The sequence below is a fragment of the Triturus cristatus genome, chromosome 12 (assembly GCF_964204655.1).
Source record: "Triturus cristatus chromosome 12, aTriCri1.1, whole genome shotgun sequence".
Classification (NCBI taxonomy): Eukaryota; Metazoa; Chordata; class Amphibia; order Caudata; family Salamandridae; genus Triturus; species Triturus cristatus.
The window spans coordinates 269,439,730-269,583,908 of record NC_140595.1 but is presented as its reverse complement, the minus strand read 5'-3'; positions in this window follow the sequence as shown (position 1 = coordinate 269,583,908).

The following is a 144,179-nucleotide window of genomic DNA, read 5'->3' as shown; positions in this document are numbered from 1 at the left end:
CACAATCTACATATTTCAGGACTGCACTTTTGTGTCAAAGACTGACTCATTTAAACAAAGCATAAGCAAAAACTGGCTTCTAATGCTACTAAAACTTGACAACATGACATGTTTTAAAACAGTTATCTGCCACCAAATACACGATGTTACCAAATGCTTCTCTCACAGTGGTTCTCAAATGCACACAGACTCACTGTGTGATTCTAGACAACAACCACTATCCCTAGGAGTGTACCAAAACTGATTCACTACTATGGAAGTGTTAACGAAACTGCACACAATGTACATATTTCAAGACTGCACTTTTGTGTCAAAGCCTGACTCATTTAATCAACGCATAAGCAAAGACTGGCTTCTAATGCTACTAAAACTTGACAACATGACCGGTTTTAAAAGACTTATCTGTCAGAAAATACACGATGTTACCCAATCCTTCTCTCACAGTGATTCCCAAATGCACACACACTCACAGTGTGATTCTAGACAAGCACCGCTATCCCTAGGAGTTTACCAAAACTCATTCACTACAGTGGAAGTGGTAAGGGAACTGCACACAATCTACATATTTCACGACTACACTTTAGTGTCAATGCCTGACTCATTTAATCAAAGCATAAGCCATAACTGTCTTCTAATGCTACTAAAACTTGACAACATGACATGTTTTAAAACAGTTATCTGTCAGCAAATACACAATGTTACCAAACACTTCTCTCACAGTGGTTCCCAAATGCACACACACTCACAGTGTGATTCTAGACAAGCACCACTATCCCTAGGAGTTTACCAAAACTCATTCACTACAATGGAAGTGGTAAGGGAACTGCACACAATCTACATATTTCACGACTACACTTTAGTATCAATACCTGACTCATTTAATCAATGCATAAGCAAAGACTGGCTTCTAATGCTACTAAAACTTGACAACATGACAGGTTTTAAAATAGTTATCTGTCAGCAAATACACGATGTTACCAAACACTTCTCTCACAGTGGTTCCCAAATGCACACAGACTCACAGTGTGATTCTAGACAAACAACACTATCCCTAGGAGTTTACCAAAACTCATTCACTACTATGGAAGTGGTAAGGGAACTGCACACAATGTACATATTTCAAGACTGCACTTTTGTGTCAAAGCCTGACTCATTTAATCAACGCATAAGCAAAGACTGCCTTCTAATGCTACGAAAACTTGACATCATGACACGTTTTTAAAGAGTTATCTGTCAGAAAATACACAATGTTACCAAATGCTTCTCTCACAGTGGTTTCAAAATGTACACAGACTCACAGTGTGATTCTAGACAAGCACCACTATCCCTAGGAGTTTACCAAAACTCCTTCACTACAGTAGAAGTGGTAAGGGAACTGCACACAATCTACATATTTCACGACTGCACTTTTGTGTCAAAGCCTCACTCATTTAATCAACACATAAGCAAAGACTGGCTTCTAATGCTACTAAAACTTGACAACATGACAGGTTTTAAAAGAGTTATCTGTCAGCAAATACACAATGTTACCAAATGCTTCTCTCACAGTGGTTCCCAAATGCACACAGACTCACTGTGTGATTCTAGACAAACAACACTATCCCTTGCACTATACCAAAACACATTTCTTCATCTAGAAGGAGTACTACATTTTAGTGTAGAAACATAACTCATTTCACAAATTCATAAACAATGACTGGTTTCTAATTCTACCAAAATATAAAAACTGCATAGTTATCTGTCTACAAACACATGAAAAAAACAAATGCTTATCACAGAATGGTTTCTACATGCACACACACTGTCAATAAGATTGTAGAGAAAAAAAAGTACTCCCTACACTTTAGCAGAAGAAATACATTAATCTGATTAAAATACAAATAGTCTACATACATCCCCTCACAATTAAATAACTAACCTTTCAAGATGTTTTGTCAAGATGTCAGCAGAACCAAAGAATGGCAAAGTTTCCCTCTCATTTTCCACACATATACATGTAAACATCAAATCACATTCCTTCCCACATAAATTCAAAAGCAAACACACATTTCTATTGGTTAAACATTTCAACCCTTTCCAAATCACATAAACTTCAACCCTTCCCCCAATCTGCCTTCTGCCCGTTACCATAGAAACAGGTCATGTAACACTGTACTGAGCACACAGGTCACAAGTTTAGCACACACAATGTTGCTAATCAAGAAAGCAAGTGTGCTTGACTTCTCAACATATCAGCTTATCATATATAATGTTCCTTACAATCAGTTTTTGTTAACCAATAAGAATCATGCGTTTAAAAAACAGAAATATACACCCTACCTTTCAGTGTAGAAGGTTGTCAAACAACCAATCATTTCTTTTCTTTTTTCAAAACTGCATCTTAGCCACCATTTTAGAAACATCTTACTTTCCAAACCGCCATTTCATTTACAGAGACCATCTGAGTGCATCCAGACCTCCTTACAAGATGCTTAGAGTGTGGATTGTGGGACACAACTACATTTTCTGGAGCCAAAGGTGTGCAGAGAACAAAGGCATTCACAAAGACCTAGGTTTGCCAAATGTAGACATTAAATGGATTGGATAGAGAGGGTTAAAGTGGCACCAATTGATGCCATTGGTGAAATCCTTCATGCAAATCCAACACCCTGGCCTCATAATAGTGCACTGTGGTGGCAATGACCTAGGCACTTTGACTGGGGTAGGTGTGGAAATGCTTATGAAGGACACCTTTGCAGAACTGATTTCACTTTTCCCTAAAACTGCCTTTGTGTATTCTAACATATGCCAAAGGCAGAAATGGAACTGGTCTGATCATTTTTGTCCACAGATTGAGAAAGCTAGGAAACGTGAATAAATCTGTTTCTGCTTTTCTCCGAGACTACAGAATGGGATCCATTTACAATAACAATCTGCGCTTTCATATGCAAGAGATATATAGGAGAGATGGAGTACACTTTACTGATGAAGGAAACAGTCTTCCTCAACAACTTTAGACTCTGTATAGGTACTTACTTATAAGTACCAAAAACTCTGAATGAACACAACGGTTCTTTTTAGAGCCACTCAAGAACAAAACACTTAACCTTAATCTTTATCTCCCAACAATTTCATTTTTTTTTCCTTGGATCCGCGAACCCACCGCAAGAGAATCCGTGCATCCAACGCGATAGGATGCGCGCACCGTGCGCGCATTTCGCCGTTTAAAAAAAAAAAAGGGGGGCCCAGGGGGTCCTTCTGGGACCCCCTAAGCACCTCTAGAGGGTCAGAGTATTTCCACTCTGCGCCCTTTATATGTTTTAAACACTTATTCCCATTGCTTCTTCAGCATCGCTTCTACCGAGGCAGAAAATGGCCGCCAACAGTTCCTGGTTTCGAATGTAGACAGATACTTGACAGCCAATTAGCATTCAGAGCGCGATCAGGAGGGTGCACGCTGGGTTTGGGGAGGGTGCGCTTACGGTGCGGGTAGGGTCCGCGGATCCTCCCCGGCCATGATTATTTATGTACTTTTAACTCTAATTTTCTCAGGAACTACTGAACGGATTCACACCATTTATGCAAAAGGCACAAGTCTGAACTGAGGACTACCTCTTTGCCAAATTTGGTGTCATTCTGTTCAGCGGTTCGGGCTGTAGCTGCGATAACAGATCCTATGGGAAATTGCATGGGGAAAACGCGTTTTGGGACCCCCCTTTTTTCTCGGCCCCCGCTTGATGAATCACCACGAAACTTTCAGGGTAGGAGCGGAGCGGAGCTGGCCAAAAGTTTGGAAACTTTTGTGAGGATTCGTCATCCGGCGCCAGACTTATTGGGAATAGAATGTTGCGGATTTCCTATGGAAAATAGGTCCTAACTATAACTATCTACTGGCGACCGCCAGTAGATAATATATATATATATATATATATATATATATATATATATATATATATATATATATATATATATATATATATATATATATATACATATATCCAACAATAAGAAGCACCAACGTTTGGAGGCCCACACGCATCCGTGTAAAGTTCTTTTAATTTTCTCTGGCAGCACAGCACACAACCTTTACACACTCAAGCCGACATCGCCATAGTAGTTCCAACGCGTTTCGGGCGTCATCACGCCCTTCTTCATGGGAAATGGCACGTAGGGAGAGGCAGCGCCATGACTTTTTAACTGATATTGAGAAGTCCCGCCTTCTGGCGTCACCGCTATGCAGCATGGTACTTGTAGTAGTTTAATTATAAGTCAATTAAAGTCATTACTTTGAATGGCACCAATGGAGCAACGTGATGTTTCCCTGGATTGAGATCAGCACAGACATTACCCGTAAGCACAAGAGCAACCCACTGTGGTTTTTTTATTTTGTTTGAGGAGAGAAGGGCAGCAGGACCTACTACAGTTTGATCAAATTTAATTGACTTATAATTAAATTACTACAAGTACCATGCTGCATAGCGGTGACGCCAGAAGGCGGGACTTCTGAATATCAGTTAAAAAGTCATGGCGCTGCCTCTCCCTACGTGCCATTTCCCATGAAGAAGGGCGTGATGACGCCCGAAACGCGTTGGAACTACTATGGCGATGTCGGCTTGAGTGTGTAAAGGTTGTGTGCTGTGCTGCCAGAGAAAATTAAAAGAACTTTGCACAGATGCGTGTGGGCCTCCAAACGTTGGTGCTTCTTATTGTTGGATTTTCTACCGGCCCGCACTGGGTCGCGGAGAGCCCCCGTCGCGGAAGAGCGGGTCCGGTGTCATTACTTTGAATGGCACCAATGGAGCAACGTGATGTTTCCCTGGATTGAGATCAGCACAGACATTACCCGTATGCACAAGAGCAACCCACTGTGGTTTTTTTATTTTGTTTGAGGAGAGAAGGGCAGCAGGACCTACTACAGTTTGATCTAATTTAATTGACTTATAATTAAACTACTACAAGTACCATGCTGCATAGCGGTGACGCCAGAAGGCGGGACTTCTGAATATCAGTTAAAAAGTCATGGCGCTGCCTCTCCCTACGTGCCATTTCCCATGAAGAAGGGCGTGATGACACCCGAAACGCGTTGGAACTACTATGGCGATGTCGGCTTGAGTGTGTAAAGGTTGTGTGCTGTGCTGCCAGAGAAAATTAAAAGAACTTTACACGGATGCGTGTGGGCCTCCAAACGATGGTGCTTCTTATTGTTGGATTTTCTACCGGCCCGCACTGGGTCGCGGAGAGCCCCCGTCGCGGAAGAGCGGGTCCGGTGTCATTACTTTGAATGGCACCAATGGAGCAACGTGATGTTTCCCTGGATTGAGATCAGCACAGACATTACCCGTAAGCACAAGAGCAACCGACTGTGGTTTTTTATTTTGTTTGAGGAGAGAAGGGCAGCAGGACCTACTACAGTTTGATCTAATTTAATTGACTTATAATTAAACTACTACAAGTACCATGCTGCATAGCGGTGACGCCAGAAGGCGGGACTTCTGAATATCAGTTAAAAAGTCATGGCGCTGCCTCTCCCTACGTGCCATTTCCCATGAAGAAGGGCGTGATGACGCCCGAAACGCGTTGGAACTACTATGGCGATGTCGGCTTGAGTGTGTAAAGGTTGTGTGCTGTGCTGCCAGAGAAAATTAAAAGAACTTTACACGGATGCGTGTGGGCCTCCAAACGTTGGTGCTTCTTATTGTTGGATTTTCTACCGGCCCGCACTGGGTCGCGGAGAGCCCCCGTCGCGGAAGAGCGGGTCCGGTGTTATTACTTTGAATGGCCCCAATGGAGCAACGTGATGTTTCCCTGGATTGAGATCAGCACAGACATTACCCGTAAGCACAAGAGCAACCCACTGTGGTTTTTTTATTTTGTTTGAGGAGAGAAGGGCAGCAGGACCTACTACAGTTTGATCTAATTTAATTGACTTATAATTAAACTACTACAAGTACCATGCTGCATAGCGGTGACGCCAGAAGGCGGGACTTCTGAATATCAGTTAAAAAGTCATGGCGCTGCCTCTCCCTACGTGCCATTTCCCATGAAGAAGGGCGTGATGACGCCCGAAACGCGTTGGAACTACTATGGCGATGTCGGCTTGAGTGTGTAAAGGTTGTGTGCTGTGCTGCCAGAGAAAATTAAAAGAACTTTGCACAGATGCGTGTGGGCCTCCAAACGTTGGTGCTTCTTATTGTTGGATTTTCTACCGGCCCGCACTGGGTCGCGGAGAGCCCCCGTCGCGGAAGAGCGGGTCCGGTGTCATTACTTTGAATGGCACCAATGGAGCAACGTGATGTTTCCCTGGATTGAGATCAGCACAGACATTACCCGTATGCACAAGAGCAACCCACTGTGGTTTTTTTATTTTGTTTGAGGAGAGAAGGGCAGCAGGACCTACTACAGTTTGATCTAATTTAATTGACTTATAATTAAACTACTACAAGTACCATGCTGCATAGCGGTGACGCCAGAAGGCGGGACTTCTCAATATCAGTTAAAAAGTCATGGCGCTGCCTCTCCCTACGTGCCATTTCCCATGAAGAAGGGCGTGATGACGCCCGAAACGCGTTGGAACTACTATGGCGATGTCGGCTTGAGTGTGTAAAGGTTGTGTGCTGTGCTGCCAGAGAAAATTAAAAGAACTTTACACGGATGCGTGTGGGCCTCCAAACGTTGGTGCTTCTTATTGTTGGATATATACATATATATATATATATACAGTAGAGTATATTTATTACAGAAAAAATAGTATACAAATATGTATATTTTAACAAGTGAATAAAACAATTTCAGCAATACAAAAATTGTATTTCACATTTGTTTATATGTTAGAAATGTAAAATGATGCATATCTTTTTTCAGCATATTTTATACATTATTATAGCTTTTTAATAAGTGCTAAATATTGTTTGATATTTCTAACATTTTTACAACTGTTACAAATTTTGGTAAGTTTTTATTAACATTATGGTGCCGATTCCGATCGGGTAAAAAAAATTCCAGTACCACTCGTATCCGTATATTTTTACATACGAATCGTACAAGTCCCGTCCCACCGGTGAAGTACGATTCGTACGTGAAAAATAAATATGATTCGTATCGGGAAAAGGTCTACGAGACGTACCCGGACAGTTTTACGTACAAATCAAAACTAAAGTCCAAGCGCACAAGTACGATCCGTACCGCCCTTCCGAATACACAAGCATATGTAAAACGTCCCGTACGTAGCGAACTCTGTACCACTCGTATCCCGGGTAAACTTGTGCCTAGGATACGAGTCGTACAGCCCCCCCTCCCCCTGCGTATGTCCGCACGTACCCCCATATGTCAGCACCGTACCCCCATATGTCAGCACCGTACCCCCCCATTTCCGCACCGTACTCCAGCCCCGTACTTGTACGCACCTTACCCCAGCACCGTACTTGTATGCACCGTACCCCAGCACCGTACCCCAGCCCCGTACTCATACGCACCGTACCCCAGCCCCGTACTTGTACACACCGTACCCCAGCACCGTACCCCAGCCCCGTACTTGGATGCACCGTACCCCAGCACCGTACCCCAGCCCTGTACCTGTACGCACCATAGCCCAGCCCCGTACTGGTACGCACCGTACCCCAGCCCCGTACTTGTACGCCCCGTACCCCACCACCGTACCCCAGCCCCGTACTTGGACGCACCGTACCCCAGCCCCATACTTGTACGCACCTTACCCCAGCACCGTACTTGTATGCACCGTACCCCAGCACCGTACCCCAGCCTCGTACTCGTACGCACCGTACCCCAGCCCCGTACGTGTACGCACCGTACCCCAGCACCATACCCCAGCCCCGTACTTGGACGTACCATACCCTAGCCCCGTACTGGTACGCACCGTACCCAGCCCTGTACTTGTACGCACCGTACCCCAGCACCGTACCCCAGCCCCGTACTTGGACGCACCATACCCCAGCCCCATACTTGTACGCACTGTACCCCAGCACCGTACTTGTACGCACCGTACCCCAGCACCGTATCACAGCCCCATACTTGGACGCACCATACCCCAGCCCTGTCCCCCAGCATCGCGTATGTACGGACCTTACAACAACATTGCTATGCGAGCACGGTACAACAACATCGCGTATGTACGCACCTTACATACGCGAAAACAACTCGTACTGAATACAGGACACTGTAATACAGCACAAGGAGGGTCAATTCGACTTGCACAACACCACAACACACGTCTACAGTAGAAAAAACATCAAAATGACTGACCTGGCACATCCAAACAGGCAAACAGAGGCCCAAACTCACAACCACCTCTTATAACACACCCACCAAAATTTCAAACTCAGGCACACCCACAAATGGACCAATAAAGAGGGCCCACACACACAAACCATGAGCCTTTGCAACAGACTCACTGCAGCTACAGAGCACACCCCAACAACTGCACCCATACACCTTAACATATACACCTTCACACAAACTCCTTCACACATACCCCCTCTTCACATTCCCACACATACCTTCACATTCGCACCCACACACCCACAACCATCCACACCCTCACCCCACACTATGCCCACAGACAAGAATCCAAAGTTCACAAGGGAGGAGCTGGATATCCTTGTCAACGAAGTCCTCAGAGTTGAGCCACAGCTCTTTGGAACATTGGTCAGACAGACCAGCATAGCCGAAAAATCACACATGTGGCAGAGGATCGTCGATAGGGTGAATGCTGTTGCACCCATCAGAAGGACCAGGAATGAATGCCAAGCCAGGTGGTACAATCTGCGGAGGGCAGTCAAGCGGAAAATGAACGAGGACTACGCCCAGAGCAACATCACTGGAGGTGGGCTGCCCCGCAGACCGGTACATTACCATCCCTGGGATGAGAAGGTGATGGCCCTGCTTCCGCCGGTGGAAGTACACGGACTCCAAGGACTTCCAGAGCCTGTTGAGTACACAAACAACTCATGGAACATGGGGGGAATGGCATCCACACCCCAACTACACAAAATGCACGCAACTACCCCCAAGCCCTCACCGGACACAACCACACTCAAAAACAACGCTCATGCCACTAACATGTGTATGCCCCATTCACAAAGCAAGGCCATGCCATGTCCCAGACTACACGAAGCACTAACGCAAGACTGGATGTTCGGGCTGCTGGGAGGGTGGGGCTCACAAAACACATTGTTCAACTCTGAATCAGACACCATTGCCCTCAGCCCATATGGCCCAGGTACATACCCATGCACCATGCTCAATGCACAGGGACTGGCAAAGTACTGACAAGGTAGCTGACACTTGGCCCTGCTGTAGGCAGCACAAGGCCCTCCTGTGACCACTGCAAACTCAAACACCATCACAACAAGCTTAGATATCTAGGACCGGAACTCACACTCACTGTCATGGCAGCATGCTCCATGGGGGGACAGATACATCACCTGGGAGACCCACTGCCAAATCACACTACACCCACCAGCAGGCCCTGTCACACACACCCCTTACACAAGCACACACCCCCGGGGCAGGCAATGGATTTACCCACTCTCACAATGGACTTGTGACACAACAAGATCATTCCATAGTCAAACAAGCTTCCAAGCCAAAACTCTACATGTCAAACACTCAGGCGAACATATCAATCTGTCCCCCGCAACATACCCATCCACAAGTGAATATTGAGGAAAATGCTAGGCACATACAACTACCTGGAGGAACTGTGCCAACTTGAATATGTATGAAACATGGATGTCGCATGAAACAGTATTACCATTGTCTCTCTCTCACACACAGGGCAACCAGATGGATCTCCCCCCAACAATGGGGGTGAAGAATCACAGTCCCAGGCTTGGGAGGAACCTGAGCCCACCGGCAGCGACGCCTCTCAACACTCTGCGGATGACCCCAACCCACCTGGACCCTCTGGTGTCCAAGCCCCTGCAGCACCTGCTTCAGGAACATCTGTGCCAACCACCACCCCCATTCTTGCCACGTCCCAGGAGACACCCAGGAGCCCTGCCCACACTGAACAACTGAGCCAGTCTGACCTGGAGGGACAAGGTTCGCCGGGCACCCAGGAGGTCCCATAGACCTGATGTGCCCACAACGGCAGGCCAGGTTCGTGTGGGCAGGGGTGGTGGGAGTGGAGGCAGGCGGAGGCGAGAACCTGACCAGCCAGCTGAAGGGACCGGTATGTCACACATCCGCAACATCATGGACGCATACCGGCGTGACACCAGGGCCATCAGCCAGGTAGTGGAGACCCTCACAGAGATTAAGAACCAGCAGGCCGAGCAACACACCAGTCAACAAGAACACCAAGGACGGATGGAGGCAAGACTGGCTGAGCTCCTGGCGGTGCAAATGGACATAAGCCGTTCACTCCGTCGAATCGCCGACAACATGGGCAACCCTCCCTGTGCCACCAGGCGAAGACCACCACCAGCCACAGGGAGGGAGGGAGGAGGAGGAGGAGGAGGATTTGTCCGACGGAGCGTCCCAAGCATCGTCAAGGCCTGCATCTGAGGGACCGTGAGAGGCAGCGGACCATCCACATCTCCCATGTCACCTGGCCTGGCACCTGGCCTTCATGCGCAACAGCATCACCTCATTCACTGACATTCTCTGCCACATAGACTTGCTGGTCACAGTCTGACCAATGATGACAAACACTGTGTTCTGGACTCTGATGACTTCAAATGCCAAGGATCCCATCTCCCCCTGTGAACTTTAATTAGATGTTGCAGTCATTTTGCATGAGTCCACAACATACGTGTGGGGAAATGTCAAACTATGCCTGAGTGTTGAACTAACTCCAGCCATCCATACCCTGGGATCTGAGTCCGGTACAGGACACACATGGGTCACAATGTATCATCCAATACAGACATGGAGCACAATACTCACCCGTGATGGCCTCAAGCTGCTGAGGGGGGGCTTGCAATACTGTGCGGACAGACCTATTTGGGAGAGTATCATTAAGGCGTAGAGGTCATGGCTCATGTGGAGGTTCCTGTGGAGGGAGTCCCAGGTATGTTTGGCCAGGTGGGAGAACTATCTCCTGCATGCTGGAGTTCGGTGGATGTGAAGAATGGTGGCCAGGGCAAGGTTGGATGCACGGAGTTGGCCCAACGGGGTCTTGGATGACAGACGTCCAAGGTTGGTTTGGGGTCTGGGGTTGTGGACTGCCTCCTGAGTGTGGGTGAGGAGTCTGAAGGTCATCCTGCAGCAGGCAGTGATCCATTACAGCTATCTCAGGTGGACGGTGATGTGGCTGGGGCGCAGGATGTTTAAGCTGAGGTGTGCAGATGCACCCTGGATGTGGACAAGTTCTCCGGAAGTTTGGCTGTTCTTGCTCCGTAGAGGGCAGGGCTGTAGTTGACACGGCTGGTGTCGTGGACCTGGGGGACGGTCTGTCTTGCCTTGGAGTGGATCTATCTGTGGATCATGTGCATCATGCGGAGGGTGTTGCAGCATGAAGTACAGATGCTGGTGAGTTGCATGGCAATTGTGAGCGACGAGTCCATGATGCACACCATCTTGCGTGCGTGGCCACTGGGTGCAGGTGCAGTGCCCTGGCGTGTGGGACACAAGGAGTTGACCCAGCTGTAAGGGGACAATCCTGAGATGATTACCTCAGTCCTGGCCAAGACCAGCCTCAGGTGGCTGATGTTCAGCCATTCATCAACGGACCTCATGCCTTCTTGAAGGTTGGAACTGGCAATGGCTGTGTCTTTGGTGAGGGTGAGGAGCAGCTGGCTGTCAATGGCATACGAGATGATGATGAGGTTGTGTGCGCATGTGATGGTGGAGAGGGGGGTCATGGACACATTGAAGATTGACACGCTGAGAGATGAGCCCTGGGCCATGTGCCAGATGACGCCACTGTACTACATGCTTAAGGCTTGAGTCCCACTCCCATGGCCTCGCTGGTGAGCTACTTGGTGATTTCATCCTGGTCCATCCTCTGGATACCAGTGTTGGAGATGTGTGGCTCACTGGTTAGAGGTGGCAGATCCGTAAGCAGAGAATCGGCCAGAGACCAGGGTTCAATTCCCGACGCGGCAGGGTCGTGGACCAGGGTCAAAACGGACTCGATAATTCTCGCCTCGGTACCTACTCTAACCAGGAACACACTCGGCAACTCTGGGCATTAAGCTTGCCTCATCTCTACAACGGCCCCCCACAGACGCCAGGGATGCCTGGTTTCCCCTTGGAGACACCCAGAAAGGGACCATCTCACAGGGATAGCCAGGACGGGTTCCCCAGCGGTCTATTGCGCCGGGACACTTCCGAGTAGCTGTGCGCTGAATAAATGAAAATAACATAACATAACAGTGTGTGAGCACATCGTGTATAATGCTGTGGAGAGGTCAAGGGGGGTGGCCTCACCATTGTTGAGCAGGACAAAGTTGTCGATGTTGGTGGCAATAATGATGGTTGCAGTGGGGTGATTACTGTGGAAGATGGTCTTGTGCAGGTTGCCTGGAGCTCTTTGCATGGAGGAAGTTTGTCAGTTGCTCGTTGACTGTCTTCCTGATGACATTTGCTGGCTAGGGAAGCACGGTGATGTTCCTTGAGAGCCTGCGTTCCTGCGTCAGTTGTATAAGAAGGGCCAGGGTCACTGCATGCCTCTATCTACCATGGAATGTGGCTAACTCCAATGATACATACATGACGTGCTGGACGGGGGCTACAAGGATGGGGAATGATGTGGTTGATATGTTGTGTGGGAAGGGGCCTGATGGAGATCCCCAGGGGAGGTTGCACATGAGCTGGGTGTTGTATTTCCTGATGATGGAAGTCCAAAACCTGAGGGGAGTTGGTCCCGCGTATAATAGTGCGTTCTGCCTCTGTGTGCCAAGGCTGGCGTGTATGTCCATGAGCTTGCAGTGGTAGAAAGTTGCAAGGGATTGGCTCAGCCTTGCAAGGGTGCGGTGTCTTTTGGATGGAGAGCTGATGTCAGTGCACTCACAATGCTGATGAGCTCCTTGATGTCGTGCGTTTTTTTGCCTCAGCCCCATCTGAAGGATCTCCAATTATCCTTGCTGATTATATGGTGATGGCTGTGTGTGCCGTTTTCCAGGGTTGTAAGGCCACTGATGGTTATTTGTGTTGGAAGCTTTGCACAAGAGGCCTGTTAGACGTGTATGAGTCCAGAAGGTCTGCCTTGTCCCAGGTGGCTTAATTGTTGTTGTGCATCACAGGAAAGTCTGTTAATTTGGCTAGATTGTTGGATCAGTTGCTGATCCAGTGTGTGAGGTTGCAGGGTGTGGCAGTGGTGTTGGTTCCAGTGTCCCACACAGCATGTCTGTGTTGACTTACATCAAGCATCTTTGGAGGATTGGTAGCGGGGTGTGTGGCAGTGTGTTGCTTGTCGGAGACGTGGATGCTAATGTGGATGGACCAATGATGGATGCTGGTGTGGTTCTCATCCAGCCAGAAGTTCGTGGCCCACAGCCACATGTATCCTGTGGATGTGAGGGCGTGCGTGAAGATGGACGTGTTGATGGCTTTGCAGAATTGTGGATGTAGGCCTGGAGATCTGTAGATGAGTGTTACTCTGAGGGTTTGCAGGGGGTTTGTGCCAAACCGGATTTGTGACCCTGAGTGCGTACTTGTGAATAGATATCAATTCATCCTCCGGGATTGTTAGTGCCGTCCCTGCAGGTGCTCTTGTATCCGTCTGAGATGGCAATGAAGAATTTGTGTGCTGAGGATGCTTTTATCCAGGTCACTGTCATGAAGGTGATGTGTGGGCCTGTTGTGTTGAGGAGGTAACAGAGTCCAAAGGCGTGCTGTTGGACGGAGCCGGTGTGGAGTAGGAGGGACATGACCTGGTTGGTGTGACAGGGCCTGGAAGGCGGGGCAGCGCTGTGTAGGCAGTTGGAGTTGCACACTCAGCCTGCGAAGGTGTCGTGTGTGCGCTTAGGGTATGCCTGAGAGCAGGCGGTTGATTTTCGGTTGGACATTGCTTGGAGGGTGGCTGCAACATGAGACTGTTGTGTGATGTGGGTCATGCAAGGACATGAGGGTCGTGCAATGTGCACTCTGCATGCGCTGACGATCCTGCCTTTGGCACGGCGTGGCCGCAACAGTGGCACAGACAAGCTGTTGACAGCCTAATGAATGGGTGGAGGGAGGAAGGGAGGAGCATCTTGGAGGCATGTGGGTTGCAGAATCCGGGAACTTGGTGGGCACTTGCCGCAGGGGCCGCAGCAGCAGGCGGCATGTACTGGAAACTAGGCCGAAAGTAGCACACAAAGACAAGGATGTCAGAAAGGACAACTGCAACAGGCGTACGTAAAGGAAGGAGTGTCAGGTTACTCTTGGCTCACCCAGAGAAAATGGATGAACAATCACCAGAGATGACTGACACATGATCAGGAAACAGAAGGCCGAGCTGCGCACAGGAGACACACCCTCAACAGGCGTTGACGGCCCGTTGGGGGGAGCAACCTGCCCAAATACATACACAACCATGGACTTCATGCACAATAGAGATTATTAGCCATGAAGAACTGCATGCATGTTGCTGAACTACACATACACTCATATGCACAATCTTTGACAACTATGCCAGAGATGACGCATGCAAAGTGGCAAAAGACCTGCATTGACAGAGATGAGGCACTTTGGAGGGTGAGGAACACCTTTATTACTCAAACTCACACTAAGGGAAATGCATCAATATGAACAGACTCACAGGTCATTTGACTGAACTTGCGGGACCTACGCTGGACACCCCCTTCACAACACGGATGTTGTAAATCCAAATGAACTGGCACACAAGTTAAGGGGATGAGCCAAACACCTCCTGCTGCACACGGAGAGGCTGCAATTCCCCATTGAGCCTGTTATGGGGATGTCCCACACTATGTCCACCCGTAGCATCCCGTATGTTTCAGAGGGAAGTTTTACACACATTGATGCCTTCATCAGAATCCAAAATCCATTACAGATGACTGTCACGAAGGGTGACTATCAATTCATGGGAGTCATGCTACATGTTATGTGCCCCATGGTAAGTAGACATGTATGCATGGTAACACAACATGCACAGAAGCAGTCCCCACACATTCCAAACACGTAACACCCCCAAAATGCCTTGCTGCAATCCTTACCCAAAATGAAATTTTCCCATGTCCGTGCATGGAACGCTGATTCAGCACACGTTGCAATACTCATGAGGAATAGCAGGAGGACAACGATGACACGAGCAGACAACATGCGCAAGAACCTGGGAATGACAGACACACAAGAAGTCAGCTAAAAGATTTTTCTCCGCATACATGGTCATTTACTAAACATGAACAATGTTGACCCCATGCAAATTTAAAAGAAAGTGTCTCTGCTGAAATGTGTGGAATGACATCATCACTCGAGTGACACATCAGAACACACATCTAAGTCACTTAGCATACAGTCAGCTGGACACACACATTGCAACACATGCCACCCAAGGCTACAAGCGTGCACACTCAGACCCAGTGACTCACCATCCTCCTCCTCCTCCTCCTCCTCCTCCTCCTCCTCACTTGCCTCGTGACCAAACCCTTCATCCTCCATGGGTGGATGTTCCTGCTTATCCTGCTCCAGGATGAGTGGCACTGCCTTCTCCACTGCCATGTTGTGCAGCATGCAGCACACGAGGAAGATTTTGCAGACCTTCTCCGGTGCATATGGGAGGGACCCGCCTGTCTTGTGAAGGCACCGGAATCGGCTCTTCAGGAGGCCAAACGTCCTCTCAATCACTCGCCTGGTCTGCCCGTGTGCATTGTTGTACCGGTGATCTGCAGCTGATCTTGGGTTGCAAAGAGGTGTCATCAGCAATGGCATGTTGGGATAGCCAGAGTCCCCTACATGGAAACATCATGTAAATAAGTGGGTCAGGAGATGCCATAAGAGCCAAAGATACCGCAACACACAGGACAGAGTATACCCACCAACAAGACATGCTCGTTCGTTGTGCAGCCGCAGCATCATTTGTGGCACCCTGCTACGCCTCATGATGTAGGCATCGTGTGCTGACCCTGGAAAACGTGCACAGACATGGGAAAAAAGCATGTTAGCAAGACACACCTGTCGCGACCACCCAGCTCCACAGAACCGCCCCTTGCCGAAAGCCCCAGGGTTATGGACAGTTCACGCGGTTCTGAGGAAATCGGCAACGCGGGAACTACATGACCCATAACTCCCTGGGACAACGGAGGAAGTCTCGGCGGTTGCCCTTCTCTATTGGCCTATAAAGCGCCTCCTCCCGGAAGGGGCGGCGCTTGACAATCTTGCCCGTAATTGCGTATCCAGGTTTTCAGGCGGATGGTATTCCCCGCCGGAGTGCGTGTTCACGTTGCCGAGAGCCGCTAAAGGTATCCAGCGCTAGGACCCTACAACGGAAGATGTCAAGAACCGGCGCTTGTGCTACGCCGGAATCCTCACCAGCATCGCGGGAGAATCAGGTATTTAGGCCCCCGTTGAAGTGACTTGCGAGGGAGTGAGACGCCAGACCCGCGTCCTCCTTCGCCTCCAGCCATCCTGGGAGTGTCCCGCTTCCCAGATCTCCTCCTTGTTTTCCGTTCCTCGCCTCTTGCGCCACGCTAGCTGTGGAAAGAACAGCGCAGCCTGGTGTTCTGATTGCCCCTACAAGCAGCAAGACAACTTGCCTCCCACGCTGTGACATTGAACAGCGTCTGCTGGATTTACTGGTCGCTAACTCCCCCTGGGAATGTGGATGGACGCCAGGCTTTCCTACTATCCTGCATTTCCAGGGTTAATCAGCCTCTCGTTACGTTAGTCTTTCCCCACAGCGAGTGGAGAAGACCTAGTGTTCCTCCGTTCATCTAGCCAGGTGAGACTGCGTTTCCTTACATACTTGCCCTGCCCTGACTGCTGTCCTACTAGGGAGTGGGTGTTCATCCTGGGGTGGGGTCTGTGTTAACTGCCCTTCGTTTCCTTGTTCTAACTCCTTTGTTTTCTCGTTTGCACAGTTGTCCCCCTGGGAGGATATTGCCAAGCTACTGAACCCCCCGCTAGGACTTGGGTGACGGGAAGCGGTCAGAGCGGCAGCTTTCTTGTTTTCTCCACTCCCTTTTTCTCCCCGGGCTGCTCCCTTACTCGGGAGAGTTCAGGTCCTCCGTGGGAGGGTGCGCCCAGGGGAGGAAGGGGACTATTCATCTGTCATCGTCTCCGCTGGTCCGTCCTCCAGGTTAGTGGCATCCTTATATCTTGTGCTACTAACAGTGCCGCAACAGATTGTCAAGCCCACGATAGTCAACCAGCCTGGACAATGGATACCGGTGCAGTGTTGTCCTCCCTGTTGGAAGGCATGGCAGCTCTTCAGCAGGAGGTCCACACTTCTAGATTAGAAAACCAGGAATTGAAAAAAGAGATGGGTACCCTGCGTAGAGAAGTAGCTGGGTTATCCCGAAAGAGTACGCCAGAGGGCAGGGGTAAGGGGTCATACATTCTCTTCCCCCTCCGACCCAGGCGGGCTTTCCACCCTCATCGGACCGCGCCCAAGGGGCAGGGCCCTTTTCGGGTGCCACGGCTCCTACACATACCTTGGACACTGCTCCCACCGTACATATCATACAAAATACTAGCATCCCTTTGGCGCCTCCCGAGCGCTTCTATGGAGACCCAAAGAAATTCGAAACGTTCCTGAATCAATGCCGGCTGCATTTCCTGTGTAAACCCGCAGTATTCCAAGATGAAACGCCGAAAACCGCATTCATGATGTCGTATATGGGCGGGAACGCTGCTAGTTGGAACATTCCCCTGATGGAACGTAACGACCCTGTTTTGCACCGTTTCACTGACTTCTGCTTGGAAATGAGGAAGTTGTTCGATAGGAAGTCTCATATGATGATGCTGGATAGGGAACTCCTCACTCTCCGCCAGGGCTCACAGGATCTCCTGTCGTATATAACTACATCCAACCGTCTCATTGTGGAAACGGACTGGCCTCAGGAGAAAAGAACAACCTTGTTCCATCAGGGATTAAGGGGAGAGTTAAAAGACGTCTTATCCCAAGTGGTGCAGCTCCCTCAGACCTGCGAAGAACTGATCGACCTTACGGTCCAACTGGACCACCACCTCCAAGAACGGAAGGGGGGCAGAAGCAGAGGGGACAACGGGCTTCTATACCCTAGGGCGAAACCTGCCTCCGAGGAAACCGCCAGACCCAAAGACGGTCAAGAACCGATGCAGATCGGAGGCATTCGAGGCCCTCTCACGCTGGAGGAGAGAGAAAAGAGATGGAAGAGGAAGCTCTGCCTATATTGTGGGAAGAGCAGACACTTCATATGTGAGTGTAAGGCACGGACTAACCTCCCGGATCGCCCCAACCCGCAGCGGATGCAAGCAGTGACTTTCCAGCCTGAAGCTCGAGTCGGCGGAAAACTGAAGAACCCGAGACAGGACGAGATCGCTGACTCAGGTGATAGACAAAAGACGATCTCCTCAGTCATAGCCAACCCCATGCAATCTTCCGTAGCTCATATGAATGTATTGGTCACCCTTTGGTTTTCACCAGAACACCCCCCAGCTTACTCGATTCCGGAGCTACCGGAAACTTTATGGACCAGACCTATGCAAGAAACATTGGGGTAAAGTGGGAGAGAAAGAAAAACCCTGAAATCGTGAGGGCTGTAGATGGAACCACGCTCACCTCGGGACCAGTGCGATACCATACGATCCCTCTCATGATGCAGTACGGGGAGGACCATTTTTAAATCATCCAATTTGACATCATTGACGCTCCACAGTTCCGCCTCATTCTCGGCATGCCCTGCTCACTCTACATGATCCGGTCGTTAGATGGGCAGCCCGCACGGTGTCCCTGAGCTCCGCATTCTGCAAAGAGCACTGCACAAGACACGTGATGCAACATGATGGGGCAGGCGATACCCTGGCAGAACTTCTTTCTAACGGACGGGAGGGAGATCGGTACTGTTGTTTTACCTCATTACCAGACGTCTATCAAGAATATCAGCAAGTATTTGATAAACAGAAAGCCACTCAGCTCCATCCGCATCGGGTGTATGACTGCCGCATCGAGTTGATTCCCGGGGCCGCCATCCCATGCAGCAGGGTCTACGCTCTCACCGAGCCGGAGACACGATACCTAAAAACCTACTTAGAGGAAAACCTGGCTTCCGGATTCATTAGGCCTTCCTCGTCGCCAGCTTCCTCTCCTCTTTTTTTTATTCCCAAAAAGGACTGCGACGAATTGCGTCCCTGTATAGACTACAGGGCAATTAACAGGGCCACGATCAAAAACCGCTACCCGCTACCACTGATACCGGTGTTACTGGATCAACTGAAGGGCGCTCGTCACTTTACCAAGCTGGATTTACGCGGGGCGTATCACTTGGTATGTGTTCGCAGTGGTGATGAATGGAAAACGGCCTTTCGTACGAAGTTTGGACTCTACGAATACATGGTAATGCCCTTCGGGCTCTGTAACGCCCCGGCGGCCTTTCAATATTTTATGGATGAGGTACTCCGGGGATTTCTAGAAACATTCTGTGTGGTCTATATTGACGATATCCTCATTTACTCGTCAGACCCCCAGGAACACGTGATCCATGTGAAGGCAGTATTGGCCCGGCTACAGCAATACTCCCTGTACGCCAAACTGGAGAAATGCCTGTTTCACGTCCAGGAAGTCGCGTTCCTGGGATATGTGATAAAGGGACAGGGGTCCCAGATGGACACTAGTAAGGTGGAAGCGATAACACACTGGAACACCCCTCATAACGTCAAATCAGTACAGAGCTTTTTGGGATTTGCAAACTACTACAGGCGGTTCATCAAGGACTTCTCCAAGATCATTCACCCCATTTCCAGTCTCCTGAGAAAAAACACACCATTCCTGTGGGGCGAAGAAGCGGAGCGCTCATTTCAGTTCCTGAAGCAAAGTTTCACACGGGCTCCCGTTCTGCGACACCCTGACCTCCAGCTCCCTTTCATCGTTGAAACAGACGCCTCGCTGTACGCCATTGGTGGTGTGCTATCACAACGACACCCGGAAACAGGACAGGTGCAACCAGTAGCTTTCTTCTTGCGGAAACTCGCTCCTAGTGAAGCCAACTACTCCATCACTGACAAAGAACTATTAGCCATAAAAAGGGCTTGTGAGGAATGGAGACACTACCTCTTGGGAGCGCATCACACAATAGAGATCTATACGGACCATCGAAACCTGTTGTTTCTGAAAACTGCCAAGGCCCTCACCCCCGTCAGTTAAGATGGACCCTCTTCTTTTCTGATTACGATTTCATGATCAAGTACCGCCCAGGAACGCAAAATGGAAAAGCCGACGCCTTATCCCGTCTAGACGAACCAGGGGGGAGCGTATCACAGGATGCCATGGAACTGCCTTCGATAATTCCTGAAATCGCATTTCGGACCACCTCCCTAGCCTTGGTCTCTTCGCAAGATTTCCTAGCAGACATAAAGGTGGCCTCCGCAGATCTGGATTTTCAGGCATGGATCCAAGAAAACCCTGAACACCGAACGGAAAAAAGGGGGTTATTGTATCACGGTCATGCGTTATACGTCCCGAACATCCCTCTCCAACTACAGGCTCTGAAATGGATTCACGACTCAGCATTAGGGGGACACATGGGGATAAGCAAGACTGTATCCTGCCTCGAGCGTTCCTTTGGTGGCCCTCATTACGAAACGATACTAAAGCCTATGTACGCAGCTGTTCTGTGTGTGCGCAGGGGAAGGCTGACCATTCTAAACCCGTAGGGCTGCTGCGACCACTACCCATTCCTCCTCGACCATGGCACACCATCTCGATGGATTTCATCATAGAGATGCCCCCTTGTGAAGGATATACCACCATCTTGGTGGTGGTGGATCACCTGACAAAAATGGGACATTATATCCCCCTGAAAAAACTCCCCACCTCATCCGAGCTGGCCCTCGTTTTCCTTCAGCATGTAGTCCGAGCCCATGGAGTACCCAGTGTTATCATCACCGACAGAGGAACTCAATTTACCTCCCGGTTCTGGAGAGCCTTATGTGAAACCATGGCTGTGGATGCCAGACTTTCAACCAGTTACCATCCCCAAACGGATGGTAAAACAGAACGCCTGAACCAACCCCTGGAGCAGTATTTGCATTGTTTTACCCTGCAAAACAGCACCGACTGGTACGCCCTGATTTGGTTAGCAGAATTCGCCTACAACAATGCGGATCACACTACACTAGGCTGCTCCCCTTTTTTTTACCTGTATGGCCATCACCCAAACATGTTTCCTTTTGAATGGCCTGTAGACTCCCAACTTCCCAGTATCCATGAGCATCACGCTCATCTCCGAGCCATTCAGAACGATGCACGCATACACCTAACCACAGCGCAAAAGACACAGAAACAGTTTGCAGATAGGCGGAGAACCGCAGAACCGGTATATAAGGTGGGGGATAGTGTATGGCTCGTCACAAAGAATCTTCATCTAAAAGGGGCAAATAAACTAGACCCGAGGTACATAGGCCCCTATAGAAGCGAGAAAGTAGTAAATCCCGTGGCCATGAAACTATCCCTGCCCGACTCCTGGCATATCCACCCTGTATTCCATGTCTCCCTGCTTCGGACTTGCCCCGTGAACATGAGGCTACCCGACCGACCCCTCCCTGTATGCATTGACGGTCAAGAGGAATACGAGGTAGAAGAACTCCTGGACTCCCGGCTAGTGAGGGGATGGGTACAATACCTGGTAGATTGGAAAGGATTCGGGGTGGAGGACAGGTCCTGGGAACCGGTGCAAAACCTCCACTGCCCAGTCCTGTTGGAACGCTTCAATGCAGCACATCCGGGCAAACCAGGACGACCGCCGAGACGGCGGTCCACGAGAGGGGGTTCTGTCACGACCACCCAGCTCCACAGAACCGCCCCTTGCCGAAAGCCCCAGGGTTATGGACAGTTCACGTGGTTCCGAGGAAATCGGCGCCGCGGGAACTACATGACCCATAACTCCCTGGGACAATGGAGGAAGTCTCGGTGGTTGCCCTTCTCTATTGGCCTATAAAGCGCCTCCTCCCAGAAGGGGCGGCGCTTGACAATCTTGCCCGTAATTGCGTATCCAGGTTTTCAGGTGGATGGTATTCCCCACCGGAGTGCGTGTTCCCGTTGCCGAGAGCCGCTAAAGGTATCCAACGCTAGGACCCTACAACGGAAGACGTCAAGAACCAGCGCTTGTGCTACAACGGAATCCTCACCAGCATCGCGGGAGAATCAGGTATTTAGGCCCCCGTTGAAGTGACTTGCGAGGGAGTGAGACGCCGGACCCGCGTCCTCCTTTGCCTCCAGCCATCCTGGGAGTGTCCCGCTTCCCAGATCTCCTCCTTGTTTTCCATTCCTCGCCTCCTGCGCCACGCTAGCTGTGGAAAGAACAGCGCAGCCTGGTGTTCTGATTGCCCCTACAAGCAGCAAGCCAACTTGCCTCCCACGCTGTGACATTGAACAGCGTCTGCTGGATTTACTGGTCGCTAACTCCCCCTGGGAATGTGGATGGACGCCAGACTTTTCTACTATCCTGCATTTCCAGGGTTAATCAGCCTCTCGTTACGTTAGTCTTTCCCCACAGCGAGTGGAGAAGACCTAGTGTTCCTCCGTTCATCTAGCCAGGTGAGACTGCGTTTCCTTACATACTTGCCCTGCCCTGACTGCTGTCCTACTAGGAAGTGGGTGTTCATCCTGGGGTGGGGGTCTGTGTTAACTGCCCTTCGTTTCCTTGTTCTAACTCCTTTGTTTTCTCGTTTGCACAGTTGTCCCCCTGGGAGGATATTGCCGAGCTACCGAACCCCCCGCTAGGACTTGGGTGACGGGAAGCGGTCAGAGTGGCAGCTTTCTTGCTTTCTCCACTCCCTTTTTCTCCCCGGGCTGCTCCCTTACTTGGGAGTGTTCAGGTCCTCCGTGGGAGGGTGCGACCAGGGGAGGAAGGGGACTATTCATCTGTCATCGTCCCCGCTGGTCCGTCCTCCAGGTTAGTGGCATCCTTATATCTCGTGCTACTAACAGGGCCGCGACAACACCACAAGGGCATTTATAGAGTGGTAATGTTTACGGTTGCGATAGGCTACCTCCTGTGCCTGTGGTGGTACCAAAGCCACATGTGTCCCATCAATGGACCCAATGACATGGGGCATCCCTCCCAGGGCATAGAAATCACCTTTGATACCTGTCAACTCCTCAGGAGTAGGAAAATTGATGAATTCATCAAGGTGCTCCAACATGGCTGCCAAAACATCACGCAGGACATGGCTGAACATTGTCTGTGACATGCCACCAACATCAGCTATGGTGAATTGAAACATACCTGTGGCTACAAAATGTAGGGCTGACATCACCTTCATCTTGGGGGTCAGCGCAGTAGGATACCTGTGTCGCGGTTGGAGGTGTGGTGCCAGCTTGTCGGTCAAGTCCTCAATCAACTGTTGAGTGAATCTGTAACGTCAGATGCAGGCACATTCCCTCATGGCAGCCAAGTCTGGCATTGGTCGGGGGACAGGCGGTGCCCTGCAGAAAATTGTATTGAATAACGAATATTGAGAGCATAACAACATAAATGTCAATGAACAGAGCACATGCTAAACTGCTACTACACATCAGCTAAATCCAGAGTCTGGTCTGTGCAATACATCCAGGACACGTATGCCAGCTTGGTGATACTCCTACGAAAAGCCAGATACACCCGTTGATTGGCAAGTCTACATGACATGCCCTAAAACGAGCTGGGGGCCAGTCTGAGTGAACAGCCAGAGACATCACAGGAGTGACATACATCCACATAGCTGCATTTAAAGGATGTCATCTCATACAGACAGCTGATGGCAAGCTAGACGCACAGGTCACATGGAATGTCAAATGTACAGATCAAACACATTGCGATGAAGGGGTACACGTGAAAACAGAAAACACAGACATTGAGACGACGCAGATTTGTCCTCATGTGAAAATATGATGTCCGATGCATACAGAGCCTGCTTACGTGGGAATCCACATGTGGCATGGTGTGCGTAGATGTGTGCCATGCCCATCTCCACACAGACACATGTTGGATGCAGCAACAGCAGATGTAGTTGACGGAACACTAACAGCAAGCTCATGGGAACACATGACACACACATGACATAGTCACATCGGGGCACGCTGATCGTGAAATGTCAGTTGTTAGTGTCCCTGTCCCTGGCATCAGGAGACAGTTGCAGGTGGTGGTGACTGTGCCATACCAGTGACGCTGTGCTTGACACGTTTGTACTACAGGCACACATGTGCAAAGTGTGAAGGGGAAGTGTGCCACATAGTGCCCCATCACACATGACATGTGTACACAGGTCATCACACATCAATTGTGCAACTACATGAGAAGACATGTGCAATATCACTGCCTGACACTCCTAGGCCCTGCACATGAAAGTCTGCAATGACAATGACTTGATGTACAGCCTTGTGCGAGTCGGAGACCTCCATTCCTTTCGTGTGCGCCTCCTATCACCAGTGTAAGCGTGTGAAACGCCCCGTAAACACTCTCTGAGAGCGTGTGTACGGCCCGTATCACTATAGTAGTGGTGCCGTAGGAGTACGCATGGTACGGACCGTACACACGCTCTCAGAGCGTGTGTATGGCCCGTATCACTATAGCAGTGGTGCCGTAGGAGTACGCGTGGTACGGACCGTACACACGCTCTGAGAGCGTGTGTACGGTCCGTACCACGCGTACCCCTACGGCACCACTTCAATAGTGATACGCACCGTACCCACGCTATGGATGTGTGAGTACGGTGCGTATCACTGTTGTAGTGGTGCCATACATGTATGGGTACGTGTGAAACGCACCATACATGTTTTTTGGATTCAAAAATTATATAGGGGACAAGTATTAAGCCCAAAATGCATGCTGGCTGTCTTGGATACAGAGATTTCAGTTGCAATGTGGCCATCATGTGGGCTTGAAAAGTCAGTTGGCCCAAAAATTACAATGTTGCAAAGTGGTGTTTGCCTTGCTATGATGCTCAAAATTTGAACCATGCAAATTCGTATCATTGGTGTATGTTTAAAGGGATTGGAGGAAACGTAGGATGCAAATGAGTCTGACCAATCACTCTGTACTCCTGTAAATGAAAGCCCCCAGCAAGACAGATATAAGTCAGCCAGAACCCATGAGAGGGCACTTGCCTGCACAACTTTCCTGTCGACCACACTGCTGCTGTCTGTGCTTCCTCTGGCACCATGTCGCGTACTGTGGAGAGGGCCCAGTCATTCACACTTGAGGAGAATGAGGCATTGCTGGATGTCCTCCTCCCACAGTACCCCAAACTGTATGGGAGACCAGGGGAGCAGGTGAGTACTGACTCCACTACCTTTGACTGTGCACCTTTTTTGTGACTGTCTCTTCTGGCATTGTGTCCAGGTGTGACAGACATGCAATGTTGTTTAGAGTGGGTCCCAGGGGGGGGAAAGGCTTATGTCTCTCATGCAGAGCATGATGTAGTTCCTGTGTGCACTCCTCACTTGCATTGTGCTTACTGTGACATTCACTGCATAGTGCATGACACATTCAGCCTGGCAAATCCTTGGTGGCATTTTTTGGCTATTGTCCTGAGGTGATTCAGTGGTCCCCCCGGTGTGACAGGTGACTGTACCCACAGATGTGTATGAGTTGAGTGGACCTGTGGTGAGAGTGTCCAAGTGATGTGTACGCCCTCCTGGACATTGATGTGTGTGAATGTTCCTAGTCATGTGGGTGAGTGTCTATGTGAAGTGTTGCACCACAGCTGCATGGAGGAGGCAACAGCTCTACCCATCTGATGTGAGAAGTAAGCCGTGCTGTGTGTCTGACTTGCTGAGCTAGCCCGACACCTGTGACACCCCACAGGCAAGTGGCACATGTGCAGAGTGAGGTTTGTATCCGCTGTTGCCAATGGCAGGTGATTGATCCTTGCCTGTGTGTGTCTGTGTACTCTGCTGAGGTTGCGTCAGTGGCCTGGGGCATGTAACTGCTTTGAGGTGCTGTCCATCAGCCTGGTGTTGCATGTGATGCACAGCGTGTGCCATGATCAGGGAGTGTGTCGCACCCCTCCTGCCACCTGTGTACTTTCAATGCCATGTAGTGCATTGGGGCTTCCACAGAGGCCAATGTCTATATGAGAAAGATGCAATTCCTTGGAAGCATCCTATGCCCTGTTCAACATATCAAAGATGTTCAAATGTGTGTCTCTGTGACATGGAGCAGGTGTAGTGATGTTGTCTCACTTTGTCATCCTCACAGGTAACTGCCTACGAGAAGGGGGGGATCTGGAAGGAGATCGTCAGGGCCGTGAGATCGGCGGGGGATCACAGTCGGCGCCTAGCCCAAGTCCAAAAACGGTGGCAGGATATCCGGTGCTGGACCCAGCAGATCGTCTAGGTCCAGCTGGGGCTCTCACCTCCACGCCCCCACGGCGGGTGCCGACGCCTGACCACCAACATGACGCGTGTCCTGTTGGTGGTCTTCCCTGACCTAGATAGGCAGTTACAGGAGAGACAGCAGCAAGGAGGGGGTAGGTACATGTCTGTTTGTTGTGCTGTGTGTCACCAGCTTTTGGAAATGCTCTGTAGCCTGGATACACTGTCTGGGTTTATATGTGCAGTGCATATTCTGTTCCCCAAAGTCAACCGGTGCTCTTATTCATCCCTTCCCCTCCTTGACATGTGTCCCCTGGTCTGTGTGTAATCACAATTGCACATGGTCATCTAGGCTGCCAGTTAATCCAAGTGCACATTGCTTTCTGCATCATGTGGGAGGGTGGTCTGTGACATGTGTTGGTACCTTGCCTGTGCCCTGTCCTGTTCACTCTGTTGGGGGTCCATATTTGTTGGCACTGATGATGAGTCTCAACATAGGAGTGCGAGGTTTCAAATGAACACACTTGCAGCATGCATGACCAATGTTGTGGCCTCAGACATGATGTGCATGAGTGGGAGATATGCATAGTGCCAGGACGGTTGCTCATGTTACAGTCAGATCATTCCAGGAACAAGGAGCAGTGTGCCCACTACAGTCCCATGAGACACCCTTGACTCGTAATCATGTGTGTCATCCAACACTGTGCCCATTCTCAGTGTGTTCAGCATAGGTTTGCCTCTTTGGCATTGTTCCCTGGCCTCATTTGTATTTATCCAAAGTGTGCTACATGTGTCCACTGGACAGGGAGACACCATTTGGCTTGTGCATACTCACACTTGGCAGTGCCTGTGTGTCTATTCACAACTATCTGTTGATGGTTGTTTGTCACAAATATGTGTTGCCAGCCTCACGGGGTGATGTGGAGTACATTTGGGAATTCTTGCACCACATTTTTGTAAACCCTGATTAAGAGGTGTCACTTCTTGATCTGTCTCAATCACATTGTCTCAGGTATGGGGGATTTGTGCGGGCGAGGCCTACATGGCCAAACCTTATGTCTCCTTGCCAGGTCTGACCTGTGTGTGATAATTGGCTGGACAGAGACTCAACGTGCAGTGACCCAGTGATGTTGTGCAGGGTTTAATGTTTGTGCTTTGCTGCTTGTGTAAATTGTTTAAATACATGATTCCTGCTCATACATTTTTTGCACCAGTGTGTGGTCCAGATGCTACGTAGTTTTGTCTTTGTGTGCTGACATCTGTGTGGACATTCTGGCTTGCCATGAGGGTGTCTCCTCAGTGCAGGTATGCCTTTTTATAACACAATTGCAGGCCCATTAGCTTATGCATTGGGTTTGGACATGTGTGCCACTCCACATGACAGGCAGTGGGTGAGATGTGTTGCCAACTGTGTCATCAGGTAACGGATGGCCATGTGGCAACTGACATAATTCAAGTTGTTAGTCAAAAAGTATTGTACCTTGGCACTCACAACACTTGTCAACAGGTCTTCATGTTTTAAATGCTTTAATTTGATGTTTTGTTGTTAAGAACAATAATGTGCCTGCATGACAGATGTCTCCCAAGGAAGTGCACAACAAACCACCTTTACACTTTCAGGGAACATGCTGGCACATTTTAAAAGAAGGCACTGTTCTAATAAGACTGTTTTTGAGATTATACATATACATGTTCCCACAGTGTTGTGGAGTTTGGGTAAGTCCTTGGTTGTTGGTGATACCAACTTACGAGTGTCAAGTCATCAATACCTCCGTGGGCCCATGTATATGTACTTTCTGCAACACCATTTCTTTCTAACAGTGGCTTCTTTAAATAAGGCTGCCAGCTTCTTCAATGACTGGGTAAATGTAGTTTTGTGTGCACCTCCTTGGGAGCCATCTTTTATGAAGGCACAAGTGTGTTCTGTTCACAAAATGGCACATTCCCACATTCTAAACTTGTCGATTGTGTAAAGTATTGTGATTCCCAAGGGACCAAAACTTTTTCGTTTTGTGTTCCAAAGTACTTACAGGTCTCTGAGTGTGGGGACACCTTTAGTATTGAGGTGTGTTAGTTTGCCTTCGGTGCACCAGTACTGTTTCTTTCAGGGTAAACAAGAGGTGGCATGACTTCATTGTATTGCTGTGCTCACCTGTTCCCAGACACTAGCTTCTCAGTGTATTTCTCATTCAAGTTTTGGGCTGGTGTGTCCTATTTTTCCTTGTGTCCAAGTGGCATGGTGGGTCTACCAACTGGGGAGTACAGGGCTTACATATGTGCGGAGTAATCTAGCTGTTACTCATGATGCATTGCCTGATATGCACTGTGACCTATTGGTTTTGTACTCATGTGTCAGATGTATACAGGTGACTGATGTTTTTCTGTATCTTCACCTTGCCCACAGCATCATCATTGGAAACCGAGGGAGACACCTGCACGGACCTGGAGGAGGGACCCAGCAGCAGTGCCACCAGTGCTGGCGAGTCTGCGGGAGCCAGTGGCACGGAGGGCGAGGGGAGTCTGTCAGAGGACCTGTCTGGTGGAGAGCCCAACTATGACGCAGACGGGTCCGAGGCTGACCTCATTGAGGGGGCGGAGGCTGCAACAACACCTGGCAGCAGCCCAACATCTGTCCCCGCCTCCTCCATTCCCATCACCGCCCTCCCAGTTGCTCCGGTCCCTTCTGTCCGTGCAGAGCCCCACCATGTCTCCTTCGGGACAGGCACCGCACCCCCTGCCCCTGTCTCCCCTGCTGCCCTCAGTGCAGAGTCTGTGGACATACAGCGGCAGTTGCAGGTTGGGCAGGCATCGGTGCTGAATGTCCTCCATGGCCACACCACACTGCTGACACAGATGGTGTCGTTCATGGAGGGCATTTCAGCAACGATGTCTGAACAACGCAGGTTTCTGCGGCCCATGGACTCTTCCCTGACGGCAGCAGTGAATCTCCTGCAGCGCTTTGTCCCCCCCACCCCAGCCCCATCCATACTTCCCTCTCCCATACCTGTCCCATGCAAACCCAGACATTCCCAAGCACGCACCCCACCAGACGCAGGCAGCACACCACCAAGTAAGGGCAAGCGCATACCTCCTGGCACGCACACTCAGGGGGATGTAGGCACATCCACTGGGTCTGGGGCAAAAAGACATGCACACAGCCACAGTCTGAGTCCGCAGGCCTCACAACCCAGTCCCTCCAAAAGCACTCCCCTTGGCTCCCCTGCCAAACTGTCACCCAAAGAGGTCGACATGGGAGAGCTGGCCCGCACCCCCACTGTGACACCACCCCGCAAGCGGGCGAGGAAGTCCCTGGGCAGGGGAGTTGAGTCCCCCCATGTCCACCCCCTCCCCCAAGAGTGCTGCACCCCATCCCTCGGCCACCCCCCCCTCCGTTGGCCCTGGGGTTTCTTCCGGTGCAGGGGTTACTCTGGACGCCCTGGCAGCGGTGTGCAGCGCCGAGCTCACCTCCACCTTTGGCGCTGCCCCACCCCCTGTGGTGGAGACATCCACCCCTGCACCCACCACACCTACCCTTCCCCCTCCTGTCCCTGTGGTGCCTGGTCCTTCCCCACATGATGCCCCCCCCCCCGGTCGACGAACCTGAGGGTTCCACTGTGCAGGCAAGCTAGGGGAGAAGCGTGCCCATGTGTCCCCTCAAGGACTTCTATTATGGACTGGCCATTGGCCTTTGTATATAGTGTGATTTCATAATTAGATTTTTATGCTGAATAAAGCATTTTATTTTTACTTTGAACACCATTGCATTTTAGGTACTGATGTTGGTGCTGAGGCTCCAGGAGTTGGTGTTGTGGTAATGTGTTATGGTTCTGAGAAATGTTCTAGTCTGATGGTCATGAGGTGGACCATGGTATCTGCTTGCCAACACAAGGTCTCTGAAAAGAATCATTGGTAGTGTGTGTTATTTTGGTTTTGAGACATTGTCCCAAGGAGTGTTCCTTCCTCTGTGTCACCTGACATCTTCCCTGCAAAGAGTTGCACAATTGTTGTGCTGACCTGTGTCTACATTTCCTTTGTTGGTGAGGGATCCCTTCAACTATGGCCATGCCTGCTCAGCAATGTCTCCGGCTGCATTGTCTGTGCCATCCTTGCTAGTCACTGTACTTGTGTATTGAGTATGTTGAAATGCCTTCATGGAGATATTCTCCCTTTTCAGCACTATCCATGTGTGTACTCCCGGCCTAGCACAAATATGGTACTTGTTCTGCAGGGTATTTGGGCACCTGACTCACAATTGTGGGCATTGTATCTGTGAGAACTGCACCCTATTCCTTCCATGAGAGACAACATCTTGGTGGCTGGCCCAGCGCCTGTACATTCCTATCAGTCCTGGGATGTGTGTGACAGTGTGTGTTCCCTTTGGCTCTCTTAGTTTAGTAGGCAGTGACATGACTATACAGTCTTGTGGCATGATCTCAGTGTGTGTATTGTGCTGCATCCGCCAGGGGTGGATATGCATGTGTTATTTGTCCTCACACCCACATGTGGTGTGTCATGCAGTGGGGGAAAGACATCCATCCTCCTGGGAGTGGGACACTGCTGTCAGTGATGTGTTGTTATGGCACTATCATCATAGTCCAAAGTTAGGGATGCGTACATACACCCATGGAGTTGTGGTCATCTGATAATGATGTACACCCCCCCATGTCTCTGTCCACTGCTGGGAGTCCTCTGCACCCACCCATATATGTCTGTCCACTGCTGGGTGTCCTTGGCACCCACCCCTCACATGTCTGTCCACTGGTGGTAGTGATATGCACCCACCCCCATGTCTCTGGCCACTGCTGGTAGTGATATGCACCCACCCCCATGTCTCTGCTGTCCACTGCTGGGAGTCCTCTGCACCCACCCACATATGTCTGTCCACTGCTGGGAGTGATATGCACCCACCCCCATGTCTCTGTCCACTGCTGGTAGTGATATGCAGCCACCACCATGTCTCTGTCCACTGCTGGGAGTCCTCTGCACCTACCCCTCACATGTCTGTCCACTGCTGGTAGTGATATGCACCCACCCCCATGTCTCTGTCCACTGCTGGGAGTCCTCTGCACCCACCCCTCACATTGCAGGCCACTGCTGGGAGTCATATACACCCACCCCTCACATGTCTGTCCACTGCTGGTAGTGATATGCACCCACCCACATGTCTCTGTCCACTGCTGGGAGTCCTCTGCACCCACCCACATATGTCTGTCCACTGCTGGGAGTGATATGCACCCACCCCCATGTCTCTGTCCACTGCTGGTAGTGATATGCAGCCACCACCATGTTTCTGTCCACTGCTGGGAGTCCTCTGCACCCACCCCTCACATGTCTGTCCACTGCTGGGAGTGATATGCACCCACCCCATGTCTCTGTCCACTGCTGGTATTCCTCTGCACCCACACACATATGTCTGTCCACTGCTGGGAGTCCTCTGCACCCACCCCTCACATGTCTGTCCACTGCTGGTAGTGATATGCACCCACCCCCATGTCTCTGTCCACTGCTGGGAGTCCTCTGCACCTACCCCTCACATGTCTGTCCACTGCTGGTAGTGATATGCACCCACCCCCATGTCTCTGTCCACTGCTGGGAGTCCTCTGCACCCACCCCTCACATTGCAGGCCACTGCTGGGAGTCATATACACCCACCCCTCACATGTCTGTCCACTGCTGGTAGTGATATGCACCCACCCACATGTCTCTGTCCACTGCTGGGAGTCCTCTGCACCCACCCCTCATATTGCAGGCCATTGCTGGGAGTCATATACACCCACCCCTCACATGTCTGTCCACTGCTGGTAGTGATATGCACCCACCCCCATGTCTCTGTCCACTGCTGGGAGTCCTCTGCACCCACCCCTCATATGTCTGTCCACTGGTGGTAGTGATATGCACCCACCCCCATGCTCTGGCCACTGCTGGGAGTGATATGCACCCACCCCCATGTCTCTGTCCACTGCTGGGAGCCCTCTGCACCTACACACATATGTCTGTCCACTGCTGGGAGTCTTCTGCAGCCACCCCTCATATGTCTGTCCACTGCTGGTAGTGATATGCACCCACCCCCATGTCTCTGTCCACTGCTGGGAGTCCTCTGCACCCACCCCTCATATTGCAGGCCACTGCTGGGAGTCATATACGCCCACCCCTCACATGTCTGTCCACTGCTGGTAGTGATATGCACCCACCCCCATGTCTCTGTCCACTGCTGGGAGTGATATGCACCCACCCCCATGTCTCTGTCCACTGCTGGGAGTGATATGCACCCACCCCCATGTCTCTGTCCACTGCTGGTAGTGATATGCACCCACCACCATGTCTCTGTCCACTGCTGGGAGTCCTCTGCACCCACCCCTCACATGTCTGTCCAATGCTGGGAGTGATATGCACCCACCCCTCATATTGCAGGCCACTGCTGGTAGTCATTTACACCCACCCCTCACATGTCTGTCCACTGCTGGGAGTGATATGCACCCACCCCCATGTCTCTGGCCACTGCTGGTATTCCTCTGCACCCACACACATATGTCTGTCCACTGCTGGTAGTGATATGCACCCACCCCTCACATGTCTGTCCACTGCTGGTAGTGATATGCACCCACCCCCATGTCTCTGTCCACTGCTGGGAGTCCTCTGCACCCACCCCTCATATTGCAGGCCACTGCTGGGACTCATATACACCCACCCCTCACATGTCTGTCCACTGCTGGTAGTGATATGCACCCACCCCCATGTCTCTGTCCACTGCTGGGAGTCCTCTGCACTCACCCCTCACATGTCTGTCCACTGGTGGTAGTGATATGCACCCACCCCCATGTCTCTGGCCACTGCTGGGAGTGATATGCACCCACCCCCATCTCTCTGTCCACTGCTGGGAGTCCTCTGCACCCACACACATATGTCTGTCCACTGCTGGGAGTCCTCTGCAGCCACCCCTCGCATGTCTGTCCACTGCTGGTAGTGATATGCACCCACCCCCATGTCTCTGTCCACTGCTGGGAGTCCTCTGCACCCACCCCTCACATGTCTGTCCACTGCTGGAAGTGATATGCACCCACCCCTCATATTGCAGGCCACTGCTGGTAGTCATTTACACCCACACCTCACATGTCTGTCCCCTGCTGGGAGTGATATGCACCCACCCCCCTGTCTCTGTCCACTGCTGGTATTCCTCTCCACCCACACACAAATGTCTGTCCACTGCTGGGAGTCCTCTGCAGCCACCCCTCACATGTCTGTCCACTGCTGGTAGTGATATGCACCCACACCCATGTCTCTGGCCACTGCTGGTAGTCATATACACCCACCCCTCACGTGTATCCACTGCTGGGAGTCCTCTGCACCCACCCTCACATGTCTGTCCACTGCTCGGAATCCTATGCAGCCACACACCCACCCACCCACCCCCTTGGTGCAGTACACTGCTGTCCTGGGCCTACAAACACATCAATATAAAGGTAATATGCTGCACCAGGCCGTAAGCCAACATTTGTGGCGTGTGTACGCCTTGTATCCCAAATGTACTGGTGCCGTAGGGGTACATGTGATACGGACCGTACCCCCGCATTCATAGGGTGTGTACTGTCCGTGCCACGCGTACCCCTACGGCCCCAGTCCAATAGTGATACGGCCCGTACCCACGCTATGTATGTGTGGGTATGGTCCGTATCACTATAGTAGTGGTGCCGTAGGAGTACGCGTGGTACGGCCCGTACACATGCTCTGAGAGGGTGTGTATGGTCCGTACCACACGTACCCCTACGGCACCACTACAATAGTGATACGGACCGTACACACGCTCTGAGAGCGTGTGTGCGGGCCGTACCACGCGTACCCCTACGGCACCACTACTATAGTGATACGGGCCTTACACACGCTCTGAGAGCATGTGTATGGTCCGTACCACACGTACTTCCTATGGCCCCACTACAATAGTGATACGGACCGTACCCACGCTATGGATGTGTGAGTACGGTGCGTATCACTATTGTAGTGTTGCCGTAGGGGTACGTGTACACGTCCACTTCCATTGTTGCGGGACACAGAGATTGGTGGACACGCCCCACGAAGTGACCAGACCCTGGAGGTAATGTATGTCCTCAATATTGTAGGTTTTAATTTGGGTAGGGGGTATGTTTCCTGCCCCTCACCCCCCCTTGGCCCCTGGGTGGTGTTCTCACCTTCTGCGACGTGTGCGTCGGGTTCGGTGCACCAGGTCGTAGGCTAAGAGGACCGGGATGACACGTAGGATGGGGTCCATGGCTGTCTGTCGCGTAACGGGGCTCCGTTTTCGCGTCGGACTCAGTTTTCCGGGATTTTTTGGCTGCCGTAAAAAAATAGCTGTGCGGAGTGACGTAGGGACGATTTGTACTTGCTGGTCCGTAAAACGCTGCCTGACTCCGTACGGACGTCGCGTACGCGCTGTCCAGGATCAGACTCGTAGGTATTTTTTAGCCGTACGGTGTTTTGTACGTTTCGTACGGAAATGGTATTTCTGTACGGATCGTACTTGCTGGATTGTACGGTGGATTTCTAGGGTACGAGTCGTACGGAAAATACGCTCCGTACGACGATTCGTACCCGGGTTTTACAGGATTGGAATCGGCACCTATATTGCAAATATTTGTACAATATAAAAATCACATAGTTAAATTTTGTTAGACAATCTATTTTAATTATTAATATTAATATGTAATTATTAATGTTAATAATTATTAGATTTATTAACAGTTGCACAATTTATATACATATTAAATATTTTTAGAAGAAAAAAAAGAATAATATAGGGGATTATTATGTTGGCGGGCAGATCGCCACCACCCGCATGGTGGTGGTGATTCACTCGGCAACATTCACTACCTGCCTACCTTTTCCCCCCCTGCCACATTACGATAGCGGGGGGACCCCGGCAGATGGGAAGACTGTACGCTGGTTTTCTGCCGGTCAACGAGTCGACCAGGCGGAAAAGGGCCTTAACATGATGACCGCCATCCATATTGAGATGCAGGCGGTCACTCGCCTTACCATGGCGGCATTGCTGTTGGGGGCCCGTAGTGGGCCCCCAGGGTGTTGGAGTGTGGGGGGCACACATGGGGTACCCTCCTGCATTTGCATGCACAAGGTGGCAGGCACCGCGCAGTGCCTGCCACCTTGTGCATGCAAATGCACAACATGCCTTTTTTACATAGCGGCGGGTGCTGCTGACAGCACCGCCCGCCGCAATGTTAAAAATGCGGGATGCGCCCAGCAGTGTGGCGGGCGCATTCTAATTTTAATTGCGAGACCGCCGCACATATTGCGGGCAGTCCCTTTTGCTATTACAGGACTACTTAATGTTTCAGTATTTGTTGTTTTACATATATACATTTTAATAATTATAATATAAAATATTATTAATCCATAATATTTATTATTATAATTTTACAATATATAAAAAACATATAATAACTATAACAAAATCAGGTAAATTTGTTAATACTTTATTACACTGTCACATTAATTTATAAACAATTGTACAATATTAAAAACAATTATAAGCTATTTATTTAATACATTTATAGTTGCCATGTTTGTTTGGGGCTTTAATTTAGTAACCGCTCACAGTTGTTTTGTGTCATTTGGGAAGAAAGAAGCTCGCGGTTGAGAGCCGCTTCACGTCTGAGAAGGTAAGAGTAAGTTTTTTTTTACATAGTATGCTATTTTAAGTTAATTTGAAGGTAGTAATGTTGTAATTAGTGTGCGTTAAGTGAAGTTTAAGAAGATATGGTGTGTTCAGTGTTTTATTTCGTTTTTAATAGTTAACGTTGTGTTCTGTATTTGAGGCCTAGTTAAATTTTTACAATAAAGGGGTCGATTCCGATCCGGGTCAGACAGCTCTCCGAGAGCTGTTCGTAGCCTTACCTTGCGACCGACTCGTACCCGGAGCCGGCCCGTCCGGGCGATGAAGTACGATGCGCATAACTGACACAAATCCGACCGACACGTAGGCTGTGATTCAAGCTTCATTCTCTGTCAGAGCCGTACCTCAGAACGCCGAACCGAGTCGCCCGGAAGCAGTATCCACAGCAGTTTCTGGCCGGACAAGTACGATGCGCAAATCATACGCGCCGGACTGGTCGCCACGTACAGCACGTCACCGCATCCGGAAAAGAAGCATATCAGGTACGATTCGCGCCAGAACACAATCCACGGGTACGAGACGGACCAGCCTGCAACGGGTACGAGACAGAGCAACAAGCAGCGTGTATGAGACAAACACATCATGAATCCCATTGCGCAGGTCATACCAGTACTGTACATCTATGACCGGATTAGGAACAGACGCGGACAGCGCAGATGGTAAGTCAGACACCCACCACACAAACAAATGACACGTACCCACCAAATGTCACACACACCCAGAGGATCCATATTCTGGCCACTAGCAACAGGCCACCATAGGGGTTGCATGGCCAGCACCACTACCACCACCACTCATAGGGGGTGTGTTGCCCATCACTACTGCCACCCCCACTCATAGTGCTTATGTTGCCCATCACTCCTGCCACCCCCACCCATAGGGGACCTGTTGCCCATCACTACTGCCACCCCCACTCATAGGGCTTATGTTGCCCATCACCACTGCCACCCCCAACCAAAGGGGACCTGTTGCCCATCACTCCTACCAACCCCACACATAGGACTTATGTTGCCCATCACTACTGCCACCCCCACACATAGGGGACCTGTTGCCCATCACTACTGCTACCCCCACCCATAGGGCTTATGTTGCCCATCACTACTGCCACCCCCACACATAGGGGACCTGTTGTCCATCACTACTGCCACCCCCACCCATAGGGCTTATGTTGCCCATCACTACTGCCACCCCCACACATAGGGGACCTGTTGCCCATCACTACTGCCACCCCCACCCATAGGGCTTATGTTGCCCATCACTCCTGCCACCCCCAGCCATAGGGCTTATATTGCCCATCACTACTGCCACCCCCACACATAGGGGACCTGATGGGTGATGCGCCACACATCCATCATACACCAACATTAGGTATGTCAGCAAAATACATCCGCCCTAACATCATGACAACAGTGTGTAGTCTGCGACAAATGCCCACAACAGTGATTATGTCTTTGAACATACAATGTAACTACCATCACATGTGTGACCAAAAACTGAGTGTGGCCTACACAAGGCAAGCATCACTATAGCACTGTGTCAATGTAAAACTAACACCCCCTCACTGTATAGAACAAAAGTTAATTGTGGGTTTCCAAACTGCAGCAAATGTTGAGCATTGTAGTGATGGGGTCTAAAACCCCCTCATCACAGTGACCAAAAGGTAAGTGCCATCATGGTCAAAGCTGCAAATGCCAAACAGCATGTATGATTCCTGGTCCCAACACATGAAACACTTTTGTGGCAAAGTAGTGGTTGTGTCCCATACCCACAGAGATGTGGTGAGGCTAACAGTGCTGTGAAAATAAAACATACTCTCGGCCATGTGCAGACAAGCACCACCCATGGGGGCTGACATTGCATACAGTATACAATGACACAAAAGCAGAAGTGACCATCACAAAGCATACACACATCTCGAAAATAGACACACAAATAAATACATCCTCTATAGACTGTAGGTGTCAGGTCACAAACTGCCATTCCATGTGGCAGCAATGGGACCTAACAACCAGGATGAATGTGCAGAATGATGTTATATGACTCACAGGGACAGCAGGGAAAATCACAAAAACAACATCCAGACAATGGCCCACAACAGCAATACCAATGCACTGGTGCAGATGCACAAACACAAACAGGCAACCTCACACTGCACATCTGACACAACATGTGTGTGTGTGTCGCAGTATCCCCAGGCAACTACACAACACATGAGGGGGGCTGAACCACAGTGAGACAGATGTGGACACAGTGCAACACAAAAGTAAGCCATCATTGGGCCCCCCTTAGTGGGCAATCAGGCATTGTGGGATGAGAGGGAGCACAACAGACACATGTGACACAAGCTGGAATGAACAGCAACCAACACACCAAGAGTCTGACACACACCAGCACTACCCCCAGGGAACATACATTGGGGGTGACACAAGCATGCAAAACATGTCCACTGTGATGACAAAGGTAGATGTCGTACAAACTGTGAAACCCAGACATGTGTCCTGTGCCACAAACATACATCACACCTACCCAAACATAAATCACTCAGCATGGCCCGTCATCCATGGGCACGCAGGAGCTAGGGGTCCATCCATGTAAACACTTACATCAGTCCACCCTCAACACCACACACCCTGAACTGCACCAATGTGCATCTGTGAAGCCCACATGGACAGGTGACATTGCACATGCACCCATGACAAACACAGTAATGTTGGGAGGAACTAAGGTGCACAGACTCATCACACAAGGACAGTCTACAACCCTGGTGAATGACAGACATACTGCACAGTATGCGGTACATGGCCATGACGTCAAAGCTCCCGTAAGCCTTGGAATACCTGCCACAGTCCCAGGACAATGCAGAAGCCAAGGAGAACCACAATGCACACATGCTGACACCTGCCAACATTGCAGCCCTGAACCTGACGAGTGGGAGCAGTCACACACACATACACATGTCTCAATCACTGAAAGGTACCACCTAGGGACAACTACATGATATTGTGAACAAAGAAGTGCCATGGGGACCCCTGACTGTGTCCCATCTGCGTCTGACCACATCATCACCACTCAGAACTGAAAAATCCCAATGATGAAACACCAATTAACAGTAGTGTGCCATGCACCCACACATCTGGTAGCCCATGGCAAAGATGTGGGATGAACACAGTACAACTCAGCAAGCATCAACAACAGGAACATATCAAGGGAACACTGCCTGTGTATGAAAAGGGATGTGGACATCCACATGCTCACACAACACACACCATGGTCCCAGCCAATGTCACGGAACAACACACTTACTTGAGGGGACTCAACTCCTGTGGAAGCTCAGCTGTGACAAACAGTCCCAGCAGGTGTCAGTCAAGTCAGCAGAACACTTGGTCAGTCAGCCATCAGTTACCACACAATGAAGGCTCTGGTCACAACAGCCTGGGTACGGGAGTGTCCCTTAAGTCATCTGCACATGCTCAATACATATGTCCAGCAAGTTGCACAGAGGACCCAGTTGCTCCTACACCAATGATGCCCACACCTACATGTCCAGTGGAGATGCGCCCACAGTCAGGGAAATAGACAAATTGGACAATGGGAAGCACATCATATGTGCATGTGTGCAAGCCACAGATGTGACCATGCAAATGAAATGTTTAGAGAGATGTTCACAAATTGTTATTCATGACACACCCAGTTATACGCAGAGGATGACATGGATACCGCCCAGAATAGGATACATATCTCATGGACCACATGGAGTACCTCACATCAACACCTCAGTATTCAACATTTGAAATCCAGCATTACAACTGCAAGGTCATGCTAAACATCATCAACATAATGTACAGCTAAATGAAATTCACAAGGATAAAGAAAAATGCTTTATTCAGCAATTTTAAATGCAAAGTCCTTTCAAACCAAAGGCCAATGGCCAGTCCATATCCAAATGTCAGCAATGTGATTTGAGTGACAACTGTCACACATTGCTTGTCTGCACTGGTAAAGACAGGGGACATCCCCTCGGCAGGGCATACATGGGGGCATGCCAGGCACCGCAGGGACAGGATCAGAGCTCAGCAGAAGGAGGCAGTGAAGGGGTGGTGGATGCAGGAGAGTCACTGGCTACTGCAGTGGAGCTGACTGAAATAGTGGGTGCAGTCACAACAGTGGGGCACAAGTCAGATGGGGTGTGTTCCGGTACAACAGCAGTGGGCAGGTCAGATGGAGTGGACTGGGTCCCCACTGTAGTGCCCAAGTCAGACGGGGTGGTCGTGGACTCCACTGCAGTGCCTAACTCAATGGGAGCGGAATGGGGTTCAGGTGAGGTTGGCAGGACAGAGGGGGGGGGACATGGTCCCCACATCAGTGGCACAAACTGTCTGACCGGGGGTGGTAGGGGTGGAAGAGCAAGTGGTAGGGGGAGGGCCTGGTGTATCTGTGGGTGGGGGAACCTGGGACAGGGTGCGGCAGTGGAACCTGTGGAGTGGGGGCCTGGGGGATGGAGGACGGAGACTTTGTCATGGAGCTGCGGGGAGGGGGTGGGTTCTTGCTCTTCTGGCTCCGGGGGACTTGCGGGTGGGGGCCTCAGTCTGACTGCGCCTGGGGGAGGGTGTCCAGGTGTAAGGGGCACTCCCCTCTGTATGTGGGGACTTCCTCTTCCCCTTGCAAGCTGGATCTGCTGGGTCGGTGGGGAAGAGACCTAGGTCACAGAGGAAGAGCTTCTGGGGAGATGGGGTTGCAGGTGAGGCAAGGGAAGGGGGCTGGGAGGGAGAGGTATTGGAGGACTGCGGAGTGGTTGTGGATGACTGTGTGTGTTTGCAAACCATCCCCTGTGAGTGTGGTATCAGTCCCCTGAGGTTGCTTGTGTGCACGTCTAGCCCTTGGTTTGGGTGTTTGTGTGCTGCCCATGTCTGTGGTTTTGGGTGAATGTGCTGGTGCGTGTGTGCTTGGGACAGATAGGATGCTAGGAATCGTGGGTGGGGCAGTGGTAGGAGGGGTGCGGGACTGTTGGAGGGGGAACATTGCTGCTGTTAGGGAGGAGGCCACAGACTGATTGGTCCACTGTAGGGCAGACATGCCCAATAAAATGCCCTCCATAAACGACACCAGTTGTGTCAACAGACTGGTGTGTGCATGGAGGACACTCAGCATTGATGTCTGCCCTACATGGATCTGTCGAACCAAGTCCACAGCCTCCACACTCAGGGCAGCAGGGGACACAGGGGCAGGGGGTGCAGTGCCTGGCACAAAGGAGACATGCTCCCGAACATGGGAGCCTCCACGGACCTCTGGGATGGGAGCCGATGGGAGGGTGGTGATGTTGGTGGTGGTGGTGGTGGAGGTGGCGGGGCCAGCCTCACTAGCTGGGGTTTGGTGGCTGCTGACACCCGCCTCCACAAGGGAGTCATCCTCCGAGCTGCTGTGGCCCTCAGCTGGGGTAGATGGTGCTGAGGACTCCTCGGTGTGGCTCCACTCGCCCTCCATGCCACTGAGTCCCTCCAACTCCTCGCCTTCTGTCCCAGTCAGGCTCTGTGGCTTCTCCTGGTCCATGGAGCTGTCCCCTCCTGTGGCCCTGGATGTATCTGGATAGAATTAGGAAACAAAGAACAACATCAGTCACCTGCACTGACCACACACACCACAGTGAGTACAGCACATCACAGGGCAAGCCCTGGCATTATCAGCTGAACAATGCTCAAAGTGCTCACACTGTTTAGAATAAGCCAATTGTCAGTCTCACCATCGGCCGTGGCACTCATATCCCTCCTTGCACCCATATGTCTGTTGCATGTTGGATGCTAATACCCCAATGTGCAGACATGCAAAACCTACACATTTGTTGGACATGCAAGTGAACATGTAGGAGTATGTCACCATACACACATCACATCTCTTGCCACTGACTCAGTACAGGTGTCAGGATGAAAGGATGTCCAGAGTCTCATTTCACATGCTTGTGATGCACACCAGCAACATACACTATGATGTTCTCATGTCTTGATAGTCAATGCCACAATGGGGTGCATGGAGCACATTTGACCTCAATGCAGGATCACTCATAGCAAGTTAAATGCCATGGTACTGGCATGAATGGAAAGTCAGTCATCACTGTCTCCTGTCACAGGGGCAGGGCATCCAGACAACAACAGTATGCACTGTGTCACAATCATAGGTCATGGGTAAAGCAAACTCTGCAGCTGACAAGTGCACTTGTCCATCCCCTGCAACCAACATATCCCGGACCCAGAAGACCCCACATCATACAAAACAGACATATGAGTCTCTGCGAACACAACTCCCTGTACATGAGCACATCACAGTCTGCTGTGCATGAAACACAGCTGCCTGAAGTTTACAGTTGCATACACCATTGTGCACTGTCAAGTGATCACACACCTATATGTCACACAGATCTTGTCTCTCATAGTCACATCTCAGATGTCCTGCTGACCCTCAAACTCATGAACACCCCAGTTGTCCGGAAAAGGAAGCCACACCACAATGACACAGAAGCAGACACCTGAAGGCACATGTCACTAAGCACAACCTGTAAATTGTTACACAGGAGGGGGATTACTGAGTGTTTCTAAATGCCCTTGAGTAGGCATGACTGCCCAGGTCTACGTGAAACAGTGTATAGCCCTGGACAGTAGTCAGATGTCTAAGCAAGTGTGACACACTTGATATACATACTCCTGAGACCCACAAATTGGAGTCCCCTGCTGCATGGGTGTGTTTGAAATACCCCAGGCACATGTGGCGAGTCAGACCAGCAATTGGAACACATATCAAGGGCACACACAGATCACATGTCAGATCTCAGGCATTGTGTAAACAATTGACCCACCCATGAAACCCACAACAGAGTCACGGTAACAGATGCTGTCCGGAACCTGAAGCATAGCTGACTGCAGGGACACAGTGCCATAGTGACACAAGCCACAGACTGTAGGGTCCACACCTGTGGATCTGTCACGTTGTACGGCGCTTGCCGTCCCTCTCCGCTACGACGCACACACAGAGACGACCCGGAGACTCACTTCCGGGTGGAAGTCGAGTCCCGGTCTAGTCGTTAGCATAGCGCAAGGGTCAGGGAAGCACTTCCGGGGGAAACGCTTAAACATCGCGTTTCCCGCCGGCTCGTTGCTTCGTATTCCTCTGGATTCACCGAGCCGCGCTGCGTGAGACTGGTTCCTGATGCAGACAAGCAGAAGAACGAACGCGTTCATTCTCCGCTGGAAACCCTGCTGATTGGCCATCACCCTCACGTAAGAAGACTCTTCCAGGTACCACAGGTTCCCCAACCCTTGCACCCTTGTTAGTCCGGTACGTTGGGGGGTCCTCCTTTTTGATGTGCCTGGAGTGAGCCTGCCCTCGAAGCTTCGCCTTCCCGCGCATAGCGCCACTGATGATTTTGTCCTTCCGCGCTTAGGCGCTTTTGATGATTTTGCCTTTCCGCGCAGAAGCGCCTCTGATGATTTTGCTTTTCCGCGCTTATGCGCTTTTGATGATTTTGCCTTTCCGCGCAGAAGCGCCTCTGATGGTTTTGCTTTTCCGCGCATATGCGCTTTGATGATTTTGCCTTTCCGCGCAGGAGCGCTGTTGATGAGTTTGCCTTTCCGCGCAGGAGCGCTTTTGATGATTTTGTTTTGTTACATCTGGAGCGGCGTTTAAACTGTGCATTCGCCTTCCAGGGATATTACGGGGAAGTTGGGTTTACTTTCCACTGATTATCGTGCAAGAGCACTTTCCCTTGATTTACTGTTCAGCCTGTCCTGAAGCACCTCTCCTGCGAAGCAGCCGAGAAGCTGCACTCGTCACGGGAGTCAACGGTCTGCCAAGACCTGGTGAGCCTTCAGAATCGGGAACAGGGATAATATCTGTGTGTGTTTCTACGGTGTGTTGGGGTTCTTCACTGACCTTAGTCTTCCTGTTTATAGGTGATTCCGGGATACCCTACACGCCTACCTACCACTTTCGTTCAGGCTCCTTTCCCTGCGTCCATCTCATCCCTGCTGGGTTCTTTTGTCCACGAGGGTCAGGTGGGTACAGGGGCGGGCGCTCTTGTCGTCTCTGCGGAATCGCTGCACAAGCAGAGGTAAGTCTTGTGGAGCACCGGACAGGATCAGATGAGGAGGGTGCATCACACTATTGAGGGACATGAGTCCTGGACCACAAGACCGGCGTAATGTGGAAGTGTGACCAGGCCAAAAGACTGCAAATAGCATGTCAGACATAGTACATAGATGAGGCATGGACTTAACCCCTCCTTGCTGCTTTCTGGCCTTCAGCTGCCCATCTAGGTCCGGGAAGACCACCACCAGAATCATGAGCATGTGGGGGGTCAGGGTCCGGTGTCCGCCCCTCCTGCAAGGAGGTGACAGCATCAGCTGGACCCTTGCGATCCTCCGGTCCAGCCCCGAAGGTCCTACCACCTCTTCTGGCAGTTGCGGATCCGGCGCTTGCAGACCCCCACCGATCGAACTGCCCGGGCGATGGTCAGCTATATCTCCTGCTTCTGGTGGGCATCAACCTGTGAGGATGACAAAGTTAAAAGTCCATTAACACACATGCCCCATATTTGTGCTGCACACAGTTGGATATACATGTCATCACAAAGGAAAATGAGTTACACAGGTAGTGCACCCATGGAAATGGACAAATGCCCTGCATGTCTGACATGTTAACAATGCCTGGGAAGTTTAAGCTTGCACAAATGCACTTTAGCTGCAGAACACCTGTTCATTACATGTACCTACACACTTTGGGGGATGAAATTACTCAGTGAGTATGCTTGCCACTGGTGTACACACTGCTAGTACTGCTAGTCAGACAACATGCACAATTAGGAAGGCAGTGGACCTCACACTCACCTGCTCCCCTGGTTTCCCATACAGCTTGCTGTACTGTGGAAGGAGTCCATCCAGCAGGGCCTGGTTCTCCTCCTCAGTGAAGGCTGGTGCCCTCTCCAGAGTACGCGCCATAGCAGTAGCCAGAGGATACAGAGACAGCAGCAGTGGTATCAGAGATGTGGTCCAGTAGCATGTAGTGCAGGCAAGTGAGCTCCCTGGGGGCCAGCCAGGCTTATATCTGTGCTGCAGACGCGGAATCTGTGCCATGTGTCCCAAGTGATAGATTCAACGCGGTTGCATTCTATGAATCTGGCCAATCCATGGAATTGTATGACTCGTACACATCTTCCGCATCGAACAAATCTTCACCTTCATAAAACCCTAGTAATTGCAACATTGTTGTAGGCATCCAACTGAATTTCCAGCTCACGACTCGTACAAAGTTTTGAATCCGCATCTGTCTCCATGACAGTCCAGAGCCAATGGGTGTGCATGGCTCGGTCAACTGACTGCACAACGCGTAGTTTGAAAATACACACGCACCCGTCTCCATACGATTCAATGGCCAAGGCATACGCACGGCTCGGTCCATGCCTGCACGACGCGTATACATGATAATCACCCACATCGGTTCTCATTCCAGTCAATGGCTAAGCGTACGCACGGCTCGGTCCATGCCTGCACGACGCATATACATGATAGTCACCTGCATCGGTTCTCATTGCAGTCAATTGCTAAGCGTACGCACGGCTCGTTCCATGCCTGCACGACACGTAAGCATGATAGTCACCCGCATCGGTCCTCATTGAAGTCAATGTCTAAGCGTACGTACGGCTCGGTCCTGAACTGTGCAATGCGTACACATGATAGTCACCCGCATCGGTCCTCATTGAAGTCAATACCTAAGCGTACGCACGGCTCGGTCCTGAACTGTGCGATGCGTACGCATGATAGTCACCCGCATCGGTCCTCATTGCAGTCAATGGCTAAGCGTACGCACGGCTTGGTCCATGCCTGCACGACGCGTATGCATGATAGTCACCCGCATATAAACATGTTGATGATGTGTAATGAACCTGTGCTACGCTTTGTTAGGTGCGTTGTCTGTCTTCCCACATCTGACTGACATTTGCTTACCTCACCTGTGGGCTTGTTACCACTGACTGTGGCTAGGTGTGGTGTCTGTGCATACCAATGTATTTCAGGTCAACATCATTGTGTGGGATGAGTTACATGGTGAGTATGTGTTGTGGTGCCATAGTGGTGTGTCTCCCTCACATGTGTCACACACCATGGCTCACATAACGGTGATCACATTGTTGTAGTATTTGGCATGCACTGTGTTGTTTAGCAGATCAACATCTCCATGACACATGACAAGTTGGAATCACAACAGAGGCAAGTATAGTGTACTTGTGAGTTTATTTACAAACATGTGTGAGGATAGTGCACAGGATGGTGGGTGCTGTACATTGGGTTTTGAATCCAAAGTTCACAGTAGAGTTGGAAGTGTTGGTAGCTGAAATGTCGAGAGTAAAGTCCACAATCATCTGCTAAATTGGACCAACATGAACCCTCCATGTCATGTAGGCGAGTTGTGTTAGATACGACAAGGTGAACGGGTTACGCACAAAGAACATTGTCCAGAACAGGTTTAGAGGACCTGGGAGATGTGCAGGGACATCTGCGTCTCACTTGTCCTTCTTCAGGCGACCCCTCGTCTTCTTCGGCGGGGGATCCTCAGGTGTAGGCATCTGCGGTGCAGGGGACTCTCCGCCAGAGTCATCCTCCCTCCCTCTGGCACTGGCAGATGGTGCGGCAACAGACGTTGTGGCCACACAGGGAGGTGTGGACATGTTGGCGCTTATCTGGCGGAGGCATTGGAGTATGTCCCGATTCACCGCAGTAAGTGCATCCCAATTTACCTCCATGCGGGCATGATGGGCAGCCTGCTCCTGTTGAATGTCCTTGAGGATCCCCACTACCTGGCCGAATCCTCCGGTGCTATCCTGGTACGCATCTATGATGCATGCTAGTTGGGGGTTATCATGTAGTCCAGACCCCTCTGCAAGGCACGCCCTCTGCCTACCACCCCTCCCAGCACTCCTATCCACACAGGCAGGACCTGCGGCGGCACGCACAGGTGACACTGGGCCCCCTTGGGTGTTGTTGCTTGTGGTGTTATCCGTAGCTTCCTGGGGGTCCTGTGTCCCTGTGCTGGCGATGTTCTGTGGCCTTGGTCTGTCCGTGTTGGCGGGGGTGCCCTGTCTGTTGCCAGATGCTGGAGGCATGGGTACAGGGGGTGCAGATGTTGGTACCACTGGTGCTGCATGATGACTCACACCGGAGGTGCCAGGTTGTTCGTCGTCATCCGAAGAGGACAGAGACGGATCCACACCAGCTAGCTGAGGGTCCACCAGAGTCTGGGACAGGGACTCCTCTTCATTTGCTGCTGTGTCCCCAGCACCACCTGTGTTTGGAAGAGACACACAATGTAAGTTATGTTTCTACAGGCATCAATGGTTCACATACATGACATTTTCTACTGTACATCAGGATGCGTGCCTGTACACTGCTTTGTCCAAGGTTGTCACGGACAGAGATTGATATTGTTGTGGCACATTGCCCAGCCACGATGAAACATTTCAATGTGCATGTCGAAGTGTGTGCATGCCCAGCTCGTGTATAGATTTGTCTGTACATGGCCATTACTACTCAAGGGCCATCACGTTGCTGACACAGGTGTGTCATCCCTGTACACATTTGAGATTTAACAAGGACATATGTGCAATTCCACTGAGGAGATGTTGTAAGATTGGGGCATGTGTGGTAGCAGATTTTGCTAGTCTTTGTGTGTCACATTAGTGTATTGGTACGACATGATCACAGTCCGGTATGCCTGTGATCTCTTTGGAGAAAGTGTTTCTTTACAGTGTTCCTAGTTCCCATCTCATTTCATACAAGTGATGATGTCACCATCGTTAATAAGTCTGGTGCTGAGTTTTATACGTGCATATGTGATTTGGCTTGTCAATGTTCTCCATGGTGTCATGGATTGGGCTAGGTAGCACTCTGGCTTTTCAATGCTCATGATAGTGAGAGCCGGGGGTGTGTGTGTTGCAATTTGGCTGCTGTGAGTAGCATGTCTCCTCCAATGCAGTCCAGGTTAGACCTTGTGTCTGCAGTGTCTATGTCAGTGAGTGGTGTGTTGTGTGAAGGATACATATGTTGCAGCACAATGTAGGAGTGGAATGCAGCTCACAACAGCACCGAGTGTGAATGAGACCATGCTATGGTGTCGGCTATATTGGTGTGTCCATTCCATTCACTGTCAGATGTCCCCTGTCAATGATGTATATGTGAGTTCCTGTGTTTTGTGCAATGTACTATATATGGCTCTCCACACTTGTCATCTGCAAGACACACCTCCACAGCCAGGCCAGGGGGCACCCCTGGACACAGCATCCCCAGACAGTGAGTTTAAACATATGGTTGCAATGGCTGTGTGTGCGACCGTGTTTGGTTTGGCCAGTGCATATGTGTGATTTTCAGCCACATCATTTATCAGGCCCACGTGTCAGACATCTTGCCCGGGCATCATCTTTGTGAGTGACTGGTACCACATGTGCAATGTGTTTTAGTATAGAAGGTGTGTGTATGGCCAGCATCGGTGTTATTTGTTTTCAAGTCAGGACCTCTTTCTCCCCCAGGCCAGTTATCCCATCATGAAGCGTGCCACCATTGCAGTGGGTGCAGGTTAACTTTCAGGATGTCAGTCAGTGCAGTCCTGGTGTTTGTTGTTGCCCAGTTCCCAGCATGGCCTTGTGCTCCCCACAACAGAGCCCAGTGTCAGACATCTTGTCAGTCCATTCCCACTCCCTGTGAGGCGGGCATGGTTCAGTGTGAGCTTGCTGGGCCATGTGGGTGGGTGGGGAATGTCTGTGACTGCAACTCCCATCATGCTCTTGGCTACACCCCCCTTCCCAGCATGCCCATATTTCCTTCCTTTTGACTTTGCTTCCCTGTGAGGGAGTGTGACAGCAATGGCAAGATGTCAGTCAGTGCCGTCCTGGTGTTTGTTGTTGCCCAGTTCCCAGCATGGCCTTGTGCTCCCCACAACAGAGCCCAGTGTCAGCCATCTTGTCAGTCCATTCCCACTCCCTGTGAGGTGAGCATGGTTCAGTGTGAGCTTGCTGGGCCATGTGGGTGGGTGGGGAATGTCTGTGACTGCAACTCCCATCATGCTCTTGGCTACGCCCCCTTCCCAGCATGCCCATACTTCCTTCCCTTTGACTCTGCTTCCCTGTGAGGGAGTGTGACAGCAATGGCAAGATGTCTGACTTTGCAGTCCTGGTGTTTGTTGTTGCCCAGTTCCCAGCATGGCCTTGTGCTCCCCACAACAGAGCCCAGTGTCAGACATCTTGTCAGTCCATTCCCACTCCCTGTGAGGTGAGCATGGTTCAGTGTGAGCTTGCTGGGCCATGTGAGGGGGTGGAGAATGTCTGTGACTGCAACTCCCAATATGCTCTTGGCTACACCCCCCTTCCCAACATGCCCATATTTCCTTCCTTCCTTTTGACTCTGCTTCCCTGTGAGGGAGTGTGACAGCAATAGCAAGATGGCTGACTGTGCAGTCCTGGTGTTTGTTAGTGCCCAGTTCCCAGCATGGCCTTGTGCTCCCCACAACAGAGCCCAGTGTCAGACATATTGTTAGTCTATTCCCACTCCCTGTGAGGTGATCATGGTTCAGTGTGAGCTTGCTGGGCCATGTGGGTAGGTGGGGAATGTCTGTGACTGCAACTCCCATCATGCTCTTGGCTACACCCCCCTTCCCAACATGCCCATACTTCCTTCCTTTTGACTCTGCTTCCCTGTGAGGGAGTGTGACAGCAATGGCAAGATGGCTGACTGTGCAGTCCTGGTGTTTGTTAGTGCCCAGTTCCCAGCATGGCCTTGTGCTCCCCACAACAGAGCCCAGTGTCAGACATCTTGTCAGTCCATTCCCACTCCCTGTGAGGTGAGCATGGTTCAGTGTGAGCTGGCTGGGCCATGTGGGTGGGTAACGTCTGTGACTGCAACTCCGATCATGCTCTTGGCTACACCCCCTTCCCAGCATGCCCATACTTCCTTCCTTTTGACTCTGCTTCCTTGTGAGGGAGTGTGACAGCAATGGCAAGATGGCTGACTGTGAAGTCCTGGTGTTTGTTTGGCTACAAGTCCAAAGAGAGCCCCTGTGCTTCACACAGCAGCAACCAGTGCGGTGTATCTTTGGGTGATATTTCACTACAGTGTAAGTCAATGCATTCTACCCGGTGAGTTGTGTGTAGTTTGTGTTGAGGGGTGTGTGTGTCTCCACATGCTGGTAAATATGGTCAGAGCTGTCAGTCCTCCTTCCCACCCGGCCAGACATCCCACCATGAAACGTGCTTCCATTGGAGGGCGTGCAAGTTGTCTTTCAGGATGTCAGGCAGTGGTGTCCTGCTTCTGATTTGCGCACACCCCTACCAGGGCCTTGTGTTCCCCACAGCAGGACCCAGTATCAGCCATCTTGTCAGTCATTTTCCACTCCCTGTGATGTGGGCATGGTTCAGAGAGGTCTTGATGGGCCAATTTGGAGGGGGGGCATTATCTGTGACTACAAACCCCATCATGCTTTTGGATACACTCACTTCACCTGCATACCTATTCCTTCCTGTCAGTCAGCTGCACTGTGAGGTAGTGTGTTTGTGCTGGCAAACTGTCTGACAGTGTTTATTTGGCGTTGTGCCACTGCTTTGCTCTATTTGTTAGTAGGTTTGTACATGTCATGACACAGTTACAAGTCACTATGAGATGACAGGTATTGTGTTTGTCTGACTAGCATACACATCTTGGGATGATTTTCTATTGGTTACTGTGGCTTTGCTAACGGTGCATGGTTTCACTGTCCCCTTGCCACACAATATTGAGTATGTTGGTTGTGTACTCACCAGGCTCTGGTATGTCTGCTACACCATGGACTCCCTCTGGTGGTAGGATGTCCCACACCTTCTCCTCCCAGGACTTAAAGTATACTGATTTGGCAGGAGGGCCACCACCAGTGTGCTGACTCAAGGCGTGATCTTTCTCGGTGAGTTTCTTGCCCCTCCTGCGCACGTCATACCACCTGTTCTGGATATCGTCCTCTGTGCGCAACGTTGGTGCTTGTGCGTTCACCTTGTCCACAATCCTCGCCCACATCTTTGTTTTCTGTGACATGGGGGTCCTTTGGACCAATGTACCAAACAAATGTGGCTCTATTCTGATGATCTCATCTACCAGCACTTCTAACTCACTATCTGTGAACTTTGGATTCTTCTTTGGGGGCATGGTGATGGGTGGTGGTGGTGAGTGACATCGTACTGCACGGGTCGTACGGCGCCGGTCCTTATCGGTCGGTCTCCGTTCCGTGTCCGTGTCGGTCGGTACGTTTTGCGGCCGGAATTGGCCCCAAAGTCGTTAGAACGTTATTAGTGTGTAAACACTGTTTATAATTATGTTACTTAGGGCATCATTAGCATGGCGGGCGAACAAACGGAAAACGGGACTGCCCGCCATAAGTGCGGCGGTCCCGTGGGGGAGATTAGAATGCACCCGCCACACTGGCGGGCACATCACGCATGTTTAACATTACGGCAGGCGGTACTTCAGCAGCACCCGCCGCAATGGTAAAAATGCATGTTGTACATTTGTATGCACAAAGTGGCAGGCACCGGGCGGTGCCTGCCGCATTGTGCATACAAATGGTACCCCCATGTCTACCCCCCACCCCCTCCAACTTCCTGGGGGCCCGCAACGGGCCCCCAAATGTGAATCCCGCATGCCTTGCCGTGGTGGCAACCCCGCCACGGAAAGGCTGCTCTCCACCTGCATACAAATATAGATGGCGGTGTCTAGCACACCAGTCTAGGGGGTACCGCAGCCATACCATACAGTATGGCCATGGTACCCCCGCCATACTGATATGGCGGGGGTAATTGGCATGTGTGGTATGGCGGGCGGATCGCCACCGCCGTTTGGGCGGTGGCGATTCGCCCGCCATACTAATAGACCCCTAAGTGTATTATGTGTACATTTGTGTGGGTGGGAATGTTTGTTTTTATTATTTCTAGGTTTTACGGAGAAGAAGTTTCGAATTACGGAAGATTGCGATTGTTTTTTTTAAGGAAGTGTGTATTAGTTATATTAACTAACAATTACTTCATACTTCCTTAATTTTTCGGTTTTCACGGAGCGGTTCTTACTTTTAAACTATTTTTCGAGTACTTTATGGTTACTGGATTGTTGATTTTTACCTGGAGGATTATTTTTTTAAAACTGTTGTATTTTTAAATTTTATTAGGGTTACTTTTTAATATCAATGTATTGTGATCTACCTGGATTAGTTTGGAGGATGTGGAATTTTCGTATTACACCAACGGGAATGGTAAGTGTTTTTAAATTATTTATTTGTGGGAGGGAAATGATTTTAATTTAATTGCACTTGCTGTTTATTTGCTTTACTGTTTTTTTTTTTTTTTTTTTATAAAAAACCTTTATTTCCTCAAAAACCTGGACACAGCTATTCAGCCGACAACCCGGAGGTCCGGCAGCTTTAGTAGAGCAGAACAAAAAGGCGTCTACATTGCAGTAAAGGAGCAGCGAAAAGGTTTCATTTTTAAAGAAACACAAACACACAACAAACCCCAGCAAGGCAGAAACACTGAATGCCCATGGTGGTTGCCCCTCAGGGGAGGCCGGACCCCAATCGACTAACAGTCACAGTACTATGATAAGAGGAAAAAGGGGGAAAAGCAGAGGCCCAAGAAGTCAATTAACAATCACATCTGTATACAGAGCTGGAAAGAATGTTAAGAAGAAAGCTGTTCCTCGGGGGGATCCAGATCAGGGGCAAGACATATTCCCCCTCTGTATTGATTCCACCGCCCCCAGATGGCATGCCACTTCCGAGGGCGCCCTCTAGCGCAATATACTGTCTTTTCCCTGAGCATACTCCAGTCCATATTTTCCTTCCACGCAGTCAATGTGGGGGGCCCCACGGAGCCCCACAAGCGCGCGATGTCTCTCTTAGCCACCATGTTACCCAGAGTCACCCACTGGGTCTGTGCCTCATCGTGATCAGTGGGCCCCCAGACATTCAGGAGACAACACCGCGCCTCCGGCTGCATAACAATGCCCGTCACCTCCCCCATCACAGCATGGACTCTCCTCCAAAATTCCATGATGACACCACATTCCCAAATGATATGCAGGAAAGTACCCACCATACCACAGCCCCTCCTACATAAGCCTGCCTCAGAGAATCCCATATGAACCAGCCTTGGCCCCGTCACATAAACTCGATGCAGTATTTTGAGCTGCACCAGCCTCAGACGTGATGGGATCGCGACCTCCTTAGGAGAGGAAACAGCAGACTGCCAATCCTCGTCATCCAGCTCGAGTCCGTCCCTAGTCCACTGGTCCCGCAGCCCCAACAGCATATCCGCCCGAACATTTATCAATTTCTTGTAGATGAGCGAGATCGTGCTCTCTGGCATATGGCCATCAAGGATCCGGTCCTCCATAGGAGAGGACTCAGGCACCTTCTCACCCTCTACGAGGACTGATCGCAGGGCACGACGCACCTGAGCGTAGCGAAAGAATTCGGTTGTCCCCAACTCATACTCCTTCTGCAACTCTTCAAAGGACTTCACCCTCCCCTTAATCAGCACATCTCCAACCCTGGAAATACCGATCAAGTCCCATTTATCAAAACCTTTCGTATGCCAAAGCCTACCCAATTTTTCAGATTCAAACAGCGGGGTAGCAAGGGTGAGCCTATCCTTCCAGCCCAGCGAGTCAGTCGCCAGCTTCCACACACGCACCGCCACCCCAGTGGGCCCCATGAGGGACGAGTCCAGGGACCGCGAGTACAACGCTCTAGGATAGTTACCGCCGCGCAGCAACCATCTGTCCATGGCGTAACCGGGGCTGAGGGCCGGGCCATAGAAACCATGATTAATCGCGCTCAACTGGGTGGCCCAATAATAGCGTCAGATGTCTGGAAGCGCAATACCCCCGTCATACCATGGAAGCGTCAACTTAGCAATCGCTATTCGCGGCCGCCCATCCCACAACAACGATCGTTGGAGGCTTTCGACCTCCCGAAAGTAATTGGCCGGTACCCAATCTAGAGTATTCTGCAATGCGTAGAGGAACCGGGGAAGAGACATCATTTTGAACAAGGCAGCTCGCCCGACGAGGGAGAGCGGCAGCCTCCGCCAGCCCTCAACATCCCGCCGCAGACGCGCCAAGGAGGGGAGCAGGTTCCTCTCATATCGCAAAGTGGAGTCCATGGAGATACAAAATCCCCAGGTACACGAAGCCCTGCTGAGCGATCTGGATCGAACAAGTTCGCGGGACCGGTGGAACCTCGCCACTCAGAACATATAAATACGATTTACTCCAATTGATGACGAGACCCGAGTTCCTACCAAAAGACGTCAGAACGTCACAGACCACTATAAGTGAGTTCTTGGGCGAGGCGAGATATAACAGGTTGTCATCAGCATATAGCGAGATGCGGTCCTCGTGTTCGGGCGACCATCTAAGTCCACGTATATCCGGATGCCAGCGTATCCACGCCGCCAGCGGCTCAAGGGCGAGGGCGAACAACAAAGGCGACAGGGGGCAACCCTGCTGAGTGCCCCTCCCAAGCTGAAACGGAGTCGACGCCCGCCCATTTACCACAACACTCGCAAGGGGTCCCTCATACAGCAACCTCACCCAGCTCACAAAACCAGGGCCAAAGCCGAACTTAGCAAGCACAGCCCACAAATATGCCCATTCCACCGTATCAAAGGCCATCGTGGCATCAAGAGACGCCACAATAGCTGGTTCTCGCAGCGTGCTCGCCCTGGCAATCACACCATGAAGGCGCCGAAGGTTTAACGCAGTGTTACGGTGCGGAATAAAACCGGATTGGTCCGGGTGGATCAAGTCTCCAAGCACCCTGACCAAGCGGCCCGCCAGGATTTTAGCCAGAATCTTCGGCTCAGCATTAAGGAGTGATATAGGCCTATATGAGGCACACTTATCTCGGGGTTTACCATCTTTGTGTATCACAACAATTGTCGCCAGTCGCTGATCCAACGGGAGGGTCCCACTCCCCCGCGCCTCCACAAACATGGCGCGCAGGTGAGGGGCAACCCTATCCGGAAACAGCTTATACAGATCAATCGGCAAGCCATTAGGGCCCGAGGCCTTGCCCAAGTTCAGCGCGCGGATAGCTCCCGCCACCTCATCGACCGTTATATCTCCATCAAGATCATCTCTATCTACGTCAGAAAGACAGGGCAAAGCGATATCATGCAGGAGGTCACGCGAGTCCTCGGGCGGCCTATCCGAAACTGAGGCATAAACCACACGGAAATAATCCGAGAAACACTGTACTATCCTCTCAGGTTCTACAATCACCTCTCCCCCCTCTCCCGTCAGCTCCGGCACCACTCTATTAACCCGTTCTTTTTTGTCCAGCCAAGCTAGGAGTTTCCCGGCCTTGTCACCAACATCATACAAGCGGCCCTGCTGTTCCCTAGTGAGGGTCTTAGCGGCATTCGTCACCAGGTCCTTATATTCGGCTTGCTTCAAGCTCAGTTCATGCAGTGAGGCCTCTGTAACCTCCCCCTCTAGCGCCCCCTCCAAAGCCGCGATCTCCTCCTCAACCTGCATAACCTCGCCATCTCTCCGCCTCTTAGCTGCCACTACCAGGGAGAGGGCCTCTCCTCTCAGCACGGTCTTAAATGCTTCCCACAACGACACGGCCGAGTCCACGGACCCCCGATTGTCCTTAAAAAAGCTATCAACTGTCTTCAACAGCGCACTGCGCATCTTGGGGTCACGAAAGTACCAGGGGTTAATAGGAGCCACCCTGCCCCCTCCCTCGCGGCCGACGTCCAGCCTGACCCACACTGGCGAATGATCCGATATGCCCCGCGCCATATGCCTGGCCTCAGACACCAATGAGGCGTGCGCAGCCAGAGTGAGCAGGTAATCAATCCTAGAGAGGCTACCATGCGCCCCGGAGTGGAAGGTGTATTGGCTCTGTGTGGGGTGCCGGAGCCTCCAGCAGTCTACCAGGCCGAGTGTGTCTAGAAAGTCCGGAAGCCACTTCTGAGCCCCCCCAGTGTCTCTGGGCGGGTACCTATCCAGCAGCCCAGAGCCGACAGCATTGAAATCACCCCCCACCACTAGCATACCCCCCGGGAGGTCCAACAAGGCCCTACCCAGATCTGTAAACGTGGAGGCCTGCAGGGCTGGAGGGACATAAACCGAAACTAAAACCAAAGTTCTTCCTTCCCACCTCCCCGCCACCGCCACAAACCTCCCCCTATCATCAACAATGGTGGAGTTCACCTCAAATGGTAGCGAGGCTCTAACTAGGATGCCCACACCCCTGGAGCCGGAGGAGAATCCCGAATGAGCTATGAATTTGTAACCTTTCCTATTAAGAGCATAGCACGTGTTACCTATAAGGTGTGTCTCCTGCAGTAGGGCAACATCCGGCAATGACCGTTTCAAGAACTGCAAGACTATCCCCCGCTTAATGCGATCCCCCAAACCATTAACATTCCAGCTAAGAACACTTAAACCCCTACCCCCCATCCCCACACACAAAGAGGCCCACCCCACACCCGAAGAGCCACCATGGAACAATCCTGACAATGATCACTACGCCTTGCAGAAACAAACCCCCCAACAACAAACCCAAAATCCCAACTGTCCCCCCCACCCTGCACCCCTGCTGCAGCTTACAAAGCCCCCCCAACTTGCAGTGTGCCTGTCGCCCTACCAAACCCAAAATCTACAAAAAGTACCCTAAGGGAGGAAAGAGCTCCCATCGTCCTCCCGCAACCCTCCGCAGTTACTGCAATCAGTGCAAGTCATTATCTAGAACCAAATCAAGTCAGTCCGGCTCCGAAGGCATCAACCTTGCCCATCCCGGCCACTGTCCCCGTCTGCGGCAGTGTCCTCGCCAGTCCGTCGTCGGGGCAAAGCGTCCAGCCATTCATCGGCCATGACAGGCGACTCAAAGAAGAAAGTTCGGTCTTCGTACACCACACGTAATCTGGCAGGGAAGAGCATGGCATACTTCAGATCCCTCTCCCGAAGCCGTCTCTTCACCCCCAGGAAACCCTGCCTTTGCCTCTGCACCAGCTGGGTGAAGTCAGGATAGAAACTCACCGACGCGTTCTGAAAAGGGACCGGGCCCGTCACCCGCGATGCTTGCAGGATAGCGTCCCGATCTCGGAAGTGAAAGAGCCGGGCGACAATCGGCCTCGGTGGGGCTCCCACCTTGGGCCTCCCACCCGGCACTCTATGCGCTCGCTCAACTGCGAAAAACTTCCCAAGACCCTTAGGCTGCAGATGGTTAAGCACCAAGTCCTCCACGAGCAGGTCTACAGAAGTCTCGTCCGAAGACTCCGGGACCCCGATAACGCGCACGTTGTTGCGCCTGGCCCGGCTCTCAAAGTCCTCGAGCCTACGGGCGGAGAGATCACTCTCGGCCCGCAGCTTACGAACCTCAGTCTGTAGTTCCGAGACATCATCAGCGAGGCCCGTGGTCTTGAGATCCAGGGTTTTAACTCGTTCATTAGTTTTGCCCAAATCCGCGCGGATCAGGTTAACGTCCACCAAGATGGTATCCACTTTGTGCGCCAGGGCATCAAACTGTCTCCCAATCGAAGTCTGCATCCCTTCGATCGTGCCCATGACATCCTGCAACGAGAGCTCCGGGGCCAAGGGTGAGGCAGTCTTCTGTACATCCGGCGACTGGCTCAATCCACCCGGCGACCCCTTCTGCTGGGCATAGCGGTCCTTATTATTGGCTTGAGTATAGGCTCCCCGCCTGGTAGCCTTGGGTTTCAGCCGATCCACCTCCGCTTTACCCGACATGTCTGGCACCAAGCAGGTCGGTACAAAAAGACGGCCCTCTCTCGGTAAGAGGGATCAGGAGCGATCAGTTCTGCAATAGGCCGCCAGAGTAGGGCGCAGAGCGTCCAGAGGATAATAAAGCAGCCGAAGGCACTCCCGGGGCAGGGCAGACAAAGGGCGAGAAAATGAAAGTGAAAGGACGGGGACCTCCGTCCGATAGTTCACACCTCGCCTGGCCGCTGTTGTTCAATTAGAGGTCGGGCATCCTGCCAACGCTAGCCCCTGGCATCCCTCGGAGATAGGCCTCAATCTTCCGCCATGCATAACTCCGGTTCCCGGTGGGCGATCCGACCTCGGGCAGCATCAATCGCCTCCATAACGAGTCATCTGCACGATGCCATGCATATAGACAGGATTAAAGACAGGATAGTCGACGGAGGGCGCGAGGGTTTCGGGAGCTCAAAGCTCACGCGGCCATCTTGGTCAAGCGCTAGGCTCCTCCCATTTGCTTTACTGTTTAATTAATGTGTCTATATTTATGTCTAGATTAAATTATAAAAAATATTAGACACATTAATTAATTTTATTAGTTAGAAAAAAATGCACTGTGTTTATTCTCAAAAATTGTTTCTTCAGAATTGCATAAGTACATTGTTTGTGTCTTTTATAGTAGAGTTTTGGCTATCATATTTAAGTACTCTAGGCCTCTTGTGGAAGGGTGTAGCTGAACTTGCTGTTGGAGATACTGATACATTTAATTAGTTTGTCTAGATAAGTTTTGGTTTTAATTGAATAACAGATTGTTGCATTCTGAGTTCTTGGAAGCTTTGTTCTTTATGTATTGCTAGTAATAGGTTATGTAGGGTAGGAGTGATTTGTCCTGTAGAAGATAGGAAGGCATTATGCCAACCCTCAACTGCGTTGTTTGTTTTAGCTTCTTGGTTAAGTGTAGCTAGGTACACATTCCACCAAGAAATTTGAAATTTAGGTTGTCATCTATGGCCTGATCTGTGTAATCCCCCCTCCCAGGTATCCTCAAAATAGTCTAGTAGGGGAGATCATTTTTGTTCATTTAGGTGGTAAAATGGACTTTCAATTAGAAAGTTATAATGCTCAGCCACATCTGTCACTGGAACATAGGCCAGGAAAATTAGATTTTTAAATTTTGGTATGCAAAACTAATATTTGTAGCATATTCTACACTAAGAGCAGATTTTTGTACATGTCTCCATAAACATTGATTACAATGGTAATAACATCCTTGTATAGATGTGTGGGGGTACACTTTAAGGATAGTATTTATCATAGCTTGCTCAAAGTCGATTATTATTCTTGGAGGAAAAAAGTTGTTTGTTTCTTGCTTTATTTTACTTAACATTTCAGTATATGTTGCATTATGTTTATTTGGTAACAATGCATAAATAAAGGGAATGCAACTGTTATGATATTGCCAATGGATACTATAAAGTTAGTAAAATGGTTTGAGGCATATTGTAAATGTCCCATCCATCATCCATGTTTGGCATTGTTGAAGTTTAGTTATATTGTTTGCTGTCCCTAACATAGTAATTCTTTTATCTCTGCTTTTATTGTCGTAGAAAATAAAAGGTTTATCACTGTGTGTTATACCTAGCTCGGGGGGAATTATGACCTCTTCACAATTTTAGGAGTTGGTATTGTGGTTGTTGTTGCTTTTTTGGTTCTAGCTATAGTTCTTTTCATTGAAGCAATGGATGATAGTTGACCTCTTGCTTCTTTGGGTACTTTAGGCAAAATTTCTTTAAGCATAACACTTGTAGCGGTTTGTGATCTAGTGCTTAATTATTTTATATTGTCAAGGTATGCTCCCTCTTCAATTTCAGTGACATTAGGCAAATGGTTATGTTCTCGAGTGTATAATACAGTTGTTTCCCTAGTAATAGCACAACCATAACATTTATTTGAATAATATTTTGAACACTTCCAATTCACTTTCAGGCCAGTTTGCTTCTCTTGTGTGTAGACATACCCCATGTAACACAATAAGAATTTCCCTTTCTGAGATGTAATTGGGCACCTTCAGTCATTGTGATGTGGAACATTCTATAATAAATAAATATGAACATATATTAAAAAATACAGTATACATGTCTATATGGTTAAAAAGAAAACATGTTTTACATATACTTACCAAGTGCTATTAAGTTCTCAAAGGAGATGTTATTTATTTTAATAAATGCTGTTTGGTCGTAGTTTTCTGTGGAAGGAAAATAAAGCATATTTTATTGGATGTTTTACATTTGTACATGGGGTGGTATTGGTGTTTAGGATAGATTATACCTTTATTACCATTTTAGTTAGATTTTACTAAGGCTTTTAAAATTTGGAATGGGGTTTCTTTGGTGTTTAGGATACATAAGGGGTTTAGTTTTATTTAACTGAGATTTTACAAAGGCTTTTTAAAGTATACTTACTTTGTTAGTTAGATGTTTTTGAGAGGTAAATTTGTTTTTTTCGTTCTTTGGAGTAATATCTGTAGTGGAAATATAAGTAGATAAAATATATAACTTAGGGATCTATTGCAATGGCGGGCGAACAAAGTCCGCCCGCCACCGCAACGGCCAAAGAGACCCGCAGTTGGTATTCCCACACTGGCGGGCACACCCCGCATTTTAAAAATTTTTTGCTAGCAGCAACCGCCACATTTTTGCAAGCAACACCCGCCACAAGGTGAAAAATGCCTGTTGTGCATTTGAATGCATGTGACAGGCACCGCACGGTGCCTGCCACCTTGTGCATGCAAATGCTGGGGGGTACCATAGGTACTCCCCATGTGAGCCCCCACCCCCATAACACCCTGGGGGCCCGCTATGGGCCCCCAACAGAAACGTCTGCAAGCCTTTCCATGGTGACAATGCCTCTGTGGAAAGGTAAGTGACCGCCTGCATCGTAATATGGATGGCGGTGTCTTGCAGACACCGCCACCATATTAAACATTTTTTACGCCCGGTCGACGAGTCGACCGGCGGAAAACCGGCGGACGGTCTTTCTGTCCGCCGGGGTCCCCCCGCCATCGTAATGTGGCGGGGGGAAATGGGAGGCGGGCGGATCGCCACCGCCATGCGGGCGGTGGCGTTCCGCCCGCCAACATAATCGACCCCTTAGTAGATTTAGTTAGCAATTGAAATTTGTGTTACATTTTAATTTGACTGCTTATTTAGAAATGCTCATTTACTTACTTTTTTCCAAGTATAGTAGGCTTGAATTTGATGCAGTTTTTGCTTGTGGTCAAAATCCGGCAGAGTTTCACCTTTCACAATAATTTTGGTTTAAGGTGTAAAATAAGAATGATTTTTCTTCTGTTTATTTAGTGTCTTTTTAAGTCTTTGCTTAATTTCATTGGTTTATTTTGATCTTCTGTATTTCTATTGGTTAATTTGTAGTTTGTTTCTTGGTTTGGTAATTGTTTTCCTTATATGGAAAACGCTAATTAAGAGTACATTTTTTTTGGGGTGAGGTAGGAGACGTTAAACTAATTATATTTTAATTAATTATATATAAGATGCATTAAAATGTTTTAATATGTTGCAGGTATTTATTTTAAATTATTATTATAAGTGTGTTTATTATGTTATCATTTATTTCTGTTGTTATATTTTTGATAGTTTTGTTTTTGGTTTAATTCAATTTAACATGTATATTTATGCATTTTATTGTATTTATGGTGTTTAAAGTAATTATTTTATGTATTATTTAGTTGTCGATATATTTAAAAAAACGATAATATTGATGTCTATATTTTTGTAGTCGATATTTTAGACATGATCTATATTTATTTAGAAGCGTCGATGTTGTGAATAGCGATATTTATGTGTGCGATATTTGTGTTGTCAATATAGTTACTTTTACGATATTGTGGTATCGATATTTGTGTGTTTTTAATTAAGTATACAACATCGATATTTTTGTCATCGATATTTTTGCATCCAAATTTTTGTAGTTCGATAATGTGACTTTCGGTATTATGTCAGTGATTCACATTATGTAAAGAGCTAATAAGACTTTACAGAAACATGACACAGTTCGTGATGAGAACACTCACACTACAGCCAACCACAAATATACCAACAGGTCCAATTTATACATCAACAACAACAATTACACCACAGACGTTATACGCGGTGATTAGTAAAATGCCCATTAAACCTGAACAAATGCCATTCTGGATAGCTCATAAAATAACACAGCTGGAGGCAGTATTTTTACACACTGATCCACACGAAAAGCATAGAATGCTAACAATTTGCTTGCCGATGGGGATAGCTCCACCGATAGAGGATTGTACCTCTTGGGGTACAGTTTTTGCTGTAACATATACCAGAACTCATGGTATCCCTTCATTAGCAGCAATATCAGATGTATTAAGACAAATACAGAACGGGTATGGAGCAGAACCTGCTCTGAACATAGGGATGAAGTTAATAAATAACTTTGCCCAGGTATCAGCTATAATACTAGCAAACATTAAAGGGGAAGCAGCATCAGTGGCAATACACCAACGCCTGAGGGATTTCATTCCTTTACAACAGGAGATAGAACTACCTAAAATTATTCAAGCTCCTTATGCAGAATTAGGTAGAGATAGTTTGGGAGCTAGACCAGTAATACCTCAACTAATGGGAGGTCCAGAAAAAGAACAGGCAAAGCAAACACCAGTTTATTCAAAGAAGAAATGGGACAATAACAAACAACAAAAGAATAGATCTCAATCCAGAGGTAGGTTTCCTCAGCAGGAGCCCTCCAAAAGGAGGTATAACCTTAGGAATAGACATAACATTAAAAAACCTGACAGGTATCAGGACACTGATACACATTCCTCTTGTTCCTTTCAGGGTTCATCAAAAAACTCAGAGAGGGAAGGACGGTGAGAACACAGACAATAAGAGCGTACAAAGTCCACAGACACGCAACGCACTTCAGAGTGCGCGTACAAAAAAGAAGAAAAGCCTAAAGCAAAACCTCAATTCAAAAAGAAGAAAGTAGCAGGTCTCAAAGTTAGACATGCCCAGACTTTCGAGGACTCAACTACTGAACGAGGAATGGGCTCTGACGAAGCTAGACAGCGCAGCAGAAGTAACAATAGCTCGCCAGAACCTGATGGAATTTCTTGTGACTGTGGAGTTGATTGAATATATCACATTGGAAACACCAGCTACTAGGGTAAGTGTCCCACATAGGTTACATGAAATAATACTCCAAATGGAAAGGGACAGGCACAGAAAAATTAAAGGTCTCTTTTGGGAGAACCTAACTTTTGGCTATGACATTCTTTTAGCTGAAAGAAATTGGCTGCCTGCTATTGTCATGGATTGCCTAAAGGGAGAAAAAGATATTTTTCCAGACTTTTCTGACTTTGTTCTGACACACCTAAAACACACATACGTGCGGGAGTCTGCGGTAGCCCTTGCTCCTGCACTATATTGCAACCATGTTGGGTGGGATGAAGAGTCAGCTCATGACTTGATAGCACTAAAATCTACTCCAACTCCACAGAGACAGTATCCAATAAAACAGGAAGCAAAAAAATAGGTCAGGGACCTCTTAGATCAACTTGAATACCAAGGTATGATTGAGACTTGCACCTCTTCAATGAATAATCCTTTGTTTCCCGTAATGAAACCTGACAATTCTTATTGTCTAGTTTTAGATTACAGACATCTGAACCCATGCACTGCAGTACAGTCCCGCTTTAATGAATAACATTGTGCGGAAAAAATACAAAACACTATGAGGTCCATTAGGATGGCGTGCGGAAAAGCACCCCGACCGCCATGGAAGTGGAAAACAGCCGCCCACCGGCACCTTGGGAAAACCAGCGGCCAAATTAGGATTAACTGGCCAAAAAATCCGACCGCGGCAGAACGAGGCCAAGAAAAACCGCCCATTGCGGTCGGAGATGGCCAAAATCCGTACCCGGCGGCCGGAATCGCGGCGGAAACACACCAACCCACCGCAAGTATAGGGGAGACACCGCACCGGAAATTAGGATATCCCCGACGGTCCCGCGGTACATACCGCCATCTCTGACCGCCGCGGTCGCACAATGGGATGAATGGGAGAGCCAACAGAAGAGCTGAAGGCCAGCCACCGCGGCGGACGAACCGTAAAAAATATGGCGGGCGAAGCCAAAACCCCACAAGAAGCCCAAAAAGTGCACACAGAAAACTAGCCATGCCCCCCAAATACACAAAACACACCCCAATGACACAAACACATGGCAAAACGAAAAATACATATCCCAGGACAACACACCTGTCAGCAACACCCCAATTGGACACACCCACATAGCTGAGTATAAAACCAGCCCCTTCCCTGACCACAATCCCTTGCAAAACTGCAGGAGAGAAGGGACACATACCACAGCTGACAGGAGAGGCAAAGGACACAACATCACTAGCCACACCACACACAGCACCACCAACACCTCCACACCAGCACAACTAATCCCCTGCACAACACACATCATACACAGCACAGCCACCACTCACACTCCTGCACCCACAATCACTTTGCACACCACACACCATGGCCACACACAAAATGCCCAAATTCACTGAGAGTGAGTTGAAGGTCATGGTAGATGAGATAGTCAGAGTGGAACCACAGCTTTTTGGTTGTCTGGTCCAACAGACACCATTAGCCACAAGGACACAAATGTGGGCAAGAATAGTCCAAAGGGTCAATGCAGTAGGGACCACCCCAAGATCAAAAAAGGAGATAATGGAACAGTGGCATGATCTGAAGAGGGTGGTCAAGGAGAGGAGGAGCAAGAACCATGAGCTAGCTCAGAGGACTGGCGGTGGCCCTCCCATTCCACAAAAACCATTCACACCATGGGAGGAGAAGGTGCTTGCCATACTGCATCCAGAGAGTCTCACAGGAGTAGCCGGAGGAGTGGAGGCTGGTAAGTACAAACAAATGACTACCGCCACTCTGCTATGTACTTGCTTGCACAACTACAAAGCTACACCACCTAGGATACATACCATCCATCTGTACCACACACTCACAAAAACATGGCTCACAGATCCAACATTCACCCACTCCCATTCACCCCAAATGTAGCTACCAACATTACCATGGTGGCATGTCTACAGACAGACAGCACTACAACTCCCACCAGGCCCCCTGGCACACAGCATCAGCAAGATGGACCCCTCCTCAGAAGCATGTGTCAGCCATTACACAACCCACATCAAACTTACAGGTAGGTAGCCATCTTTACAATGAGGCTGTTTCTGGGGTGGAGGACTGCACCACTACTCCCACCATACCCCCTGTCCCACAGCCTACCATGATGGATCCCTCTCCCCCCGAAGCATGTGTCAGCCATTACACAACCCACATCAAACTCACAGGTAGGTTGCCATCTTCTCTGGGAGGGTGTCTGGGGGTGGGAGGCCTGCACCACTACTCTCAACATCCCCTCTGTCCAACACCTCAGCAGGATGGAGCCCTCCCCCACCCAGGAGCAGTTGGAAGCCATTGCAGTACACCAAACAAACTTACAGGTAAGTGGCCAGTACGTGCACCCACCCGTTTTAAAATAATGAAATGGTGTCATATGACAACACCAGCCCTCTCATTGCACAAAGAGGCATACCTACCCCATTGCCAAGCACATTGTGCACACAGGTAAGCTAAGGAAACTGTCACAGCTACCAAAGTGTGACACACCAATGCACAACTAGAAGAAAGTCAGGGCACAATCATGCACAGCACCTATTGACAGGCGCACCGCCATGGGGCCAGAGCAACAAGGATCATTCAGAAAATAAGACAGCATGTGCAGTGGTAGAAATTAAGATATGCACATGACAGGACAAAGGGATGCAGGAGATGACAACGGCCAGTCCATGGCCAGATGTGACGTCTGCCAGGTCAGACAAATAAACAATGAGTTCTCAATTAAACACATGTTGTGCCAGGCCCTAGATGGCAACAAGTCCCTGTAAACCTTAATTTTGCACGGGTCGCATGGTATGCCTTGACGCCTCACACCATGGACAAGTAATGCCTGTACCACTGCATCATGTCAAGAAGCACAGTACTGCACATAGTCAACAATGTGATGATATGTCAATTGTGCAGTGTACAAAAAGTGAATGACACACAGCTAACACAAAGCTTGTCGGGTGCACTGCAATGAGCATTTCACATCTGACCCACAGGTGACCAAGAACTTACTGCACAGGACAACACCAGCAACCTGCAGTGCCAGTCCCTACCCCCGGTACACGGACTCTCGGATGTTGACTCCCAGGATTCCATGGACGATGAGCTCGAGGCCGTCCCATCTGGTGTGCCAGGGAGTAACAGTTCCCAGGACCCCATTGCCCCCCCACCACATCTGCCCCAACAACAACTCCACAGCAGGCCCCTGCTGTCACGGCCTGTGCGGCCACTGCCACCGCCACCACCACCACCACCACCACCACTGCTGCCTGCAACACCCTCCCTGTCCCAGAGGAGGACCAGCACACACCACCAATGGAGGAGGGCAGGGAGAGGATGCGGGTGCCCATAGTGGTGAGGCAACAGGTCCGTGGCAGCAGGGCAGGTGGGAGGGGCAGGGTCACCCAGGGACACCAGGAGGCTGGGACCCACTCCCTGTAACACATCACCAGAGTCCTGGGGGCATACGAACAGGTCCAGGGACAAACGAGCCGGTCAGACCAACTGTTGCACGAGCTCATGCTGCTGATGAGGTCCATCGACACCCGCATGGGACAAATCGTGGACCTCTTGGGCCAGCAAGTGGCAGTACTGAGGGACAGGCATGCGCCACAGACAACACCTCTACCTCCCACTGGTGGGCTGCACGATGACAGTTCACCATCCTCCCCTGTGCCCACAGAGAGGGGTGAGTCCTCAGACCCCATGGGTCCTGCAGCAGGGCCCCCCCTTGCCAAACGACGAAGGGGCCGTCCTAAGAAGACCCATGGGAGTATCTGGAGGCCAAGCACCTGCCAGACACCAGTCACGGAGCCAGCCATGATGGCAACCCTCTCCACCACTGCATTGACTTTTTGGACTGTCCTTCCCCACACTGCCTTGTGAATGGCAACTGTCTGTTGGACTGGGTCACATACCACAACTGTCAACTCACTGATCCACACCACCCCCCAATGGAAATGTACACCCCTCTCGCATATCACCATTGTAAATAAAATATCCTCACACACATGTTGGCGTGTCCGCTCCGTCTTTATTGCAGGATGTACACTCTTCAACATGATCACAATGTACCAGGAGCATGGGCTGTATGTAGGCAAGGATAAGTCAAAGGCACCTAGGGAAACACAACAGAACAACTGTCACTTGTCTGGGTGTGGCATCACAGACATCACACAACACCTACCATCAGGATAACCCAACATGCACATGTCACAATGGCCAACAACTGTCAACATACACGTCCTGTAGATGTCCCCGAATTACATGTCCCAGAAACATTTCCAACCACCACTGAGTCTACAACTGGCTGATGCTACAATTCTCACATGCCCCTTCATGACAACAGCAATATAATCAGACAATGGGTATGTTGCACATTGACACCCACCGTCAAGTGAAGTAGCTGGTGATGAGCTGTTCACGCAGGTCAAAACCTTCCTCCTCTCCACTGTCCTCATCACTGGACATGGCTTGGTTTGCAGGCTGGGGCCTTGGGTCCTCACCATCATCCAGGAGCAGGGGAATCTCCTTACGAATGGCTAGGTTGTAGAGCATGCAGCATGCCACAAGAATCCGACACACCTTCCCGGGCGAGTATGCCAGTGCACCTCCGGTCTTGTCCAGGCAGCGGCAACGTGACTTGAGCAGACCAAAAGTACGCTCCACCACACGACGTGTCCTCCCATGGGCCTCATTGTAGCGGACTTCAGCCGGGGACCTGGGATTCTGCAGTGGGCTCAGCAACCAGGGACGGTTGGGATATGCAGAGTCACCTAGGTATGACAAACACAAATAGACATTGCAACCTCGCTGAGGCTCAGGGCAGCAGGTCACACACCCAGCATGCCACACGACTAGGCATACTCACCCACAATCCATGCACGCTCGGGAAGAAAAATAGCCATCAGCTGGGGCACTATGCTGTTCCGCAGGATGTAGGAGTCATGGGCTGAGCCTGAGAATTTGGCACACACCTGCGAGATGTCATATCTGCCAGGCACACCACCTGCACATTGATGGAGTGGTAATGCTTGCGATTGCAGTATATACGCTCACTTGCCTGTGGTGGTACAAGCCCGACATGGGTGCAATCAATGGCCCCAACAACATTGGGGATGTGTCCAAGGGGATAGTTCTCCCTTCACAGCTGGCAATTCCGCACCCCTGGGGAAATGGATGTATCAGTCCTTGTATAGCATGATGGCGGACAGTACATCATGCAGCACCATGCTGAACATCGGTTGTGACATCCCACCAGTGCTGGCCACAGTCTCCTCGAATGATCCAGTGGCAAAAAAATGCAGGGTTGCCATCACCTTATAAGTAGGGGTAAAAGCTGTTGGATATGCCCTGCGGGGCTGCAGGTGGGGCTCCAACAGATCACAAAGGGTTTTCAGGGTGGATCTGTCCAGGCGGCATTTCCGTATGATCGCAACATCCTCCAGGTCCTCCAGCAGCGTCAAGTGACGGGTCAAATTTGGCCTCCTCCTATTTGAGATGATAGTGGACACATGTCAATGCAATGAGATGTGCACAGCATATCACGTTCTGGATGACACAGCCACAACAATGACTGACATATATAGTGACTAAGAGACCAGCTGACATGGAGTGACACCTTCAGCTACTCAAAGGGCACACGTGTCAACTTACACAAGACAAGTACCTCAAACACTACCTTGGTCAATGTGAATGCACTTAGGGATATGACCACAGTTCACATGGGCACGCCTGGGAGTATAGCATCCAGCATATGTGTAACTAATCAAAACCACTGTCTCATACCTAGCTGCTGTACCTGTCACACCTTAATGCGTCATTGCAACCTGGCACACACCCACCACACAATGACCACATTTGGCGCTGGAATGACGAATGTGTTCATGAGCAGACATGAGAGGCAATGCTAAATAGATCATCATTCATTGAGATGAGCATCGCTGTGATTGCCACTGGACCACAACACATTGACATGTGTACATATTGTACAGTCCAGAACAACACTGTCCTGCCTACACCAACATCAAATACATAAGTGACATGTGAGTGGGTACAGGGAAATCTACGTTACCACACACAAACATGGCATGTGTAGCCATCAGTGGAGTGAATTGAGCATTGGCATCGTGTGCACAATGATCAGCCATTAAACATGTTGGCTGAATGGTGGAGCCTCGTGTCAATGTATGGCACCCAAATCGCGGTAGCTGCCGTCTGGCCCCGGCGGTGTGTTACCAGCACCCCCATTCACACAAGTGCGGTAGTGATAGGCATGGAGACATGGGGAAATGGCGGTTGGCATGCTCAGCCGCCAAAATTGCGGTAGCACACCCCAGGCCCCTGTGTTGTCTCACCGCCATGGAGCATGCCCATATAGCTAATGGGAGCCATGATTGCGGTGGCATGATGCAATTTTGAAGATCGCGGTAGGCATGCTCCACCACCGCGGAGGCAGTCATTGGATGCATTTGAAAGAGGCAGACCTGGACCACCAATTGCTGCAGCTTTGCACCTTTGAAGCGTCCCAAGGGGGCTATATATGTGTGGGAGTGAGCCTTACATTTCCACTGCTCCCAGATCCTGCTGCCTGAGACCCCCCACCTGTTGCTGCCTCCAGGGACTGCTGCCTGAGACCCCTCACCTGCTGTTGCCTCCAGGGACTGCTGCCTGAGAACCCTCACCACCCAATTCCGCCGCAGTTGTCTCACGTCCACAGTGATGGCAAGGACAGAGAAGATCCGTGCCAGTCCCTTCACGAGCGCGGAGCTGGAGGTCCTGGTGGACGAGGTGCTCACACAGTACCCAAGGCTATATGATGCCCCAAATGTCGTGGTAAGTCTTCCAACAGTGGTGGTCTAAGGCAGGGGGGCCACACCTGTAGTGGGACTGATGCTGTATGTGCCTGGGAGTGTGGGGTAGTGTCATGCACTGCCTAACATGCTGGCTCTAGTGGGAGGGTGTGTGTACCCAATGCCCCGGCTTTCCCTCCCTGCACATGTATGTATGAGTGACCTGTGTTGTGTTGTCAGCCATACAGTGACACAGAAGGTTGTTCATGCTGTAGTCAGGACAGTGATTGCTTGGCTGGATGGCTGTGTGTGCCCCTGTAGTCCTTCTCAGTGTGAGCCCAGCTGGCCTGCACAGTCCCTGCCTACAAAGACAAGGACACCTCACTCAACTTACAGAGTGTGGCATCAGTCTTTTCACATTGCACTCCAGCTATGGGCCATCTCAGCACTGTATTTTGCACACAACTGCCCTTGTGAATGGCATTTAGTATTTGTGTGATCATGTCCCTCAATGTGACCGCCGTGACACATTCAACTATTCACAGGACAGGGACATTGCTGGCTGCGCAGTCTTGGGCACAGCGAGTCCACCCCCAAACACAGGTTGACATGTGATGTATGGTTTGCTCAAACCAAAAATGGACTGGAGTGTGGGCGGGCTACATGGGTGTTTCAGTGCTGGCATCCGGAATGTGCATGAGATCTGCAGGGACTGTGTTCCCCCGCACATCTGCATGCTTTAACATCAGCTTTTCCCATGCAGGTGTCCCATGTGAGCTGTACTATAGTCTCTGATTGCCAATTTTGTTTGATATGTGATGATTTGGTATCTTGCTGCTATACTGATAGATGTTGTTACATGGCAATCCCATGCCTGCAGCTCAAGGTACACCAGCGTAAGGCTGTGTGGAGGGCCATTGCAGCGAAGGTGCGAACCCTGGGGGTCTCAAACCGATGGCGCACCCACTGCCACAAGAGATGGGACAACATCAGCCGGCTGGCAAAGAATGTGGGGGAGATGACCTTGGGGCTGCTTCCTCACACTGGGCGTCTGCACGGCGCAGTTTGACACCACTAACGGGGCACATCTTGGCAGTGACACAGCCTGAGCTGGATGCACGTTTGAAGGATCATCAGCACCAAGCCAGGGGTGAGCTTTTGGGGAGTCTGGATTTGGCTGGGAGTGGCTACATGTGTACAGAGCCTGTGCCGGCACTGGCCTCTGTGATGTTGGTAGTGTGATGCTGTGGCATGTAAGTGGCTGATGGCCTGGGTGCCTGTGGCGTACATTTGCTCTACCTGTACTTACAACGGTGATTTGGATGCTGTGCCTTCACATTACATTCTGAGTTGCGCTCTTCAAGTTTCTTCTGCATTGGTGTAGTCTTGGGAATCCCATGGGAGGGAACGGCAGTGTGGCCAATCTGACTGTGCGTACATCAATGCGTCCATTGCATGCACCCATATTGGGGAGGCCTACACATATTACAGCAATACGCAGCATTATATTGTCCCCAAGGTACAATATGGTGGGTGGCATGGGCTAATGTCCATTGCGGACTGTCATGTTGTAGTCTGGGTCTGTGTTGTCCCCTCCTGTTTCATCCAGTTCTGTCATTGGCAACAAGTAGTGTGCCCCCATGATGTCACTAGGTGTGCTCAGAACTAGTTGTGTGTCTGTTTGAACAGAGCCACAAGCAGGGTGTTGTGCTGTGTGGTCATCACATGGCTCACTCATGCCTGAGTATCCTGTTTCCACGCACTGATTGTGTCAATGTAGTGAGTTTACTCGATGTGATTGCACAGGGTGGTGTGCAACATGTAGATTTGGTCACCTTTTGTCATGCATTGCTTGCATATGTTTGTTCTGTTGCTGCCACTGACCTAACCCTACATCTCTCTCTCCCATGCAGCATCACCAGTGGTTGCGGAGGGACAAGAGACGGACACCAGTGGGGGTGAAACTGGCACCACAGCTGCCCAGGAGACACAGATGTCACCAGCACCTCAGAGGGGGACAGGAGTCTGCTGGAGGAGTCCCAGCCTGAGACGCAAAGCACCACATCATCTGATGCCAGTGGGGATGCATCCATGTTGGAGGGCACAGGGAACGGGGACTCTGCATCAACTTCCACCACACAGCGGCCATTGCCCACTTTCCCAGCCACTTCCTCTGGTGCTGCCCATGTCCACCTCAGTAAGAGGGGGATAGTGTCCTTCACCCCTGGTGCTGCTGCCCCTGTCCCCCCTGCTGCAATCAGTGCTGAGTCTGTGGTGGTTGCTTTCATGGAGGGCATACATTCCGGCATGGGTGTGCTGCACCGGACAGTCCAGGCTTTGTCATCAACAGTGATGTCTGCCCTGCAACAGGCATATACTCACAGTCCAGCTCCAGTCCCTTTGTCCACCCCCCGGCAGCAGTGGCCATGTCTGACAATAGTGACCACGGTACACATACATCATAGTCACGATACAGCACACGGAGCACACAGCAGCAGCAACCCAAGCGGTCCCGGGCACAGACACCATCCCCACAGAAGACCAGAGGCACACCAGAGCACAGGGAGAAAAGTCCGTCAGGCGACACCAGTGGACAAATAGCAAAGCAACAGACCTCAGGCACACATGCCTCAGTGGCATCCTCATCCAAGGACTCTCCTTCCCCTAAAGGATCGCACAAAGATAATCGTACAGTGTCTGTGCATGCCAAGGGTACACCTAGGAAGGGCTCCAAGGCAGTATCACCAACCACCTCGACTCCCATTCCAAGTCCAGTGAAGCAGGGGCCAGAGGGCACTGTAGGGGTAACACCTAGTAAATAGGGAAAGGGGGGGCAGAGGTGAAGCAAGGCAAAGCGTTCCGCTGGGTCCAGCACATCACCAGAGTGGCTGCCAGTGCCTGAACCTGCTGCAGCAGTGGTGGTGAGTGTGCCTGTTGTGCCCACACCACTTCCCATTGAGCCAAAGTCAGGCAAGCCATTTAGGATCCCCAAGTAGTGAAAGGGCACCCCTCCACAATCTCCCAGCCACACTGTGACTCCCGCCTGCTTGACTCCACCTCCACATGCCACTACACCGCCTGGTCCAAGCAGCCCTCTGGCTTGCCAAGCCACTGAAAGCTCTACCTCACCTGTTCCGCTCTCTCCCCCGTCAAGTACCCAGACAGTCGCCGAGACACAGCCAGCTCCCAGTCCGCCTGACAGCCAAGCCTGAGTGTTAGCCACCCTCACACACCTGTCTCTCACACAGGTGGGCCTGTACTGCACATTGTTGCCCCCTGACTGTGCAGCTTCTCATGGACTCAGTCTGTACTTTGTCCTGCCCACTGGCCTTGTCATTCACTGCTGTGCTAGACCCTTCCCTGTGCAGCTTCTCATGGACTCAGTCTGCACTTTGTCCTGCCCACTGGCCTTGTCATTCACTGCTGTGTTGGACCCTTCGCTGTGCAGCTTCTCATGGACTCAGTCAGCACCTTGGACTGGCCACTGGCCTTGTGTTTTGCCCCCTGCCTGTGCAGCTACTCATGGACTCAGTCTGCACCCAGGACTATCCACTGGCTCTGTTGCTCTTCGCTGTGTTGGACCTTTCCCTGTGCAGCTTCTCATGGACTCAGTCTGCACTTTGTCCTGCCCACTGGCCTTGTCGTTCACTGCTGTGTTGGACCCTTACCTGTGCAGCTTCTCATGGACTCAGTCTGTACCTTGTCCTGCCCACTGGCCTTGTTGTTCACTGCTGTGTTGGACCCTTCCCTGTGCAGCTTCTCATGGACTCAGTCAGCACCTTGGACTAGCCACTGGCCTTGTGTTTTTCCCCCTGCCTGTGCAGCTTCTCATGGACCCAGTCAGCACCTTTGACTGGGCACTGGCCTTGTGTTTTGCCCCCTGCCTGTGCAGCTTCTCATGGACTCAGTCGGCACCTTGGACTGGCCACTGGCCTTGTGTTTTGCCCCCTGCCTGTGCAGCTTCTCATGGACTCAGTCTGCACTTTGTCCTGCCCACTGGCCTTGTCGTTCACTGCTGTGTGCCCCCTGCCTATGCAGCTTCTCATGGACTCAGTCTGCACTTTGTCCTGCCCACTGGCCTTGTCGTTCACTGCTGTGTGCCCCCTGCCTGTGCAGCTTCTCATGGACTCAGTCTGCACTTTGTCCTGCCCACTGGCCTTGTCGGTCACTGCTGTGTGCCCCCTGCCTGTGCAGCTTCTCATGGACATACTCTCCATCTTGTGCCTTGCTCTTCTCTTCTCATGGTACCTATCTGTGCACTTTGTGAATAAAGACAGTTTCTCCTGTTGTCTATTTTGTCAGTGTCCTTACTGAATAAAGTTAATTTGCTGTGTGTAAATTGTTTACTGTGCCACATGGTCTGTGTGGCACTTCAACATGGTCAATGTTTGGGCTCACTTACTCTTTTTTTCAGGACTAACAGGGTCTTCATTTCTTCATGACCCAGATACTTGTGGTAGCAATGGTGTAAATTTCGAATGGTTAGCAGAAGTCATTAACTTGTTATGACAAAATTAGGGTTCCTACAGCACTCCTTTATGTATATTATAGATCTATAAGCACTAATGATCAAGTATATGAAAACAAACAAATATATATAGATTTTCTTTCTTCTTTTTACAATGAACAAGACACAATAACATGGATCCAAACCATTAATCCAAGACGATCAAATTTTAAGCAAATCTGTATTTCTTTATTCTTGTCGATGAAGATATTCCTTTTTTTGATAAAATATTCCCAGCACACAATAGCCAACACGTGTTTCGTCTTATCCTAAGACTTTCTCAAGGCATTGAAGTATGAAACTGCATGTCATATAATGGTAGTGGCCGGAGTTCTAACTTCTTCGGTACAAGTATAGTAAGTTGTCACCGATCAATAGTGAAAAAGAGGAACACCGATCCGCGTGTTTCCGCACCAATGAACACACGGATCGGCGTTCCTCTCTTTCACTATTGATCGGTGACAACTTACTATACTTGTACCGAGGAAGTTAGATTTTAATATGAAACTTTGGAATAACATTCTCGATTAATTTGTTTACTTGTGAAAGTCTCTGAGGGGTGCACCATCACCTACTTTTGGGGTTTTGTGTGTAAACCTCACCATGTTTTAATGAACTCCGGCCACTACCATTATGCATGTGCATGTCTTGTCGGGAATTGTAGTCTTTGTAAGTGTTTGTAGTCTTTTTATCCTGAACTTGGTGCAAACGAGGCAATATGATCACGGATAGTATCTTGCCCTGCCTATTGCATTAGGTTGTGGCAGTGGCGATAAGTTTGTACCGTGAATCAAATACAGATAGAGATTACAATCTGTAGTGTGATTGTCGTGATTGTTTTTATCGTTTTAACCCACTAGGGATCCAGTTTCAATAAATGGCTCTCCAAGTGTATGTTAATTTTATGGAGAGTCAGATATTAACAAGCAAGGTGCCTGATCATGATGCCACAAATGACTGTTCTATGAGAGACCTATATATAGAGGGAGATTGTGTATGTGCACTGGTCCTCAATAAGTCTTTTAGAGCGAAGTCCATGGTATCTGATCATTCAATCCTGAACAGTCACTATGCAATTTGTAGACCCATTTTTGCTCCTTTGTGAAAAGGAATTTGTAAATATCTGTAATATGAGATGGAATAAAGGGTTGTTCTAGAATGAGCCATCTCAAATCTTCTGGTTTGTGGTTGAGGGAAAGGAAATGACTGGTTAGTCTTGTGGCTTGTTTTTTGCGCCTGATGGTACTTTTATGTTCACTGATACGGACCTTGATCTTGCGTGTTGTCATTCCTATGTATCTGAGTGAACACGGGCACGTGATCTGGTAAATAACCTTTTCTGAGTTACAGTTGGTATGTCGCCGTAAAATCCATGGTTTTGCTAGCCCTAAATCAACCGATTTGGTTGGCTGTGTCTGTGGGCAAGCTGAGCACGAGCCACATGGGTAGTGGCCCTGTACTGGTGGTAGATCCCATAGTGTTGATGTTTTTTCTTTTTCTTTCGCCCTCGGTCTGGTATGCACAAGGTTGTCGCGCAAGCTTGTTCTTCTTTTGAAGGAGAACAAGGGTAGTGGGATACTTTCATTCCCCACATTCAGAATGCGCCAATGTTTCCGTACTGACTTTTGAACACTATTAGATAGTGTGCTAAAGGTGGTGACAAAAGTCATTCTTGTCAGTGGTGCCTTAGCCACCGGAGGTTCTAAGAGGGCGTCCCTGTTGTTGTTAGACGCCCGTTTACAGGCTTTTCTCACCAAATGAGCTGGATATTTCCTGACTTTGAGTTGCTTGGAAAGTGCCTCAGCATGGAGTTGAAAACTGTCCATAGTGGAACAGTTCCTGCGGATGCGTAGGAACTGTCCTACTGGAAGATTGTATCGGAGAGACTTGGGATGATGACTATGAAAACTAAGAAGGGAGTTCTTAGTCTGAGGCTTCTTATACAGTTGACTTCCCAACACTCCTGATGTAGGATAGATCATGATATCCAAAAAGGGAAGTCTGGCTTTGTCATGTGTGACTGTAAATTTCAGAAAGTTGTTTTGAACATTGAGCCAAGAGTGAAAATCCAGCAGAGTAGCAACTGGACCATGCCAGACCACGAGGATATCATCTATATATCTCTTCCAGCACGCAATTTGTGCACGAAAGGGATTCTGGTCAGTTAGGGGATTTTAAACTGTTTGAGTCCTTAAACCACATCCCTTAGACCCCCACTCTTTTTGAGATATTCTATTAACATGTTGTGTGTGTTGTCATGCCACCCCCTATCTGTGGTTCGGCTGCCTACCCATTGTGGGTCTGCTCTACCTCTCTTTGTGTATGGTACACTCCTAAAATGTCCCCTACTGACATGCAGTACACTTCACTTTGGTGTGAGCTGTCCCCTTGCTTTGTATGTGTGTGTGCCTCCCCATGACTTCATTTGTGCCACTGTGCTTTGTGGTGCAGTTCTTTGTCCAGGGTCAATGTGTCACTCAGGGCATTTCCCCAATGGGTAATGTGTGATGTTCTGGTGCTGTTTGTCAGTCATGGTTGCTCCTATGCAGTTCAACTGTGTGTGCTGCCCAGTCCTGTGGTCAAGTTGTTTCCACCTTTGTGTCCCAGACTTGTGCATCTATTGGGTGTTGTGTTGTATGTATGTGTATTGTTTGTGTTTTTGCTTTACTTCCTGGGTGTGCTGTTGTCTTTGTGCTGTGCTGTGTGGTGTTGTGTGGGTTGCTGTTCTGTCACTGATGTCTGTGTGTGTCTGGTATGCTTGGTGTGCACACACCGCTTGTTGTCCATGCAGTGCTGTGTGTGTATGTTGCCTTGTGATTGCCTGGTGTGCATCTCCTGATGTCGTGCCGTGTTTGCTATGTGATTGTTCTGCCTGTGCATCTGTTATTTGTTTGCTGTGGCTGTGTTGTTCTGTGATGGTGCACTTCTTCTGTGTGTTGTGGTATATTGTTTCTGCATTGTTCCTGGGTGATGGGGTTGTGCACTCATGTTGTGTTTGTGCTCCCTTTGCCTTTCCCCAGTTTCGCTGCACAGGGCATGTCTGTTGTTGTTGTTGTGGCTCTGTGTTTGTTTCTGTTGGTGTAGGAGAGTAGGATCTGCTTCACATGGGTACCCCCACTTTTTGCTGTTGTTTCACTGTTTTTAGACCTTAGTCTGACTGTGGCCCTGCTAATCATGACCCCAGCCTAGCTGCTTTCTCTCTAAAATGGTTTTCATGTACATTAGGTACATTTCTAATTGGATTCTGGAGTGCCTTATGCCCCTAGTATATGGTATACTATGTACCTAGGGCATAGGTACCTCAGAGGCCTACCAGGGGCTGAAGCATGTATTATGCCACCCCTGGGAAGCACTCCAAAATGACACCACAGGTCTGCTACTGCAGCCTGGGTAAGGTGGTGCTTGCACACCTTACAGTGGTATAGGCTACCTATATCACTACCAATGCACACACATATAAAACCTATAAGTCACTCCTATGACAGGCCTTAACAATCCTGAAGGCACAGTGCTTGGTTTTTATGTGAGAGGGTGCCCCTGCATGAGCAGAGCACCTCTGCAGCGGTCAGAGTACCTCCTCTGATGCTGTTTGTGGTGCAGCCTGACCACATACTCTTAAGTGCATTATAACCTCGCGGTAAATGGTAACTTTGGACTGGCTGAACAGAAACATGTCGTGTTTGGTGTCAAACACTTTAGAATACTACCCCCGCCAGTTCTGGCGGCGGGGGTAGCATTCCACCCTTCTAGAGGGAGAGACATGTTCACACTGGTCTAACCCGGTAAAGACTTTCCACTGCCACAGACTCTGGTCTGGCCTCCTGCTGCTGACCGAAACTCCGGCAGGGGAGGCCTGTACAATAGGTTTCCTGTCCAGGCAGATGTGTATTGGGGCTGGGCGGGAGTCTCCATTGGCTCCCACCGCCGCGGTGGCGGACGCACTTTGATGGCGGTGCACGTCTCACCACGGCGGTCGGGAATTGGCCTATGTTTGTCCATACTAATTTGGCGGGCGTGATGTACGCTGCTGGTGGGCGGAAAAAGCCATTTTTCCGCACCTCCAGCACCACTGTGGTCCCACCGCCCGACATCCTAATGGACCCCTAGATATCTCAAATGGATTTTTCTGCTAAAATATAACGCCTGAGAGTAGATATTTGACAGCATTCTCAGCGCTGGGGTCCCAGTTGCAATTTTTTTGACTCCCCCAGGGGTATAAGAACAGCCCGGGGTTGTTTTCCACCAGGGTAACTGAGTTACTTCAGAATCTGGACGAGGAGGCATTGTCCTATGCAGACAATATTTATCTGACAGATGATGACCTGGAAGAACACTTGACCAGGGTGAGCACCATCATTTTGGGATTTGCCTCTGAGGGCTACAAGTTTAACTTTAAAAAATCAAAAATAGCCCACCTCAATATCCTATTTTTGGGATATGAGCTTTCAAGTGAAGAAAAAAGCCTGTCAGCTAACTTAGAAAAGTGTGCGCTGCTCCAACCTCTCAAATCTATGAAAAATGTACAAATCCATACTGGGATTACTGAATTTCGGCAGAACATACATTTTCAATTACACAGAAAGAGTTAAACCTTTCTACGACCTGCTTTTTCAGTTAGGTATTGGACACAGGAACACACAGATATCCTTTGTTCCCTACAAGCTGACATGATAGCATCCAAACACTTACAGACACGCATAAATGTCCGCAATCAAGTGATCCATATAGTTGCGGGTCAATCTGGGTACACCTACTTGACATACAATAAAGGTGAAACTGTTCCAATGGCGTGCAATTCATACTTGTACACAAAAAACTCTGACAGCCGTACATACTGCTATAGTGAGAGAAAGAGCACTAGCTCAGGAGAAACAAATTATTGTTGTGACTCCAGTACCAGCCTTAGAGGCTGCGACAAAGGTAAGCATTCTAAATGTTAAAGCCTTACATCCGAGATGGATACAATGAGCTACTTCTCTCGCTGCATTAGATGTAGAATACAGATAAGACCCAAGTCTAAAAACAAAAGCATTCAAGCAATACGAACAAGAATATCCTCTCCCAAATGAAATTATGCCTCTAGATCAGTATGAATTCATAATTTACACTGACGGATCTGTTCAACTGGCCATAGGAAGTAAACAAAAATACAGCGCCATGTGTGATTGCTAAAGGTTAGATGCAGGATCGCAAGCTCCATGCGAGCTGTACAAAGACTCAGTCTCTAGGAGACTGCATGGCTCAGCTTGTAGAACTAAAAGCTCTTTTACTGGCACTGATTAATACAGATCGAGAATTCCCCACACTAATTGTGTGCGATTCCTTTTACTGTGTCCATTCATACAATGAATATCTTCACTATTGGGGACACAATGGGCTCAAAGACTCAAAAGGTAGCACAATTAAGCACGAAATGCTATGGGAACAGGTAGCTGAGTTGAAAAATGAACTACCAAGAGCTCACGTGATAAAAACGCTGAGTCATCAACGTGATGGCGTTCACGTTGAAGGGAATTCATTGGTTGATGAAGCTGTGAAGGGGGCAGTACGAACTGCGTCCATAGCTGCAATCACTTATAGAAAAACGAGAATAGATGGACAGATAATGGTAGCTGTCATTGCTTCACGCAAAGACAACAAAGTACTGCCGAAAGGTTTTCCATGCAAGTACTCCTATAAGTTAGATGCAGACAACGTTCCATTTGCTCAGATTCCAGGAGTGGGGGATAGAGTAATACCAAACATGGATTGCAGATAAGGCTTAAATTTAGCTGCATACGAAAGTCTAAGTTCTGCATACGCAGGAGTAACGGCAACAGTTCCTTTACTGAAACAACTCTTTTGGTGGTCAGGGTTAACAAAGACCAAAGACTATGGGGTCCATTAGGATGTAGGGCGGTGGCACCACCGCAGCACTGGCAGTGTGGAAAAATGCCTTTTTCCTCCCACGAGCAGCGGACATCACCGCGCCATATTAGTATGGTCAAACATAGGCCATTTCCCGACCACGGTGGTGCGACGCGCACCGCCAACAAAGTGCGCCCGCCACCGGCAGTGTGGAGCAGCATGTCTGCACAGTCCCCACAAACAGTCAGCAGACACATGGATGTGCAACAAAACACAACACTTACTTGCCAGTAACACTCTCTGCATACTCACAAGTGACAAAAACAACAAGTAGGAGTCAGACAGAACTGCAAGGACACACCAACACACTGCACAGTGCACAACATACAACTCACACATCGGCATACAACCACATCCACAGGGATGAACAATCAAAACAACAGGCACACAACTCCTGGGTGACACATGTGTGTAGTTGACATTGCAGAGGCATGTACACATCAACCCTCCCCACAAACTCACCCCTTCACACAGCACACTACCTGGCCATCCAAGAGCACAAATGGAAAGTAAGCCATGGGACTAGGATGACTGGCCATCACAAGATGACCACACACATACACCACTGGGCACACATAAAGGAAGAACACACATACATGATGACCCTGGACAGCCTGCCTGCAATACTGTGTGCAGAAACCCACTCTGTGCTGGCAGTGACACCCCCCTGACATGTGTACAATAGAGCCAACATGAACTAATCAAGTAAATGATTACTGTTAACCATTCAAAATTAACACCATTGCCACCACAAGTATCTGGGTCAAGAAGAAATGAAGACCCTGTCACCCCTGAAAAAAAGAGAGTAAGTGAGCCCAAACATTGACCATGTTGAAGTGCCACACATACCATGTGGCACAGTAAACCATTTACATACAGCAACATAACTTTATTCAGTAAGGACACTGACAAAATAGACAACAGGAGAAACTGTCTTTATTCACATATTGCACAGATAGGTACCATGAGAAGAGAAGAGCAAGGCACAAGATGCAGAGCATGTCCATGAGAAGCTGCACAGGCAGGAGGCACACAGCAGTGAACGACAAGGCCAGTGGGCAGGACAAAGTGCAGACTGAGTCCATGAGAAGCTGCACAGGCAGGGGTCACACAGCAGTGAACGACAAGGCCAGTGGGCAGGACAAAGTGCAGACTGAGTCCATGAGAAGCTGCACAGGCTGGGGGCAAAACACAAGGCCAGTGGCCAGTTCAGGGTACAGAGTATGTCAATGAGAAGCTGCACAGGGAATGTGTGCAACTGTACCTTTCCATGGTCAGCAACACAGTCAGGGGGCAATAATGTGCAGTACAGGCCCACCTGTGTGAGAGACAGGTGTGTGAGGGTGGCTAACACTCAGGCTTGGCTGTCAGGCAGACTGGGAGCTGGCTGTGTCTCGGGAACTGTCAGGGCACTTGACGGGGGAGAGAGCGGAACAGCTGAGGTAGAGCTATCAATGGCTTGGCAAGCCGGCGGGATGCTTGGACCAGGTGGTGTAGTGGCACGTGGAGGTGGAGTCATGCAGATGGGAGTCACGGTATGGCTGGGAGATTGTGGAGGGGTGCCCTTCCACTTCTTGGGGATCCCAAATGGCTTGCCTGACTTTGGATCAATGGGAAGTGGTGTGGGCACAACAGGCATACTCACCATCTGGTGATGTGCTGGACCCAGCAGAACGCTTTGCCTGGCTTCGCCTCTGCCCCCCTTCCCCTGTTTACTAGGTGTTACCCCTACAGTGCCCTCCGGCCCCTGCTTCACTGGGCTTGGAATGGGAGTCGATGTGGTTGGTGATTCTGCCTTGGAGCCCTTCCTAGGTGTACCCTTGGCATGCATCACCTCCTTGGTGGGCACAGACACTGTACGATTAACTTTGTGCGATGCTTTAGGGGCAGGAGAGTTCTTGGATGGGGATGCCACTGAGGCATGTCCACTGGTGTTGCCTGACGGGCTTTTCTTCATGCGCTCTGGGGTGTCTTTGGTCTTTGGTCTTCTGTGGGGATGGTGTCTGCGCCCGGGTCCGCTTGGGTTGCTGCTGCTGGGTGCTTCGTGTGCTGTATCGTGACTTTGATGTATGTGGACCGTGGTCACTATCATCACACGTGGCCACTGCCAGGGGGGTGGACAAAGGGACTGGAGCTGGACTATGAGTATATGCCTGTTGCAGGGAAGAAGTCACTGTTGATGACAAAGCCTAGACTGTCCGGTGCAGCCCACCCACCTCGGAATGTATGCCCTCCATGAAAGCAACCACCTGGGCTAATTTCTTGTTGTGGTCAATGAAGGCATTGAGGAGAGCTGTCTGGCCTACACACAGCTGGCGCAAAAGGTCCACAGACTCAGCACTGATGGCAGCAAGGGGGACAGGGGCAGGGGCAGCGGTGCCAGGGGTGAAGGACAGTCTTCCCCTCTTACTGAGGCGGACACGGGCAGCACCAGAGGAAGTGTCTGGGAGGGTAGGCAATGGCCGCTGTGTGGTGGAAGCCGACGCAGAGTCCCCGTTCCCTGTGCCCTCCAAAATGGATGCATCCCCGCTGGCATCGGATGATGTGGTGCTTTGCGTCTCAGGCTGGGACTCCTCCAGCAGACTCCTCTCCCCCTCTGAGGTGCTGGTGACATCTGTGTCACTGGGCTCCTGGGCAGCTGTGGTGCTAGTTTCACCCCCACTGGTGTCCGTCTCCTGTCCCTCCGTAACCACAGGTGATGCTGCATGAGAGAGCGAGATTTAGGGTCAGGTCAGTTGCAGCAACAGAACAAACATATGCAAGCAATGCATGACAAAAGTTGACCAAATCTACATGTTACACACCACCCTGTGCAATCATATCGTGCCAACTCACTAGATAGACTTAAGCAGTGCGTGGAAACTGGAAACTCAGGCACGAGTGAGCCATCTGATGACCACAGAGCACAACACCCTGCTTGTGGCTCTGTTCAAACAGACACCCAACTAGTTCTGAGCACACCTAGGGACATGATGGGGGTACACTACTTGTTGCCAATGACAGAACTGGATGGAACAGGAGGGGACAACACAGACCCAGACTACCACCTGACAGTCCACAATGGACATTCGCCTATGCCACCCACCATGTCGTACCTTGGGGACAATATAATGCTGCACATTGCTGTAATATGTGTAGGCCTCCCCAATATGGGTGCATGCAGTGGACGCATTGATGTACGCACAGTCAGATCGGGTACACTGCCGTTCCCTCCCATGGGATTCCCAAGACTACCCCAATGCAGAAGAAACTTGAAGAGCACAACTCAGAATGTAATGTGAAGGCACAGTATCCAAATCACCTTTGTAAGTACAGGTAGGGCAAATGCATGCCACCGGCACCCAGGCCAGCAGCCACTTACATGCCACAGCATCACACTACCAACATCACATAGGCCAGCATTGGCACAGGCTCTGTGCACATGCAGCCACTCCCAGCCAAAGTCAGACTCCCCAAATGCACCTCGTCCACCTGGACCTCCAGCTACTCGCTCGTGAAGGGACTGGCACAGATCTTCTCTGTCCTTGCCATCACTGTGGACATGAGAGAACAGCGGCGGAATTGGGTGGTGAGGGGTCTCAGGCAGCAGTCCCTGGAGGCAGCAGCAGGTGAGGGGTCTCTGGCAGCAGTCTCTGGAGGTAGCAGCAGGTGAGGGGTCTCTGGCAGCAGTCCCTGGAGGCAGCAGCAGGTGAGGGGTCTGAGGCAGCAGTCCCTGGAGGCAGCAGCAGGTGTGGGGTCTCAGGCAGCGGTCCCTGAAGGCAGCAGCAGGTGAGAGGTCTCAGGTAGCAGGCTCTGGGAGCAGTAGAAATGTGAGGCTCACTCCCACACATATATAGCCCCCTGGGGTCGCATCAAAGGTGCCAAGCTGCAGGAATTGGAGGTCCAGGTCTGCCTCTTTTAAATGCATCCAATGACCGCCTCCGCGGTGGCCGAGCACGCCTACCGCGATCTTCAAAATTGCATCATGCCACCGTAATCATGGCTACCATTGGCTGTAGGGCATGCTCCATGGCGGTGACACAACGCTGGGGCCCGGGGTGCGCTACCACGATGGTGCATCTTTCAAATGCAGCCAATGTCTGCCTCTGCGGTGGCGGAGCACGCCTACCATGATCTTCAAAATTGCATCATGCCACCGCTATCGAGCTTCGCATTGAGTCTAGGGCAAGCTCCATGGTGGTGACACACTGCAGGGGCCCGTTGTGCGCTACCGGGATTTTAGTGGCGGAGCATGCCAACCGCCATTTCCACATTTCTCCATGCCTATCACTACCGCATTTGTGTGAATGGGGGTGCTGGTGACACACCACCGGGGCCAGGTGGTAGCTACCACGATATGGGTTCCATACATTGACACGAGGCTCCGCCATTCAGGTGGCGGTGCATGCCAACCGCCATTTCCACATGTCTCCATGCCTATCACTTCCTCACTTGTGTGAATAGGGGTGCTGGTGACACACCGTCGGGGCCAGGCAGTAGCTACCACGATTTGGGCGCCATACAATCGCAATGGCCATCTGTCAAACATCACCAGTGCACAGTGCCAACATGTTCAATGGCACATCATTGTGCACATGATGCCAATGTTCCATTTACTCCACTGATGGCTACACATGCCATATTTGTGTGTGTGTATCGTAGATTGGCCTGTACCCACTCACATGTCACTTATAGATTTGATGTTGGTGTTGGCAGGACAGTGTTGTTCTGGACTCTACAATGTGTACACATGTCAATGTGTTGAGGTCCAGTGACAATCACAGCGATGCTCGTCTCAATGAATGATGATCTATTTTGCATTGCCTCTCATGTCTGCTCATGAACACATTCGTCATTCCAGCGCCGACTGTGGTCATTGTGTGGTGGATGTGTGCCATGTTGTCATGATGCATTAAGGTGTGACAGGTACAGCAGCTAGGTATGAGACAGTGGTTTTGATTAGTTACACATATGCTTAATGCTATACTCCCAGGCGTGCCCATGTGAAATGTGGCCATATCCCTATGTGCATTCACATTGACCAAGGTGGTGTTTGAGGTACTTGTCTTGTGTACGTTGACTGGTGTGCCCTTTGTGTAGCTGAAGGTGTCCCTACTTGTAAGCTGGTCTGTTAGTCAATATTGATGTCAGTCATTCTTGTCGTTGTGTCATTCAGAACGTGATATGCTGTGCACATCTCATTGCATTGACATGTGTCCACTATCCTCTCAAATAGGAGGAGGCCAAATTTGACTCGTCACTTGACGGTGCTGGAGGACATGGAGGATGTTGCGATCATACGGAAATGCCGCCTGGACAGAGCCACCCTGAAAACCCTTTGTGATCTGTTGGAGCCCCACCTGCAGCCCCGCAGGACATATCCAACAGCTTTCACCCCTACTTATAAGGTGATGGCAGCCTGCATTTTTTTACCACTGGATCGTTCCAAGAGACAGTGGCCAACACATGTTCAGCATGGTGCTGCGTGATGTACTGTCCGCCATGATGCTATACAAGAACAGATACATCCATTTCCCCCGGGGTGCTGAATTGCCAGCTGTGAAGGGAGACTTCTATCCCCTTGGACACATCCCCAATGTTGTTGGGGCCATTGATTGCACCCATGTCGGTCTTGTGCCACCATAGGCAAGTGAGCACATTTTCCGCAATCGCAAGCATTACCACTCCATCAATGTGCAGGTTGCCTGGCAGATATGACCATCTCGCACGTGTGCCAAATTCCCAGGCTCGGCCCATGACTCCTAAATCCTGCGGAACAGCATAGTGCCCAAGCTGATGGCTAATATTCTTCCCGAGCGTGCATGGATTGTGGGTGAGTATGCCTAGTCGTGTGGCGTGCTGTGTGTGTGACCTGCGGCCCTGAGCCTCTGCGACGTTGCAATGTCTGTTTGTGTTTGTCATACCTAGGTGACTCTGCATATCCCAACCGTCCCTGGTTGCTGAGCCCACTGCGGAATCCCAGGTCCCCGGCTGAAGTTCGCTACAATGAGGCCCATGGGAAGACACGTCGTATGGTGGAGCGTACTTTTGGTCTGCTCAAGTCCCGTTTCCGCTGCCTGGACAAGACCGGAGGTGCACTGGCATACTTGCCCAGGAAGGTGTGTCAGATTGTAGTGGCATGCTGCATGCTCCACAACCTAGCCATTCGCAAGGAGATTCCCCTGCTCCTGAATGATGGTGAGAATCCAAGGCCCCAGCCTGCAAACCAAGCCGTGTCCAGTGATGAGGACAGAGACATGTAGGTAACTAAAGTATATGTTTGTAACAGTTTACCGTATGTCATGATGTAAAACGTGTATGATGTTCATTCTCCAATCAAACAAAATGTATTCACTATGTGTAAACAAGCAATGCCAATTAAAATGATTTTACAAAAAATTGATGCAAGGTGAACTTTTATGGAAGAATGAGTGAGTCCTGCCTTGGCTAAGTGCAAGAGATAGGGCAATACTTGCTCTGGAGAAGACGAGAGTGGATGTAATGAATTAGCAATACACCATACACAAAATCTCTTCCATTTTGCAGAATAGCACTTGAGCATAGAAGGAGTTCGAGAGTTTTGCCCTGCAGCCTTTTGGTATGTTCAAGATCCCAAATTCTGCGAAGTGAGGAGCCAAGCCGACAAATGAAGGCAGAGAATTTGAGGATGTATCACTTGGCCCTTGTCCATGTAGCGAAGATCCTCTCTCCGAGGAAAGAGAATCGGAGTGCACTCTGATAGGCGATGCAGCTCGGTGTACCAGAATTGCCTTGCCCACCCAGGGAAAATGAGAATGAGTCGGCACGGCTCCTGTTAATTTTTTGAAGGACTCGAGGAATGAGGAGAAATGGAGGGAAAGGGTAGATAAATTTCCCTGTCCATGAGAACAGAAAAGTGTCTCTCCACGACCCTGGCTGAGGAGTTCTGCTTGCGTAAAAGGTGCACTTTTTGTTGAGGTATTTAGTGAACAGATCTAATGTCCCCATTTGTGGCAATGCTTGGACACCCTGCTGAGAGAGTCGGCCCACTGGTTGTGGACTCCTGGCATGTGTTTCACTCGTATGGAGATGTGATTGAGAAGAAGCCATTCCCAAATCTGCTGAGCTTGGAGGGAGAGTGCTTGAGATCTTCTGCCGCCCTGCTTCTGGAGATAGAACATGGTGGTAGTGTTGTCTGTCCGAACCAGAACTGAAGGTCCCCGAATCCGGTGCAAGAAAACTTTCAGGCACAAGGACCCCACCCTTAGCTCTAGAAGATTTATGTGGCATTGGGGCTCCTGTTTAGACCACTTTCTTTGTTCTTGCCAATCCTGGAGGTAAGCTTCCCATCTTCCCATTGATGCGTCCGAAGTCATCACTAACTGAGGTGCAGTGTGAATGAAAGAGAGACCTTGCGTAAGGTTTTCAGGGGTTTTCCACCAAGACATTGCATTCTTCTTGACCGTCAAGATATGAATCATGTTGTTGAACAGCCCTTTGGATTGAACCCATTGCGCATCCAGCTGCTCCTGCAGTGGTCGCATACGAAGAAGGCAATTGGAAATCAGCTGAATGCACGAGGACATCATCCCAAGCCTAGATAAGTACTTTCTCACACAAACAGACCTTTTTGATGTGAGGAAACGTGTTATCTTCTGTAGTCGTAAAACTCTTTTGTGAGTGGGAAAGGCTTTGCTGAGTTTTGTGTCGAGCGGAGCCTCTAGGAAAGTCAGTGAGTTGGTAGGAATGAGATACAACTTATCCAGATTGAGGCAAAGACCTAGAGAGTGGAAACAATTTGGGCAGGCTTGATTGGAGGTTCTGGCTGCCTGAAATGAAGGGGCCTTTATTAGCCAGTTGGCGAGGTAGGGAAATACATGGTATCCTGAAAGTCTAAAAGAAAGCGACTATCGGGCCATGCATTTGGTGAAAACACTGGGAGCCGATTTCAAACCGAAGGGAAGCACCCTGCATTAATAATGACACCCTGCCACCTCGAACCTGAGAAACCCTCGATGCTTGGGATGAATGGGAATGTGGAAATAAGCATTGAGAAGATCGAGAGAAGACAGATAATCCCCTTTTTCCATGAGAAAAAAGATATCCTGTAGAGACAGCATCCTGAAGGACTAATTTTTGATGAATTTGTTCAGCAACCGGAGGTCCAAGGACTGCCTCCATGTTCCTGTTTTCTTTTTGATAAGGAAGAAATGGGAATAAAACCCCTGATTGCGCAGTTTGAAGAGTACCTTCTTTATGGCGCATTTGGAAAGGAGAGATTTTATTTCCTTCTTGAGATCTGGTAGATGGAAAAGCGGTACCTTCCAAGGAGGGGTAATCGAGGGATGCTGAACGAATTCCAGGGTGTGACCATGTTGATAGATATCAAACACCCATTTGTTCGATGAGATGGACTTCTATTTTTGTAAGAAGTTTGAGCAGGTTGGACCGAATTGTTGTGGGGCTGCAGTGGCAGGGGCCTAGTGAAACTCATTGTCTTTTGTTAGAATCCTGTAATCTCCCAGCAAATTGCTGCCTCTTATGTCCTGAGGGCCGTGAATAAGAATGTGAAGAGTTGGACCTGAAGGATTGACTGTACGGTTGGTAGGTGTTTTGAGAATAATGTTGAAATCGCTGATGGAACTGCGGTCTAGATGCATATTGTCCTTGAACTCAACCTCGAAAGGACTCGAAGCGGCATGGCTGGAACAAAGCTAAGGATTTAGTCATGTCTGTGTCCGTTTGCAGATTGCAGATCTTCATCTATGTGTTTGCAAAACAAACACTTGCCATCGAACGGCTTATCTAGAACCTTAGCCTTTCCTTCAGGACAGAAGGTGGTCGCCTTTAGCCACCCCTGATGTTGCAGCACCGCTGCTCCTGCCATCTGATGAAATGCAGTGGAAGAAACATCCACAGTGATCTCTATAAGTTCAGCAGAAGCTCTTTCCCAATCTGACAAGATATCTTTTGCTTCCTTCTTCTTATCCTCCGGAAGATGTTCCTATAATGAAGAACTGTCCGACCACATCTGCCGGTCATACCTTCCTAAGATGGCCTTGTCTGTGCAGCCTGCATAATTACAGTGTCTAGCCTAGGATGACCAATGTGGCATGTGGGCGAGTTGTCAGGGGCCTTGTACTTCTTGTCCAGCTTTAATATCACCACTGGAATAGAATCTGGTGTCTTTATCAGTTTGAGGCCTTCCTGCCACAAATAATCCAATATGGCAATTGCTCTGATGGAATGCTGAGTGCCTGGTTTGAAGTCATACAAGAAACATTCAGTTTGTTTTGCCGGCATAAGCAGATCACAGTGCCTGGATGCGCACTCCAGTAGGTCATGAAAGCCCCCTAGCCCCCTATGTCAGCAGAAGGAGAATTCGCCGGAGGAGGGATAGGAGATGGTGGCATGGGAACTATATAATCATGCCATTTATCCTGAGTATCCACATCAGCATTGATTTCTCCTTCCTCCACCTGTTGTTGATACACATTCTGAATATCCTCTGTAATAACAATTGGAAGAGGCAAAACATTTTCCCTGGTGGATTTAGGAGTGATTTGTACCGTTTCTTCAACAGGGGTCTGCTGAGGAGGCAGAGGACATTGAGGAGAATTTTCCTCTGGAGAGCGTCTGTAATAGTCATTTATCATATGATGCAAGTCTGCCACAAACGAAACAGGGACATTTACAGATGGTTCCCTAAAGTGACAAGGTTCTTCTTCCCATTTCTCATTGGGATAATGTTCCTGAAAGGATTCTCGCTGCTGCGCCACAGAGGTATATGCAAATGAATATTCTCCTGCCAAGTAAGAGGAAGGGTCATTGTTCTCCATGTCCTCATCATCGGAGTCTGACATTTGACCTTTAACTGAGAAGGACTATAAGCAGGGCCAAACATACTGTCATCCTCAGACTCCTGAAAGTCCAATAGACGCACTGGAGGCAAAGGAGAATTTTTCGAAAAATCCTGTAACTGTTTAGAATGCACCAAGCTGATTTTTCCTTCCGTCGACGGTGTCATCACTGATACCACCATCGTTGGCCAAATTGTGGTCAGCGGCGTCGACGGGGTGGTGGTGGATAGAGAAATCTTCGTCGACGGTAAAGGTCCCATCGATGGTGAAGGTCCCGTCGACGGTGAAGTTCTCGCTGACCATGATGCCATTATCAGAGTTAACTGCGGACCTGTTGATGCTTAGTTGTTAAACTAGAGAGGTGGCCCCACTGAGCAAGGGAACAGGCACTGTAAACCAGTAGAAAAATAGAACTTCCCCTGGATAGCCAAGATAACAGGAAAACTTCCAATCGTTAACACACCATACTCGTAAAACATACACTTTTATACTCAATCAATGTGTGGAGAACTGGATCTAAATATATACCCCAAACCGAGATGTAGCGTTTGACACTATTTTATTATTTTTATAAAAACTCTGTACTCCAGAGTATTAATAAAATCTCACCACATAAACAACAATCAATAACATTCATACATGGTATGCTTTATGTCACATAATACAATACACAATATTATTAAAATTCGATGATAATAACTGATAAATCAAATTAACAAATTTTTTTTAAAAGCAATACTAGGAGACCCTTTTAGCACAGTTACACATGACCTGTTGCATAAGCTGATCCAACATATAACACCAAATTAAAAACACTGGTAGGATGACCATTTATCCTTCCAAGGCTTCCTTGTAGTTGGATTCAAGTGGACTGGCGTTGACGCGTTTCGGTGGTTTATCAATGAATTTAAAAACCACCTTCTTCAGGACACAAAAATTCAGGGATTTTTTTCTCCTCAAAACAGATAGTGTATTTTATTCATCTATACAAGAAAATGGGAACCATACAAGAGAAAAAATAATAAATAAACAAAGGGGATTTTCAGTTTCTCCAACTTACAAACCCTTGACATACTTCTTCCCCCTACCCTACTTAAGGATCATTATTTTATGCATTCTGCTGGTACTAACATGATACATATTGCTGATATATTGCAGAGTTACACTACATCTCTGTTTAGGAGTAAAAGGTGAGCCCCCGCATTTATTTAAACTAAAAAAAGGGGTATTCATCCTCCACATTCACACCTCATTTTCACTCCATGTACATTCCTACACATTTAAAACTCACCGCTGTCACAACCAATGTTCCCTCTAATTTCTTTTCTCTGTGTGCGGCAGTGGAGGGTCTCTGTGCGCTGCAACCATGGCTATGTGTGGCAGGAACCAGACCGCGCGTCTGCGCGGCGCCAAATGTCACTCAAAACGTTTACTTTAAAAAGTGAAAAGATGGTGCATTTTCACATATACAGTGCCACAATAAGGGTCTTAAGGGCAGTTTCCAAATTGGATAAACACGCCATGACATGAATTGGTTACACAGGCAAGTACACTTCAAGTTTAGAAAAGCACAAGACTTCAACAGCTTAATTTGCTAATCATTTCTAAATCCATTTTACTTGGGGGCTGGAAACAGACATGAGATAATGCTGGTTAAAGTGATCGAAAGCAGGCACCCGTGTCAAAGGGGTGGCCATGCTGCTTAAAAAAAAACACTCAAGCAGTTTCAGCTGAAGCAGCGCATGTCCAGCTTGCAGTAAGAGAAACTCAATAAGTAAATAGTGCATCAAGACTAAATAACAGGTCCCGTGTAACAACTGAAGTAAAAGGGCCAGTCGCCATGGAAGGGTACAATGAAGACAAGGCTGTACTAAGGAGGGACTAACAAGCCTATTAACGAATCCCCAACTTTCTATAGGAATGAGCAGACCTGCATCAGGAGAGAGGCCAAAACACCTTGCAGTCTATAGAGGCCTTTTAAACAGTCAGTGAAATTTACATCAATACTCCCAGTGGGTGCATAAATCCCTTTAAACCCCCCTACCAGCATTTAAATAACTGCCCACAGTCTAATCCATTCCATTAGCATCATTCCATGCAATATGTTTAACATTAGTGTACCATATTTTTCTCTATTTTTGCCTACCTACATCAGGGTCATTATGAGCATGTTTAGTGGTCCATGGCGGCAGCAGCAGTCCGCCCTGGAGGGCGGAACATAAACCCCTTAATCGGCCACCTGATAAGGGGGAACCTCACCCGTTCATTTCACCCGGTGCAAAGTGCTGATCACTGCAACACCATCGCTCGTATGGAGGCGCTGGTTCAGACACCCTTGTTGTTTTGCTAAAAAGCAATGAATGGCTGCGCTTATGGTGTGTTTTATAAGAGCTAGTGGGGATAGAATCTGCGGTGCAAATGACACGCCAGTTGTGGGATTTGAGAGGGAACAATTTGTCCACTTTGCGTTTAACAAAATAGTCTGTGCCGACTTGTGCGCTTATATGCACACCTATGTCAGCTTTCCTTTTAATTTGTATTATTTCTATGGTATGTTTTCTTATTGCGCAGCTATCAGTTTTGTGCTAATCTCTGTAGATTGCAGAACAGTCTTGTCTCATTTTCTCACCCTTTAGATTCATTATCTTTATTCATATGTACATTATTCCATCATTTTCATTTCTTGTTCTGTCCCTTATAGACCTTTTTGTGGAATGACGTGTATATGCAGCCTGATCATTGTCTTAAAAGTGGTCACGAGACTGAGTGAGAGTGGGCCACAATCGTCCCCGCACCGCGCTTTACTAACAAAAGAGTAGAGCCAGTTTAAAAACACAGTGTGTACCAAAGTACACCCTGTGTTTTGAAACTGTCTCTCCTCTTTTGTTAGTAAAGCACGGGGACGATTGTGGCCTTTTGTTTAAGTATTGATGGTAATCAGAGCCCCTTCACGGGCTGTGATTACCATCGATACTTAAACAAAAGTCCACAATCTGCCCCGCGCTCTGCAGCAACACGCCCACAAGCCCCAAGGCACACAAGGCCACAAGCCCCCAAGGCCACAAGCCCCCTTACCTGCACTCCGTCACGACTTCTCCGGCGCCGCATTCAAAATTGCCTGCTTTTCGCGCTGCTCGCTTCTTTAAAGCGGCGGCGCGACTCTCTCTTGTGACGTCCTGGCTGTGTTGTGCGCGCTCCACAGACGGTAGTGTGCGCTGATGTCAGGGAAGGTGGGCGAGCGCGTGCCTTAAAGGGAACGGTGGTCACAGCTCCAAACCATCTAACAACACAGGGTATGGCTCCAATCGGCTGAACCTCTAATCAAAATACAACAAAAACACCTTGCCTGTACTGATCCTGATTCAGAGATCTCAATCATCACGGTGACAGCAATCAAATTATTGTCAACCTACTCAAACATTATTCAAAAATATATTTTTTATTTTTCATTTTTCAAAAATCATTTTGAATTACAAGAAATATCACAAATCAACAATTTTTGGACAATATACGATAAGACCAAAAAACAAATCAATAACTGTACATCAATACACAAATAGTGCAAAACATTAATGGACAACTTACTCACGTACAAAACATAGAACACAGGACATAGACACTAAATCATCTTTTTCCAAAAAGGATTTGCATTGGTTAATCGGTCTAGAGAAACCAACAAAAACAGTGTGGTTCAACTGAAAAATTTCTGCACTGTGCCAATGTATGGACTTTTATTTCATCATTCATTTAACCAGGCAGAACATTTTGAGAAAGAAAGAATTTGCATACCTACAGCATAAACATCCGAGAACTCCGGTTCTATACGTTCTTCCTAAAATTCATAAAATTGAAACAAACCTCCCAGGAAGGCCAATAGTGTCGGGTTGCGACTCTTTACTAGAACCAGTCTCAAATACGTAGATTATTTTCTAAAACCATTTCTAACAGAGATCCCTTCCTACCTCCGGGATACAACAGATTTCATCAATAAAGTCAAATCTATGTGGTTTGAAACAGGCAACCATATCTTAGTCACTCTAGACGTTGTTGCACTTACACTCAGATACCACAAGACGATGGACTAGCTGCCATCGAAACTTTCTTGAATGAAAGAAGCAAACCGGAAAGAGTACCAACAGAGTTCATTCTACGCCTGGTGAATTTTGCACTACGGAAAAACTACTTTAAATTTGGAAATGACTTTTACCTTCAAGTAAAAGGAGTAGCCATGGGGTGTTCCTTCGCCCCTGAGCTAGCAGTATTGTTCATGGCCAAGTTTGAAGAAAATTTTATTTACAATAACAATCCGTTTTTGGAATTCATTTCCAATTACGTCTGTTACATTGATGACATATTCCTGGTTTGTACTGGCAACGAACAACAACTACTTGAATTCCATGGATGGCTAAATATAAGATCAACTGACATAAAATTTAGTTTAAACTATGCAATGAAAAGAATGGCATTTTTGGATGTGGAGTTTTACCCCTCAGATAACAAACTGGTGACCACGCTACACAAAAAGCCTACTGACATGAATAAAGCCTTACATTTTACGAGCACCATCCGCGAAGCTTAAGAGAAAATTTGCCCTTTGGTCAATTTTTAAGGATGAAGAGCAATTGCTTTTTCAAAGATGAATATATGTGTCATGCTCAAAATTTATTGGAAAGACTGATGGAGCGCGGCTATCCTAAGAAATTGTTAAAAAACGCAATTAAGAGAGTGTGGTGGATACCACGGGAGACCTTAATACAGAAAAAAGAGCTGCCACAAACTAATAAAATAGTCTGTGTAACAACCTTCTGCCAAAACTCCAATTTGTTGAAGAAAGTTATAAAACAAAATTGGCACCTCCTCGAAAATCTTGACCCATCCTTTGCAAGCCATCCATTGTTCGCGATGAAAAAGGAGAGAAGCATCTCCAATCAAATTGTACGAGCCACATTACCAAGTATCTCACCGAAGAACACCTTGCATTAACAATTAGGATTACCTCCTATCGTAGGACATCACAAATGTGGTACCTGCACATGCTGTGAAAAAACCATTGAAGGTGCTCCTTTTTGTCACAAAAACATACGTTGGAAACATGATGTCTATACAAATTCTAAGACTAAAAATGTAGTGTATGGCATTTTATGCCCCTGTCCCAAACTCTACATCAGAAAGACCAACCAGGAGGTACGACAGAGAATTACACAACATAAATCACGGATTAGAAGGAATGTACAGACAGCCCCACCTGTCAACCATTGGCGCAGCCACAACAATCAAGAAAAAGCCCTAACCTGGACTATAATATCAAAGGTAGATCAAGACCCCCGGGGAGGTGATTTAGAGCAAAAACTGATCCACCGTGAAGCCTTGCTCATAGTCACATTCAACACGGCCGTGGACGACCATGATGAACTTTCCGAAATTTACAGATTATGAAGGTTTGCAAATAAAACAACACTTTGCCACTTCATTCCAAATTCTCTGCCTAAATATGAAAATTGCTCAATGTTGGTATGATGAAAATGAGGGCGACGAACAAAGAAGTTGAATCTTCTAGTAATAAAACTAAGGTTCACAATCTTGTCCATTCAGCAGTGAGTTCCCATCTCTCAAAAAACGTAACGATGGCACATGAGACCTAGGCAACTGTCTATGCGTTTTGAGATAGGTGTCTCCGACTCAAGTCTCTACCAAAATATTACAGGTGATGTGCTCCCTGTTATTCATATGCATCGCCACGCCGCAATCAGAAAATCGATATTGACATATTGTTGATTTAAAACACAGATCGGATCCCTTTAAAATTTTTCATGTTTCAGAATTAGAATCAATTAATATGTGCTCAAGAATCAATACAAGTTTCTCTTAAGTCCACATATGTGTCCGGATTCAACTACAAAATCCAAATAGTACGATCTAGATCCAATAAAGTTTTATTCATGTTGATAGATGAAATAGAAACTACATTTCCCATCAACCACTGGAGCCATGCCCTTACGGCCCAACCAATCACTCTGGCAAATTGGTCAAGTTCACATAGCCACTCCCATCGCATGAGGTAAACCCGGGAGCTTAAGTATAAGCGCACGATCACAGACCTTGAAAACCTTTTTTCCGCGACTAAGTCTGGACTCGCGCAAGTGATTTGAAGATGATTGCTCCAAGAAAAGGTAAACGCGGGCTCAGGAAAGGGGCTTTGAATTTCTCCAATTGCTTCAAGTTTGGAAAGTGCCTCCAAAATGCTTTGATAAGAGACGTGTTTTATTGTTTAAGTTTGGACTCAACACGCGAGCAAAGAGCCCTTTAAAGCCTTTTGACATTGTGCACGCATCATTAGCATCCTAAAAAGATCGGGCCACATTGTGCACCCACATCCCGCATTCAGACATTAAAGGAACTGATGCACTGCGCATCTAAAAATCACATCTTGTCTCTTGCAGATATTTGTCCCTGCCACGAGACCATCCAGACTTTTCAAGTAAAAGATACCGCTGGAAGGTATGTGCATTCCACCATGCTGTTCATCCACCAGCAGCTATATAGATCCATGATTTATATCAAATCTCCTCCTCTGCTTTAATTACTTTTCAGGGCACATCTTTCCAATTCAAGCTACTATGAAGCCCCACAGATTCTGTCCACATTAAGTAAGTAGTGGACCAGCCAGTCCAATTTCCGCTCTTAAGACATGACTATGAAACCGAATTTTCAGACGTTTTTCTTGTCTTTTGTTCTTCATGTTGTTGCAGAAATCCGTGTCATCTAGCGATTCAGTCTTTAAGCAAAATCGACGATTTTGCCAAATAGGTAAGATAAGCGCCCGCAAACTGAGTGCTCAAGGTCCTCAAAAGAGCATTGCTTTTCTCAGTTTTTACACAGAAGAAGTTTGGTCCTTAATCCATCTTTATTCGTTATTGTCTTCTAGTGATTGGTCCTGAAGAGAACCCCTTGTCCACAAGTCTTACAGGGCCTAAACAACCTTTTTTTGAAAAGACACAAATTCAAAGTACCTTGTCTCTTGCTGGAAGCTGGAGGTCAAAAGTTGAAAAGACAAACTGTCACTCAGCAGAGCACAAAGAGACTCCCTATATCACGACGTGCAGTAAGACATCTGAGGTGTGGTGGCTCTGTGGAGAGTATTACTCTGAGGTCTCTGCTGTGATTGGCTGGACTTTGGATGTTATAAAAGGAGGTTGAAAAATTGCTCATTTTTCTTTCTATGGAGGTCTATGGTAATGTATTCAGTACTGCTATTTCTACTGTTACCATGGGACTCCCACCATGAGGACGGGGAAGATTAAAGCATGTGAATAAATAATAGATACAATACAGGATGGGCAGGGTCCACAAAGGGGAAGCTTCAAAGGCTTGCTGCCTTGGTGAGCTATCCCAGCCATTTGCTGCTCTCTGCAACTGGCCCCCACAGGTTCTAAACCCCACTTTGGAGGGAGAATTGGTGGGAAAACCAAGATAGGAGGAGAGGTGTGCCTACCTTTGCCATATCCACCCCTCACGTGCGGAAGGCAAGGAGAAGCATAACTCTCAGTCCCCGCCATCTTGAAGATGAGGGGAGCCAGCCAACCAGAGTGAGGCTTAAGCCCACCTACCACTGGAGGGTGGCATAATAGGGGGTATACCCACCCCAAGGGAGGTACCCATTGGTCCCGACCTGTACCAACCTGAAACACCCCTAAATTTAGTAGTTAGAGCAACCCTAAACCGTGCCTCTTCAGACAAGCAAGAAGAAGATGAGGAAAGACCAGAGTCATGCTGAAGGAAGAAGAAGAGGACACCAACTGACTTGGCCCCAGCCCTACCAGCCTGACCCGACCTCAACCTGCTCCAGCGGAATCCTTGCATGTCCTGCAGCCAGCAGCCCCCCAGTACCTGGAGGACCTAACCTGCCTTCCCTACAATGACTCTGTCTCCTGTGAGCACCGGACTTGCTCAAGAAGCAGACTCTGGCTCCTGCCGAATCTGCGAGTTTGCACCACTCTGCACCAGATGCCCAGGGCCGGAGTTTGAGTGGCCCAACACCACGAGGAGGTCTCCTCAGCAATCCTGACCTGGGATCTGGTGTTCCATGACCTGCCTCAAGCCTCCCAACGACGCCTGCAGCCTCTATCTGGAGGATTTCCCTGACCACGACTGGAGCTGGTAAGGAACACCTGAAACCTAAATACATCCCTGCACCTGACGTTCCACGGCCTTGAGTGGCCCAACCAACGGAATCCAGGCAACCCCCAGCTTCCCAACTTACCTCTCCAAATGGTGGTCACCTCCAGAAAGTCTTTGTGCCTGAGCATGCAGTGTTTGTTCTGAACAGAGCATTCACATTGAAACCATAGGGCACCCAACGTCGATCCAGCACCCTGCACCCCAGAGCGCCTGTGCCGTTGTGGATGCATCTTATGTGCTAACTTGGATTCCCCTTTGCCCTGAGCTTAACCCTAGGAGCTTTGCTCCCTCAACCCAACCTTGTGGCCAGCCACCAACGGACGGCTCCCTAGCCCTATAGGCTAACATTGGGCCTCAGAACTCTGCACCCTGCCGCCCGAGTGCCGCTGAGGGTGCTTTTTGAGTGCATCCTTGATGCTGGGAGAACCCCTGTTCTAACCCTAGAAACTCACCCCTCAAGACCATTTACTTACCTACAAACTGATAACCTCATTTTTCACCATAGGATTGTATCAACTGTTTTCCTCTGAAAAGCTTGTAAGTGTTGACGGCGTTTGTATGGGAACATAAGAAACTATGTCTTGTTAAAAACTGTTTTACTTACCGTTTAACTAGGAAATGTCCCAGTGGGATATCTAGGCATATCACACTGAGTAAAAAAAGTACTCTAAAAAGTAATCCAAAAGTAATTCCAACTGATTTTGAATATTTTACAAACCTGTAACCAAAGTCATTATTCACCAAGCTTGCTTGTTGATCAATTTGTCTTGCAAAGTACAATTCTATTTACATGTACCAAGTCCTGCTTGGTTCTAAAAATAAAATACAACAAAGAAATATGTTTGCTACAAACAATTGACCTGAGTTCAGTCTTCGAGTGTGTGAAATCCTTTTTGCCCGAGTGTGTACAATAAATGCTTAACACTAACCTCTGAGCCTTACTGTTCTCCCAGACTACCACAAATGGAGAGTAAGGTATTATCTACTTGTACCTCTATAAGCCTTTCGGGATCCACTGGACTCTGTGCAAACTATTCCTTACTTTGGTATAGTATATACAGAGCCAGCTTCCTACACTTGTAAAACATTCAAGCCTACACTTTTCCATGTTATTGGTGAGGCAGGTACAGGGAAACATTTTCTAAAGTGCTGATTGCGTTTGTTCACTGCAAAACTAGCAGGGATCTGTCATATGTTGTGACTGCTCCTACTGGACTAACTGCTCACAACATAAAAAGAATCACATTATACAGACTACTTATTTTCATTTGTGGAACATGACAACAAACTAGAGTACTTAAAGTCATCTAGTGATGCTTGTCATGAAGTGTCCAGAGTTCTAAAAAATTAAAAATTCTTATTATTGAAAAGCTTAGCATGGTATGAAACCTAATGCTTGCATTCATTCATCGGTGGATGCAAGAGGTCCTCAGAAATGACTACGATGATTTGTTTGGTGGTAAACACGTCATAGTTCTTGGTGACCTTCTACAGTTGATTACTGTCAAAGGTCAACCAGTGCCCAAAAATCATCTTCATGAAGAAACGAAAAAGTCATTAGGGAGTATTGGAAATATTAACATGGTTTCATTTTCAGAATGAAGAGTAGACAGAAAATATGAGACAGGCAGCAGATATAGAGTATGGCAATATATTAAAAGACATGAAAACAGGAATCATTAGCAAACAAGCTAAGAAAACGGTTGCTTCTTGCATGGTGAGGTCTCTAGTCCCACACAATAACTCATCAGCTTCTATAATCAAGATCTTATGAAAAATCAGAAACAGATTGTGTGCCTCATGCCAATAATAGACGAGTGCACACAGTTTAACATAGAAATGCTTCATTTGGGAAAACAGGAAAATGTCTCTCTTACTAGTAAAGATAAAATTGAACATGAAGGTTTAAACTTACCATTATGACAATCAGTGGCAAAGAAAGTGGAATCACAAGAGAAAATAGTTTCACATACTGCTGATTTAGAAAATACTCTAAACCTCTTTAAAAATTGTAGAATTATTTTGAGATGAAATCTGAAAGGAGAGATTAGTGAATGGTGTAATGGGGGATGTGATAGACTACATTACATATACCAACAGAACAGATTACAAATATATTATGATAAAATGGAATCACATTGAAGAGGATAAAAAACTGGAAGGTGCACTGCTAGATTTGTGTTGGTAAAAGACCTGTATGTGAAAAGAGAACAATTACCCCTGCGCTTGGCCTATTCTGTTACCATTCACAAATCTCAAGGATTAATTAAATTTGGATGCAGCAATGAAAAATATAGGACACACAGTGTTTAACCAAGGTTTGTCTTATGTTGCTTTATCACGGGTGAGGTCATTATAAGGCTTGTACCTTGATTTTGATGAGAGCAAAGTCAATGCTGACTCATCATGTGTAACAGAACACAAAACTTCAAGAGAGCTGTATGCTCCTCATCTCAGTTTATATGCAATTGTTGATAAGCATCCAAATTATAGAAAGCAACAACGTTTTGAGATTGTACATTTTTCTAATGTTTCAAACCTAAGTGAAAAACCTACAAAGAGTTCCAAAAAGCTAAAAACCTTTGAAGTCAGTAATGTAATAGGTTGTCCATTTTCAAACACTTCTGGAGTTTAAAATTACTGTAATGTAGTACTTAATGTTCTATTCCACCTAAAACTGGTGGTTGAAAAAATCTACAAAACAGACAAACCTTTAAGTTAAGCTTTGACAACTCTGTTCAGTTTTGCACACACTGAAAAACATGTGTGATTCAACTATATAATGCTGGTACACAGTTCACTTTGAATGTGCAACAGGATGCAGTAGAGCTTTTAATGGTGGAGCTAAAAGTGTTAGAAAATGAGGGAATTGCAATTAATGACTTCTTTAAAAAAAAAACAATTCATGGAACCATGTGTCACTTGCTTCTGTTCAGACAGAACAGACACTCAATCTGATCTGATACCTTACAATACCAGATAGCAAGTGAGTAGCTTTCAAAAATCAATTTTGTGAAAGCTGTTTAGAATAGCTCCTGTCCAACTGCACACCTGGACTACTGTCTACATTTGTTGTAAGACCCAGTGCAAAATATCTCATTCTCATGCTACAAAAATGAAGAGCTGATGGTAGCAAGATCAACATTGATATCACCAACTTTAAAGCTGGTCATAAAGAATGAATGACTTTACCAGATTTGAACTGATGCGGAGGGAGGGTGGGGTGGGGGAGGGAGGGGGGTTTGTTTTCTTATGTTCATGTTTTTTATAAAATTACGGCTTGAACTTATCGCAAGGTCGTCCTCAGGGATGTAGACCTAAACGCTGTGTCCTTTCAGTAGTTTTCGCCCTGCCGGCAATATGATGTAGGCAGCTATGCTGTGTATTTGTTTCCTTGTGGCCACGTAATAAAAATGATTGATTCTAAAGCTGGTCATATATATCAATTCATAAGAAAACGTACACTGTTGTTGCCATTATTTTTCATCAAAGGCAGTCAATCAACTCTGGCCACTGCACAGTCTACCTTAAAAATGCAGCTGGCTGGCTTGAATGTGATGATGCACGTCGAATTTCTTTTTCACCACAATTGCAAAATTGATTGCATTTAATCAAACTATACAGACTGTTGGTATTCTGGTGTATATAAATTATATATCTCCTATCAGGACATAATCAGTGTGAATGCAAACTCCATTATAAAAATACCGTCTTGCGAGAAACTCGCAAGAGAAAACTAGGAAGTACTGCCCCTAGGGCTGTATTAAGGCGACTGTGGACCTGGCTCTTGCAGGAGGCTCACGAGAAACACCAATTATAATGAAATGGAAAAGTAGATTGTGTAAGTAAGAATCACTGGTATTTCTGGCTCTCGCAAGAGACTCAAAAGAGCTTTTTAATGAAAAAAGGGAAACATAATACAAACAATATAGAAAATGAAACTATAGGGTAGCTCTGAAAAGAGCCTTTTTAACATTTTACAACAAATGTAATCTTTTTTTGAGCTTTTTAAAGAAATGTTTTGTTTAAATTTTACAGCAGGGTAGAACTAAAACATAAAATACTGGGGAAAATATAACATCTCCTTCAAACCTAACAGGAGAAAAATATGTGAAAAATAACTTGAAAAAAAACAAATATCTTAGAGGGCATTTGTGGTCTTGCTTCAGCTTTTTTTTTAATGAAGACCTGTGAGGCAGGGTTGTTATTGCTTCAGCAGTTAGTACCTCAGGAGTCACAGTGTCTCCAGGTTCGAATGAGGTGGAAGCACCTGAAGAGCAGTCTCATTCCCAGCACAAGCTTACTCTGCCAGAGCTAGCCTTTGAGGATGCACAGGCCTTAAGTGTCTCCACATGCCTGGAGTACTCATGCTGTACTGTTTCTTAGTACTCCCCCAGCTGAACACCTTCTTTCAAAGTCTGCATCTGCAGAAACCTTTTTGCCACCTGGCCTCATGTAAACAAATTGGCACCCCAAAGACTATTTGGCAGGCTGTGGTGGCTGAGGTGCTGCAACAGCACCAGGCCACTCATCAGAATCTAATGAAGATATTTCTCTATGCCAAAACAAAAAGGCAAAGAGAGCAAGCCGAGAAGGTCTACCCACAGCAAACACCAATAGGTAAACACACCAAATGATGGAATATACCTTCTGTAAATTCAGATATCCATATGAACCAATCACAAACCTTCCTTGTGGTATGTTTCCTCTCCCGGGCCTCTCACGAGAGTCCTCCGAGATCATTAAAAAATTGCTTTATATACTGAACTGAACAATTCATAAACAATTTGCAAAGTTAATCAACGTATTTAATCTTCTAATTTGTTCAGAATTAGAAAAACCACTATTATTAACCTAATTCAAAACATACGATCTCGCGAGCAGTTTGCAAGAGCCATACAGGAAGTACTGCCCCCATGGACTCCACGCAGAGGATTGTGTGTTTTAATTTCCAAGAGTGTCTCCAAAGAGTTACTAGTTTGTAAAAAAAAATAAAAGAAATAGAACAAACATATGTAAATGACTCCCTTAATATAGATTAGCATTAAACAATAACTGAACAAATGAAAAAGAGCTCTATACAATACTGTAAAATGAAAGGTATAACTTTACGAGCTTACAATTTGTGAGCTGCTGGCGAGCCTCTTGCGGGAACAATAAAACACCTTAAAAAAGATTTACAAGGTGGAAACTAAAACTATACATTATTACAAAAACGGATCACTTATCATGAATTATAACTGTTTCTTTAATGTAAATGCACATACAAAACCCTTGAACAGTATTATTAGTAAACTTGCTAGGAAGATGTCTCAATGTGACAGTTAAAAGAACTGAGGAGATGGACAGTCTTAACTTAAATAATGTTGTATTACTCCATATTATACTCAGACATCATTTCTTAGAAAAACTTTGCAAACTGTGCACCCTTTCCAGTTATGTTAAAATACAAATCCATTCCCTTTCAAAATAATGACTGTACACAGGACATATTTTTCAGTTATTGTACCATACATACACTCAAAAAGCAACAAATTTACTTTAAAAAACGAACGGAAAGTCACTGAAAAAATACAGATTTTAAAGTATCGTTATAGTTAGGTGTGTTAAAAAAATCTGTTTTTATTTTTTTTAAAACCTTGAAATTCACTGAAAAAAAGGTTAAGTAACACTGTAGTTAGGTAAATTTCTAAGTAACAACATTAACATTTTGAACTAAAAAAAAACACAGAAATTCACCAATTATAGTTTGCAGCGCTAATATAACTTTCCCCCTCTCATGCACTGCTTGTGAACTCACATTTGAAATCACTTACGACATGCTCTATGACATTATTTATGACATTACTGATGACCTCTCAAATGGCATCATGATGACATCACTGATGACATAATCCAAGCTTCGTTTCTCCGCACAGTGCTCTATAAATCACTATTTGCATATGCAACATCATGAACGGAGTTTGTGGTAAATCATGAATTACAGATAATGCATTTTGAATCTGGATGGAGTGCTTGTTTAAATGAAGCTACATATAATACAATGTACTACGAAGGTTTTGTCTGTATACAACACGGTTCGGAAATGCAAAATATTAGAGTCTTGCTTCCAGGCCGTTGCCCAATAAGAGGAACCGTTCTTTGGTTGTGGAACAGGAAGCAAACGAGCGGTTCATAACAGAGACACGACGCAGGACCCGTGCAAGAAGCAGAATTCCAAAGAAGGTATGTCACACTGCAGAGCATTTTTTTTTTATAATCGTGTCATCAGACACAAACACTGGACTTAGTGATACACACTTTCACTATATGTCGGGCATGTTAAAACGTTTGACCGAGTTCTCGTCTCAGTAAACTAGCAGTGCAATTTCATACAGGTTAACCTGCCAATATGGACGCTCACACCAACACGCTTGTGTGTTTGATTGAAAAAGGGAACTTTTTATCGAAATATGTGTATTGACTAGGGAGCGAGTAGAATGTGTGTTTCTCACATTGTAGTGTGTAGAGTATGTTAATATAAGTGTTGTTATTGAGCCCTGAGGAGAACCCCAAAATAAAGGAAAAGGTTCGAAACGTGTCAACAGTTTCTTTCTACCAAACAAGTGCATTTTAAACTTAGGTACTATGGGCGCTTAGAGACATTATAATCTTCAGTTGTATTGGAGTTTTTTTCTCCCTTAGCTCCATATGGGCACTGTTTGATCTTGGCCCATTTATTAAGGAGCTAAGAACAAAAGAAAAGAAAGTAAGCTCCTGAAGGCCACTGTAAAAGTCGGAACCTGGGCTCATGAAAGAATTGTAAGTATTCTACACACAATTTCTTATGATTTATTTGTGTATATTGATTTGTTTGTGTATATTGTCTCAGATTGGCGAAATATTTATCTGCAAATCAAATAATTGTCTTTTACGTATTTTGATTATGTTTGTTCTGTATATGAAACAAAAATTGCCTGTATTTTCCTTAAATTAGATTGTTATAAAAGTCTTGATTAAAATTGATTAAATATATGGGGATCACAATAATTAATTTGTATGATCATGAATTTGAAGGAATGCATGAAAGTGTGTCAGTACTGCAGTTTGGGAGGTTTTGGAGTTTCAAGAGGACCTGGCGGTAATGATTATGGGCACAACCCTGTAAAGTTTATACTCTATATATTACTATGGCATTAGAGACCTAACAGTAAGTACACTCTTACTTGTTTTGTACTTTTTCTTCCAGAGCAGGGGCATCGTGAGCGACGCAACGATGCAGCGAGAAACATCAAGGAGGAGCAAGGAAAAGCAAGGGTGGCTGAGCAGAGGTCTGGGGATGGTGATGTCAAGAGTCAAGAGCAGACTTATGGCACCGGAGGCCTGCTTAGAGGGCTTACTAAGGAGGCTGTCAGAGGAAATGTTCTGGCACCATTCTCTCCATTTTTATTTTCTTTCCCGCAAGCCCCGCATGCCGCTGCCTGACCCGCTTCACAATGCTCCGCTCCGTTCCACACCCAACAACTGCAGCCGGAGCAGTTTGGAGTAGGAGAGAGCAGCGACCAGGAGCAGAAGGCGAAAACACAAATGAGGCAACTATGGGGTCTTGGGCGGAGCTATTGGTGGCAGTGTGATGACAGTCAATAGGCTGCTGGCTTCCTCAATGTAGCGCGGAGGTGGCCTTGCTCTTCGCAGAGGGCCTGGCATGGCCACTCACCTCACTCAATTTGCTTGTATACAGATATTGAGCACCATTTTGACCATCATAACTTCCTTCAGCGACTGACTGCTCTGCGATAGGCTCTGCTGCCAACCTAGCTGTTTGTTCCACTGAGCCCTGCCATTTTTTGGCCTTTTACACTGCCTGGCCCATGTAAACTGTCCTGCGAAATCAGGTATATTTCGTCTGTATTGCTTGCTAGCCCCCGTTAAATCATTTATTTACTTATCAGATCTTTCTGAACGATTAGAGCTAACTGTGGGTATAAGAGTGGATCAGATTAGGGAAACTAACAAGGTGGGGAAATGAAGCTTCAGTCACAGTCTACACCAGAGTCAGATCTACCTCCTAGGCCAGTTGCAGCATGTGCTCTTGTAAAACCAGGGGCCAAGTGGTGATTTAGAGCTGCAAGAGGACGAAATCCCTGACCGCACCCAGATCCGACCTCACCGTTAATTACAATAACTCCTCAACTGCAGGGTATGGTTGATTTACCAGATTTCTTAAACTAACCTGGAGTCAACCCCATAGCAACCGAAAATCACAACAAAATTCAAGTAAGTGAAGTATGCAGGGGCTGCAATTTACTGGAGCAATAACAACATCACCGGGCTCCCTTCCCCCATTAAGCCCTAATGTGGTGGTGCAATGATATTGAGGGATACCGAATAGTCAACTATCATTTGAAAGGCCTGAGGAAGGAGCAGCTCAGAGCCCTTCAAAGTTAACCTAGGGGCTCTTGATACGGTGGCTGATGTGAACCACATTGGCACAGATGGGGAGGCAGTGCCCAACAATCCTATGAAGCCTAGCCCCCTTCCACAAGAGGACCAGCTAGGGCCAGCCCCTTCACCCTCCAATAATCTCACACCAAAGGGTGCAAAGGGATCAGAGCAGGACTTTTCCACTGTCTCGCTCAGCTCCAGCGAGAGCACAATCTGTTAACCACACGTCAGATTAGGCTAAAGATTTCTTGTACCTAAACACCAAAGAATGGGAAAATATGCCAGCCAAAGACGGCCATCCTAACTTTAGCCCTACTGCTGCAGAAAACAAGGAATCGCAAGGAGCTCAGTGGTCGCTTCTCCTCAGAATACTGCAATGATCAATTATTGAGGTATTGAACTACCAAGCAAATGAAATGGACATTCAGATTAGGCTTCCTAGCACTCTGGCTATGTAAGTTACAGGGACTGACAAGAAAATCGCCAACTTGAACAGCTTGATAAGATGAGCACAAGCTGACTCGTAAGGAGTAGGGAAAGGTTGCAACTGCTCCCTGGTCCTGGATAAACTGGCGAGCCTCCCTGAGACTATGTCTCAGCTTCACAAAAATCTGAAGGAAAATTCTATGCAAAGGGAATTGAACACCTTGGAGTCCAAGTTGGAAAGCAGAAGCTGACTATGTAAGCCTCACAAGGGAAATGGGGCTGAAATAGAGGAGTTGGAGTCAGACAGAGCCATCACAGGAGAAGTCCAGGGAGAAGGCCTAAACATGAAACCGTTCCTGATGTGGTCTCAGATGTAGTGCAGGGTGTAAGCGATACTAATTATAAACCTAACAGAGGTACTGATGAAGGCAAAGTAGACCTAGAGGTGGACTCTTCGTCGCAGCAAGACAATGTGGTCGCAATAATTAAACCAAGTAATACTTTGAAGTCACCTTGGTCCCCTTCCTCTAAAGGTTCCATAATCAGACTAGCTTACTCCCCACAGCCCTCTCTAAAATTGCCCCTTAATAGACATGCCAAAGAGGAAATAGCCACAACAGTAGGAAATGGGACAAAGAGTGTGTGTCCAAATTCATCAAATGAACTTCATAAATTGAATGCATGAAGAGAGATAAGGAACACTTGAGCCTGGAAGCTAACCAATATAGCTTTTCCCACACCGTCAACCTAGAAATCAATTCCCTACAAAGATCATGGAAGACACTAGACTTGAAGCATGAGCTAAGAGCATTTGCGAAGGGGCATGCACAGTCCTCTAACAAGTCTACATATCCAAAGGACCTTTTGACATCCTAAATAAGGGTAAGATATTAGAATGTATTTGCTCGATCCTTCCGCTTGGGGAAGTAAGATCTAAGGATATTTTTTCAATCAAATTCCTCAACCCTGGCCCTGGACTACACAATGAATCTACCAAAGTTACTTGGGGTTTTGTCGACCTGACTCACCAGGTGCTAAATGAGGTGGACACTTTCATAAGCTGGGGAATTTCAATATCAGCCGTAAGAAGTACTGGCTATCCGTATTCATTTGAAGCTCATAAGCATGAGGGCATACTGTCTGGCTGGCCAAAAAGAGCTTATTCAGTCCTGAGGAATGCCCTGCGCAAATCCCCTAAGGCCAGCAAGAATTTGGCTAGAGAACCCACCCTGAAGCCCAGTCCACATGCTAGCGATGAACTTGACTGGGGTTAGCTAGCGGGTGCTTTGAACATGACCAGGAAATTACAATGATAAGAAGTAAGGCTAATGTTACTTACACAGTAAGCATCTATTCTTGGCATGTCGAGTTGTAGATTCACATGCTTTGCATACTCCTGCCATCTAGTGTTGGGTCCAGATGTTTGCAAGTTGATTTTCTTTGAAAAAGTCTTTCTAGTCACGAAGTAGGTTACTCCTCCTTTCGGAGATAGTGCAACTGGGCATCAACTGCATTGTTAGATTCTTTTCCTGCTGAGGGAGAGAATAGGCTTAGTAAAGGTAGACTAGAGATGCCCATGCGTAAAGTAAGAAAACTGCAACAGGTATAGGTACCCGGGGAGGCGGGTGGGCGCATGTGAATCTACAGCTCTACATGCCAAGAACGGTTGCTTACTGGGTAAGTAACATTTTCCTTTCAGGCATGTGAGATGTAGATCACATGCTTTGCATAGAGTATACAGCAGTAAACTCCCAAAGCGATAGCTAACCTGTAGCTGTTGCAGTTGTTTGAAAAAGTGTTTTAAGTACTGCCTGGCCCACATTAGTTTGCTGCTTCGCTAACACATCTACACAATAGTGTTTGGTGAATGTGTGCTGAGTAGACCATGTTGCTGCCTTACAGATGTCAGCTAGGGGAATGTTCCCTAAGAAAGCCATAGTAACCCCTATTTTGTGGGTGGAATGCGCTCCGGGGGTATTGTCAATGTTCTTTTTGCTTTCACATAACCTGTTTGGATAAATTTCATGATCCACCTTGCAATGCCTGATTTAGAAATGGGATTGCCTTTGTGTGGTGGCGAAAAAGCAACAAAGAGCTGTTTTGTCTTAAGAAAATCTTTTATTCTTTCCACATAAAATAGTAGAGCTCTTCTACCATCTAGTATTTGTAGAGCTCATTCTGCTACAGAATCAGGTTGAGGAAAGAACATGGGTAACTCAACTGATTGATTGATGTGAAAATCAGAAACCAGTTTAGGAACAATTTGGCATTGGTTTGAAGAACGACCTGGTCTTTGTGAAGATGAAAGAAAGGCTCTTGTATAGTTAGTACCTGGAGTTCACCAACTCTCCTTAAGGAAGAGATTGCAATAAGAAAAGCAACCGTCCATGAGAGAAATTGTAGGTGACACTTGTGCATTGGTTCAAAAGGTGGACCCATTTGCATTTTGAGCTGTGGCGAACAGGTCTATCTGCGGAAATCCCCATTCCTGAAAGTTGGGAAGAAGAATCTGGTTATGAAGTTCCCACTCATGGATTTGCTGTCTCTGTCTGCTGAGAAGGTCTGCAATTTGATTGTTGACTCTTGGAAGATGTTCTGCTAGGAGGTAAATTTTGTGATGAATGGCCCATTTCCAAATGGCTTGTGCTAGGCGGGACAGTTGGAGAGAGTGTGTACCTCCCTGTTTTTGTATATAGTGTGAGAAGTTGGACTGGTATATGCTGTCCACTAATTAAAGTGGGCACCTTGTACCAGTCCAAACAACACTTATTGATGATTAGGTTAAAGATAACCTTTATTGAAAGCTATCCTAGTGGTAGCTATGGAGAGCAGCCTACGGGCTAAGTCGCAAAGGAATTTAAAGCAGCTTGTTTTACCAGTTCAGAACCTGCTGAATGACCAAATGAAAGGAGAACCACACAAGAGATATATAAAATATATGTATTTATTACTAAACACTCTCTACTAACCTCTTTATGAGATTAGAGCACAAAGCACACAATATTAAATACATAGAACGACAGTAAATAGCACAATACACATCGGGCTCCAGGGGGAGACCGAACCATATACTAAGTGTGAAAAGTTGGCCTGGCATATGCTGTTCCTAGTTATAGGGACATCCTTGCACCAGTCCAATTCGACTCTTATTGATGATAGGTTTAAGACAACCTTTAAAGAAAGCTATCCTAGTGGTAGCTGTGGAGAGCAGCCTCCATGCTAAGTCTTGAAGGAGTGTTAAGATTATTGTTTTACCATAATAACCTTTTGAATAACCAAATGAAAGAGTAGCCCACACAGGTATATATATAAAATATATGTATTTATTCTAGACAGAATCCCACAGTCACTTTATGTGGCTAGTGGCAAAGTTACACTTCAATCAAGCATTTATAAACACAATAAATAGCACAGAAATCAATGGGCTCCAGGGGGGGACCAGCCCATATACTAAAATAGTGGTATGAGAACCACGACAATTCTACAGACAATGCCTAGGGCATTCAGGATCGCTTGCCCCTTCAGAATCCACCCACTGTTATGAGGAAGGGGACCTACGGGAGACGCGTGCAGCACACGAAGTTGCTATCGGGATCTCAATGTTAGTCTATGGAGAATGTCGCGGTTGAATATTTAAAGATTACAGACACTTCTAGCAGGAGTACAAAGTTAAGGCTTGAGACTTAAGGCTTTGGAGAGCCCACTACCACGGGAGAACCGAAGTACCACTGTTACCTGCCCCGGGGAAGCCGGGTACATAGGTCGATTCTGGTGTCGGGTCGCGGGCTGATTTTCAATGGAAAAGTAGTCCAAACTGCTGCTAGCCAGAAGCGTCGATGATGTCGTGAAGATATAAGATGTAGAAAATGTAGAGAAGAACCTGAAAGCAGAGGGGACAGAGTCTGGGTCACGGCACAGTGACCAGGGAGCTCACAGGAAGGAGCTTGTGGATGTCGGGTGCTTCAGGTAGAGATGGGTGCAGCTTGGCTCTGCAGTCACGGACTCCGGGAGGCTTCAAGGAAGGCCAGCTTCTGGAGGGCGACTGTCCCATGTCGGATGAGGGTCGCTGCAGTGTTAGTGTCCCGATTGGATCCACTAAGCCTTGGCAACTGCAACCCACGCAAGACGAACAAAGCAGCTGCTGGTGCAGACCCACGAGGTCTGAGGGTGCTGTCCCTTGAAGAGAGCTTAGAGCAGGCCTCGAGCAACCAGGGGAACTCTTGTTGTCACAGATAGACCTCCGCTAGGGCCTACAAGTTGAGAGACAAGGGACTGCGGGAGGCGGCAATTTGGAGTGCGTAAAAGGGCACCCACGGGCCACGGGAGGGGGCTAGGGCGCTGGTCTTTGGCACAATTGCTGTAGAGTGGTTGGCTCATAAACGGGCCAAAGCACAACTTCCCCACTGGTCAGGGTCGTGTGCTATGCAAGAAGAGACCGGGGTCTTGGGGTATTGGGGATCTCAGCACCCACGCGGTGCACGGTGCCCAAACTCGTTGAGCACACTCACTGGCCTCTGGGATGCGCTGAAAACCCACCTCAAGGGTTCTGGAAGTCGTCGAAGTTCGTGAGAGCAGCGAAGTTCCAACCGGGTCACTTGCAGTGTTTCAGGTGCCTGCCAAGCAGGGGGATAACTCCTTTATCCCAAGGGAGATTTCTTCAGTCAGCTGGGCAGCAGCTCATCGAAGGTCGGTTCTGTAAAGTTCCAATTTAATCTGAGGCTCTGGGGCCACGTTATTCACATATATCCCCAAGATTAGGGGAGTGTCCAGAGTAGTGTCCACCAATGGCTGGTGAGGCGGGAAAGGGTGGCTACACCCTCTCCCCTTTGTGTGTTTCCCACCTGGGCAAGGGGCAGGATACCCCTGAACCGGTTCCAAGCGGTGTATGCAGAATTAGGTCTCTGCAGCTGCCTACGTGCAACTCTGAAAGGACATTTGGTGCACCCACCCGGTTCCAATCCACATTATCCTGTCTGGGGAGATGCTAGCACCTCCCTGCCACAGGAGCCCTATTGTCCAGCTGGCGAGGCTGGGGTTTTCCCCAGCAACAGCCAGCCAGGGTCGTGTAGGTGGCAGGCAGTAGCCATTTTGTGTAACTTGTGCACTTTTAAATTGGTGTCTAAATTCTACCGCTTTTCCCATATCGCCCTTCTAGCAAGGGGGAATCGTACCCTCATGCCCAGGGCTGGTCTGGGGGTATGATTCCTACATGTTTGACACCAAACACGATATGGTTCTGTGTAGCCATTCTCAAGTTATCGCGGTGACGCGATTTACTTCTAATGCGGTTAAGAGTATATGGTATGGCTACACTACAAACAACCCAGTAACGATTTTACGAAGGTTGCAGAGAGGCCCTACTCAGGTAGGGGACCCCCCTCACACATACATCAGCACCCTGCCCTGTAGGATTACCAGGGCCTGCTATAGGGGTGACCTATGAGAGTATATGTGTTGTAATGGGGTGGGATATGTTATGTTATGTTATGTTATTTGGTATTTTTATAGCGCACAGCTGCCCCAGCAAAGGGGCGTCCTGGCGCTTTGACAGATGCTATAACATAACACACAAAAAGAAAAGAAATTAACTAGATACCGGGAACAGGAAGGTTTTAATCGCCTGCCTGAAAGTGAGCAGATCTTCAAGAGCTCGAATGTGTACAGGGAGCGAATTCCATAAGCCTGCCGCTAGCACCCTAAAGGAGCGTCCACCCATTCTGCTCAACTTGAAGCGTGGACAGATGGCCAGATGAAGCCCCTCCGATCTCAAGGATCTCGAAGGCATATAGGGCGTAAGAAGAGGAACAAGTGCCGGCGGCGAAGAAGATTTCAAAATTTTAAAGGCCAGGCACAGCGCTTTGAACTTAATTCGCTGTCTAACCGGGAGCCAGTGCAAGGCCATGATGGTACCAGACACTGAACAATGTCTGGGAAGGCCCACAATGGCTCGTGCCGCGGCGTTTTGTACTCTTTGGAGCCTAGAGGCCTCCGCTTGATTCACCCCTAACAGCAATGAGCTGCCGTAGTCCAGCCGAGAAAGTATTGAGGCCTGGACTACAAGCTGTCTGGTAGGGGGATCAAAGTACTTTAGGACCGGCCTAGTACCACGCAAAATTCCGTAGCACGTGGCAGCCACCTTCTTGGTGTGATCTCTGAAGGTCAGCGCAGAGTCTACCCATACTCCTAGATTTCTCACTCCAGCAGCTGGAATAGGAGTGACACCAAGCTCCGATGGCCACCACTGATTTCCCCATAACTCCGCGTGCTTCCCTAGAACCAACACCTCCGTTTTGGTGGCATTCAACTGAAGGCAGTTGGTGCGAAGCCAACCGGCTACTGCCAAGAGACCCACACGGAATCTGGGGGCCTCCACCTCAGGGTCTTCACTAAGTGTCACCGCTAGCTGTGTGTCGTCCGCGTATGAGGCCATCGTGAGACCCCACTGTTTGACGACAGCAGCCAACGGTTTCACATAGAGGTTGAACATTGTCGGGCTCAACGAAGATCCCTGTGGTACCCCGAGCTCCAAAGGATGGGTGGCAGATTGACCAGGTGGTATAGCCACTTTAAAGGAGCGGTCTGCCAGAAAAGACCGAAACCACTGGAGAGCGACATCCGTCACTCCCGCCTCCTGTAAGCGTTGGATAAGTATATGGTGGGACACAGTATCGAAGGCAGCGCTTAGATCTAATAGTAAAAGCGCTGCAGTATGACCTGAGTCAAGTACCTGGCGAAGATGTTCCGTGATGTAAAGTAATGCCGTCTCGGTACTGTGTCCTGACCGGAAGCCGTTCTGACTGGAATCCAGAATCTGGTTGCGAACCAGATGCTCGGACAGAACAGAGTTGACATGGGCTTCTGTTACTTTAGCGATCCAAGGCAACAGGGAGATAGGTCGATAGTTTTCTGGCAATCGGGGGTCAGAGTTGGCTTTTTTTAATATCGGAGTGACCACTGCCTGTTTCCATGCCGCGGGTACCGTTCCACACGACAGTGACATATTGATGAGATTCAATATGGGGTCACGGCACAGCGGGGAAAGTGTGTTAATGAAGGCTGGCTTTAACGGGTCCGCAGGAGAGCCTGACTTGACCTTGAGGCTGAACCTGTCAAAGGCCTCAATAGACAGTTCAGGTAAAATGGCCAAAGGCTCAAGATCTGTCGTGACAGGGATAGAAGCCAGTCGATCCTGGTGGAGTGTGTCGAACCCATGATAGATTTTTTCCACTTTCTCCATAAAAAAGGAGGCCAATTTATCACAGTGCGAATCTGTGCAAATCACCTCTGATGAGGATCTGTTCTTCATAAGGTCCTTCAGTACCTTGAAAATCAGTTTTGAAGGATTGGGGCTAGTAGCAAATTCATGAGCGTAGAAAGTAGCTCTTGCTCTGCAGATAGCTCTATGATAGAGCTTCAACTCAGTGAAGTACCGAGTTTTCAGCGCAGGGTCATAGGAACGTCTCCATTCCCTCTCTGTTTTTCGGCAGGATTTCTTCAATTCTGCGAGAGACTCATTATACCAGGGGCTAGGTGTTTTTGTCCGGCCTTTCGACCACCGCAGAGGTATAAGAGAATCCAAGGCTTCTGTGATCCAAGCGCAGAACTGTTGATATCCTTGATCTACATTAGTGAAGGTACTCAGAGGTTTTCGCTCTAATATACCGTAGAACTCTTCCAACGTAAGCTTATGCCAAGGCCTTTTAAGAATAGGCCTGTCTGTGGGTATAAAAGGCTTATCATGGACCGGACAGAAAGCTTCTACTAACAAGTGATCAGTCCACCCCATCAATCTCGGTTCTGACAGCCTTAACCCATCTAGTGTGGAGAAGAGGGGGTCAAGAATATGGCCTCCCGAATGGGTTGGAAGGGTAACGAGCTGAATCAGTTGGAGAGCCTCCAGATCCGCCAACAAGGAGCTCACGGTAGTGGAAGACCCATTATCGAAATGGATGTTGAGATCCCCCAAAATATTAAAATTGGCACAGCCGAGTGCTATAGGACTGACCATATCGGCCAGCGCAGACCTAAAAACCGAGTCATTGCCGGGGGGACGGTATACAAGTAGGCCACTGAAAGTAAATTGATGGGAAAAGGCGACTTTAAAAATAGCGCTTTCACATGCGGGTAATCCTGACGGCTTCCATTCCGCCGGAAAACAGGATTTGACTGCCATAGCAATCCCACCACCTCTCGTGGTCCTGTTAGAAGTGAAGATGGTATAATTCTGGGGGAATGCAAGATTCAATATGGCGGAGTCGGAGTCCTGAAGCCAGGTTTCTGTCATTAAGAATACATCGGGATCCTCTTTCTCTATCAGGTCGTAAATAGACAAATGATGCTTTACAAGTGATCTAACATTAAGGCACCAAATACGAAGATCTCGCGATGCAACATGTAATCGTGTGACTGGGGCGGTATCGTCCAAGGAGCGTATTTTAGTAGGGCTCTTAAGAGACCATCCTTTACAGGCGCAGCTGTATGGGCCAATTAAAGGGTCCACAGACTTACACGCACCTCCATTGGACGTTTGCCCTATGGCCAGCAACTCTGACCGTGTATAGGACAACATACCTGCCAGGAGCGACTAAACAACGATGTGTTGCGATACAGAGCCTGCCCCGCCTCGCGCTGCCTCGACGCGGACGAGCGCAGACGGGCAGGACTCTGGCACGACTCCGGCTAAGCGACGGCATCCTCACCTGCGCGTCCCGCTGCGCGGGGGAGGGGAGCATTAAGTAGGCTCGCCAATTAAAGCGCGAGCGCGAGGACGCTCCAAGATGGCGCCCAAAGCTATCTTCCCATTCCCTACCCAAAATGGCGCCCACAATGAGCCACCCCCGGGATCCAGGCCCACCAAAGCGGCGGTGAGGAAGCCGATTATGTGCGGTAAGAGGAGGGGGCCAAGACCCTGCTAAAATCAGGGAATAAGTGCAAAAAATAAAATTTAAACAGGGTACCCATATCCCTGTAAGGGGTGCTAGCACCACCTTACCCAGACTACAGTAGTGGTCTGGTGGTGTCAGTCTGTATGGCTGTCCCAGGGTGGCACAATAAGTGCTGCAGCCCTGGTAGGCCTACTGGGGGACCCATGCCCTGGGTACCTAGGGTACCATCTACAAGGTACTGGTAGGGCATGCCCAGCATCCAATTAGGTTTGTACCCAGAGTACTCACAACAGTTTTAGGGAGAAAGCAGATAGGCTGGGGTCCTGGATAGCAGGATCCCAGCCAGACTAGTCAAAAACCACTCAAATACCAGGCGAAAAGTTGGGGGCAACCATTAGTCAGATTCCACCTTCCTACATAACCCCCCCAAACGAAAGGAGATAAGGCTAACCTTGTCCAGATAAGCCTTTATTTCCTGAGTGGCCATATAAGGAAGAACCTGCACTAGCATGGTTGCTCCCTGTCTCATGGTCCACTTGGGAAATTCTACCCCAAGAGGTTCTAGAGTTTCTCCAAAGTCTAGGGAAATTACCTGTATTGGTTTTTGGGTCAGAGGTGGGCTGGTGGGGTGTCTGAGTCTGGAAGTGAGGCCCTATTTGGGTTGGTCTCAACCTCCTCAGATCACTGGCCACTATGGAAGCCTTTCTGCCTATGACTGTGTCATATCTGGCCCTAAGGGTCAACCTCTGGCTGCCTACAGCTGGGGGTCGGATCCCTTTGGCTGGAATAGTGGAGGGCACTGGAAGGTTTGGGGCAACTATGCCCCAGGTTTCCCTGTGCTCAACATCATTCATTTGAGGGGTGCCTATACCTAGGGGTAAGGGGGACCCCTCAGTTTGTAGAGGAATATTCACCTGGCTGAAACTACTCTGCTGGGTGTCCCTAATCTGCTGATGAGGGGGTTCCTCTGGACAGGGGCCCATTAAGGGTCCACTGACCTCCCTGACCTCTGCAGCCCTGGGCTGACTGAGGCAGGGTAGAGAGGGGCAGGATACCTGCTCCAGACTGGGTACCACCTTGGAAGGATCCCCTGCCATCAGAGAGGTGGGCAGGCCAGGCTTGTCCACTTCTGGGGCAGTTACTTCCCAAGGGGCAGGATCAGTTCCCTGAGAAACTTGACCCTTACCTTTAGTCTGGTGGGGGAGGACTGTTCCTCTTCCCCTATGCTCTCTGTTTGGGTAGAGTGATCCATAGTTTCAGGCTTCACTCTTTTTACTTTCTCCTGGGGTGGAGGTGAGGCCCTCAGGGTCTCATCCACTCTCTCAGGGATTCCTACCATTTTCAAATGGGCCTTGTGGTCAACCTCAGCCCAGGCTGAGAGCTCCAGATCATTCCCCAGTAGACAATCTACAGGCAAGTTTGGGGACACTGCCACTCTCTTTGGGCCAGTGACCCCTCCCCAGCTGAGATTTACCACTGCCATGGGATGGTCTGTCCTGATTCCATCTATATTGGTCACCTGGTAGCTAAAACCAGGTAAAAGCTGTTCTAGGGGCACTAGTCTCTTGGTCAACATGGTGACACTGGCCACTGTGTCCTTATAGGCCACAGCCTTCTGACCCTTGATCATGGGCTCTTGTCTGTACCTGCCCAGAATACTGGGGCTCATGGTAAAGTTGGCAAACCCCATGCCACCATCACAGACTAGAGTTGCTTGTGCAGGGGATCTGGGTAGGCCAGGGTCCACCTGCGTTCCCCAAGAAAACCAAACTAAGTTTTTGGGTGCACTCCCACCACCTGGGGGATTACTACTAGTAGCAACAGGAGGTGTTGGAGCTGCAACTGGAGGAACATTTTCTTTATTGCCATTCTTTGGACAACTGGAGTCAGTTTTCCAGTGGCCAGGCTTCTGACACACATGGCAATATGGTTTCTTTTTTGAAGAGGAAGGATTTTGGGACCCACCCCCAGCACTGGGTTTTTGTGGCTCTTCAGGGGACTTTTCTGTTTTATTATCCCCACCTTTCTCTTTGGGCTTGGTAGAATCTTTCTTCTGGTCACCACCTTGGATCTTGGGCCTGATCCTGGTTCTGACCCATTTGTCTGCCTTCTTTCCCAATTCTTGGGGAGAGGTCAGATCAGAGTCCACCAGGTGCTGGTGTAAGAGTTGGTTATGACAATTATTAAGAATCTGCTCCCTCATTATGAGATTATACAATCCTTTATAATCATTAACTTTACTGCCATTTAACCAACCTTCCAATGCCTTGGTAGCACAATCGACAAAAGCTACCCAATCCTGATCCTGTGCTTTTTGAGTGTCTCTGAACTTAAGTCTGTATTGATCAGTGGTTAAGCCAAACCCATCTATTAAAGCATCTCTCAGGATATAGTAATCATCAGCATCCTCTTCTCTTACAGTGAGGAGCTTGTCTCTTCCTTTGTCTGCAAAGGAGAGCCACAGGATTGCTGCCCACTGCTCTACTGGGACCCTTTGTACTTTACAGGCCCTCTCAAGAGCAGAGATCCATTTGTGGATATCATCCCCTGTCTTATAGGGGGGCACAATCTTGTGGAGGTTCCTATTGTCAGGGACTTTCTCTCTAACTCTAGGGGTTTCATTACTGCCACCAGGGGTCTCTAGACCCCACTTTCTTGAAGCTTTCTGAAGCTCCAGGGCTTCCCTGTCCAATGCTAACTGTTCTCTTTTAAGCTGTAGCTTAGCCTGCTCAAATTTGATCAGTCTGCATTTCCTCTCATGAGAGGATTCTCTTCTCTGAGAAGAGGCAGAGGACCCTTTGGATCTCCCAGAATAGTTGGATCCCACTGAGGGGGATCTGTTCCTTCTTGGATCCACCACTCTCCCTTTAGCGATGGAGAGAGTGCCTCTTGAGCCATCACCTCCATGGTGTGAGTGGTTTGTTTCTTCCAGGTCAGGACTTTCATCCTCTTCCTGGTCCTCATCAGAGTCCTCTACTGGAGGGTCCTCTTCTGATGGATGCCCACCCAACCTGTCTACCCCACCAGACCCTAAAGTCTGCATAAAGTCTGCTATGAGCAGGATTTCCCTGAGACGTTGGGTATTGGCACCTTTGTTTGTCTTAAGTTTCCTAAGGGTGCACATATCCCTGAGCTCAGCAAAGGAGAGATGATCATACTTGTCTACTGGGACCCTTTGGGGTCCTTCCAGAGCCTTATGGGCACCTGAACCTTCAGACATTTTCTAGTGTAGTGATAGTGGTGTATCTACCTACACTAAGTGTGGCCTACTGAACCCTCTCTTGAGTTGTAGTCAAGGTGTGCTAAACCCTCTACACACAACTCTAAGTTCAGTAGAACTTATTGTATTCTAGCTTGAATTTATATGTACCTTTGGTACCAAGTGGCTTTCACTTTAGAAATTCAATTTGTTATCTGGTAAAACAATGGCAAGCTTGAATCCCACCGCTGCACACCAATGTGAGAAGTTGGCCTGGCATATGCTGTTCCTAGTTATAGGGACACCTTGCACCAGTCCAATTCGACTCTTATTGATGATAGGTTTAAGACAACCTTTAAAGAAAGCTATCCTAGTGGTAGCTGTGGAGAGCAGCCTTCAGGCTAAGTCTTGAAGGAGTGTTAAGCTTATTGTTTTACCATAATAACCTGTTGAATAACCAAATGAAAGAGTAGCCCACACAGGTATATATATAAAATATATGTATTTATTCTAGACAGAATCCCACAGTCACTTTATGTGGCTAGTGGCAAAGTTACACTTCAATCAAGCATTTATAAACACAATAAATAGCACAGAAATCAATGGCCCCAGGGGGGGACCAACCCATATACTAAAATAGTGGTATGAGAACCACGACAATTCTACAGACAATTCCTAGGGCATTCAGGATCGCTTGCCCCTTCAGAATCCACCCACTGTTATGAGGAAGGGGACCCACGGGAGACGCGTGCAGCACACGAAGTTGCTATCGGGATCTCAATGTTAGTCTATGGAGAATGTCGCGGTTGAATATTTAAAGATTACAGACACTTCTAGCAGGAGTACAAAGTTAAGTCTTGAGACTTAAGGCTTTGGAGAGCCCACTACCACGGGAGTACCGAAGTACCACTGTTACCTGCCCCGGGGAAGCCGGGTGCATAGGTCGATTCTGGTGTCGGGTCGCGGGCTGATTTTCAATGGAAAAGTAGTCCAAACTGCTGCTAGCCAGAAGCGTCGATGATGTCGTGAAGATATAAGATGTAGAAAATGTAGAGAAGAACCTGAAAGCAAAGGGGACAGAGTCTGGGTCACGGCACAGTGACCAGGGAGCTCACAGGAAGGAGCTCGTGGATGTCGGGTGCTTCAGGTACAGATGGGTGCAGCTTGGCTCTGCAGTCACGGACTCCGGGAGGCTTCAAGGAAGGCCAGCTTCTAGAGGGCAACTGTCCCACGTCGGATGAGGGCCGCTGCGGTGTTAGTGTCCCGATTGGATCCACTAAGCCTTGGCAACCGCAACACACGCAAGATGAACAAAGCAGCTGCTGGTGCAGACCCACGAGGTCTGAGGGTGCTCTCCTTTGGAGAGAGCATAGAACAGGCCTGGAGCAACTAGGGGAACTCTTGTTGTCAAAGATAGACCTCCGCTAGGGCCCACAAGTTGAGAGACAAGGGACCGCAGGAGGCGGCAATTTGGAGTGCGCAAAAGGCCACCCACGGGCCACCGGAGGGGGCTAGGGCGCTGGTCTTTGGCACAATTGCTGTAGAGTGGTTGGCTCGTAAACGGGCCAAAGCACAACTTTCCCACTGGTTAGGGTCGTGTGCTATGCAAGAAGAGACTGGGGTCTCGGGGTATTGGGGATCTCGGCACCCACGTGGTCCACGGTGCCCAAACTCGTTGAGCACACTCACTGGCCTCTGGGATGCGCTGGAAACCCACCTCAAGGGTTCTGGAAGTCGTCGAAGATCGTGAGAGCAGCGAAGTTCCAACCGGGTCACTTGCAGTGTTTCAGGTGCCTGCCAAGCAGGGGGATAACTCCTTTATCCCAAGGGTGATTTCTTCAGTCAGCTGGGCAGCAGCTCGTCGAAGGTCAGTTCTGTAAAGTTCCAAATTAATCTGAGGCTCTGGGGCCACGTTATTCACATATATCCCCAAGATTAGGGGAGTGTCCAGAGTAGTGTCCACCAATGGCTGGTGAGGCGGGAAAGGGTGGCTACACCCTCTCCCCTTTGTGTGTTTCCAGCCTGGGCAAGGGGCAGGATGCCCCTGAACCGGTTCCAAGCGGTGTATGCAGAATTAGGTCTCTGCAGCTGCCTACGTGCAACTCTGAAAGGACATTTGGTGCACCCACCCGGTTCCAATCCACATTATCCTGTCTGGGGAGATGCTAGCACCTTCCTGCCACAGGAGCCCTATTGTCCAGCTGGCGAGGCTGGGGTTTTCCCCAGCAACAGCCAACCAGGGTCGTGTAGGTGGCGGGCAGTAGCCATTTTGTGTAACTTGTGCACTTGTAAATTGGTGTCTAAATTCTACCGCTTTTCCCATATCGCCCTTCTAGCAAGGGGGAACGGTACCCTCATGCCCAGGGCTGGACTTGGGGTATGATTCCTACATGTTAGACACCAAACACGATATGGTTCTGTGTAGCCATTCTCAAGTTATCGCGGTGATGCGATTTACTTATAATGCGGTTAAGAGTATATGGTATGGCTACACTACAAACAACCCAGTAACGATTTTATGAAGGTTGCAGAGAGGTCCTACTCAGGTAGGGGACCCCCCTCACACATACCTCAGCACCCTGCCCTGTAGGATTACCAGGGCCTGCTATAGGGGTGACCTATGAGAGTATATGTGTTGTAATGGGGTGGGATATAGGGTACCTATATCCCTGTAAGGGGTGCTAGCACCACCTTACCCAGACTACAGTAGTGGTCTGGTGGTGTCAGTTTGTATGGCTGTCCCAGGGTGGCACAATAAGTGCTGCAGCCCTGGTAGGCTTACTGGGGGACCCATGCCCTGGGTACCTAGGGTACCATCTACAAGGGACTGGTAGGGCATGCCCAGCATCCAATTAGGTTTGTACCTAGAGTACTCACAACAGTTTTAGGGAGAAAGCAGATAGGCTGGGGTCCTGGATAGCAGGATCCCAGCCAGACTAGTCAAAAACCACTCAAATACCAGGCGAAAAGTTGGGGGCAACCATTAGTCAGATTCCACCTTCCTACACTAAGAAAGTAGTATAACAACCACGACTTAACTAGATACAGTGCCTAGAGCATGTAGACTCCCTGGGACCCCAAGAAACCACCCAAAGTAGTGACACAGGGGACCCACGGAGGACGGGTGGAGTGTGTGAACACACACGGGAGCTCCATACAACTCTATGGGAAAGTCACGGTTGGAATTATAGAGTTTAAGGACACTTCAGAGAGGACTTCAAGCAAACCCTTTGGAACATAGAAGGTTCTAATGCCAGCACTCTTGTGAGTACCGAGGTACCTGTGTTACCTATCCCAGAGGAGCCGGGTGCATAGGGGTCAAGTGGTGTCGGAAACCCTTATCGTTTTCAATGGCGTGATGCGAGAAAGTGCTGCTGCCGGGAAGATGAAAAGTGTCCGGGGGGATCCAAGCCTGGATCCGAGATGAGAAGAACCTGAAGGCAGAGGGGACAGAGTCTGGTTCACTTTTGGGTGACCAGGGGCACAATAGACGAATGCCCGCCAATGTTGGGTGCTTCAGGTGAGAAGATGCGATGCTTGACTCTGCAGCCACAGGGACCAGGAGACATCTGCGATGACCAAAGTCTGGAGGTGAGCTATCCCACAAAGGATGCCGAATGCTGAGTGGTCAGTGTCTGGATCGAACATCAACAAGCCTTGGCAGCTGCAACCCATGCGGGCAGAGGAAATAAGCTTTGGTGAAGATCAGCAAGGTCCTGGGGACTCTCCAAGCTATGGAGAGTCAGGGCACATCTGGAGCAACCAGGAAAGCCCAAGGAAAGTCAACGTTACCTTCACAGGGACCCACCGGCCAACGGACCAGGGATCGCGAAGGGACCTCTAGCTGAATCACGAAATACCAGCCCACGGAACACTCGTGGAGTGTGGGCTGGAAATCTTCGGTGGAAATACTGCTCGGGGCCAGGACTACACGTAGTCCAAAGTACAGCCTCCGGGATTGCTAAAAAGTATATGCTGCTACAAAAGTACATGGTGCACAGGGGTTCGGGTTGCACGGTCCCCACGAGGGATACTAGTCTCAGAATTGCTGAGAAAGCAGATCGACCTCAGAGACCTCGGGAACCCACCTCCTGTGTTGCAGGAATCTTCAGAGTCCTCGGAAGATGCAAACCGGTCAGATGCATTAAGGTGCCTGCTGCTGCAGGGGAGTAACTCCTTTACTCCAAGGGAGATTCTTCAGTCATCCAGCGAAGTGTAGATCGTCAAAGTACTTGGTTTCTGCAGAAGAGTTTAGTCCAGGTAAAATCTAAAGTCCTGTAGTCAGGGTTCCTAGTTTATACCCAAGGAAGGGGTGGGACAAACTCTGGGGACACACCTATGAGAGGGTCAGGACAGAGGGGTTGCTACATCCCTGTCCTTTGTCCAGTTTTGCGCCATAGCAGGAGCAAATGGCTCCTGCAACCAGTTTGAACTGGACTATGCACAGGGATACCAAATGTGCCCCCAGTGCAGACTTCAAACACTCTCAGAGTGCACCCACACAGCCGCAATACACTAAATCCTGTCTGGGAGGTGGTCACACATTTCCCTGTGACAAGAAACCTATTGTCAAGCCTTTCCCCGCTCGAGCTTGGCTCAGCAGCAGGTGGGCAGACTCTTGTCTGTGGCTGGCAGCATCCATTTTGTGATGCCCAGGTCGAGAAAGCTGGTACCGGGTAGACCAGTGACCCACAGTAGTGTTATGTTATGTTATGTTATGTTAAAAGTATTTGTAGAGCGCACTTACACCAAACGGTTTAATGGCGCTGAGCACGGAAAGGCGACAGTGGTATGATGACAGAAGCTTTATACATAGTAGTGGTTCTACAAGGGAGGAATCATACCTCCACACCGGTTACTGGTGTGGAGGTATGATTCCAAGGTGTTTGACACCAAACACAACATGTTTCTAAGCAGCCATTTTAAAGTTAGCATTTACCGCGAAGTTATAATGCACTTAAATATATATGGTTGGCTACATCACAGACAACCCCTGTAAATAGGTTCTGAAGGCTGCAGAGGGGCTCTGCTCATGCAGGTGCACCCTCTCACATAAAACCCAGCACCCTGCCTTCAGGATTGATAAGGCCTGCCATAGGGGTGACTGATAGGTTTATATGTGCAGTGATTTAGAATATAGTGAACCTATATCTAAGTAAAGGTGCATTCACCACCTTACACAGGCTGCAGTAGCAGACCTGTGGTGTCATTTTGAACGGTCTCTCGGTTGGCATAATACATGCTGCAGCCCCTGGGAGGCCTCTGGGATCCCTGTGCCCTGGGTACAAGGTGTACCATATACTAGGGACTGATAAGGGTACCCAAGAATCCAATCTGGAGTGTACCTAAAGTACATGCAATCAATTTAGGGAGAAAGCAAATAAACTGGGGTCCTGATTAGCAGGATCCCAGTCAGACTAGTCAAAACCAGCAAAACACCAGGAAAAAAAGAGGGGGTAACCATTCAGTCAGATTCCACCTTTCCTATATATAGTACATAGCTGTCATCTTGTCTGTGCGGACTAAGACAGCTTTGCCTATTAGGTGAGTTTCAAACGGCTTTGAGCGCTAGAAACACTGCTAGAAGCTCTAGGTGATTTATATGGCTGTTGTACTTTAGAGTGCCTAATCCTTGGATTGTGTGACTTCGTAGGTGAGCGGCGCAACCAGTGAGCGATGCGTCTGCTGTTAGCACTGTCTGTGGAACAGGGTCGAGAAAGGGCCGCCATTTGGATAAAGTTTGTGGGTTCCACCATGGCAGAGAGCGATGAGTGCGGCCATCTACCAACACTAGATCTGTGAACTGACCCTGCGACTAGTTCCTCTGACTTGCTAAGCATTCTTGAAGAGGACGCATGTGACGTCTTACATGGGGAATAATTGTAATGCAAGACGCCATCATCCCTAGCAGTTGCATGAATACTTTTGCTGGTAATGATTGGTTTGGCTAAAATTGAGTGAGAAGGGACTGAATACTGTGAATCCTGGCTGTATTGGCAGGGGTTAGAGCTTTCTGAGCGTCTATTGTGGCTCCCAGATTAGTTTGTGTGTTGGAAGGCTGTAGATGAGACTTCAACACGTTTGCTGTAAACCCTAGTTAGTGAAGTAAATGAATAGTGGTTAGGTGTAACTGCAAGATTAAGAACATTGTTTACTATTTAGCTACGTTAAACATGTGGCACAAACTATGCATCTCTCACTATAAATACAGAAACTTCACTTCATTCATTTTATGGAGAGAATGTTAAATTGGAATATAATGTTCTTAGGATGTGGTTTCGCTGGGGATTTTTTTATTCAGTTCACAACAGATTCATAGGGGCATTGCAGGCACAGGGGGGATTCAGTTGGTATGTTTTTAAGTGGAATATATATATTTTTTCTTTTTTATAAAATGAATGAAGTGAAGTTTCATTTCAATGTTCTCAATCTTGTAGTTACCCCTGAAGAAGTGCCAGTAAGCCCAAAATGCATTGGGTTCAGGCGAATGCAGTTATCAAAGAATGATCTCCTGCGCACTGGAGAAAAAGGCCTGGATAGGCATATCCTCAGTATTTGAAGCCATTATGAAATTATGGAACCTTACATGTGGATGGATAAAGTTGTGAATAAAAACAAGTGACAAACATTGGAATTAAAATTAATTGAAATGGATTATCTTATGAAACGCGGAATCGATTGAGTACTTCACAGATGTTGTTGTGCGACTGGTAATTGGGCGCGATGGCGCTCCGCACTGTTTGGAGTCTTACATACGTGCTATTGAGGCAAAGCACGGGCCAGGTCTGCACGCGAAAATAGAAAATCATGAGCAAGTTGGCATAATTGAAAAACCTGGCGTGCATCCTATCACTTATTTAGAAATTGAGTGTGTTGGATACACCTTTGGTAAGTGCTGGCTTTGATGAGCCAATCGTCCGGGTATGGGAAGACATGGATGTGTTGTCTTCTCAGATTTGCTGCGACTACTGCCAGACATTTGGTAAATACCCTGGGAGCAGTGGTGACTCCAAACGGTAGTACTTTGAATTGGTAATGATGACCCGCTATCATGAATCTGAGGTATTTGTGATGAGTGGGATGAATTGGAGTGTAGAAATATGCATCTTTTAAGTCTAGAGTAGACATAAAATCGCCCTACTGTAGAAGTGGGAGCACTTGTTGAAGTGTCACCATGTGGAAATGCTCAAAACAGTATGTAGAGATTTAGTTCTCTGAGATCAAGAATAGGTCTCAAGGAGCGATCCTTTGTGGGGATGATAAAGTACAGGTAGTACACACCTGTCCCTTGATGTTGTAACTGAAAAGGTTCTATGGCTCCTTTGAACAGGAGAGACTGGACCTCTTGCTGAAGTAGATATAAATGTTCTGGTGACATTTTGTGAGAACGTGGTGGAATGTTTGGAAGATTGTTGGCAAGCTCCAGGCAATAACCATGCTGGATAATTCCTAGCACCCATCTGTCTGTGGTAAAAGATTGCCACATGGGGAGGAATTGTAGAAGACGTCCCCGACGGGGGAAAGTGTAGGCAAGTCACTGCTTGTTGGGGGAAAGAGAATTACGTGGTGTGGAACCCCTGCCTCAACCTTTGTTGTTATTGCCTATATATATCCTCCTCTAAAGAAGCCCCTTGTAGAGGAAGATTGACTGTTGCCTTTGTAGGAGGCTACAGTATTGTCTGACAACATGGTTTTTGACCCTCCGCAGTAGAAGGAGTGACAAAAGGAGCCCCCGATTAGAGGGAGACTGCAGAGCTCCCATAGACTTGGCTACGTCTGAGTCTTTTTTCATTTTTTCTAATGACTTACCTACTTCAAGCCTGAAGAAATGTGCCTTGTCAAAGGGAGTATTTAAAATAGACTGTTAATCTTTGGGTTTGAAACCAGAAATCCTCAACCATGCATGTCTCCTTAATAACACACATAGATCTTTCTAGCTGCGGTGTCTGAAGCATCTAAAGCGCATCTAATTGAGGAATTGTATATGAGCTTCCCTTCCTGGACTAAATCCTGGGCTTTTGCTTTCTGCTCATCTGGGAGGTGTTGTAGCAACTGCTCTATTTTGTCCCAGTGTGCCGTATCATATCTGGTTAGCATGGCCTGGGTGTTGGCAATGCGCCAATGATTTGCTGCTTGGACAGCTACTTGTTTACCGGAGGCGTCTAATAGTTTTGACTCTTTGTCTGGAGGGAGAGCATCGCTTGTAGTCTGTGAATTGGCCCATTTATGGGCATTAGAGACCACCAAGGAGTCTAGTGGTAACTGTTCTTTAATAAAGACTGTATCTGAGGGAGTAAGCTTATATTTATATCAATTATGGGGGTAAGAATACGAGCACACACTGGATCTTTAAAGATATCATCGGCATGTCTCATCTTACCTTTAAGCATAGGTAGAGTGTGGTTTGCCCTTTGTGTGCTACTGAGCATTTCAAAGAGATTTCTTGTGTAACTGTACTCCGCGATATTCTGCAGCTCTAGCAAGCAATTCTAGATATCCTACATTGTCGTCAGGAGGGGAAGGCTTTGCAGGGTAAAGATCTGGGTCGTTATCAGTAGGTGAATCCGTGTTATAATCCTTCCAGGGGTCTATTGGTAAAATATTGTCAACCCCATCTCCATCTTCATCATCAGGTGGTGGTGGCGGAGAGTTAGTTGGTGTCATCAGTAAATGCTGCAAAGGTGGAGAAGTTGGCGTTCGGGAACGTGGTGGAGGAGAAGGAGGAGGAGGAGGGGATGGGTTAATACCTACATTCTTCCTCTTTAAAGGAATATGGTAAAGAGTGTCCTGTGACTCAGGTTTGCGTTTCTGAGGTGATTTAGTAAGAACACGCCCTGTATCTTGATTTATATAAAGTTCCTTTTGTTTTGGGTCCGATTTGGGTGTTGGGGCATCAAAAATTGGATCCTGCAGCTTTGGAGGAACAGTATTAAGTTTCGGCACCGAGGATTTCAGTGCCGCGGTACAATGGCTTTTCGGCACAGAAGGTTTCGGTTTCAAAGGAGGCTTCGTTTTTAGTGTCAATGATTTCGTCTCTGAAGCAGTTTTCGGCTTCGAGCCTGAAGGTTTCAGCCCGGTTCGAGACTTTGTCCGACTCGATCCCGAGCCGGAAGGCTTAGTGATGTGTTTCGGTTCCGGGCCCGAAGGCAGGGGTGGGACCGAAGCCTTTTGTTTCGTCTGAGTTGGAGTTTGGATCAAGGGGCGCTCGGTACTCACTGGATGTTTACCTTGTGGCAAGTCTTCTTCCATCTCGGAGTCTGATTCTGGAATAGAGGCAAGTTCTTCTTGTTCTTCCTCGGTCCCTTGTGCATCGAATTTGTGCTTGGATCCTTCGCCGAAGATGTCCAGTGTGTATTCTGCATTTCTCGACGTCGAGCCCGACGATCACGGAGAATTTTCTTTGATCAGAACGAACTGCACGTGTTGCAGTCCTGTTTGTTGTGCTCCGGAGACAAGCACAAGTTGCACAATTCATGCGGGTCGATGCGCAGATACTTGGTGTGGCACTGAGGGCAGAATTTTTAATGGAGTCCGTTCCATCTACTGCGAAGTGGACCAATGTGGTTAGGTCAGACGGCCTTCCCTAAGATCTTTGATCAAAATAGAGGTTTCCTCATTGGATAGGATCACTGACAAAATATCGAGAAGGAGAATATCGACCTACTAAAATATAGAAGAAAAAATATAGAATGCCAAAATATCAAATGCCTATCTCCAAACAGGTAAGTACAAAAATATAGAATCCAAAATATCGTTGTAAAAAATATACTTAGTCAAAATATCGAATTTTTTAAATGTCTTAAAAGTAATGTAAAATTAATGAAATAACACATATAACTAACTGAAACATAAATAATTAATGTAAGTAAAAAAAATAATAATACATATATATTAACGTAATATTAATTAAAAATATTCAATATTTTTTGCGTAGGATAGCGGGTGGATAAAATTTACTATTACCACTCCAGTGAGTGCAATAGTAGGGAGGGCGTTGGATAGCGGGAGGGTAAAAATTACTATTCCCACTCCAGAGAGTGTAACAGTAGGGAAAGCGTTGGATAGCGGGAGGGTAAAAATTACTATTCCCACTCCAGAGAGTGCAATAATAGGGAAAGCATTGGATAGCATAGGGGTAAAAATTACTATTCCCACTCAAGAAAGTGCAACAGTAGGGAAAGCGTTGGATAGCTGGAGGGTAAAATTTACTATTCCCACTCCAGTGAGTGCAACAGTAGGGAAAGCGTTGGATAGCGTAGGGGTAAAAATTACTATTCCCAGTCCAAAGAGTGCAACAGTAGGGAAAGCATTGGATAGAGTAGGGGTAACAATTACTATTCCCACTCCAGAGAGTGCAACAGTAGGGAAAGCGTTGGATAGCGTAGGGGTAAAAATTACTATTCCCACTCCAGTGAGTGCAACAGTAGGGAAAACGTCAGATGGCGTAGGGGTAAAAATTACTATTCCCACTCCAAAGAGTGCAACAGTAGGGAAAGCATTGGATAACGTAGGGGTAAAAATTACTATTCCCACTCCAGAGAGTGCAACAGTAGGGAAAGCGTTGGATAGCGGCAGGGTAAAATGTATTATTCCCACTCCAGTGAGTGCGATAGTAGGGAAAGCGTTGGATAGCGTAGGGGTAAAAATTACTATTCCCACTCCAGTGAGTGCAATAGTAGGGAAAATAATAATTTAATATTTTATTAAAAATAAATTAATTATTAATACCCAAAAAAAGTATTAAAATTAATTACCAATCACACAATATTTAATAATTAATTAATTATAAATACCATTTTTTTTAAAATTAATTACCTATTAATAATTAATTAACCAATTAATTTTCAATAACAAAAATAATAAATACAATTAATACCAATTCATAATTAATTAATAATAAATTAATTATCAATATACAAAAATTATTTCAATAATGAATTATTTACAATTAAATTACTTCCCACCATATTCCCCTATAAACCCACAACCCGCTACAGAAGTAAAACGCAAAATTAAATTAAAAATAATTAATAATTCCTAAAAATTATTATTTAATGTACTATAATTATATTACTTCCCACCCTAATCCCCTATAAACCCACAACCCGCTACGGAATTAAATTACACAAAAATTAAATAACCTAAAATTCATTACTTTAAAGATATTCAAACATACATTCCAAAATTAATACATACTTTTAACACATATACTAACACTTAAAAAGCTATCTCCTCCTGAGGCACAGCCGGGAGTGTTGTCTAAGTAACTGCTGATTGTTTTAAACCTGTATTTTTGCTAATTTTAATACTCACTCACCCCTTACCTGTCACACGACTGCTGTGTGCAGGCACTTGTTCTCACGCTGAAACGAGCGTTGGGAAGGGCGAAAATCGCCGCTGTTGACAAACGCCATTCTCCTCACACGGAGTAGGACACGCCCACTACGAGGCCACGCCCCCCCTGTACAAACTCTATTTAAAGCGCGCTTGTTGGAAAAACCCACTCCCACTCCGGAAGGGTGGTGGTGGACTTCCCGAACACACTGTGGTAGCTTGGCTCGAGTGGTCAGGAAACAGGCACCGTGCTAAGCATACGTTATACCCATACAATAACCGTGCGTGCATCCGTTCCAAAAACGACTCTACACCGTAAAAATTATGAAAATATCTTTCTTTATCTTCTTTTTCTCTTAGTTGCTGATTCAAGAAATTATATCACAATCACAATATACAAGGCTTTGTTAAATAGTACAGGTCAAATAAATACTGGCTTAATGATTCAATAAATAGGGGTGATCATAAATAAATAGGGCATAAATACAAGTGCAATACATACAGGCAATTAAATATTCTGAGGCAATAAATACTGCAAACCAATAAATATTGTGCACCAATAAATACAGTGAAGCAATAAATAGGTTAAATACAATAAATACAGTGCCCCCAATAAATAATTAAAAGCTGACAGTGACACTCATAGAATCAGATCACATTTGTGAATACTATTGGCTGATTTGGCCCAGGTACAACTTGTGGGGATGTGGAAGGCTTGAGGGTGACTATTCCCTGGCTTGGACAAGGCTGAGGCCTAAACTGAGGTAGATCAAGGGGGGAATACCAGAGACCTGGCTCTCTCACTCTACACAACCCCTCTAAATGAGTCTCAGCTCACCCCTGGCACAGTCCAGCTGGTTCCAGCACCTCTCTAACCCCTAGAGTAGTCGCTTAGGATTCCACAGGGCCTTAGGCGCCCTCTACTCCACTTACTGCCCTTTTTATGGAGCTTCGACGCCGCTGGAGTCGTGTCGACGCCGTCAGGCGGTTCCGGATCGATGTCGGCGGCCTCGGCACAATGTCAGTTCTTGACGACGCCGGTAGGCGGTTCCGGATCGATGTCGGGTGCCTCGGTTCGATGTCGACCTCCGATTCGACGACGTCGGCCTCGGCTCGATGTCGGCGGCAGTCTTGGCTCGATGTCGACCTCGGGCGGCGCCGGTTCGATGACGTCGGGCGGCCTTGGCTCGATGTCGACTTCCGTCGGCTCCGGAGTGCGATCTCCACTCCCGACCTCCGGTGCTCCCCTTCTCGGGTTCCGGCGACTCCGGAGTGCGACCTCCACTCCCGACCTCCGGCACACTTCTCCTCAGGTTCCGGCGACTCAGGAGTGCGATCTCCACTCCCGACCTCCGGCACACTTCACCTCGGTCTCCGGCGACTCCGTAGGGCGGACTTCACTCCCCCGTCGACGCCGCTCACTCGACCTCGGTTAACTTCCTCCTCGACCTCTGGTATTCCTCACGACCTCCGTCAGCGCCCTCTCTCGACCTCAGGCGGCTCCGGGTACGACGTCTGCTTCTTCAGTCAGCGCCGCTTCTCCACCTCGGGCTCCAGGTCTCAGGCTACTCGACGCCGGACTCCAGGGAAACCAGTTTCCAGGTCAGGATCTTTCTGTTCTCTGTTTCTAAGGCCTGTTCCTGCTGTCCAGGTCCTTAGGATGGTTTTTCTGCTTTTTCCCCACACAGGGCTCCAGGCTGGGCTCAGTCAGCAGGGACTAGTATCAAGGGTGGGTTTATGGACCCCACTCCAGGCACAAGTTTCCACCCCTGCTGCCTCACTCCTTCCTCCTTCAATGCTGTGCTGCTCTCTCTTCACCAGTCAGGTGCCAACTGCCAGCTCCAACTGCCAACTCTCTGTCTTAGCTTCCCAACATTCTAAACCGCCTCCAACTGTCACAGGGTTCTGGAATGTTCTGGAAGGTGCTAGCAGGTTCCAGTGGATGCTGGTGATGTCACAGGTGGCCACCATTTTGTGCTCCAGGCCCTCAGACAGAAGTTTCAGGGGTAGCTAAAATGGCTCCCTAAATCTGCAGCAACACGAAAAAGTCTGGTGGTTCCCAAAAAGGAAAAATTCAAACAGGGTTTGAGGCAAAAGTGGGACAAAATAAATAATGATGAGGAGGGACCACCCAAAGGGCTGACAGGTCTAACAAGCGTCCCCCCCAGCTGAAAGTGGGGAGAGCTACCCAACCCCTTGGGAGTTCTCATCACTAAGGCGGAAATACCTTGAGAGATCGTCTGCATTGGTGTGGTCCACTCCAGGCCGATGTTCCACCTGAAAGTCCATTCCCTGTAGGGAGATAGACCACCTCAACAACTTGGGATTCTCCCCTTTCATCTGCATCAGCCAACGAAGGGGTCGGTGGTCGGTCTGAACTAGGAAGTGCGAGCCAAACAGGTATGGCCGCAACTTCTTCAGAGCCCATACCACTGCAAAGGCTTCACGCTCTATTGCACTCCACTTCTGTTCCCTGGGAAGTAGTCTCCGGGATAGGAAGACCACGGGTTGATCCAGACCCTCTTCGTTGAGTTGCGATAACACTGCCCCAATGCCATGTTCTGATGCATCTGTCTGGACAATGAACTCCTTGGAAAAGTCTGGGGCCCTTAAGACCGGGGCCTCGCACATGGCTTTCTTCAATTTCTCAAAGGCTTGCTGACAAGCCTCCGTCCAGACTACCCGTCGAGGTTGTTTCTTGGACGTGAGCTCCGTGAGGGGGGCTACGATGGTACCGTACCCCTTCACGAAGCGGCGGTAGTATCCCGTGAGGCCCAAAAATGCTCGGACCTCAGTCTGTGTCTTGGGGGGTTCCCAGGCCATGATGGCCTCGATCTTCGCCTGGAGGGGTTGCACCGCTCCCCTACCCACCAAGTGTCCAAGGTACACTACCGACCCCTGCCCGATCTGGCACTTGCTGGCCTTGATCGTCAATCCAGCTTGTCTCAGGGCCTGGAGAACAGCTTGCAAGTGACGCAAGTGATCCTCCCAGCTGTTACTGAAGACGGCTATGTCATCCAGATAAGCAGCAGAGAAACTCTCCATTCCGGTGAGGATCTGGTTTACCAGGCGCTGAAACGTGGCAGGTGCGTTCTTGAGCCCAAAGGGCATCACACAGAACTGGTAGTGGCCATTGGGCGTGGAGAAGGCTGACCTTTCCCTTGCTCCATCAGTCAAAGAGATCTGCCAGTACCCAGAAGTAAGGTCAAAGGTACTTAGATATTGGGCAGCTCCCAGCCGGTCAATCAATTCATCCGCCCTAGGGATCGGATGAGCATCAGTTTTGGTCACTGAATTCAGTCCCCGATAGTCCACACAGAACCTCAGTTCTGGTTGGGCACCCGGTGGTGCAGCTTTTGGTACTAACACCACCGGACTGGACCAGGGGCTGCTAGAAGGTTCGATCACTCCTAGCTCCAGCATCTTAGTGACTTCACTATGAATGCTGGCCTTCACCTTGTCTGACATCCGGTAGATCTTGGACTTCACAGGTGGGCTGTCTCCTGTGTCCACGTCATGGACGCACAGGTGAGTCCTACCCGGGACAAGGGAGAACAACGAAGAGTACTGCCCCAGGACCTGGCGACAGTCCTCCTGCTGTTCAGGAGTTAGAGATGGGGAGAGAATCACTCCCTCCACCGACCCATCCTTCTCTTGAGACGCAAACAGATCAGGGAGAGGCTCGCTTTCCACGTCCTCTCCTCCGTCAGTCACCATCATCAAGATGACTTCGGGCCTCTCGTGGTGGGGTTTGAGGCGGTTGGCATGCAGCACCCGCAGGGGCTGACGAGGGGTCTTCAGGTCCACCAAGTAGGTGGCCTTACCCTTCTTCTCCAACACCTCAAAGGGTCCTGACCAGCGATCCTGGAGGGCACTAAGCTCTCCTGGTTCGATCACCCACACCTTCTGGCCAGGCTCCAACTCCACCGGGTGAGCATTGTGGTCATACCACGCCTTCATCACTGCTTGGCTGGCTTCCAAGTTGTCAGAAGCTTGCTTCCACAACTTAGCCATTTGGCTCCGGAAGGCCAGCATGTAGCTCACCACATCCTGGGGAAGCTTTCTGGGAGTTCTTTCCCATCCGTCTCTCACCAGGTTGAGAGGTCCACGTACAGGGTGCCCATACAGAAGCTCGAAGGGGCTGAAGCCCACTCCCTTCTGTGGCACTTCCCTGTAAGAAAACAATAAACAGGGTAGGAGGACGTCCCATTTCCTCCGCAGGCTTTCAGGCAGACTTCTGATCATGCCTTTCAAGGTTTTGTTAAACCTCTCCACCAGACCATTGGTCTGGGGGTGGTAAGGAGTGGTGAACCGGTATGTCACTCCACACTCCTTCCACATCGCCCGCATGTACGCTGACATGAAGTTGGTCCCCCTGTCGGACACAACTTCCTTGGGAAAACCCACTCGGGTAAAGATTCCCATCAGGGCCCTAGCCACAACAGGTGCTGTTATGGTCCTCAGAGGTATTGCCTCTGGGTACCGCGTGGCATGATCCACCAGAACCAGGATGAACCTGTGACCAGCTGTAGTAGGTGGATCTAACGGACCCACAATGTCGATGCCCACCCTTTCAAAGGGGGTGCTAACGACAGGAAGTGGTTCCAGGGGAGCTTTCAGCTTCACCCCTGTTTTCCCACTGGCTTGGCAAGACACACATGTCCGGCAGTAGGTATCGGACGACACTTTCATCTGAGGCCAATAAAAATGTGGGACAAGACGGGCGAAGGTCTTGTCTTGCCCCAGGTGTCCTGCCAATGGTATCTCGTGAGCCAACTCCAGAAGGAAGGCTCGATAACGTTGAGGGACTACCAAGGCTCGTGACGATCCATGTAGGGGTGCCCTGGGTTCACTGTAGAGGAGGCCATCCTCCCAGTAAACACTGTAGTTCCCTTCAACGTTCCCTGCTGCCTGGGCTTCGGCCTGTCGCCTCAGCCCCTCAAGGGTAGGGCACTCCCTCTGGCCCTGGCAGAATTCCTCCCTGGACGGGCCTCCCTCCACGTGCCACTCGGCCGGGATGGGTAGGTCCTCCAGTTTGGTAACGTCCCCCACCGCAGACTCCTGGTCCACCACCTCCGGTGGCCTATCCGTCCTACGGGGTGGGGACGCCGAGGCAGGCTCCTCCTGTCCTCGGTTCTTCCCTTGACTGGCAGCTGGCTGGGCCTTTGTTCCAGGCTCCAGCCGGAATGAACTCCCTCTTCGGGTAGTCGTGGACCTTGTGCTAACACAGGCCCAGTCAGGTGTACCCAGCATCTCGGTGTGAGTCCGGTATTCCACCTCCTTCCAAGCGTTGTGCTCCATGTCATTACCCAGCAGACAATCGACTGGCACGGCAGGGCTTACGGCAACTCGAAGTGAACCTGCAACCCCCCCCCATTCAAAGGGAACCTCGGCCACTGGATAGTGGCCTGTTCTGCCGTCAGCCATCGCGGCTGGGTGGAGTACATCGGGAATTACCTGCTCTGGAGACACCAGTTGGCTACGCACCATAGTCATACTGGCTCCTGTGTCTCTCAGAGCCTCCCCTCTTTGGCCGTTGATGGTGACCCACTGCCCATACTTTGCGGTATTTGCGGGCACCTGGATCTTAGGAACCATCTCCCGTTCTCCCAGGGACACTAAAGTGACACCCGCCCACTCCCTTCCCTTAGTTAAGGGCATCTCCTCCCCGAGCACTACACTAGCTACTCCGGGGGTCTTTCCTCCAGTGGGAGGGGGTGGTCGTTTCAAGCACTTCGGATCTCCTTTATAGTGTCCAACGCCACCGCACTCATAGCAATGGACAACCCTTGGCTGCTGACTCTGGCCAGGATTAGGGTTTCTGGGTGGGTTAGCCCTAGGGGTGAATCCTGTTCCCTTCCCTTGGAAGTTATTTTGGGAGCCTTTGGAGAACTCCTTTTTCTTTTCCCCTCCCTCTTTCTTCTGGGGGGCGCCCTGTCCGGCCTTTTGAGTATCCCCTCCAGTCCCCCTTGTGGACACCCGGGTACTAGCCCAAATGTCCGCCTCCTCAGCAAGCTTCCGGGGATTGGTCAGCTTGCTATCCACCAGGTGTTGCCGCAGTTCAGGGAAACATTTCTCGAGCAGGTGTTCCTTCAGTACTAGGTCAAACAACCCCTCGTAGTTCCTCACTTCACTGCCCTGAATCCAACCTTCCAGTGCCTTCTTTGCATAGTCCAGGAAGTCCACCCAATTCTGTGTGCCCAGTTTGTGACTACCCCTGAACTTCTGTCTGTACTTTTCAGGTGTTAGTCCAAACTTTCTGATGAGCGCCAGTTTCATGGTGGGGTAGTGGGTCTGCTCATCCTCTTCGAGGGCCAATAAAGCATCCCTACCAGCTGGAGGCATGTACTTGTACAATCCCCCTCCCCAGTACTTCTCTGGAACCCCATGGGCCCTCAACGAGACCTCATAGGCCGCTAGCCACTTGGCGATATCGTCACCTACCCCGTAGCTAGCTACTATGTCCTTTGGCAGGTAGGGTTTGGGTTCCCTGGTGTTCTCTTGGGTTTGGCTGCCACCATTAGGAACAGGTTGTGCCCCGATTCTCAAGATCTGAAGATCTATTTCTTTCAGTCGTAATTCATGGGCCATCCTCTGCTCCTCCTTCTCCTTCTCCAGCCTTGCTAAGTCCCATGTGAGCTGTCTTTTCTCCCTCCGGTCTGTTAACTCCACTTCAGACAAGCCACCGCTAGAGGCACTGCTGCCCTTCCTAGAAATGGTTCCGGGCCCCGCTGCCAGGTTCCCCACCTCAGGTTGGTACATCTTAGCCCCCTCGGTGTCAGGCTCTCTATCCCTGTCCTCCTCCTTAGCCTTGCTTTCTCGGCGTGCCTCCCCCCAAGCCCTTAAGCTGGTTTGGAGTGCACCCTTCTTTGCTCCTGGGGGACAGTACACCCCCTCGCGCTGACAAAATTCCCTGAGTTGGGCCACAGTGTACGTTTCTAAATTTTCTAGTACAAACTCCATCTTGCCCACTCAGGTTAGAGGACAGTTATGTGCAGTAACTATGCAGGGGGGTACCTTATATAATACCTCCTCCCACCACCAGAGTAAATTTGGAAAAAACAAAAACCCACAATTAGGAAGGCCGCGCTGAGAAAACTCCCGGTGTAGGCCTATGGACTACCCACAGTTATTGTTGAGTATACGTAGGCACAGCTCTATCCCACCACTGAACACCAATCATGTTGGAAAAACCCACTCCCACTCCGGAAGGGTGGTGGTGGACTTCCCGAACACACTGTGGTAGCTTGGCTCGAGTGGTCAGGAAACAGGCACCGTGCTAAGCATACGTTATACCCATACAATAACCGTGCGTGCATCCGTTCCAAAAACGACTCTACACCGTAAAAATTATGAAAATATCTTTCTTTATCTTCTTTTTCTCTTAGTTGCTGATTCAAGTAATTATATCACAATCACAATATACAAGGCTTTGTTAAATAGTACAGGTCAAATAAATACTGGCTTAATGATTCAATAAATAGGGGTGATCATAAATAAATAGGGCATAAATACAAGTGCAATACATACAGGCAATTAAATATTCTGAGGCAATAAATACTGCAAACCAATAAATATTGTGCACCAATAAATACAGTGAAGCAATAAATAGGTTAAATACAATAAATACAGTGCCCCCAATAAATAATTAAAAGCTGACAGTGACACTCATAGAATCAGATCACATTTGTGAATACTATTGGCTGATTTGGCCCAGGTACAACTTGTGGGGATGTGGAAGGCTTGAGGGTGACTATTCCCTGGCTTGGACAAGGCTGAGGCCTAAACTGAGGTAGATCAAGGGGGGAATACCAGAGACCTGGCTCTCTCACTCTACACAACCCCTCTAAATGAGTCTCAGCTCACCCCTGGCACAGTCCAGCTGGTTCCAGCACCTCTCTAACCCCTAGAGTAGTCGCTTAGGATTCCACAGGGCCTTAGGCGCCCTCTACTCCACTTACTGCCCTTTTTATGGAGCTTCGACGCCGCTGGAGTCGTGTCGACGCCGTCAGGCGGTTCCGGATCGATGTCGGCGGCCTCGGCACAATGTCAGTTCTTGACGACGCCGGTAGGCGGTTCCGGATCGATGTCGGGTGCCTCGGTTCGATGTCGACCTCCGATTCGACGACGTCGGCCTCGGCTCGATGTCGGCGGCAGTCTTGGCTCGATGTCGACCTCGGGCGGCGCCGGTTCGATGACGTCGGGCGGCCTTGGCTCGATGTCGACTTCCGTCGGCTCCGGAGTGCGATCTCCACTCCCGACCTCCGGTGCTCCCCTTCTCGGGTTCCGGCAACTCCGGAGTGCGACCTCCACTCCCGACCTCCGGCACACTTCTCCTCAGGTTCCGGCGACTCCGGAGTGCGATCTCCACTCCCGACCTCCGGCACACTTCACCTCGGTCTCCGGCGACTCCGGAGGGCGGACTTCACTCCCCCGTCGACGCCGCTCACTCGACCTCGGTTAACTTCCTCCTCGACCTCTGGTATTCCTCACGACCTCCGTCAGCGCCCTCTCTCGACCTCAGGCGGCTCCGGGTACGACGTCTGCTTCTTCAGTCAGCGCCGCTTCTCCACCTCGGGCTCCAGGTCTCAGGCTACTCGACGCCGGACTCCAGGGAAACCAGTTTCCAGGTCAGGATCTTTCTGTTCTCTGTTTCTAAGGCCTGTTCCTGCTGTCCAGGTCCTTAGGATGTTTTTCTGCTTTTTCCCCACACAGGGCTCCAGGCTGGGCTCAGTCAGCAGGGACTAGTATCAAGGGTGGGTTTATGGACCCCACTCCAGGCACAAGTTTCCACCCCTGCTGCCTCACTCCTTCCTCCTTCAATGCTGTGCTGCTCTCTCTTCACCAGTCAGGTGCCAACTGCCAGCTCCAACTGCCAACTCTCTGTCTTAGCTTCCCAACATTCTAAACCACCTCCAACTGTCACAGGGTTCTGGAATGTTCTGGAAGGTGCTAGCAGGTTCCAGTGGATGCTGGTGATGTCACAGGTGGCCACCATTTTGTGCTCCAGGCCCTCAGACAGAAGTTTCAGGGGTAGCTAAAATGGCTCCCTAAATCTGCAGCAACACGAAAAAGTCTGGTGGTTCCCAAAAAGGAAAAATTCAAACAGGGTTTGAGGCAAAAGTGGGACAAAATAAATAATGATGAGGAGGGACCACCCAAAGGGCTGACAGGTCTAACAGCGCTGAATCGCGAGGGCGCTGATGAAGCTATCTCCTCCTGAGGCACAGCCGGGAGTGTTGTCTAAGTAACTGCTGATTGTTTTAAACCTGTATTTTTGCTAATTTTAATACTCACTCACCCCTTACCTGTCACACGACTGCTGTGTGCAGGCACTTGTTCTCACGCTGAAACGAGCGTTGGGAAGGGCGAAAATCGCCGCTGTTGACAAACGCCATTCTCCTCACACGGAGTAGGACACGCCCACTATGAGGCCACGCTCCCCCTGTACAAACTCTATTTAAAGCGCGCTGAATCGCGAGGGCGCTGATGAAGCTATCTCCTCCTGAGGCACAGCCGGGAGTGTTGTCTAAGTAACTGCTGATTGTTTTAAACCTGTATTTTTGCTCATTTTATTACTCACTCACCCCTTACCTGTCACACGACTGCTGTGTGCAGGCACTTGTTCTCACGCTGAAACGAGCGTTGGGAAGGGCGAAAATCGCCGCTGTTGACAAACGCCATTCTCCTCACACGGAGTAGGACACGCCCACTACAAGGCCACGCCCCCCCTGTACAAACTCTATTTAAAGCGCGCTGAATCGCGTGGGCGCTGATGAAGCTATCTCCTCCTGAGGCACAGCCGGGAGTGTTGTCTAAGTAACTGCTGATTGTTTTAAACCTGTATTTTTGCTAATTTTAATACTCACTCACCCCTTACCTGTCACACGACTGCTGTGTGCAGGCACTTGTTCTCACGCTGAAACGAGTGTTGGGAAGGGCGAAAATCGCCACTGTTGACAAACGCCATTCTCCTCACACGGAGTGGGACACGCCCACTACGAGGCCACGCCCCCTCTGCACTCCCTATCTATAAAGATGTGCATGTTTAGGAAGCGCAGCGGACGAGCGCAGCGGGCGCGACGATTGCGCGCCGAAGGCGCGCATAAGGCAAGCTCGTCTGCGCTCGTCCGCGCCGAGTCTGGGCCCAGGGCCTCCCCCCCTACACTGCAAGCGTCAGAGCACAGATATTATAGTGCCGAATTCCTCTACAGCCTTAGGCCCGTTGCCAATATCTGTCCTCGGCATATCTATCACGCCGACGCCCTGCCACTTGTATGTCCTACATGCCATATCCCCCTTAACATTAAACCTAGCCGGAAACTTACCCATGACTACCGCATGTTCCTTCTGAACTGCCGCTCCCTGCGGAAACACAGCGCCGAAATAGCACTGTTAATAGAGGAACACAATCCAGATATTCTGTTTTTGATGGAAACTTGGCTGACTTCTGAGTCCGACCCTGCGGTTGTAGACGCTCTCCCGCCAGGCTTCCAACTCAGTCGGCTAGACCGACCCAAAGGGAGAGGAGGAGGTCTGGCAATTATCTACAAAGAACAATATCACTGTAGAGTTATGCCGGAAAACATCCCGGACTGTGAGAGTCTTTGCTTTTAATATCGAACTCTCATCCAACAGTTGCTTCTCAGGCACCCTTGTCTACCGCCCCCCAGGCCCCTCAAAGCAGTTCCACGCTAATCTACCATTAAATATGGCCGAACGAATCAACACCACGTCCAACCTCACTCTGCTTGGAGATCTCAATTTGCATTTTGACTCTTCACTGGACCACATAGCCGCTACCTTAGCAGATGATCTAGCAGCCCTGCAACTTACTCAGCGTGTTACCACCCCCACCCACGTAAAGGGTCACCTGCTGGACCCCATCTTCAGCAACTGCTCTGATCTCCAAGCCGGCCCATCTATCCCTTTGCCATGGACTGACCACTTCCTGGTTCCATTTAGCTGGACCACGGTCAAACCTCCATTAACCATACCCACTGTCAAGGTCATGCGAGCTTGGTCCCGCCTTGCAGTGGATAACTGGGCTACCGAACTTGCTAGTACCTTACCCTGTGATCACAAGGATCCTGGCCTAGCCAACCAGGCCTATGTCAACTGGATCACGCAAACCCTAGATACCACACTCCCTATAAGGAAGACCACACTGAAACGTTCACAAAAAACAGCCCCTTGGTATACGAACTCTCTCAGGGACAAGAAACGTCTATGTAGAAGACTGGAAAGACGTTGGCGCTTGGACTATGCGGCGGACAATAAATCCCACTACCGCAAATCTCTCAGTGAATACAAAATGCAAGTAAAAACAGCCCAAGCCACATATTTCTCCAATAGTATAGTGATGGCCAAATCGAAACCAAAGGAGATTTTTCACATTATAAAACAACTAACGAAGCTTCCCCCTGCCGTGCAGGTCGATAAGTCCACCACCCACTGCAACAACGTTGCTGAATTCTTTTACCAAAAAGTAAATACCATCTATTCAGCCTTTCCCCCCCTATCAAAAACAGTACCTTTCCGACTTATCCCGACAAAGCCATAGCATCTTACCCCCCCCACTTCCCCAATCCACTTTGACTCACTTCCCCCTACTGGACCTCACAACTCTTGAATCCTTAGCAAAGAGAGTCAAATCCGGGTCCCCGGATGACCCAGCCCTCCCTGATATAATTTTGGCCGCCTCCCAGGTGACCCTACCTATAATTAGGGAGGTACTAAATGCTTCAATCATCTCTGGCATGGTCCCGGCCGTCTGGAAGCAGGCCATGGTCAGAGCTCTACTAAAAAAACCCACTTTAGACCCTTCTGACCTGGCCAATTATCGTCCCATCTCCCTATTACCCTGGGTGAGTAAAATCTTAGAGACTCATGTAAACCATCACCTAGTAAATTTTTTGGAGAGTTTTCACCTGCTAGACCCCACACAGACGGGCTTCAGACCAAAACATGGGACTGAGACCGCTCTCCTCATGGTCACCGAGGAAGCAAGAACAATCCTGCATCAAGGAGGATCAGTGGCAGTGATCCTCCTTGACCTAAGCGCAGCGTTCGATACGTCAGCCATGACACTCTGCTGTACCGTATGCCCTGTGCTGAGATTAAGGACAAAGCCTGGTCATGGTTTAAGTCCTTTCTAGAGGACAGATCCTTAAGAGTCTTCGAGGGTGAGTCCAAGTCCTCTAGTAGACCTCTGAATTGTGGAGTCCCCCAGGGCTCCTCTCTGAGCCCCGCACTTTTCAATCTATACATGAGGCCACTGGCTGAGGTCGTCCGCCCTTTCGGGATTAAGATCATCTCGTATGCGGACGACACGCAGCTGGTGGTCTCACTGACGCAGGATGATAACCTTCCTGCGTCAGGCGGGCTCAGAGAGTGCCTTGAAGAGGTGAAGACCTGGATGTCCTCCTCATCCCTCAAGTTGAACGGGGACAAGTCGGAGCTGATGCTCCTAGGTCCCCCGGATCTTCGTCTCCCCGATGCCCTATGGCCCCCGTGTCTGGGTCCTCTACCATCTCCCAAAGAAAACATCAAGAGCCTCGGAGTTTGGCTGGACAGATCCCTATCATTCAATACACAGGCCACGAAGCTGTCAGCTACCTGTTTTGGCATCATGAGGATGTTAAAGAAAATCTTCCCCCTCCTCCCCATGGAAGCCAAACAGGTGGCTATACAAGGGCTTATACAATCACGTCTTGATTTTAATAATGTGCTCTATCTCGGCGCCCCAGACTACGTTTTGCGCAGGCTGCAGACAGTGCAGAATTGCGCAGCCCGTTTATTGCTGGAGATTCCTCGTAGGCACTCTGTAAGGGCCGGACTGGCTAGCCTTCACTGGCTACCGGTTCGCCAAAGAGTTCTTTTTAAGGCAATGTGCATTGCCCATCAAGCCTTCTGGGACACTGGTCCAATTATTACTCGTAACCTAGTCACTCACTACACGCCCAATAGAAGTCTCCGCTCCAGCCAGACCTTTCTAGCTGTGATCCCTAGAATAAAACGATCCAGGTGTGGCGGCAGGACCTTTGCCCACAATGCCTCCAGGACATGGAATGCCCTTCCACTTCACCTCAGAGCTGATTCTAACCTTACCTCATTCCGTAAACAGCTTAAAACCTTCCTTTTTAATTCACCCCTCTAACCTCGTTCTCCCCCCCTGTGTTTTCCGGCTGGTTCTGGCTATCATCAGCGCTTGGACGCCTCAGGGCAGCAATTTGCGCTCTACAAATATAAATACAATACAATACAATACTTCAATATTTTTAACAACTATATTATGACTGTCGATATTACTTACTTCTATATTATTTAAATCGATATTTCTTACCTGATTTTCGATATTCTTCACCACTATATTTTGGCAATTCGATATTTTGTCCATTCTATATTAAAAACTCGATATTCTGTCCTGTCGATATTTTTTATTCGATATTATGTCTGTTTACCCAACGGATGCAATATGCGGAGAAGTGGCATACGCGTTCGAAACAATACCGACGCGGGTAGAGTGGATTGCGCATTGAGGGAAACCCGAAGAAACTGTTTCGAAGTGGAGCACAGCAATACACATCCGAACCAGATGGTGGGAAAAACAATCTAACAATGGAGTCGATGCCCATGCGCACTATCACCGAAAGGAG